Genomic DNA, 128976 nt, shown 5'->3' on the forward strand with positions numbered 1-128976 from the left:
GTCTGTGAGGGTGTTTCCAGAAGAAATTAGCAATAGGATCAGTAGACTGAGTCAAAATTACCCTCACCAGTGTGTGCAGGCAAAACCCAGTCCCTTGAGGACTGAAGAGCAGAAAAAGGCAGGAAAGGTGAATATGCTCTCTGTTGAGCTTGGAGATCCATCTTCCCTGACCTCAGATGTAGGGATAGGCTTTCAGATTGAGATGGTCCCCAATTCTCAGGCTTTCAGACTAAGATGGTCCCCAGTTCTCAGGCTTTCTGATGCACTGAATTACATCACCGGTTTTTCAGGATCTCCAGCTTGTAGACAGCAGATCAGATCGTGGGGCTTCTCAGTCTCCACAACAGTGTGATCCATTTCCTGCACTAAATCTGCTCTTCCACAGGTATGTATCTCTGTATACCCTATTGGTTCTGTTTCTCCAGAGAATCCTGATGAATACACCTCTCTATAACTTTGAGTTATTTTTCTACTGGCTTTTAATGTTGAGAAGGCAGAGAATTAGGCAGACAATTTCTGCCTAATTGTCACTCGTTCATAGATGACATTTCTTTTATCTCTTGTGGCTATTATAATGAATGCTTGCATTCACTGTTGTTGGTTTCACTATGTTATCACTAACTATGGATTTCTGGATTTTTGTACAGTTTAGCTTATGTGACAGTTTTTGAATCTGGATTTGTACTTTTCATGAATTCTCAACAATTCTTATCATTGTTTCTCCTCCATTTTTTTTAATCTTTCAGAACTCCAGTGAGACACATGTTAGATCTTCTTGTTCTCTTTTTCTATGTCACTTAAGCTGTATTTCAAATTCCTATATACTAGCACCTCTGTGCTGCATTTATTATCTTATTATTAATTTATACATAGTAACTTATGATCATTCATTTATAATCTATTTTTTAACTTACGATTTATCTTTTCTGTTATATCTTATATTTAACTCATCAAAGGAGGTTTTGATTTAAATTGTGGTTTTCTGTTCTAGGAGTGTATAGAAGAAAACTATTCTCTGTGTTCTCATATATTTCTCAGTAACATGATGTGAGTCACTTCCAAAAAGAATATCAGAGGCACCTGTTTGCTACACTTCAGCTGTCCCTTAGCTTTAGCCAAAAAGAGGACCTTATGTTGAGATGGCCGAGCCATCATATTCAATCAGCCTGGATGTGGAAGTTGCTGCATAGATGACAGTTTCCATAGGGAATCACCTGATTCTTAGCTGACTTTTAGGTAGTAAAAGACACGTCTGTTGTCAGGACTGCATTTGGTTGTGGCACAGCTAAGTCTAATACAAACTTTCAATTCCATCTCTTTCAACTCTATTTGATTACTTTTTATATCCCCTTATTCTTTGGTCACTTTTTGGAATATGTATTTTATACTGTCTTATTTTTATATTCCATAAGCAGTGATTTCAATTCCTGATGTCCTTGGGGTTTGAATTTGTTGGTTGCTGTTTTCTCCTGAATATGCTTGATTTTTTTTTAGTTGTAATATTCATATTTGATTGAATTCAGTCTGAAGAATACGAGGGACCTGGGTTAAAGATAGTTCCCTCCAGATAGGATTTTTATCGGTGACTGCTACAGATAAAACATCTCAACACACTGAGACTCCTCTGATTGAATCTCTCAGCTTCCAGTTTCCCTGACACTGGGTAGTATAAGTAGAACAACAGATGGGTCAGGCAAGCCTAGGGCACACATTCCTAAGGTCTCCTTTATCCTCCCCCCCCCACATCCCTCATCTGTCACTGAGGCCAAAACAGACAGATTTTCATGTCTGTTTCCATATTTGGCCAGCAGATTTTTCTAGCTAGGGAAGCACGATTTTATGAAAATTCTGCTTACTTCCTCCACTTCCATAGGCCCAAGACCTAACATCCTGATCCCCAGTTAGTTAATATTCCCTAAAATCTCAGGTTGGTGTATCATCATGTTTTCCCTCCCCATGCTCCAAAAAATGCTCCAGATTTCATATTGGCTTCTATTTTGATTTCATTTTTAAACCCTTCTGTGTTGTTAGGGAGAGAAGAAGAACCTGAAGATTTCCTTTACTTTGTTGAGAACTCAGCTGTGAATTTAAAAATCTATCTATTTTAGTTTGGTCCAAGCTGGTGTATTTTTCAGAGGAAAAGTTGAAAAAAACAAAACTACGTATGTTTTTACACACAGCTATATACCCATCACTTAGTACTATGTGAACACAAAAATATTTAATAAAAGTTCCAGAACTCTTCATATTAAAAATATATATACAAAAGTAAGACATAATAAATAATTTTTAAATTTCTAAGTACTTAAAACATACAGAAAAATGAGGAGGATAATATGAAACCAGTAGCCAAGTTCTGATCGCCCAAGATATTACAAATGTTGACATTCTACTAAATGTGCTTCAATCTTCTTTTAGACTTTTACAATGTTACAAAAACAAATAACTTCCAATTAGAGCTAACTGAAAAGTAGAGGATTTATTTGTGCATTCTTTCAATTATCATACACAGCAGAATTAAATATTATATACAATGCTTAGCACTAGAGATTTAAATCACTTATGTTTTAGGTCAATACTGAAACTATGCCTTTCAAAATAAAATTTTACTATGACTGGGTTATTGATGATTCAATCTTGTTCCATAAACATCTATAGAGCACCTAGGGAAAATCTAGCAGTGGAAATTGAAAAAGGGAGAAGAAATGCTCTAATTATGAGGAAACTTCTTTATTATTATACTTACTGAAACAGTATATCCAAAAAAACTGAATATATATACATATATATACATATATATGTTCTCCCCTGCCTTTCACCTCTGTTATATTATTAATCCTTGACAAAAAGATCAATATATTGTGAATTCATTTCTATACACTCGATATCAGTGAGATAAAATATAATTATGAAAGTACTATTACATTAAAAAGTACCAGATAGAACTATTATAGATACTTAGAGATGAGCTATGCCTCTCTCATTTCCTATGCTTTACTTTACAAGTAGATACAATACTATTTCTTCCATTATGAATTGAAATATTCTTAAATTTGTCAAAGAATTTCAATAAAGCCAATGAAAAGAACCTTGAATCCCTCTGGATAGTAGTGGGAAATGCACTGTAATTGGTAGGCTTCATATCAGAGTTCTTGGACTTTCTCCAACTGCATTAGCAATTGGTCATCTTAATTACATGGTCCATTAGCTGAAATCTGCATCACAAAACTACCATGCACAATTCTTGCCAACTCTGATCCATTCATTGTAAGGTCAAAGTTTCCTTGCTCGTTGCAAAATGAAACTAGATATATTAAGTGAAAGCATTTCAAGCTCATTAAACAGGCATCCTCAAATTAGTCACCATATCACATACAGAAAATAAGTGCAATTCTAAGGACAAAGCCTCTAATACTTTCAGCGTTTTGTGCTGTCAGGTAGTTCTGCAAAAGATCTAAGCACATTCAAAAAATTTTAAAAGAGCGAAACAATCATTGAGCTTCTACTTTCTGCACCTTATAGATATAATTACCTACAGTGTTGACACAAATTTCTCAGTCTAACTGATAATAATCATTAGTGTATTTCTAAATAAAAAGTAGGTTCAGAGCCAACCTTATCACTGCCAACAAGTATTAAATCCAGAAGTATCCATGGACCTTTAACCGAAACCACCTTGCAATGTTTCTTTCAGCACAATCCCTACTCAGAAGTGCTCAGATAACCAACCAACTGATGTTGAATGGACCTATTCAATATTTATCCCCTCATTCTGTCAGATATTAGCATCTTTGGAGCATATACTGTGTACTTCAGGCTGATGTATCAAGGTAAATAAAAGATATTTCCTGTCCTTAAGACATTTGTGAGCCAGCTCTTCTATGTAAATATTGCAAAAGAGTACAAATTTATCATACTGAGTATGTTGTTTTCTACTACAGAGCCCTCATTTCTCCATTTTCTTCCAAAGGATATAATGGAAAATTTATTCAGATTCCTTGCTAATATCCAAAGACTACCTGTCTTTGGATATTATTAAATTATTAAAGGTAGATTAAATGTCTACCTGTTTCTTGAATCTCATCTGTCTAATTTACCAAAATATTGAAGCTAACCGAGAATATAGCATATGATGAATTCAGGCTAGCACTATCCTAAATCTTAAATATTCTTACAAATTACCTATATGATGAGCCATTCTAGGATTCTGCTTAGTAATGAAGCCATGCTTACTGATTTTTTTTTATTAGTTTCAGGTGTACAAACCTATGTACTAGTTAGACATACACACCCCTCGCAAAGTGATTTCCCCCCTCCCCCAATCTATTACACCTCTGACATCATATGTAGCTGTTACAATACGATGGACTATCTTCCATGCTATACTCCACCTCCCGTGACTATATACATATAAAATTATAGTTGACGTTCATTATTATTCAGCTTCAGCCTCAGGTGTGCAGCACAGCGATCAGGCATCTACAAAGGCCATGAAGCAGTCTCCCTAATAAGACAAGTGCCCATCTGATACCCTATAAAATCTTTACAACATTATTGATTATGTTCCCCAAACTGTCTTGCATGTCCCCATGGAAATATTGTGGCTACTAATTTGTACTTTCTAATCCCTTCTTCTCCCCTCCTCATTGCCATCCCACCCCCACCCCCCCATCTAACATCAGTCTTTCCTCTACATCTCTGAGGCTATTTCTGTTTAGTTTGTGCATTTATTCTGTTCTTTAGATTCTACATATAAGTGAGATCGTATGGTATTTGTCTTTCTCACTGCAGCCTCAGGCTTTCCCTCGATGAAAGTGGGGACAGTAGGTACCTGTTTCCTCTCTGAATGTTCTTCTTTTTAGTCCCACTGAATCCTTAAGAGATCACTGAGAAAATCTCAAGTGCATATGCAAGTTCTGTATAGCTGAGCTTGAATTAGTCTCGTAGGAAAAGATGCTAAGTCGCCTCTTAAGGTCTTTTCACTCAACCATGATTTCATGTCAATGCTTATTCTAAACTTCCTCATCTCAAACCCATCCCCTTCGGCATGAAAAAGAAATGGAAACGGTTGAGCATATCTACTTTACTAAGCTCTATGTCACACCTTTGGCTTCACTGTGTAGTCATGCCTTATATCTATCATGCCTTGAACAAAAGAAAACACAAAAACAAAAAAGGCTTTTTGTTGCCTATACATTTTCTCATGGCAGTTCTCGTGGTACAGCTTATATTGTTCTGTGTTACGCTAACACACTCGTACATCTTCCTGTTACTGTAATGTACATCCTTAGCTAAATACCATCTAGTCTTTCTATCAATTCTTTTAAAATTATCCCTTACTAAAAGCTACATCTATTTCTATATATTATCCTCCACATTTTCTTTTTCATTTGGATCAACTACGTAGAGTCTGAAATTCTTTGGGGGATGCTCCCAGCCTTCTTACCTCATCCTCCCTTTTAGTGGGTCAAGCAGTGGGATCAAATCTTTTATGTGCAAACTTAAAGATGATATGACTTAAGTCATATCATCACAACTCTGGCTGTCTGGAAACAGGAATAAAGCGGTTTCCTGGAAGGAACTGTGCAGATAGGATGAGCTTTGTGGCGGTCAATCTAGTTTCTAATCCTATCAGTCCCAGCAGAGGTAGATAAAAGGACCATTATAGTGAGACAGACGTACCCTGGCCTTGTGATTGCACGCCAATCTCTGACCATGGCTACCTCCTTGTGGTCAGCAAGAGATGGCTAGTTCCAGAGAATTTCAGCCACGGTGATTATTGGGAGTGACAAAGATAAAGGGAACAAAACTGTACTTTGTGCATTCATTAAACTATAGCCACTGTGTCACACAGTGTTATTGAAATAGACCAGACAGAACTGGAACAACCTTCTACCACATGGATGCCAAGAGACAAGTCAGAGTGGGGAGAGGTGGTCATTTTAAAGACATCGATGAAAAGCAAAGGAATGATAGTGATGATGGTGATGGTGATGGTGATAGTGATAGTGATGGTGATGATGATGATGATGATGATGGTGATGGTGATGATAGTGATGATGGTGATGGTGATAATGGTGATGATGTTGATGATGGTGATGGTGATGGTGATGGTGATGATGGTGATGGTGATGGTGATGATGGTGATGATGATGGTGATGATGACAACAGTAATAATGATGACTGATGTGCCATGACCACATCCCCAGGCTTGTGTTGTCTGGGAACCACTTCCCTTTGAAGAATCTGAACCTTCCTTTCACAATACTTCAGGAACACGTCTAATTATCATCAGTATTTCCATTCACTAACAATTGGGAACTTTAAGGTGATACAACCCTTCATACAAGGTCTCCCTTAGACTCATATTAAAAAGTCATTTTCCCTGTTTGTAAAACTTAGGTTGACAGTAGGTCCCATCACTCTCTTTACCTTCTCACTGGTTAGATACATACAGAAATTTCAGCAGCTGTCTGAAGAGTTGAAGTTTCAGGAAAAGAAATATACATTATTTGAGCACCTGCTATGTGCCAAGCACCTACAGTTTGCATTTTCACCTTATAACATATTTAATTTTTCAGTATATCAGATTTTACAATATGGGGACACTGATTCCCACAGAGTTTAAGTGGTGAACCAGGATGACTGGCTTTCTCCACTGCACTCCTGAGCCTCACTCCTACTCTGGCCTGCCTGGGTGATGATTTGAGATTGCCATTTCCCCTTACTTACTCCTACTTCTTATCTAGCTACACTGGTGCCCTGCCATAGTGCCCAGACCCCTACTTTCTTCCCTTCATTTTCCTCCATGGTGGACTCTTTGTTTAAAAGCAGAAGGTGGCTCTACAGGGTTACTTGACTTTCCTCTTCGCAGACCTGGCTCTATCTCTACATCACCTCCCTACATTCCTTTCCAACACTGATACACTTGTACCCCATAGGAAGTTTCTATTCTTGCCTCCATGAGCAGGACTCAGCCCTTTCCCTACTGCCCCACCATTCCAACAAACCTCTACTAGATTCTTCGGAGGAATGAATATTTTATTAAAGATTAATAAGGGAATTAGTAAAAGGGCTTATCATAACTCAGGGCATAAAAACTGACTTCAAATTTCCTGTTTTCCTTCCACGTTAGGTTTGCAGCATCCAGCTCCTCTCTTTTAAAGTCTCCCGTTTCAGTATCCCACCCCTCATCCCCCAACATGTTACACTTCCACCTTGGCCCATTTCTGTCTTTCTTTTTTCCAAAAAGTAGATTAGTTTATCTTCTCTAATATATCATATCCCACATCATCATTTATACTGTCTTCAAGTTAACAAAAAGGCAGCAAATAAAAGATCCTCCCATTTTTTATCTGGATCCATCCTCCTTACAAAGTGACTATAAAATTATTATGTCACATTTTTTTCTATTACACATTTAACACTTTTCAAATGCCTTTTATGTGCAAGACTCCGTGTGAAGGGTTAGGAAGATAAAAGAAGGGATATACAATCACTAAGAAATGGCTCTCTACCCGTAGAGGTTCTAACAGAAAAATATATAATCAGGTGAACGGGATGTAGGAGGATGTATCAGGTTGGTGCAAAAGTAACTGCAGTTCTTACAATTACGTTTAACCTTTTAAACTGCAATTACTTTTGCACCCACCTAATAATGTATTCAGGTGATACAAATAGGTAATTAGGAGCAAAAAATGGGAGATAAGAGAAGTGAAGTAAGATGCCAACCAACTATAGAGCTCCAAATGGAAAGTTGGTCAGTGATGGTGCTCCAGTTCTAGGTAGGACTACTTCCGGAAATTTTAATTTCAGAAAGCACACCTAATGAAAGGAGACAATGCTGTCTTCCATCAGCAAACTAAAGATTCCTAGAAGGGGTTCCCTGGATTCTGCCATAGTGCCATCTTTCTTGGTTTCTTATCGGTGCTTTGCATTCCCATACTGGCTCTAGTCCCACTCCTGCAGGCCCCATTTGCACTTACCTCGTCCTTGCTACTTCTTCTATTTTTATCTTGTGACCATGCCATTCCCAATATTTTTCATAAAAATATTTTAAAAATATTTCCCCCCTTTTGACCATTGAATTTTTATGTTGAAAAGGTCTTGATAAAATGAATAATCTGTTGATAAATAGATAAAACACAGTTAATCCTCAGGAAAAGATCCTATCTTGCACGATAGTAAGCCATGGTCCAAAGAGGCAAATTCTATTCATCAACACAATATTTGGAGCCAGTCATCTTTCCCCCGTATTCTCCCTTCTCTCCCTAACTCCATGCTTTATGTTTTGTCTATATGAATGCCTCTTGTATTTCCAATCCTTTCCTTTTTGGTCTAAGGTAGCAGATAAGACATAGATGTTACTCTCTAGGATTTCCTGATCCCTTACTCTTCCCTACTACGTATATGTGTCATTGTACTCTTTCAACAAATATTTAAATCTGTCAGCTTCTGGAGATGCTGACTGTGAAAGAGAACCTCAATGAGCCTCAGTCACATGAGAAACACCATGCAGTATGATGACAAGCATGGAATATGGTGTTCCCAGGGTGCTGTAAAAACTCAGAGAACAGGCAGCTACTTCTCAGCTCTATGGTGAAAGATGTGTGCAGGGAGCAGGCCCTGCAAAGGTCTTTGAGAGCTGTTGATATAGGTCAGTATCCAAGGACTCAGTCACTCTAAATGATTCCCCCGAATATTGCCTTCAGCCGATCCTGTTGATGCTACCTCTTGCCTTTTTAATATCACTTAAAATTTCTAATTTTCTCCATCCCTCTGGCACTATGTTAGTTCCACTCCTGTCTTTCTCTAGAATAACCTCCTAGATGTTCTCCATGATTGCAGAATCATTCCCCTGAAAACTTTTACTTCCCTTTTTTTCTTCCTTTGTTAAAATTCAGGACCTACCTAAAACTCCTCAATGGCTGCCAAATGTTCTGTAGAGAAAGTACAAACTCTTCAACATGTCTCGACTTGTTCCTTTGAAGCCACCCAGTACAGTGGTTAAGAAAATATGTCCTGGAGTCCGGGTTTGAATTCTGTCATCTAATAGCTAGGGCTTGGAGGCAAGTTCGTAATTTCTCAGAGTTCTCTTCATATAATAATGGGGGAGACTAACTGAGATAAATTCCCCCATGTTCTTAGAATACTACCTGGCACATAGTAACAGATAAATGTTAGCTATAATTATTCTCTCTCCCACTTCAGCTTTCCTACTAGTTCCCTCTCTATGCTCGTGGATGAAAATCTCACCTGTAACTCTAAGTCACTATATTTTCTCATCTTTTTGTCTTTCATATGCCTTTTCCTCTACCTAGAGCTCATTTGCATGCTTTCTCCAAACTTCCAAACACCAGCTTATCTCTCAGGTCTCATTGCATCTGTCATTTTCCCCTTTAGCTTCCCCAGTGCTGATGTGGGTCCTTTTCTTACTGGTTTCCAGCAGTCTCTTGCATAATTTATCCTCACACTAATCACTGCATTCTCCTTTATTGGATTATAAATTCGATAAGGGCTTATTCCTGATTGTCTCCCCAATACCCACCAGTGCCACTGGCTTCCAGAAGCACAGCATTAGCTTTGGGGAACAAATAATCCAATTTTCAATTGCATTCATGATTTGATCTGTTCTGACCAGGAGCCACGCCATTATTATAAGCTCTAAAATAGCCAAGCTTTATGAACTGTCCTTTTTGAAATATGCATTTCTTTATGTTAAGGTCTGTCTCATTCACTTTTACGTCCACTCCACATAACAGGCAACTAAAGGAGTGTCTTCTATAGAAGAAATATGCAAATGTATGCTAATTAGGATAAGTGAAACAAAATATCTTTCAATTACACAATTCCAAGGTTCTGTTTGTGTGAAGGAAGCCTGGAAAAGGAAGTTTGGGACCACATTCATTTTTCTATAAATAAATGCCACTGGGTTTTATGTCTTTAATCCTGATGGTTTATATTATGTTTAGAGGGAACATTTAAAAAATAAATAAATAAAACTAATGGACACAGCATTATTCAAAGAGAAATTTTGAAAGGAAGAAAATCTTGAGGATTAATGTCTTTAATATTCATTTCTGACAGCCTATGTTCAAGTTTAGGTTGTCTGGTCAACATTTGGGTCTGACTCGTAGTTTCCAAATCATGGTGTGGTGTTCTAAATCCGTTCCCCAGGAGAGATTCAGGGATAGCTTTTCCACAGGTTTTCTCAATTAAAGATGCATCTATTTTTTTTTTTTTTTGCACACATCACCCACATCTGCTCATAAAAAATGAATAATGGAACACACATGTGCTGACTTGCGATTCATTTCAGCCTTTTGCAGGTGCAAATGCAAGTTTTAAGGTGCGGAGTGGAGCCGCAAACATTGTGGGCTTGTTCCGCTGAAATTCTAACCTTTAATCACATCTAAATGACTCCTCAGGTGATGCAATCACAGGATTTTGCTCACAGAAAGAGTGTAATAAATATGGTAGATTGAACTGGTAAATATTAACGCATGAGGCTACGTTATTTAGCGAAAATGAAATCCAGCTAATTTTCACCAATCTGGTATTTGCTAAAGCATTCTTATTCTATCGTAACCCAAAATTCACCTTGAGTGTGTTTCAAAGCAACTTTGACCAAATGAAACAGAAAATGCGTTCATTTGTATATAGAACTGATTGAGGGATTTACATTGACAGATAACCCAGATCTACTGTAATTACTACATATCCTTGCAGCTGGGATAGACTTCTAGCCCACAAACTAAGTCTACACTCAGTTACAAAAAGTAATAGAGGGGCTCACTGGTGCAGGTAATCCTAAATAGCAGGAAATCCTCAAATCGTTTCTTTTCGGCTTGGATAGGCATTTAGGAGAATTTTTTTTTTTTTCCAAGCAGGTATCCATTCCTAATTTCACTTTCCTTAGGTTAAGATTCTGTGAATTATACACCTTACGAATGATAAACTGTCACATCCTTTTCCTTCGACAATGTATTCAAGAGTATGTCTCATGCCAGTTAAGGCCATACAGATGAGAGAGCTGTGTGAAAATGCAGAGTAGAGCTTTGTTTTCGGAGGGCACAAGTATCTCCATAGCCACCCCTGGTGGCCAGACTTCTGTGAAGTTTATTAAACATGGTATGCTCTGTGTCTTCTGATACCCAGCTGTGTTTCAACTGCTATTTCGCTTGAGTAGGGACAATACCTTTCTCCGTACTCTGCCAGAAAAAAGGACCGCAGTTTCCTTATTTCTTTATAAAGTAGAGAAACCCAGGTTAAAAAGAACAGCACCCATGTGCGGGCGTGTGCGCACGCGCACACACGCACACACACACACACACACACACACACACACACTTTCATTTGGACATTGTAAATATAAAAGAATATCATAATTATGGAAATCTATTATTTTCTAAGCAACAGATATGAATATATCATGATCCAAGAGAACATAATAGAAAGGGGAACTTTCCAGAGAGCTTTGTTTTGACAAATATACTGATAGTGAAAGATAGTTCAAAAATCAGTGAAAGAGAGAAAGGAGATTTCCCTTTTGGCTTCACGCTTAAATATATTTATCTCCTCTTATCAACCCCAAGGCAGAGATAAATGAAAACTAAGTTCTGCCTTTACACTTTACTCCTGTTATAACACCTCTCAACCCAGCCCTCCTTGCTCTGTTTTTATCCAAATCCTGCCCATTTTTCAAAGTGCAGCTCGAATCCTGCCTCTCATGTAAAGTGTTCCCTGACCGTTTCATCTGGAAGCAATCTTTCCTTCTCCTAAACTTCCACAAGACTTATTTTCCATACCACTCATTTAGCACTTATTATTTACTGACTGGTAGACATGTAATGTTTTCAGAAATGTTACAGCCATGGTGGAGACTTTTTTTATCCTTTTGAATAGAAAACAAATTTATATTTTTAAAAGCAAAATAGGCCTGGGGCGGCCGGATAGCTCAGTTGGTTAGAGCGCAGCTTCTCAACAACAAGGTTGCCGGTTCAATTCCCACATGGGATGGTGGGTTGTGCCCCCTGCAACTAAAAATTGAAAACGGTGACTGGACTTGGAGCTGAGCTGTGCCTTCCACCACTAGATTGAAGGACAATGACTTGGAGCTGATGGGCCCTTGAGAAACACACTGTCCCCCAATGTTCCCCAATAAAAAACAAAAAAAAAAAAAACAAAAAAAAAAAGAGAATAATAAAAAAAAAAAAAAAAAAAAAAAAAAAAAGCAAAATAGGCCTATGTGTGTTTATTTCTCTTCATGGATCTGAAACCCTCGTTTGTTAGGTTACAGACTATAGCATCATAGCAAAAGACAACATGTATGTAATGCTTACAACATGCCAGATATTGTTTTGAGAGCCTTAGAAATATTAAAAGTTCTAAATACACATATTAAGTTGCTAATAATACAGGTTTCGTGTGCATGTATTTGTTATATGCACCTTATATATGCATGTATATGTATATGTGTAACTATGTATATGTGTAACTATGTATATGTGCATATATGTGTGTATGTGTATATATATGTGTGTGTGTATATGTTTATATATATATGTGTATATATATATACATATATATATATATATATATATACACACTTGTTTTGTTCCTATAAATATGTTGAAGAACTGAAGTAAAGCAATATTTATTCAGGCATTTATTATAAATACATCAATAAATTGTTAGTAAGTATACATTTATTATCAAATTCGTGCTATTTTCTTCACTTCTATAATAGACAAAGGTGCAGGCTGCTAAACAATAAGCAACATAGTATATCTTCATATTTTCCATCTTTGAGGAAAAGATGGAAATTTTAGAAGGCAAGAAATCCATATATTTGAAGGAATACAAAAATTAGATTTTATGTTTCTAAATTTAGGCTCTCTTCTTTTCATCCCGCAGATAAGACATGATAATTTTATTTTTTCTGGGGAAAATCAATGTGGATAAAAACAAAAAGGACTCAACAATTCCCTAAGAGTCCGAGATTCTAGTTTATCATCGCTATCAACTTGTTGCAAGTAATTAACTGTCGTGTTCCTTGGTTCCTTCATCTGTAGAAGAGGAACACCAACTTAATTAATAGGATTATTTAAGTTTCAAATTTCAAAATCCATGTTTGATTTTTGTCCATAAAGAAGACAGTCTTTTCAAATGAATTTTTTTTAAAACAAAAACAACATATCTATCATCAGTGTCTACAATTATGTAACTTAATTTTAGTGTAATGTAGGCAAAACTTTCCATTTTCAGAAGCTGATAAAGATGTAAGTGATTAAGATAAAATTATAAGGATCTTATATTTATACCTACATTATGTTTTCATAGGTTTAAATATTTCTTGAATTGGCTTGATTATAAACATGCTGAAGATGATGGAAGTCATTTACATCAGACAAGGAGAACAAGGTCATTCAAGGTCTTTGCCTCTGTGCTGGCTGTATCCTTGAAAAATTCCATGATCATCTGCACTCATGGATATGCTGCCTTTTTTTAGGTGCCTTTTCAACATCTAACACTAAGTGGATTGCTTGCTATGTAATTCAGTCAAACACAATCACATGTGTATCACTGTTATTCCACGCTTCTGGATTGCGTCTCTAACATGGCTTAGGTGAGGGCTTTGAATTTGAAAGATATTTGTTAAAAAACATGTTATGAAAAAGAAAATAGATGGCACGAACATATCTCCATGCCTATATCAAACGTCAGCCCACTACAAAGAAGTCTTTAAACTCTTTTTACATTTCTTGTTAAAATAACAATTACCTATGAAAAAGAAACTTTTTTTTAATGTGGAAAGTTGTTTGCTATTATGTTACTTTACTAATAATTTGAAAAGATTATTTGCAATGAAACCAAAAACTCACAGTGAGGGTCTAAGTTAAATGAACACTCTAAGAATATATACATATATACATATATTCTTAGAGTGTTCATGTATCTAGCTGTCTGGCAAGCTGATTTCACCAAGGATTTATTTTAAAGAAAAGGCTAATAGCCACCTCATAAATATGGTGATTTAGTTGCTAAGAGCTAACCCACACAAACCTCAAAAAAAAAAAAAAAACGAAGACACCCAGGCCACTGAGCAACAATGTCCATCCCTTAACTACCCAAACACTGCACCAAATAGAGAAGGAACTGTCCTTAAAAGGAAAAGTTGATCCAAACAGTGGATCAAAAAAGTTGATCCAAAACAGTGACCCCCAAGGTATGCTTCTCAGATTCCCCACCTCAAGAATCTCAGGGATCTCAGGAGGAGAGAAAACAGGCAAATTTTCAAATGCACGATTTGATAAGAAAGCAGAACAAAGAACTATTTTGTTTTTCACAAATGCCAGTGTGGACGTTTTGTTTACTGCTGTGACTGTAGGAGTACAGCAGCAATGCTCTTGACTCAAAAGCAGAGAATACTACCCGAGCAAGGTGGCCCAGGAGTCTTCGCAAAAGCAGGAAAGTACTTCTCTCCAAAGCTGGTTGTTGGGAGAAGAGAAACAACGTGGACAGGAGGTAGAAAAAGATAACAGGAGAAGGGGTCCAAAACCCCAAAGAAACTAGGAAGAAAAGATTAGGTGCGGTACTACAAGGATAACCTATGTTTGTGATGCTTTGTACCCACCCAAAAGATTACAACAACTGAGGAGACACAGAAAACATGTAAAAATCATTCTATTCCATAGATTGAGGAAGTCAGCTACAGCTTATAAAAGGCTATGTAACCAAACATAATTTACTCATCTTAGAAATGTGGTTCTTTTACTTTTTTTTTGGGGGGGGGGAGAATCTATTATATAGCACTTTAAGTTTCTCCCTTACCAAAGGCCATTTTGTACTAATTTTATTTCCTAATATTCAAGCCCTTCCAATTGTTATCGACTGTTCTTTTCAGTTATTTTTAGATATACTCATATTTTCCTACTCGAGCTGGGTTACGAGTAGCTTTGAAGGGAAAAAGAATGCATCTTACATTTATTTCATTCCCTCTCAATGTGTAACAGAAACCTAGTGCACAGGTTTGATATATGGAGGAGCACACAAAGCAGGCATTCATTTGAATGCACATATTAACTACGTCTCGTCTACAAATGAGAGATACAAGACAACAGCTGAGATGGCCACCATTAATCTTAAGCAAGATTTATTACAGTGTCAAATTAGATTCTAAATTTCGATTCTCTAAAAATTTAGAAAATGTGTGAGATACCACCTCAAGGGCATTTTTTTTATATTTTATGATGTGTATTTCCTTTTATATTAGTCTCCTTGCTGGCTGTCTGCTAATCGTGTATTTTTCAAAGTTATTCAGACACAAGTTTATTGTTATGATTAGATCAAGCAAATCTATTTTTTTTTCATCAGCACGTTTTCTTGGCTGCAACAGAGGAGATGAACTGTGAGAAGGGATAAGGGGAAGGGAACAAAATAACTTGAGAAAAATGAAAAAGTCTTACATAGAGAAAAGTAGGAGGGAATTGTAACCATTGGTACCAAAGGGGGCATACCCAACCCCTCCAACCTTCTTTGTAGGAAAGGTTGAGCAAACTTGGCTGCCCTTTGCTCATTTTATTTATTTTTTATTGCAATTCAGTGAGTAAATGGGAATTCAAAAAAAATAATTCCCTACCCTTTGGTGCCATCATGAGGCCAGAATAACAAAGTACTGAGAAAACTAGATCTCCAGGGTAACCTAAGGTTTTGATATTTTCTTTTCATTCAAAATGTAATTATCCACAGAATGAAAGTTTGTATCAGAAGGAAATACAATTACATTTACTATAATTGAAACCCTCCAACCAACAAATCATAGCTCAAAAATCTACATAGGTAGTTTATTGAGTAGCATAACGTGCCTTAAATTTTTAAGCAAATGTGGGATTACTGTTTGGTGAATTTGGAGGCAGTAAAATATGCATGTTTTGAAGTTAGATAGCCATGACCTAAAGCTTTCAGAGTATTTTAAACCAATCATACCAATAGCTTTTTTTTAATTAATTAATTAATTTATTTATTTATTTACATATTTATTTATTTATTCTCTCACTATGTGATGTCATCGGGGAGGGAGCATGTAAGGTGGAATGACAGGACCACACAGGTCTCAACACACGATGTTAGGATATATTAAGAAGAAAATATGCTATTTTAGGAATGAGAGACATAGCAATAGAAAGAATATGACAAAGCAATGTACTAGAAAGAATCGCTCATGACTAGATAAGGACATCACACCCAGATGAAATCAAAGTACAAATCACTACCAGGTGATTCAGTATTTGAACTCATCACAAAAGACACGAAATTACAAAAATATGTTTTATTAAAAGTCTCAACCAAATATACCTTGTTCTGCTATTTGTTATATTTGTATTATTATCCCAAGTCCCTATTATGCCCATTCTTAGCTTTATTTTATAAGTATATTGCTACAGGTACAAAATGTTCATTATTCATCTACTTTCTCAGTCCATTTTTTTTTTGTTTTTGTCTGAATTGTTCACGTTTTCTCATCTGGTGAAAACATGGTCCCTAAATGATGCCTGATGCTGCCTAAATCTGATTTCTTCCCACGGGTCCTCAAAATTCTTCCCACTTCCCTCTCATGCCTTCATGACATTTATAAACTGAAGAGTGCCACAAGTTTCACCTGTAATATATGGGATGGAAAGTTGTACTATGCATAGGTCGTGCTTAGTTCAGCTTTTCTTATTTATTGGAAAAGCCACAGATGGGAAAAAATAATACTGCTGAACTGGTTCTTACTGCCTTTGTTCTTATGGTGCTCTCTTCACACCTGATCACACCCACACTCTATACAGTATTTCCATAGTTTCAGAATTATCAAAACCATAAACACCACCATCAACTTCAGTTATAATAAAGCAGTCTGAATTCTTTTCTTTTCTTGTCTTAGAGATAGATTTTTTTAAATGTTGAATTCACATTACCAAAGGAATTCTATTCCATTTTATAATGTATTATTTTGTTATAGTTTGAGATCAAGAAGAAAATTGTGAATGAGTTTTGTTTTTAATTGAGGTATAATTAAAACACATTATTTTAGTTTCAGGTGTACAACCTGATGATTCAACATTTGTACATATTGCAAAAATAATCACCACCACAAGTGTAGTTAACATCGGTCCCCAAACACAGTTACTGAGTTTTTTTTTCTTGTGATGAGACCTTACAAGATTTACTCTCTTAGCAACTTTCAAATATGCAATATAGTATCATTCCAGACAGTTACCATGCTGTACCTTACAGCCCATGACTGACTTTGTAACTGGATGTTTGCCCCTTTTGATTCCCTTCATCCATTTCACACACACCCCACCTCTGGCCACCAACCTGGTCTCTGTATCTGTGAAACCAAACCCATCGACGCAGAGACAGAGTTGCTGTGTGGAAATAGTAATAATTTGTCTTTGTTTGGAGTCCGTGGTGAACTCCTTCTGTGATCTGGCCTCCAGCATTCTTTCAGGAGAACCACAGTGCAGATTCCAACTTTCTTGGAGTCTGTGTTGCCCTCATTTGGCCCCTGTGACAATCTCAAGATAGATCCTTATCCTTTTTTTAAAAAAAATTTTCATTAAATTTATTGGGGTGACATTTGTTAGTAAAACTATAAAGGTTTCAAGTGAAGAGTTTTAGGCTTGAGGTAACAGGGGAGGTAGGTTGTAGATGAGGGTAAACGAGATCAAATATATGGTGATGGAAGGAGAACTGACTCTGGGTGGTGAACACACAACGTGATATATAGATGATGTAATACAGAATTGTACACCTGAAACCTATGTAACTTTACTAACAATTGTCATCCCAATAAACTTTATTTAGAAAAATAAATCATTATCTTTAACAATCTCCCAGGGATAAGGAAAAGGTAAGTTTCCCCCCGTTGTAATAGCACCAAAGGCCCCTTTCACTGGCAGAGTTGCTGTAAAAAGACATGGTTTCTGTCCTGATAAAATTCTCAAAAACCCCCACACTGAGGGTGGAAGCTTGAGAGTCATTGTCATCCGAGATGAAATGGAGACCACTGATCTCCTATAAATTCCTTCAGGCAGGACAAGACTATTTCTATGTCCAATGGTACACAATGTTCAAATATTGAAATACCATCTCACCATAATTAATCTTTCATGTTGAGATGGTTTCTTTCTATTCCAACATCGTCATCTCTTGCTTTTATTTCCTTATGTAGTTTTGGGGAAGAGAAAGAAATTTAAGAGTGAACTGAGGATGCAGGTGATTCAGTTGGGATCTAAGTAGAGTCCAATTATTTAAACAGAAAGTATTGAATGCATAACATTCGTTACACAGGTTATGGAAGGAAACACTGAAGAAACTCAGAACACATCAACAGCAGGGGACCAGTACGAATCCCCAGATGGAGACACAAATGTGAGACATGGTGGGAGAAGCCCAGGGGTGGTGTCACCTGGTGGGAGGTGGAACCATGTGACTTCTGTCCAGAAAGAGCTGGAGCCACGTAGGCCCGAGACAAAAGAGCTGGAGCCACGTAGGCTCCAGACAGAAACGGTACACTTGAGGCTTTTCCTCCCAATTTGTGGCCAATGACTCTCCCTGTGCAAACCTACCGGAACTCCCCAATACAGGAGCTTGAGTTACGTAGTGGGTAGGAATCGGCCTCCCTGACACCTGGGGCAGAGCAGTGGGGCTGGGAGGGAGGCATCTGGGTCAAGTGACCCAGGGCTGGTACAGAACCCTAGGTAAGGGGGAAAGTGTTGTTGGGTATTTGTTGGAAGGAAAAGAGCAAAATCTAAAAGGCTATATACATGCCTACTATACATCTCCTTTAGTGCACATATTTCCCTTTTGTGCTTGGCATAATTATTCTAAAACAAGCCATGGTTGATTTTACCAAGTCAAAAGACCTTCTTTTGTCATCAGAAATGGCACATAAATATTTTTATTTCTTTGACATGTTGCAATTAAGAATCGTGTATAATATTAATTTCTCTTTTTAAAAGATAAATGATTCTTTCTCTCTGCTTAAAATGGAGTTACTGTAAAAATAATTTTCAACTAAATTAGTTTTCCATTTTATTTCCTGCTGCTAGTAATGAAAACACATCTCCCAGCTGCGATGAAAGCACAATTTCTAATGGTTCACAGCAAAGAGAGTTCATTTTTTGATGAAGTAGGGACAGTCAAAAGCAAAATCACAATTCTGAGGCTATTTTATTTCATTCAAATGCCTCTTTAAATGAAATTACTGAAGGACTAGTTGTTCCACTAAGAATCACACTATAACTTTAAAGATTTTTTAATTACCAAATTCAGCACATTTTTCGCCTAAGAAAACAGAATCATATTTCTAGTGTCATTTCTATCATCTATTAACTAATTTTATAAAATATTCTGTTTTATTTGTATTGTCAAAATAATCACTGATTTGGACTATTCTCTTTTGATTAACATTTCACATAACACTTCACATAAAACATATATAAAGACGTACAAACATATAACCTAAATGTAGCCCATCCAATTTTCTATTCCACTATTTTTCAGGACTTTTTACACAATAAATCTATAAAGTTTTAAACCTATAAAGTTTAAACTTAATCTAAAGATTCTACGATTTTGGTAGTAATCTGTCACAAAACGTAGATTGAAAAAATAGCAAGCTGACCTACTCTACTATAAATTCATTAAATAGAAAATATAACCAAAGTGTTTGCTGCCATTTTCACAGTAATGAAAGGAGTGTTTGTTTCCTTTACACACAAAAACTTTATAATATGGGCGTTCTATAATATTCATTCTCCAGTATATTGCTCATATGTCACACGTCCCCTTTCTATCCCTAAATGGTCTCCAACCCAACCTGAGGATAATTAAGGAAGTATGCAATGTCCTGTTCTACCACTAGCCATGGAAGTTAACATTTTACATTATAATAGGTAAATTTTATGACCTCAGTATACAGCAGTAGGGATCTGCCTTCCTCCCTTCTCTAAGTCACTGTCCTTTCCTTGTTCTAAACAGTATCCATGCTTTTTCACCAAGCTCCTTCTTTGTTACCTAACTTCCCAACTTCCTTGCTCTGAAGTGTTACAACCTTGGTAGTCCTGTAATCTTGAATAATCCATTGACTCCCCAATGCCTGAGCAAACAAAGTTTCAGGTTACCAATATGGCATAAAAAGCTCTTCAGGACACTTCCCCATCAGCCTCATCTCCCATTGTTCTCCTTTCACACTTTTACTGCAACATTAGTATATTGCATACAACCCTCAAAGCAGGCCATGTTAATATTTTGAATGTGTTTTTTCTACCTGGAATGGCCTTCTCTGCACTAATTCTTCCGGCTGACTTCTCATTCTTCGGCACACATGTAAATGACCATTTCCCTTGGGAATCTTCCCTGCAGGGTCTTCACAGCCCTCCTTAGACTACCAGACAGTATGATGATTACTTGTTTCCACAGAACAGTTTCCAGTGAGCAGTGTAAATGCATAGCCGAGAGCTTATCATTGTTCCTGCACGTGATAGGTTCAACATTCTGACGCGTTAACTGTATTTTATTGCAAGCTCCTAAAACACAGTGTCTTTTCATCACAACAGATTTAACACCTATTAAGTGTACTTAAAATGGTTTTGGATAAGTCTGATGTTGAAAAATGTATAAAACTAACCAAATTATTGCATCAGTAGTTTAGAAAGGAAATGGAACTACAGATTTTCAGCAGTAAGTACCTAAGCGAAACATAAACAGACACCTCTGATCCTATGGATTTTTATGCTATTTTGTGAGATAAAGTCGGAAGCATGTGCTATTTAAAAAACAAAAAAAAAACACACACACACCAAAAAAAGAGTAAATAGTCAAGGGGACCCTAGCCAACCTTCATTTGAAACCCCGGAATTACTGAGCTGGCAAGAATCTGAGAGACACACTCTCCCCTCCAAATGAAGGAACGTTCACTTGTGTGATAGGCGTTCACTGAGCATTTCCTGTAACAGTCAGCTCATTCCTTTGCTGGCCAGTTCTAACTGTTAAAGACGTTTCTCCCTTATACATAACCAAATTCTTCCCGTAAAGTCTCCCAGAAGTTTTGCCCCACCATCGCGACACAGAGGTCAATAATCTTCATCTGATTCTTCATATCTTTGAAGTTAGCTGCAAGTAATTTGTTTTTCCAGAAGAAAATCCTTATCTCCCTAATTTCTAGGCTCATTCCGGGGCTAATCCTTCTGTAGGCAAAGACACTGTACACATCATCACTGTGATTTGTAAATAATTTGATCATAACCTGGGAACACTTCATCATCTGAGCTCTGGCCGCACTCTCTCCCACACCCAAAATCCCACTGAAATAATCCACAGAGTATATAGTGAGCAAATGCTCATCCTCAAAAAACATACGATGCTAGCGTACCATCAACATGATAGAAAATGGGAGGGCATTCTGCTAAACAAACTGTCCATAGGACACAACATGAACATTGGTTTTCATTCATTTTTCTTTGTACTCTTTTGAGGGATTTCATCTCAGCCACCATCTTGACTTTATGTAAATCTCAAAGTTGTCACCCATAGGACTCATTCTCCAACGACAGAGCCCTATACACAGGACCACATTTAGACCAGTGAGATGGACTCTGCCAAGAATCTGAACTCTAAGTGAATATATACTTTTAGGTGGAGGTGACTAACGGCAAGACTTGAAAAAGAAAACCATGGTAACAATCGAAATGTCCCTCAACTGATAAATGAATAAACAAAACATGGTGTATCCATAACGTGGAATATTATTCAGCCACAAAAAGGTAAGAAACATAGTGATGCATGCTAAAACATGGATGAGTCTTGAAAACATTATCCTAAATGAAAGAAGCCAGGCACAAAAGGCCACACATTGTATGACTCCACTTATATTAACTACACAGAATAGGACAATCCATAAAGAGAGAAAGCAGGTTAGGGGTTGGCAGAAGCTGATGGGGAGAGGATATGGGTGCGTGTTGCTTGATGGGTAGGGGTGTCCTTTTGGGATGAGGTTCTGGAACTCAGTAGGGATGATGGTGGCAAAACACGTTGAATGATGCTGAGTGCACACTCTAAAATGGTTACAGTGACACATTACGTTACATATATTTTACCATAATAAAAGAATTATCAAGAAAAAAGATAACTATTAATTCCTGGTTCTGACATCCAAAACCCTGGCTTCTGTCCTTCCTAAGACTTGGTTATTTGGTTTTTCCTTCGATTTTATGAGTTACTTGGTCATTTTATAATACCTTTCTGCCTGTGTTTTCTATAATCATTTTTTACTTTAAAATTACCAAAAAAAAAAAAACACCTAATTTTCACATCTGTCATCAAAAGGGTAAGGTTGCACAACTTAGGGAGAGAAATTTGGGAGATATACACTAGAACATATGATATCTAGTATTGCTATAGCTAAATGTCTATTAGCAAAAGTAGGAACCAATAGAGGTATAGTTATACAAACATATCACACTAAAGTTAAAATGAAAGGACTAGAGCTATATGTATTTATCTGGATCAATCTTAAAAACAGCATTGGGAAATATATAAAGATATCATTTGCATAATGTTCTTCATGGATATACAGTAAAAAATTTGAAAACATATGGAAATCTTAAATATCAAAGTAGTGATACTGTGGCATATTGTATATTTCAATAATGAACAGGATAATATGTTTTATCCCTCGTGTTCTTACAATGGGACTTCGTCATTTCTCTCATTGAGTGTTGGCTCCACGTTCACCATGCACCTGGGTGGACCTTTGTGACTCTCTCAACCAACAGAGTACAGTAGACGTGACTAGCGGACTTCTGACGTTAGACCATAAGAGCGTCACGCGTTTGTGTCTGCACTTGGAGGATACTTGCCCTTGCAACCCAGTCACCAGCCTATGAAGGAGCCGACCAGTTACTGGGAGCGACTTCACAGAGCCCCACCTGAGGTCTCAGCTGACAGCCAGCATCAACCACCAGACATATGCGTGAACACACTGTCACACAATTCTAGCTCTTAGCCATCGAGCAACCCCCATGCTGCGAATCCTCCCAGCTGAGGCCCAGATGCCACGCGTCCCCACTGAGCCCCTTCCCAACTTCTGATACACGGAACCCATAAACAACATAAATGGTTGTTGTTCATACCACTAAGTTTAGGCTGGTTTGTTACTCAACAATAGTAGCTGCAATCGGAGAAGAAATTGGAAAAAAACCATGAGGAATGAGACCTGGAGGAGTCCTGGTAGGTTAAGGTTTAACAAAGGTAGGTAACAGACACTCAAATATTCTCTGAACTATTCTTTACAGCTTACTCTCTAGTGTTTAAATATTTTATAGCAAATATAGAAAAAGTATGCATATCCTAGAAGCTGTCGTCAATATATACAGATATTTAAATTATGACAAAGTAGGCATCATGAATTAATGAGTAATAACATAATTATTAACAAAATGATTGGGGAAAGGGGCAGGGCTAGTTACATGAGGGGAGGAATCAACGTAATCCTCTCTTAATTCCATGTGTTAAAATAAATTAGAAATGAAACTGTACAGTCAAATGTAAAATCCTAATGAGCGTAGGATTTTTAAAGGAATAGGAACGTAGGTAATGATAATTACTCTCAGGATAGAAAGTTTTCTAATATTAAAATCAATAAAAATCACATAGGAGTGTGCAATTATTATTTTTATTCAAAGTCAAAAATGTCAAAAAATTAAGGAATAAACAATTATATTTTTGCTTCAGACTTTACTGAGAAAACTAAAACTACCAAGTGATCAGCCTTAAACATCCCAATCCACCTTCTAGATATCCACATGGCTATATCATCTCACCTTTTCCTTATTGTTTATTATCCACTTTAAAAATCGACCTTTGCCTTTAAATCTGTATTCTTTCATCCAGATTTTGCTCCATCAATAATTCTCCAATTATTTATATCACACTCCTTGTCTAATAATTTTACTACTGCTGTTCTCTCATGTTCACTAACATGCATATTAAACTCTCTATTTTCCTTTAAAATAATTATCTTTGTGTCTATATGTACCTGTCATCCCATCACTCCTTTTTTCTTTTCATTGACATATTTTGATAATACTCCACAAATCCTATATTCACTTCACCTCCCCTTCAACATTTATGTGTCTCGGAAAATTTTGTTTAGAAGAAATACAAGGTAGGTTAGAGGAAAGTCTCCTACGGCCAAATCCTGAGTTAGCCACTTAGTTGCTATATGACCTTAAACAAATTATTTTAGCTTTCTATGCATCAGAATATTTACTTGTCAAATTGGGTGACAATAATATTTCTATTTCCATACTGCTACTATCACAATTGCCAAATGTCAATTCCATTTCTTAATGACATTCATAACTGAGTTTGACCTGTTGTTGTTTTTAAAAATCTATTCCTACATATTTAGCTAACTCAAATTTATTCATTCACTTATTCACCTCTTTAATTTTACCCATACTTTATGACAAGTACTTGCTAAATGTCGATAGAACAGCAGTGAACAAAGTAGCATTGTCCCTGCCTCATGAGGATTTCAAGATGGTTGGGGAGACACTCATTAACTCATTAATCACACAAAAAATTATAAACATAAAACTGTCTTCCCTAAGTTGAGATACTCAATCCAGACTTCCCTTTGGAGTAACTGACTATTGAAGCTCTCATTGTCTAATGATGGAATATGTCCAAAGCTAAATTCCTGACTTTGATCCTCCCAGCCTGCTCTTCCTGTAGATTTCCCCATCTCACAGGATGGTAATTCCATCTTTCACGGCTTTAAGTCCCCACACTTTGTAGCCACCTTGTCCCTACACTTTATTTTACTACCCACACCCAATCCTTCAGGAAATCCTAAATCTAATCACTTCTCGCCACTTCCAAGATCCTTCTTTAAGTCACCATTATGTTTCATTTGTGTTCCTGGAACAAGCTATTAATTAGTCTCCCTGAGAGTTTGTGCTCTTCCCCCACTGCTACCCTCCTGTTGTCTTTTTTCAACCCGGGAGTCAGAGAGATTGTCTTCAAAAATCAATCAAACACTGTGATTTTATTGTTCCAAGAAGTCCAACAGCTCCCATCTTATTTACAATAAAAAGAACCGTCTTTATGATGTCCCTGGAAATCCTATATGACCTATTTCCTGATTAATGCTAAGATTCTTTTCTCCTCGAACATACTAAGCCTTCTCTTCTCTGTGGACACACGTAACATACATAAACACTAGAGGGCAGTAAGATACTTGGACTCAATGTGATTTTTCTTATCTTTCTGTTCTCCATGAGAATTTAGGATTAAAAGAAGACTGCTATACTTCAGCTATATATTGAAACTACCAGCCTTTTATTTAAATATTCTATGAAGAAGAAATTCTCCACAAGTTTCCTCAATCTTGGCTTCATCTAACCTTTTCCTGCTACAATGTGATCCTATTTTTTCTCGGGCTATCTTCATGAAGCAGGAAGTTACGACAACACACAACCACACACCATTACCTATTTTCAATATTTTTGAGACACATATTTAGTAGATAACATGGAGGTGATTATATAAAGCAAAAATGCTTTATATTGAAGAGGAGATTAATACTGATCTACCGATTTTAGGAAAGTAAATCTAGCAAAAGTGGAAAGATGAATCAGCAAAAGGAGAGACTGACTAATAACAATATTTAATATTTACTGAGGATTTACTACATCCTGAAAACTTTTCTAATCACTTTCAGAAATTGTATCATTTAATGCTCATAGGATTCTAAGGGGAAGGAGATTTATTGGCTACTCCATTTTACAGAGAGAAAACTTAGAGACTCAGTCATACAGCTAAATAAAAAGGAAACATAGCATTCAGAGCCAGTGTCTGATCGCAACCTTGTTTGTACCCATCATGTCATGCTGAAAGCAGGAAGAAAACCCTAAAGGCTTCTGACATAGTATAAAGTGAGAAGAAATCCCTACACAAAGACAGTGGCAGTGGGATATAGAAAAGCATTAATATGAATTAGAAAGATACTTAAGAAAGCAAATGGAGAGGACATTGTCACTGATCAGAATAGGGACCTGAAATTCAACCTGTATTAACTCTGCAAATTTCAGCTTCAACTGTTGGATGGGTATGTTTGTCATTAATAAACATAATGAATTCAGTAAGAGTATATTTGGAAAGGTGGAGGCTAATGAGTTCTGCTTTGGATCTGTAACATATAAGTTTCTACTAAAGCATATGGTTTAGCAATTATTTTATGAGTGTCTGCTATACATTAGACACAAATCTAGGCTCCTGAGGTATATTGACTAACACAAACAAACTTTTCTGCTCTCCTATTGCTTACATTTTCATGGAGAGAGACTGGCAATAAAAAGTATTCACAGTAAATATTTCAGTTACAAGGTGACAAAGTTCTCTGAAAGTAAGAAAAAGTAAAGCAGGACAAAGAATGAGTTGAAAATTATGGAGGTGGGCCGTTATTAAACGGCATCATCAATGTAAAAAAATTAGGTGGCACATATCCAGATAATGGTCTCTGCCAATGCCATCTATAAAAATATAATGCTACCTATGTGATTTTAAATTTTCTAGGAGCCGCACGAAAAGCATAAAATTACACAAGTGAAACTGATTTTAATAATTTTTATTTAACTCTATATATTTAAAATTTCATTTTAACATGGACTCGATATTTTAAAAGATTATTTATGACATCTTTTTTGCTTATTAAGTCTTCAAAGTCCACTGTGTATCTTATACTTACTTTCCAAAGGTTTCTCAACTCTTACATAACAAAGGCATTCCAATATTCCCAACTTCCCTGTACCTTCTGTCCACTTCTATAATAATTTTCCAAGAAATTTCTAACATCTATATTTTATTAATATTGGCCATTAATCCCAACATTCAAGGAGCCATCTCAGTAAACAATTAAAACCATCTCTCAACGTTCTTCCCAAATTATCAAATCCTGAGTTAATGATGAGTAGCTCCATGAGGTGGAGGGCCAAGAGTTTGCAATGATCGCCACCATTTTATACAGAGGACTTGAGCATCCATGGAGGTTGGTATCTGTGGGGGTCCTGGAACGAATCCCCCACAGATACTGAGGGACAACTTTAGTTCTGGGGAAATCAAAAGTTATAAGCAGATTTTCAACTGTGCGTGGGTCAGTGCCCTAATTCCTGTGTTACTTACAGGTCAACCGTACCACATGATCCAGCAGATCTCTGAAATCGATCAGTATCTCAAAGAGATACCTGTACCCCTATGTTTATTACAGTCTTATTCACAAGAGCCAAGATATGGAAACAATCTAAGTGTCTGTCAACAGATAAATGGATAAAGACTCTGTGGTGTATATACTGGGGTGCCAAAAAATGTATACAAGTGGACACTTTGCTCAACATTGTTCAAGCAGTAGTTTGTCATGATCAGAAGTGTCTGGACGCTGATGGTAACCACTTTGAGCACCTCTTGTCATTGCAGAAGTCAAAAGTGACTTGTATTCATCTTTTGCTATCAGTACATATTGAGTATGACAATTTTAATAGTGTTCCTTTCTTAGAATGTGTATACGTTTTTTTGGCACCCTCTGTATACAATGGAATGAAATTCAGTCTTAAGAAGGGGGATCCTGCCCATTACAACCACATGGGTAGACCTGAAGAACCTTCTGCGAGGAGAAATAAGCCTGACACTGAAAGAAACAAAGCTGTATGACTCACTTACATGTGTAATCTGAAAACATCAAATACATGCAAGAAGAGACTTGAACAGCAGGTATAAGGGGCAGGGAACTGAGAGAAACAGGGAGATGTTGGTCATTGGGTACGAAGTTGCAGTTCTGCAGGATGAATAATACACAGGTCTAAGATCCAGCATAATGACAATAGTTAATAATACTAGTTTGAATACTGGAGATTTGCTAAGAGTAAACTTCACATGCTTTCACCACACAAAAGAAAAAGAAAAGGTAACTATTTGAGGAGATGGACATATTAATTTGTTTGTAGTAATCATTTAACTATGTATATGTATATCAAATCATTATGTTGTACAACTTAAATACATAATTTCTATTATAAATAAACAGCCAAAGCCTGAGGAGAAGCTTCAGTGCTAACGCTCTGATGTAGAAGAATCCAAGAATGGTGTGTTCATCAGCGGCATTGCCTTAGAACTTGGTAAGTTCTAATACTTGACACAGCGAATCAGGCTATCTGGGGGGTGGGGGCAGGTACGGTTGCTTCATAAAGCTCTCCTGGTGATTTATCACTAACGTTTGACGGACACTGCTATTTTGGGAGATACAGTCTTAGGACAGTGAGAGTGAGTGAAAAGGGAGCCATGGAAGGAGGGGAGGTAATATGAATAGAAGGTTTCACAAAAAGATCAGCCAGTTGCTAAGTCTGTGAGATACACCTGCAGGCAAGCTTTACAGAAAGCCAGTCCCCTGAAAGGAGGAAAACCTCTGCCCTATCTCCTTTTTCTCATTGGTCAGTGGGGGCCCTGTGGTTCATTACCTCACCTGCACATCAGGCAGGCCTCTTCCTGTGACCACTTGGAAAAAGCAGATCCCCATGCCCTGTGCTACAGTATTTCCTCAGAGGGAGGAAGTGGTAGGAAGAGCAAAATGTATTTCCTGCCATTTTTCAGAATATATCCAAACATATTTCCTCATTTGTGTATTTATTTTGCTTTACTATTTTATTTTTCGAAGGTTTTAAGAATTGCATAAAAGGAAATAAAAAGGAATTATTTGGTAAATCCTGAAGCTGAATCTCTCCTTGCCTGAGAGTGTAATTGGTTCATGTTACTTCCCCTTGCGCATGCACATACCCTAGTGACTCCAGAAAAGGAGAATTCCAGTTGTCTGCTCCTACTTGCACATTTTTATCTGGTAGGGGAAGAAAAATGACCACCTCTTCAGTTTCAACTTTCTTGTTAAGAGTTTTCTGCACTGCTTTCAAAATGTCTGCCGGAGTTCAAGGAGAAGGGGTCAGGAAATCTATTGCAATTTGTCCGTATTTTTGTAGGGGGCGTGAAAAGCTGAGGAGCCAAGATGGCAGCGCAGCCCCTCATGGTCGCTATCATTTCTGTCACGAATTCTTATTTCAAAGGAGCTTGTACTGGCCCCTTCCCCACCAAGGCTACCTGCCAAACAGAAATCCTGCTCAGATACCACCTGGGTCGATGCAAATAGCTCTCCACCCCTTCTTTCAGCTCTTCTCTCCCACTTTCCTGCTGACAATTGTGGAATTGTTACTCCCCACATTAAAAAAAAAATCCAGATTCCTTACCTTAGTTTTAAAACTTGCCATTAGTTATCCCCACCTTACCTCTTGCTCTCTATTTTAGAAATCCTCCACTCTAGTAAATAAGCAGGCCAATAGTAAATAAGCAGGCCAACTCTTCACTGTTTTCTCTAAAACACAGGTTATTAATATATTCACAGTGTGATTCCAGAGGTCAAAGTATGCTATCTGGACTTGCTGCAGTGTCGTAGTGAAGAAATCAGAATTTTAAAGGAGTTAGAAACAAAAGGGGAAATCTAAAGAGAGAGAGAGAGAACTAAGAGAAACACTCTGCCCATAAATTGCTAGAGCAAGGTCATTAGTTAACAGTGAGTCGTGCTGGGACCATGCAGGCAGATATTAGTATTCAACGGTGGTTTGTAAACCTAGGGGGGGAGAACAGTCACCATCTTGAATCTGCTCATTCCCACTGGAAAATATATATATATATATATATATATTTTTTTTTTTTCCTTTGAAAGTGACAAATCAAATACTAACTTGGGCCATTTAGTATCTGGACAGAATCAGTTTCAAATACTAATCAAGCTCATTTCAGCCTGGGTCATTAATACAGACGGGCTTACTGCCCAAAAGTTCTAGTTTCAGGAATCAAATGAAAATGGGACTCTTCCAGTATTACGAGTGGACCAAGTTTTGAAAATATGCTACTAAGAGTTATTCAAATAAAATGCTTTAATAGTAAGCATATGGTTTTATTTACTATTGCTCTTTCATCCCTAAATAATTATATTCAATATTCATTTTGAAATTGGTATGAAGCCATGACAAAGAGGCCTAAGTATTTGGCAGCACAAAGCTGCACAATTTATCAATATTTGGTAAAGCAGAAACAGCGTTTATAAAGACCAGATGGTCTGTGCATATGAAATTTTAAGTAATGGATATCATTTACACATGAAGTATAAAGTGAAAATAGAGGTATAAAGGTTTTCTTTAGGAATACAGCAGGCGAGTTATTTCCTATTCAATTCTCTATTCCTACTTCCAAGGTCATAAATAATCTTCAATTGCTTTCATGTAAGAATCCAACAAGAATAGATCATAAAAATTACTGCAAAAGTATAGATGATAGAGCTACAATGGGTATTAGAGATTATCTGGTCTCCTTGTTTTATAGATTATGAAACTGAGGTTCAGAAGATTGAAACGACTGAATTGCCCAACTGTGGGTATGTGGACCCCGAGTGGATGGCTGAGCCCTTTCACCAGCCATGCTACATCATGCTTCCTCTCCAGATCGGATGTTACTGGTTAATGTATTGTTAATATGCACTAAATACTGATAATTGCTTAGGTATGAGGCCAAACACATACACAACCAGCTTGCTACACAGGGTAAATAGGAAAGGAAAAAAGGGAGATAAAAGAGAGACTACCGTTTTAGCATTTAGAGAGCGGCTTGAGCAGTAGCAATGAGATAATGTGGGTCCTTATTGCATAAGTCAGCTAAACTTCTGGCAAAATACTCTGAAAGTCAAACAAAGCTTTTAGAAACAAATATAATAATCTGCTTACAATTGCCAGGACTGAGTTTAACATTAGCAATGATGTAAAATTTCCACACACAAACATGAATAAATTACATGTGTTACTTGTTAGAATACCCATAATTACATAAATCTTTATCTGAAATTGCAATATAATTCTGTTTAGGATTGGAAACATCACAGCCAACTTGCACAACTCTCTGAAGAATAAATTTGAGCATCATTCATCCAAAGTTATCCACAATCTGATTCCTGATGTAACTGAAAAAAATGCAAGCTACAACAAATAAAATGACTGTGTTTTGAATTGCTAGAGAAGGAATTTAAACCTGACTATGTTTAAAACCATGTTTCAATAAAAGAAAAAAACCTCTCATTTAAGTCGTTGATATCAACATGTTATACAGATGTCTATTCACTTCCAAATCCAAAATCTAATAAAAGTAAAGCAAATTTGGTTCTGAAGCTACAGCATTCCATTTATTAAAAGGAATGGAAATTACAGGTTAGTAATGTAAAACAAAAAGTAAACCTAAATACAAGGACAATACATTCACCCCTATTTCAAATAAATACATAAAATATATACCATATGCCTGTTTTCATTATAAAATGATTATTGAAACCCTGGTAATTTCCACATAAAGTTGTCTAAAGAAAGATGTCTTTAGTTTCTTAATTTGTGCCAATTGAAAATGCTAAAAGTGATGGAGCGGCCAGATGGCTCAGTTGGTTAGAGCACGAGCTCTCAACAACAAGGTTGCCAGTTCAATTCCCGCATGGGATGGTGCCCCCTGCAACTAAAGATTGAAAACAGCAACTAGACTTGGAGCTGAGCTGTGCCCTCCACAACTAGATTGAAGAACAACAACTCGGAGCTGATGGGCGCTAGAGAAACACACACACTGTGTGTTCCCCAATACTCCCCAATCAAATTTTTTTTTAAAAAAATGGCAAGGCCTTTGTTATTATCGAAAGCAATGCAAGCTCACTGAACTTTAAAAGAAAAAATGCTAAAAGTAAAAAATAGATAAGATACTTCATTTTTTTAAATAAAAAAAGACAGTGTTAATCTATAGTATAATCTACGAATAACTGCTGCCAAATACAGGACAACTAATTCCAAATTGGGAGGGGCCACCAAGAGAACATATGCAGATCTCTGCAGAAAACACTCAAAGGGCACACTTGTCTGAGTGGCAAGCACAGACCTTGACAGCCTACCTTTGATGAGCTCCGCCACCATTCGAACAGAGGAGCACATACAAGAGATGAAAACATAGGTGCCTTGGCTCACTCGCTGTTTAAGCCTGCTGTAACTAGTTGAAAACCTCTGGATATTACTGTAAACTTGGTTAGACTTGAAAGAGTGAGCTCCAGTAATGGGGACAGGCCATGAGAGAATTTGTCAAACACATTTCCCATGACAGCTGGCGATGGAAGGGATGTTGAAGGTCTGAAAAAGGAAGAAGAGGAGACTTCAAGACATGCCAGCGTTGCAAGAAAAATGAAGGGTAGAAACCTAGAAGAAAGATTTTTCAGGCAGTAGTTTTCTTGTTTTGTTTTGTTTTAGCTTGGCGTTAGTTTATTAATGTCTACTGAATAAAAATAAATTCTAAATCATCCCATGATGAAATTACAAAGGAGACCTCCTGCTCATCTCAACTCAAAAGTAAATGTGAAACAAAAAGCAAGATGTACCACCTCAGGCAAAAGATACAAACAATGTTTCTTAATTACCCCTGCCATAGCCAAAGTATTACTTCTCCTCAGTGTTCTTTTCTCCCAACACTAACTTCTCTCCCCACAAAAAAAAAATGATAGGATGATTGTAGTTTTTAAAAGCAAAGTAAAAAGACTCTTATAAATTTGGTTTCTTAGAACTCTAATATTTACATGGAGTAGATTATTGGGGAGTACTCTCTAAATCACTAAAAATGGGACAAAATGGTATGTGTCTTACAATATCTTTTTTGTTGCTTTATTTTTAATTGTCAATGGCTGCACTGAAAAAAGACATAAGATCACCTATGTAGAATTATCAAACATGTGTAACCGGAACCCAGGAATGAGAGAAATATTAGACAAATAGATATTGAGGGGTATTTTGTAAAACAACTGAACTGTATTCTATAAAAATGTAAGTGTCTTAAAAATTAACTATGATAAAAATAAAAATGTTGGAAGACTCTTCTAGAGTATAGGAGATTAAATTGATATAACATCTAAATGCAAAACTTCATGATCAGATTTTTGGTAAAAGAAATTATATAAGGATATTAATTGAAAAAAATGGGCAAATATTGGAGGATTGCACCAACTTTCAGCTGCCAGATGTGATGTAGAATATTCTTACTCTTAGAATACAGGTGTTGAAGTATTTAACGATAACGTTACACAAATAAAGATGAATGAATATCCAATTACATTTCCATGGACCTATACTTTCTTATCTCTTGGGTAAATACCTTTGTGTGGAAGAGATGCATCATGTGATCTATATATAATTAACTTTTTAAGAAACTGACAAACTATTTCCAAGGGGGGGTATGCCATTTCACATTTCCACTCCAGTATTTGAGAGTTTCAGGTGCTCCACATTTTTGCCAACACACATTTTTATTTTAGATGTTCCAAAAGTGTATAGTGGTATTTCCTTGTAGTTTTAATTTGTATTCTCTGATGAATAATGATATTGAGCATATTTCAAAAGCATTTTGTCATCCATATACTTTCTTGGGTGAAGTGTCTCCTTCAATCTTTGACCATTTTTTAAATCAGGTTATTTCTCTTACTATTGAGTTTTGAGAATAGACAGATAGGTAGGTAGGTAGGTAGGTAGGTAGGTAGGTAGGTAGGTAGGTGATAGGTAGATGATAGACAGACAGACAGACAGACAGACAGATGATGGATAGATAGAATCGATCCTCCTTATTTGCAGATTCCATATTTGTGAATTTACCTACTCACTTAGATTGGTAACCCCCAAATCCATACTCTGCACTTTCACAGTCAGGTATGGACATGTGCACAGGGGTGAAAAAAAAATTGAGTTTCCTAATATACACTTTCCCAGCTGACACCAAACAAGGAGACACTCCACCTTCTTGCCACAGCTTTCATACTGTAAACAAGGGTCATTTTCACAGTCTCCTTAGGGAAAATTTCGGGGCTTTTCTCTGGTAATTTTGCTATTTAAATGGCCCCTAAACATAGTGTTCAAGTGCCGTCGAGTGTTCTTATGTGCAGAAAGGCTGTGATGTGCCTCACGGTGTGTTAGATAAGCTGCCAGCAGCTACCAGTTACCGTGCTGTTGGCCATGAGTTCGATGCTAATAAACAAACGATATATGCTAAATAAGGTGTCTTGAACAGAAACACACTAAAAACAAGGTTCGTATTTATCAGTTGATGCATATATTGTGACCAGAGGCTTACAGGAACTTAACCGGTTTTTTAAATCTCCCAAGGACAATGGTTCAGAATTCACTAATTCAGTGTTTATGACAATATAATATTATAAACTTTAACTACCATAATTGGAATATCATAAAGTGTACCATAAGTAACGAGGCCATATACATGATAAAGTATATATATATATATATATATATGTATATATATATAAAGTATATATATATATGTATACATATATGTATATATATGTGTGTGTGTGTGTATATATACACACACACACACACACATTTCCTTCCAGGCTATTATTATGACTTTATGTTTTAAACAATGCAAAGAACAAAATGTCTTAATTTTGATGAAGTCTAATTTACATATTTTTTTTATGGATTATGCTTTTGGTATCTTATCTAAGAAATCTTTGCCGAACCTAAGGTCTCTTTCTCCTCTCTGTAGTTCTAGAAGTTTTACAACTTCTAGTTTCTAGTTTCTGGAAGTTTTAGTTTTACACTGAGGTCTATGACCCATTTGGAGCTACTTTTTACATACAGTTTAAGGTATTAAGCAAAGTTCACCGCATATGGATATACATTTGCTGAAGCATTGTTTTGGAAAAGACTGTATTTTTTTCCTAGACTTGCCTTGGCAGCTTTGTCACAAATCACTTGGCCATATGTGGTCAGGTCTCTTTCTGGACCCTCCATTCTGTTTCAATAGTCTACTTGTCTAACTTGATGTTAATACCATCCTGTCTTGTTTGTTGTAACTTAGTAAGTCTTAACATCGGTGATATAAGCACTCCAACTTTGTTCTTTTACAAAGTTCCTCTTGCTATTCTAGATTCTCTGTATTTCTTTCTATATTCATTTTAGGATCTGCTTGTCAATTTCTTGGGGGAAAAATGCCTGTTGGGATTTTGATTGGGATGGATTTGAATCTATAGATCAATTTGGGTAGAATTAACATACTAACTATATTGTGTCACTCTACCATTAACATGATACATCTCTTCATTTATTTGCGTCATCTTTCATTTTTATAGTTTTCAGCATAATAATTTTTGCATATCTTTTGTTACATGTAGCCTTAAGAATTTCCTATTTATTATGCTATTTTAAATGATGCTGCATTTTTTAATATCCAAGGACACACTGCTTATATATTGATTTTATATCCTGGAATTATGTCAAAATCGATTCTCAATTTTCAATATAAGTTAGTGTCAAAGGGGGAACGCTACACACGATAATAAAATGCAGAAATGTTGAGTGATTACAATGTGTGCATTGTAGCAGTATGAATGCAGTGTTTTGACAATATAGACATTGTCAGAGAATGAGAAAAAACAGTAAGTTTCCAAAACCATTTGTTAACAAAATATAAACAGAACGTACTTTCATATGGTTGCTGAATAAATGATGGATTGAATCATTTAATGACTGAGTGCAACAGCTTTGTTTCCAACTTGTGATAGTTCATTAATAGTTAAGAAACTTAACCCAGTCAATTTGCATACGAATTAGGTTTATTAAAACCTCATATCAAAATCAATAAGAGGAGACCATCTAAATAATATCCACCTTCAAAAACTGATTTATTTATGTGAGAAACTGCTTTTGTCAATCCAAGTCCAACTCTTGAAAACTTAGAAAGAGAGGAAGCTCAGACAAGAGATAAAATTTCAGAAGGTTTTAAGTAGTGCTACCCAGAAATGCAAAATCAGGCAGAAAGGAGGGATTGGAGGGGGACAGAAAGACAGAGAGACCACAAGAAACAGATTCTATACTGACTAATTGATTTGCGGAGTCTGGGGGAGGAAGGTAGGCTCCAATATCCCAATATACTTAGCTGGAAGTAATAATGATCCCTGAGTAATATACAAAATATTTCCCCCGATCATCTCTTACAACATTGTTTCACAAAGATCATCTGTGGGAAGGTAGGAATCTACTGTCCAATCCTGTCTACGAAAAACACATAATGCCCCCTCATACATAATGCCCCCTCACATTTCATCTGGCTTTACCAGATGAAATAGCATTTGGCCTGGTTTTAGCTTTAAAAAAAAAGTTTTGTTTTCTGTGTGAATTTTTAAATGGTTTCATGCTTATATATATTTTTGGAATAGAACTCCAATCAATTCTATTCAAAATCTGAAAATTGAGGAAACAAAAAATGAAACAACAAAATACTCAATATGGTTTCCTAGACCAAAATTCACATACTTTTTTTTTAAATTATAAATAGCATCTACGATACCTGAGACAAATGTCTGTTTAGCACGGCAAAACCATCCTTACTATGTATTAGGAAAATAAATGATTATAAATATAATGATGATCAATTTTAAACTAAGTGATTTTCATCAGACATCTTAACACCAAGAAGACATATTTCGTTAAAAATATATGTAAGTGTTTAAAAAGCAATGCATATCATTACCTTTGAAATTAATGAAAAAAGAACACAAATGCTCATTAAGCTTAGCGTTTGCATATACTCCTAAGAGTAAAGTGGACCTCAATCAGTAATTTCTTCAAACCCCTCCTTTAAGTCTCCTCAAACATCCTGCAACAAGACCCTTGTGCCGCTAGACAGAATGGCTCTCACTGCTACCTCCACTTTAAGGAAGGGTATCTAAATCTGAAATATTTTAGAATCTAAAGGTATTACCAAGTATAGGTCCCCTCTGGATATCCTCTTCAAAATAAAAAGAAACCATTTCTTCTAATTCCACTCTTTTGGGGGGACAGATTAAAAGGAATCTATTTTATCCAATGTAACTTCTCAAAGGCAGCTTCAAAGGAACAGTTAATCCTTTCTTTTCTGAGTAAAATGCCATTGTCTCCATTTCCTTTTAATCCAAGACGCCATTTCTATTTAATTATGAAGTCACATTTTCTTCCTTCGGGACTCTTATTGCTATATAATCACATAAAATTTCTTTAGAGAAAAGGAAAATACTCAACTTTTCTATTTAAATAGAGGTATAGCAAACATATAGCAGGCATTAAGTATTTAATAAATTAAGAGAAACTGTTGATTTTTTTTAAACAACCCAAGTTACCAGAAGTTCTTCCTTCTCCAGGAAATGCAAATGGTCCACAAAGATCTGCTAAATTTCTTTCTGTGTGTTTGCATTTTCTAATCAGACAGCATTCACCAGTCAGCTTTCCCTGCGTACTTTCTTGTTTTCCTACTGATCTACCATTACAACCCCCCAATCTCATTTCTTCCACTTTCTGCTTGTTCCTCATTGTTTCTCCTATTCCTTTACTACATTCCAGACACGCGTTTTCTGTGGTCTCAGAATAGTCAGTAACAACTCCAGTTCCAGCCACCAACACAACAGCAAACCTTAGATGGACAAAGAGAAAGTCCCCATGGTTGTGTCTTGTTTCCTGAGGCGGTGCTTTGAATGAACTCTGCCAGGGATTATCTCTACGAATCTACAGCGTATAATATTAAATTGTAAGGTCACTAAACACTATGATTCATCATAGATAATCTGGGCCAGACGTGAATTTTGTTTTTCTTGCCTTTTCAACTTATTTTCTTTATCTACATTACATTTTTAAGCACCACTGCCAACCAACCATTGCCCTCCCTTTTGAATCTTACTGTAGCACACCACTGAGACTTTACCTATGAATTTTGTGTAACTATCTATGACCAGTGGCAGGGCTGGGGTGTATCATGTGGCAAAATGTGTATAACTTATCACAAATTACTATCTGAATAGAATAAGTCCAATAAATTAGACCAATTAAACCAAGCTTATCTACAAGTTATTGCGGTATCTTCCCAGATTATGTATTAGTTTTAAGTGTAGGTCCTTAGAAAATAATCCAGTCACCTATCTAGAAATGTAAAGTGTCCTATTGTGGTCACTACAGATTATATCTGCTAGAAAAGACAGGATAGTCGTTGGGACTGGGATCTGAAAGCAGAGGCTAGGAATTTGTCTTATTCTTATCGATTCTAAAATTATATAACCACCACAATGCTGTAGATGTGAGTGGGGAACCTGATGGTGAAATATGTAGAAATCACATTGTATGATTTTGTGGATGAGAAACAAACATGTGGGGTGTGTTTACACGTATACACAAACATTTATTCAATTTCAAAAGCTTTCTTTGTAATGTGGCAAGAATTTTGAAGTAAGACCTTGCTTTTGTTTTTGTTTTGTTTTGTGTTATTGTTTTTTGTTTTGTTTTTAATCGAGCTTGTCTCTTTTCCATTAAGTTTTGGCTTATTTACTTTAACTGTGTATTACTTTTAAGTCTCTTTCAAATTTGTGACTTATGATTTTTTTTATTTTTTTAACTTTAGTTTACCCGATTCTGAGTGGGCAATAACTTGGTTTAGCAGGTTTACTGAATTGAAAATCAATAAAGGGCACAGTAGAAACCTACCCAGACAGGATACGTTCATAAATCCTCACAGCCTTTCTGGCCCATGGAGCAGCCTCAACATGGAGGAGTGGTAAGAACCACTTATGCCTGAAAGCAGTAAAAAAACATTTTTATTGGCTCTAAACAGCTCAAGATCCTTCTACTTCTTCCAATATAAGCAAGGGTAAAAACCCAAGAGTCAGACAAACTCATAGGAATTGAGAATTTCCATACATTTTAGAAATCACTAATTCCAGCCCTTTTATTTCATAAATAAACAGTAACCAAGAAATTAAGTGACTTATTTAGTTCTGCCAAATAATTAGTGAAAGAAATGCATCAGACCTCAAGTTTCTCAATTTCCAAGCCAGCACATTTTACTTCTCTGGGCTTTCTCTCCACAAAAACCTCTTTTACAATCAATCAATCAATGTGTGTGTGTGTATTTCTTAACCTGCAGTCATATTTTTTCATACATTCACAACAGATTCCTCTTCAATAATAAAAAACTTCGCTTGCCATGGAATTATATTATTTATTACCCTTCAAATAACTCCTCTAAAATTGCTTTAGAGCCATTTCTGCTATTAGAATGTATATTCCCTGACTATTAAATAGCTGTTTTATTCATTTACTTGACATCATTGAGACCCTACTCATGCAACATACTATATAGTTGGTGCTTGGTATTTAGGCATAAGCATTTGCCCTTGTAATACTGATTGTAGCTCAAGGGAGGAAACAGATGGATACTGCAATAATTACCATAAAAATAAATACACGTAATAAAGAGTCTGACTCCATTTTTGATGTTTGATTGCTAACAGCTTTCAAGACTTACCACTTCCTCTTTTCTTTACGCCCACATCTGGACAAACAGATAAGGAACCCCAGTGTTTCCTCCTTTCCTTGGTGCCAGTGGGAAGTGTGTGTGTGTGTGTGTGTGTGTGTGTGTCTACAGAGTCTTCTATATTACACATATAAAAAATATCAACAAGAAAAATGGATTTTATTTTTAACAACCACTGAATTATTCCAGAATATTTATCAGGTATCTTCTATGTGCTGGAGAGAGTACTAGGTACTGGCGATTAAACAGTAAACAAGACAGACATGGCCCCTACCCTTACATCCATTCCCACACACAAGCCACAGATTCTGTCTCTATAAATTAGAAAATCCGGGTAGTTCTTTTGGAGTGCAGCTCACTTCCTCATGGGACACACTTTGTATCTCACCTTTAAGGGCCTGTTGAGACAAGTCTAGTTATTGGTGTAGAAGCAAAGAGGGCTGGGCGCTGGGTTCTGAGGAAAATTATTGTTGTCTTGACAGCAACTGCCTCAGGGGCGGCCATTCCTGTTTCCCCAGGCAGTGCAGAATTAATTCCCTCACATAGAGATGAAAAACCCATACCACTGGGGATGGGGAGACCTTCCATTGGCAAAGAAGACTCATCATTTAGGACTCAGTGTTACCAACTTCAACAGGGTCTCCCACACATCCCCAATCCAAAGTAAAGAATCCCATTTTTTCCCCAATCAATGTCCTCATTGTAACATAGGTAGATGATCTAAGAGGCTGGGAGCTCAACTCACAAGGTAATTCAGCCAATCACAGGATGAAGGCCTGTAATTGATTTTCAGCAATGTCAGCCCTGTGGTTACAGGAGATAAGGATCTCCTTCAGGGCACACAGGGAAGCTCTTTGGTCATTTCTGTGGCTTGACCTGGGAATGAAATACCTGAGTTCATTCTTTTATTTCCCCATTTTTTCCAGAGGTAATAGGAACAACCAACCATTATCATCATATTTCTTAGTTTTTCAAAATGTTCAAAAGTGTCATATCCAGAGTTACTTGGCTCCTCAGTAAGTGTTGACTGGGAGTAACCAATGCAGATATCTTGATAGCTCTAAACAGTTCATGCCATAGACTCAGTGTTCTCTTTACTACTGGAGATACTATCATTACCACCTTTAAATCTAATCAGATAAGAAAAGCAATTCCAGAAACTCCAGAACCAATTCAGAAAATTCATTCTTAAAATTTTGTTCCTGTAGAACGACTCTTGGTACCAAATCTGTATTAGTCAGGGTTCTCTGGGGAATAGAACCAATAAAATATCGGTTGATATAAATATAAACAGCTTTAATATAAGGGATTGACTCAAATGATTATGGAGGCTGAGAGGTTCCAGGGTCTGCAGCCTGCAATTGGAAGCCCAGGAAAACTGGTGTTGCTGGAAGGGTCGCTCCAGTCCTAACCTAAAGGCCCGAGAACCAGGGGACCAATGGTGTGAGTCCTGGTCGCAGCCCGGAGGCCTGAGAACGAAGAACACAGATGTCTGAGGGCAGAAGATGAAGGTCGCAGCTCAAGCAGGGAACAAATTTGTGCTTTCCCTCCCTTTGGTTCTCTTCAGGCACTGAGTGGAAGGGATGAGGCCCACCTGTATTGGTGAAGGCAATCTTCTCTACTCAGTCAACCAATTTAAACAGTGGTCTCTTTTGGAAACACCCCTCACAATCATACCCAGAAATAACGTTTTACCAGCTACTTCGCCATCCCTTAGACCAGTCAAGTTAACCTTCACATATAATTATTCAAAAAATTATAAAAGCATAACAAACAGAACTGTCTATCCAATGGAAGTTGACAGAGAAATAAAATATGTTGGAAAGTACCTAGATTTCTGAGAACCTTAACAATAATAAAGTCTTAAAGTGGTCAAGAAACTGAAAGCAATTATTCCAAGGTTTAATATTGCTCTTCCTCTTTAAAAAATGTGTTAATATCTGTCATGCAGGAACACTGGTCCCACTCCCCACATGAGAACGCAGGACATGGTGAGGCCAAAAAGGAGCACCCACGGAGCCATAGATAGGGGAGTCATACCACTATATTCTCGCTGGCGGCTGGGTTGGAGACATAGGAAGCAGGCGCCACACGATCCACAGCCTGCCGTCCGCTTCTCTGACAACCAACTAACCCACCAACGTAACCGTGGCAATTATATCAGTGGCTAATGGCTAACCAGTAACAGCTGATGGCCAACTACTCACAGCTGATGGCCATCTACGACCAGAGCCAGCACCTTTCCACGTGAGGCTGAGAGCCTGGAAACTGCTCTCTGGGACTCTATCACCATGATATCCAAATTCATTTTGAAATAATATTGTCAAAAACTGTAATCAAATTAATCCCCCACCTAATTCCAAAATTAGGCTTGGCCAAACGTTCCTCATAAAATAGAACTTATAAGAAATTCACAAATATAGTTATCGTTTATTCTCATTATAAATTACAATAAGTTATCTACATACTAAAATTTGAAATGTAATTTTTTTAAAATTCTGGCATCTCTGTCTCCTTACTTTTTCCCAAAGTTCCCCTGTTTTTAATCCTAGAAATATATTTAATGTATTTATGAAATATATACATTTCAAATATTAGTCTTGAAAAAATCCTTGTAGCTAAACATTAAATACATGTATGTATAAACTACAACATATCTGAGGCTAATCTATATGAGCAAAATCATACTATTACTGAATATCTTAATCTTTATGGGTATATTAATTTCCTCTATTTGTCTTTAAAAGACCCTTATTTATAACAGAGGCAATAAAATTTTGCAAATCTATTTCACAAGGTCATCAAGAAGTATTTAAATTATGATAAAATTATTGACAATCAAAGAGCATAACAAGAAGTTTAATAAAAATTTTAAACTCTATTTTCTTTTGAATCAACCAAGATTTGTACAATTGTTTGTTATAGTTATTATTATTATTATTATTATTACTTTTACTTTGGTAGGCCAGTGAATTTCACAGAGAAACAATAAATAAGAGATTTTATTCATTTATTTTTCAAGACAGTGATGCATTCCCTTATTGCTTCAGGATATAAAGCATGTGTCCTGTGAAGAAGTCATTGACAAATGCATTTATGCGTTTCTACTCTATTGACAAGCTTTTACACATAAATTAAGGATTGGTCTCTAAAACTCATATTTTGATTTGACAAAGAAAAATAAACTACATTAGGTTGAATTTAAATTTATTTTCAACGCTTTTAAGGTAAATGCCCATATTCATCTAAACAATAGTGTGGCTGCCCATTAGAATAACTGAGAATAAATAGATTTAGATATTCACAATTAAATCAAACATATATTTATATTGAAACTGCATAATAAAGCATAGTCAGATGAAAGATGGTAAAGATTCTTTGTCTATGATAATATGAGATAAATTTTATTTTGACAGTTTCATATTTCATAGGAAAATGTTTTAGTGCTTGTTAAAAAGAAAGTCAATACAAGAAAACAATCCTAATATAACACCCGAATATGACAATATAAATAACAAAAATATAAATTATAATATAAACCTCATATAAATTTAACACTGTACAAATATAATCATGTAGAGTCTTGTTGATACACAAAAAAATGAAAATTATTGGAAATTGAATAAACATTCATTTGAATCCATCAGGGCATGTCGTTAAACATTTTTTGGTCAGGATGATAAACTTGTCTTAACTTCATCTTCGTCATCCATATAATGGTTATAATCATTCCAACCTTAAAAGATTGGTGATTAAAGTCTATAACGAATATCAAACACCTGACTGATAATAGTCAACTAATGGGAGTTTGTTTTCATTCCATTAATAAGGACACAGCATGACTCAAATATTTTAAAATAGAGACCCCTTCTCTCATGTATTCACAGTCATTCATTCTCTTTATCATCCAGTCACATGTTTTATTCATTAATTTATAGGTGTTTGTAGAGTGCCTGATATGTGTCAAGTCCTATTAAAGATGATGAGGCAGAAAAGTGAGCCTGAAGGGGGACTGCCCAGGCCCGCATCCCCTCCCCAAGAACCACCCAGGCTCATCCCCTAGAAATAAATCTAAGATGTCTAAACCCTCATAAAAAAAAGGAGATAAGACCCAACTGGTTTTAACTGGTTCTTCACACATGAGCAAACTGCCAAAACTTGCCCCTTAGTTGAATTCTAGCCTCATTATAATGCAATTAGAATGGAATGAACATTAAGGCTTAACCCCCTTCCCCCGTGGGTTTTTTCTGTACGCATTCTGGGTAAGAGCATGCACAGAAAGAAACTAGTTATATAACCAACATATGTCAATTGAATGACCTCAGTCTATGCATCACATCTCCTGCCATAAGGAAATTAGCCTACACTTTCTTATAGCTAACCTAAAGTTAGGTGCAGTCCTCTGCCCCAGCAATGTCTAGGCCGGCTTCTTTCTTCTTGAATAAACTTACTTCCTTGCTCTCCTCATTTCAGGCTGAGTCTGTGAATTCTTTTGCGAATGACCAGGGATTAATTCCAATAACACAACAAAAGATACTCTGGAACACTGCAGTATAGAAATGCATTCAATATAAAATTTGTTGACACTTCCTAAACATGTCCAAAAATCACATTGTAATACCTCTTAGAACTAGAAAAAAAGGAGGGGTAAGATAATAAAATTGTTCAAACGAATACAAGATTTTGATAAATAAAATTTATATAATGTGTTTTTACAAAATACTTGCCTCCAGAAGATATCAAAACTCTTTATAATAGTACAAGAAAACACTGCAAACAATCTTCATGGTATGGAAAACACACTATAGCAGATGAAAATATTATGGAAACTATGTAGGCATCATAACTTCATATGTTTTAATATATTTCTATGTGAAGTTTAATATAGTTTTCGCCACAAATTACAGAAACCTCAACTCAAGTTGTCTTAAATAATAAGGATATTAATTATTTCACCTAAGAGGAAATCCAGAAAACATGGCAGGCTTCTGATTTAGTTGACATATTGGATTAACAATGTGATCCAAGAATGTAGCTCCTTCCATTTTTTGACTCTGACTTCCAGACATTTGTCTGTCCACTCTCAGCTCCATTTTCCCCTCGGTTTTCTCTTCTGTGTCACAGGGGGCTCAAAGTCTCCCACTATGTCTCCTGGGTACTCCATCCATGGAGATCCTGGTGAGAGACTGGAAGGTGGACACAGAAAGTACTTTGTTTCTTCTGGTGATGCCTTGAGCCGCAGCAATATCAGCAGATAGTACTGGAAGTCGACTGGCCCACGCAGACATTTCCAGGCTTTAGTGGCCTTTGTATGGCTTTCAGCAGCAAGGTCAGCAATGCAAGCTCTGGAATGATTGCTGTGGCACCAGCACTGCCTTCAGCAAATGGCTGGCAAGTGCAGGGTCAAAGTCTTCAGCCCGAGGGCGGGAGCAGCAGTCTAACATGGGCTCACATTCTCTGCTTCCCTGTGTGCCCCGCAGCCTTGCTCTTTCTTTCTGTGCTATTCCAAGCCCTTCCAATGACTTTGCAATTAACTTCCTGCATTAAATCCTCTTCTGTTGGAACATTTTGGCGTGCCTCCATTTTCCTGACGGAAACCCTGACCCATAGAATCAACATCAGTGATGATTTTGGTCTAGGCTGGAGCAAGATGACAACAGCAGTTCCAGCATCAGTCCAGATATGCCAATGTTCACAAGAAAAAAGTGGCTCTTCCTGCAGCTGTTTTAGCTGTGATGATCTTTGCCCAGAAAACTGATAGCAGATAGCCCTTTTTGTCCCAGTGGACAGTTCTGAGTCTTAAGTTGTATTAGTAAATTAGGCTGCACATAACAGACCCCAAATAATATTGTCTCTAAAGACAGACTTTTGTATCTCTAACTGAAGCATTTAGATGCAGACATTTCGAGACGAGTACAGTGGTCCCAGAATTGTACAAGACACAGTCTAGTTCAGCTTTTCTCTCCACTATGCCTACGAGACTGCATGGGTTCCAGAGCAGGGCCTCTGAAAGAAGGGAAGAGGTTTGTATCCAGGAGAGGAGGAATGTCCAACACAGGAGACCCAGATGAAATGATTAGTAGTTTGGAGAAAACCTAGGAGAGGGGGAGGGCATTGAAGCCACAGGTAGTAAGTGCTTCAAGGAAGGAGAGATTGAGGGTGTCAGATGGTTCTAATGGATTTTAAAAGGAGCTCTGAGAACTGACGGCTGGGTTTAGCAAGGAGATGACCGTGAGTGACAGTGAAGGGAAATGCTTCTCACAAAAGTAGGTCCCTAGGCTCTTTGTTTTTCAAAGAATGTCAATCAATCCCCCCGGAAACTTTCTACCCTCCTTAAAAATAGAAAAGAGAGGCCATGCTTTTTAGCATAATGGGAATGATTTGGAACAAAGAGCATTGATTAAGAAGATTAGTGAAAAAGAGGTCAATTCTCAAACCTAATGGCATTTACTCAGAACACAATTTTAAAAGTTCCATATATTTAAAATAAAAACATTGTTTCCTAGAACATTTTGTAAAATAAATATTTGCCAATAATCAACTTCTCGTTCTTAAAATTATAAAATTATTAATGTAACCTAGTTAAATGTCCAGGGCCCAGTAAATACTTACAAAAAAAAAAAAGGAGTTTAAGTACTAAGTAATGTGAACGACCTTTTGAAGAAAGTCTGAGCAATCATAAATCTAAATCTGATTTTCTAACATTCTTCTAAGTATCTTAAGAGTATTGTGATCTTCACAATTTTTTTCACTTCAGTTAAAAATAACTATCACCACTCAGTATTTGGCAAAGAAGGGGAAATGCATCACTACAGTGAGCTTAATCAAAGAACTGTAGATAGGATTTCTTGTTGACATTATATACTTATATAACTATATATTACATTTATATAATTACATGTATTATAAAATTTAGTACAGACTTTGATCAGGACATTTAAATGAGTATAATTTGGGCGGCTGCCTACTCTATGGGAATAACTCACTTGGACTCTCTCCTCTTTTTTTCTTTTTTTCTTTTTTAAAGGACAAACCAGTTTTTCCAAGTGGAAGTCTTAAAGTCATTAGATACGTTAGATAATTAGTTTTATTTAGGACCACAAAAAAGGACTTGTTCACAGGCTATTTTACTCTCTTCTTCCTTACTAGATTATTAGCTAGGTTCATTTTTAAATGGAAGATATACTCTAGATATTTAAATGTAGGGCATCCCGCTCTTTCAAATCTCAGAAAGGAAGGTGTGTTTCAGTTTCCCGATGGAAAGCTCTAATATCTTGCCCCTCTTTGGAAAGAGCACCTAATCCAGCATTCCCTATTCTTCTTTGTTTTCCTCCTTTCATCAGCACTGGGCCTCTTTACACCTTTTCAGCCCAAAGGATAGATTGTCTCATTTCAGACCTTTAAAAATTATACATTACGAAGTAAATAGGACCAGTTAGTCTTGAATTAGAAAAACGGAACAGCTATGGAATTAGCTCCCAAATAGTATAAGAGTTTGATCCTTCACAGTATCAGAAAGGCTTCTTAGGACTTAGGGTTCAATAAAATGTAATAAATAGGTTTTGGTGACGTCTTCACTAATAGGTTTATATTCACGGTCATAAATATAAGGTATGTATTTGTGCTGGACAATCAAAATTAAATAATATTCAGACATATTTCAAATAGCCTTATTAATATTAGACAATTAATCTTAAAACTCAGCTTTAAGGTAAAATGTAGTTTTACACTTTATAATGAGAAAATCAACAAAATGTGCCTATATGCAGAGACAATGTACTTACAATACAAATTAATGTTAACTGGTCATATTCTTAAGTGCCCAACGAAGAACTTACATGTATCCTTTTTCATTGACCCTGAATATCAATACTTTTCACATCACTTATAAATAAAGATTTGGAGGCATAGAGTGATAAAATGACTTGCCTAAGGCACAAAGCTTGTAAGGAACAAATTAGACTCAACCCAGACCTCTGATTCTGATCCCCAGGCTTCAGTCACAGCATATTGCAGAAGATTAGAGATAGAATTTGACTTTGAAAGCTTAGATTCCTGCTTCTAGTGAGACTTCTTTACCACGCCTTCAGGTCCAAGGAGAAAACTCTGGTCTATAGTTCCATTAATAATGCTATTACTTTAGAGGAATGTTCTGGAGGGGGGAAGATTCTATTCAAATTTACTTTTAAAGCTTAATATTTTTGGTTTGACTTTGTTTCCTACTTTTCTCATGTTTGGATGGAAGGGAAAACAAAGACTAACCTTCTAACAATACCAACTATATGTGTGCATGAGTGTGTGAGTGTGTGTGTGTGTGTGTGTGTGTGTGCGTATAAAAAATATAATGTACGAGAAAAGCAAGATCTAAGGGTGTATTTGTGCAAATAGTAAATACATGGGAAGACAATAGTCTCCACTAAAATTCACTACCACTTTCCTTTTGTTATGACTCAAGCTGAGTATATTTAAAATTTACTACAGTTTTTTAATAGAACCACCAAGTTCCTTCCTAGACTTGTCTTGTCTCATCACATCTATTCCCAGTTCCTTCAGTTACTTATTTTTATTTTATTTATATTTTAGATTCCAGATGCTTTATTTACTACATTGATCATTTTCTTCAGCAGAATAACTCATTCGTTGAATATGGTGCTTTAAATCTGAAAGGAATTGTTGAGTGTTGAGTGTAAAAACTTCAAACATAAAATTTCCAATCAATCAATAATTTTCACTTGACTTAATCTGACTCACAGACACTATTTGATAAGTAAAATGAAAAATCCCCACTTATTTCATTCTTAAAGAGTGATCACAGTGTGTACTTCTTTAAAATGTGCAGGCCAAGTGAATTTCTTTCCATTTATCAATAACACTGCCTCATTACATGATACAGGGGGTGTTCCATTGATGCTGTCCAACATCCTGCTGTGTACTAAGAAGTTAAATATTTGAAAGGATTGTTTGTTCCCAATACACACATATAATCTTAAACTAATTTAGGAAAAGTTTCATTCTTGCTGAAGTTATAAACATTAAGGGTTTTAGTAGTTAAAGGTCAGACGAGCTTTCTTTCCTAATTCTGTATTCTCATATTTAAAAAGAATGTCAAATTTTTAATTTCTCTATCATCTTCTTCCAGATTTAAAGGGTGATCCTTACCCTAACCCCAAGTTTTGAAACTAACAGAACAGTTATACATCTAGTGCTTTCTACCTCTATTGGTCAGTCTGAGCATTTCTTTAAAAACAATTCCCGTGGACCACAATACCTGCACTTTCAGTCTTTTTATTTTTTTTTTCCCCTACTAAAAAACAAAAAAAAATTCATGACAACAGTTCCAGAATCCTCCACGAGGGGGCAACCATGCTTAATATACATAGTGAAGGGAAAATTAGCAATAATAAACTACATTGGAGGGAAAAAAAAATTGGAAATGGAGTCAATAACAAGATTTGGACCATATGAGTAAGAAAACAGTGCTACATATCCCTTTGAAGATAAGATGTTTGTTTAATTTTGCTTTTTATTCCTACTTTCAATGCCAAGGAAGTATGTCTGAAAGATGAAGACAAGCAGTCGAGCAGATGTCTCTAGAGATAAGCAAAGCCCTTGAAAACACACTGTAAGCTCTGTTATACTTATTATTATTCTAAAAGCTTTAAAATTGGAAACATAGTTTTGTAAAAATGCATTTCTGAAAGACTTAATCAACATTATCTATCTCACCCAGATGACGTCATCGACTTAAGAGTCCAGAAATTGCAGATAGGAATTCAACTAAAAGAAATATGGAGAATTCCTACGTAATAGAGTGAACGACGGGTTTCCTAGAGTGTTTGCTCTTAACATACTATTATGAGTCAGGATTTTCAGCTCTTAAGACCCAACATATAACTAAAACCTAGTGCTCAAGGTTTAATTTCTCAGGTCACTGCTCACCCTGGTGGAATCCGTGGTCCATCATCAGAATTGCTCCTTTGTGGAGACTCTGGGAAGTCCACTGGCCCCACCCTCAGTTGCCTTGGCCATGCAAAATGCCAACCTTAGTGCAATGGAAACCATGTGCCAATGCAGCTACACATAGCTAGAGAAAAGTGAGCCACCTAGCTACCAGGTCTCATTTAAACTCATAATCATTAACCCTGCGAGAACTGTTAGTACTTACTAGAAAATGAACTACTGAATGCTCTTTCCCTCTGCGAGGCTGCAATTTCCCAACTTCTCTTTCTTACAGCTCCAACACCTCTTCTCCCTAAATTCTCAGCTGCTTCTTATCTCACTGAGAATGCAGGTGGGGTCAGGATAGAATCTCCACAAGCTCCAACCACCGAGTCTAAGACCTATCTGGGTGTATCTGAAACCATACGCTCTGCCTTCCTCCCTCCTTTGGTGGGACAAATGTGTGTCCTCTGACAAGGGCAAACCCTCTACTAGACACTGGATCTCTCCCCTCTCCCTGACCAAGGATTTCTCTTTTACTGTGTCTCCTCTTTCCTGAATCATCAACTACTTGCTCACTACTAGATATGCCCATAAACATGCAAAGATGTAACACCTCTCATCTTAAAAGGAAAAAAAGAAATCCTTTCTTTGTTCCCATAGTCCATTCCAATTTCTGTCTATTGCTCTGCTCCTCTCTATTGGAGCAGAACTACTCAAGAAAGACAGCTTTACTCAATGTCTTCTCTCTTTCCTCCTATTTACCTATTTTTGTCCTCTCCCTACACAGAAACTATTCTTTTCAAGGTTATCAGTAAGCTCTATGTTGCCAAATCCTATACTAAATTATCATTCTTGTCTTAATCTACCAGTAGCACAGGACTAATGATCACTTCTTCTTCCTTTTAACACTTCTCCACTTGGCTTCTAGGATACTTCTTCTTATCTCTCTCCTAATTTCTTCATATACCTTCTGTCAGGATCTCTAGATACTGGAGTGTCCCAGGGTTCTGCCTTCCCCAGCATCTACTCTCTGCCAATACTTACTTTCAAAGTGATTTCATCTCATCTAAAGACTATAAATACCATGGTGATTCACAAATTTTATTCTACAGCCATGACATCTCCCTCTCCTAAATTTCAGACTAGTATATACAGTTCTCTACTTCACATTTCCCCAAAGATCTGACAAACATCACAAATTTAGCATATCCAGAAACAAACTCTTAAATCACCTAAAGCTTGCTGTTGACCACTAAAAGGCCCTAAATAATGTTTCACTCATCTACCTTTTTAAATTCATCTTCTAACAATTTCTACCTTTGATCATTTCAGTACATACAAACCTTCCAGTCTGTGGAACACATAAAGCCCACCTACCTGAATATGTGAAACCTCTTTCTCAATGTGCCAGTGTATTTATATGGTTTGCCCCCACACTTCTTTCAGATTTCTACTCAAAAGTCTCCTGACCACCCTATATAATTGCCTCCACTGTACATTGTTACTCTGCTCCTTCATGGCCCTCTCCACCAACTACTAGGCTATATTTATGCATTTACAGTCATCTCCTTCTACTGGAATCTAAGAGCCATGAAAATGATTTACTTATTCACTCCTATATCTCCAATGCCTGCAACACTCCATCACAATCTGCTGAATGAATGAATATCAACAAAACACAGTTCATTGAAACTTACTTTTTAATCAAATTTGAATGTCCTTTTCTTATTAGCTTAAATTAGATTTGAGAAATAAAATATTCCTTTTAATTAAAAAAATGAATAATTATAAAGACATAATTCTTTATAAATACTATCTATTAACCTATTACAATAGAAATGTTTTCATTAACCTGTACTTTTCTGCAGAAAGGATTTATTGGTTCCATCAGATTCTGTAAAAGACTTGAGGTTTGAAAAATATAAAGAGCATTGCCTAAATAGATGTGTAATTTCATGACTTCATAATGATTTGAAACAAAAAAGGTTTCTCTAAGAATTATTTACACCACACTATTAAATGAACCACGTGCCATTTCTGAAGCATTTCACTTAAGCAAATATACATTTCACCATTAAATATGGAGTTCCAATTACAGCATAGTTCATGTATTATATGTTAACTCCTCACACCAGTAAAAACAAGGTGAATTTTTAGCAATATATAAACAGTTTCTATTCTGTTTATAGTCACTTCCTCTTCATTCATTGTCCTATATCTATTACATCTGCTGATACTATTCAATACCTAATGCCAATCTGTATATGAGTGAGTGTTTTCTTGTACTGCTGTATGAGTGTTTTCATATTAATGCAAAAAACTCTTAGTCTATCTATAATTACTGGACTGCCACTCTATATTACTATAGCTTTGCTATCCCTGAGTTACATCTGTACATTATTTTTGTACATTTGTATATTTGTAAATACATTTTATGTGGTATACTTTCTGACCTCATTGAACGGATAGATGTCTATCCTAAAATCGTAAGATTTCGCTAGAGCATAATTAATCAACCCAGGCCGACCCCTCTCCCCATCCCACACACACAGGTCCTATTATTATAGAAAGTCTCTTCGTATCCTTCCTCATAAGTCAAAATTATATAAAACAGTATTGATCGTTGTACACTAACTGCCCCATTCTTTCCTAATAAAACAGTTACCAGCTTTAGGCAGACCCCATTGGAGGCATGAGAGCAGAAGACCTAGCAGTCAGTGGGTGACAGATGCTGGGGGCAAATCACCCTGACAACTCCTCTCCATGATAAATCTGAGAAGCTAATCTCTGCTAAATCGTTAATGGCTGCTAATGAGATACTTGATACTCGGTTACTGCTCCTGATAGTGTATTTGCATTTAAAGGAGCTCCTTCTGGAATGGCTCCCTCACCCAAAGAAAGATTCTAATGCTGACAGCTTCAAGCACAGAGAGCCTTTAGCTCTGGTTTCACATTAGGCCATTTGATCTCTAATTCCAGAATATCAGAAAGGAAGCAGTGCAGAGCTCAATGTCATGATGAAAAGATTAGTGTTAAAAAAGGGATTGTGCAATGAAAAGTCAGAAAGTAAAACAAAATGATTACTTTCATCTCACTCGGGCCTCTAATCATTAAATTCAATTATCTGGCATACTGGTGTGTGTCAAGTTCCAAGAAGACAGATTCAAACCGTATCTGCTGATGCATGCCATTTCTCATTTCTTTACCCTTTTCTTTCTAGTTCCCCCAGGCCTCTTGCCATGATAGAGTATCTGCTTCAAATAGTATATCTGCTTAGAGAAGCTAAGATGTTAATTCCTGCCGTTTAACATCTTTAATTTTTATCTTCTTCCTAACACCATCAACTCTGGTTCTCTTCCATGAATAAAAGGCACCTGGCAAGAGTAGTTTTAATGGATGGAGGAGTCTAAATTATCCTGAGAAACTGTCTATACCTCCAGTGAATCTGGCTTCACAGAATGCAATCTACACTGGGAAGGACACTAAGATATGTTCTGGGATGGTCCCACGTCACCAACTCAATCCCCACTGCCTCAGACAGATGGAAGGAAAGCTACTTTCACTTGTATGGACAAACCTATGCAATAGTCATTGTTCTTCTTATTTCAAAAATGAGACCAAACCAGGCTGGGAATGGAAGGATCCAAGCCCAGGTCTGTTCAACTATAAAAGCCCCGACCTTCTTAGTCATCTCCCTCTTCTGATTCCCTTCACCTTCTCATCCTCTCCCTGCTTAAGTTTATATGAACCTTTACCCCCAACAACAGGTACGTAGATACCTAGCAACTCCTTCCACTAAATTACACATAATGAATTATTAACCGTAAGTTTTAGCATGTCCTCTCTTTCAAGGAATTTAGAACTTGAAAAGGAGATGGAAGCCTGCTCAAGGGGCAAGGATAACCCTTATCAAGCATGAGCGCCCCCTAACGTCTGCACTAGGCAATTTCACATCATCTCACTATAACCTCACTGGAGGGGATCCTAACCTTTTAACCGTGGATCCCGATCTTGGACAATCTGCAGCAGCCTACGTAACTCTTCTTAAAATAACACCTTTAAATTCATCAAATCTATAAAATTTCAAAGGAAACTCATTTCCAATTTAAAAACGAAGATTTTAAAATATTTCAAAAACCAAATTTGTAATAAAGAAATACATGGAATAAAATGAATGAATGAAATGAAATTTTAAATTCATTAAAGATGTTATGGTGGTTCCATTAACTACTACAATTTAAAATACCGATGTTGGTGGAACGGGTTAACAATCCTGATACAGTTATACACGTGCAATGGAACTAAACGATTAAGGAAACGGGGGGAGGATGGTAGGAGCCACATTTCTCACTGTGGGAGTAGGAATTTACAGATAAGCAAGGGGAGGACACTAAAATGATCCACTTGTTAACAGATTAGAGTTGGAGATATCAGTATGTACTCATTTAGCTCGATAGAGGTACAGATAGTTACATATAGAAATATGTATAGATATGTGTACAAACATGGGCTGGTATGCATATATATTTCTTTGCTCTATCAGTTAAGAGAGCCTAAATAAAGGATACACCGCTAGAAATAGCACACCTGGAGCCCAGATCTTGGTTGCTGTTAACATTTTCCAATAAAAGGAAGCAGGGCCTGCCTTGGAGAAATGGCTGATTCTAGGACTGGAGCACGAAATGTACAAGATAAGCCTGGAGCATCTTGTAGTGCCAAAAATTAAGGAAGTACACACACACACACACACACACACACACACACACTAAAGGGAGAATGGAAAAGGAGCATAGGAGACAACAGGAGGAGCTCCCAATGGCCAAAGCTGGAATAATTGGAGCAACAAAACAAAGCATTGGATTAAAACCCAAAGTATAAAATAAATATCCATGAGTCTATACTGACACAAATAAATAATTAGATCAATTAATATTTAGGGGAGAATAGACAAATCTGTGCAGAAGAATTCCACATATTTTATGTACACACTCTACCCTCAAGGAGATGGAGCATGACTCTGCACTCCTCAGGTGCAGGCTTCACAGAGTGACTTCCTTCCAACAGGTACATATTGAAGGGGTAGAGGAACAACTTTCTGGAGGAGAAATCTGAGATACTACCCTAGCCAGATGGTCAAGGTCAACAGCATCCATAAATCCCATTGACGGTATATACCTTTGATAGGATGCTATGAAAATGGAACTTGATCTATGTGGTTGGTCTCCCAATGAACCATAACCCCAATCTTATCATGAGGAAAGTATCAGATACATTACAAGGGTGAGATGTGCTACAAAATACTTGACCAGTACACCTCAAAAGTGTCAAGGTCATCAAAAAAATGTCTGAGAAACTATCACAACCCAGAAAAGCCAAAGAGGATGTGACAATAAAATGCAATGGGGTGTTCTGGATGGGAGTCCTGAACACAATTAAGGACATTAAATAAAACCCAAGAAAATCTGAATAAAGTACAGACTTTGGTTAATATTCAAGTATCAATGCTTGTTCATTAATTGCAACAAAGTTACCATATTAATGTAAGGTGTTAGTAATAGAGGAAAGTGGGGATGGGATATATGGGAATTCTGTAACAGTGCCTTAATTTTTCTGTACAAATTGTAAAACCATTCTAAAAATACATAGTTTGTTAAATATAACAAAAAAGGGAGTGATAATTTGATTGTAACATCAGAGTCATGATATTTTGAGATATCTATAAAAACTGCAATAGAATATCATCTGCGCCTTCTGTTGGTGACAGTCACAAGTACTCCCAATATTACTGTAGTTTGTTGTCTGCAAGTATATTTACAGGAAATGCTAACTGTTCAATTTCAGTTAGAGATTAGTGAAACTAAAGATGTAATATTGTCACCCAGATCCTACATATACCCCTTACATACAAATTAAGAATCACTGCGCTATGGGATATAGTGGCCTAATTTTATGAAAGTGAGGCTCAGAGAGATGAATTAGCTTGTTCTAGCTTTCAAAAATGATACATTCTGGGGCCAAAAATTCTTACTGAGTTTTGGAACTCTGCTTCACTATGTCCCAATTTTGGGACTGGTGACAGAGGGATGGGAACAAGTCTTTGAGCAAAGGTGCTTCCTGGGCAGAGTGCAATGCCCTTCAGGTTGCTGGACAAATCCACCTTGCAAAGTTGGCCTGGACCTGGCAATGGGCAACTCCAAAAGCACCACAAGTTGAGTGAGGGATCTACACTCACACAGAACCCTAGTGTGCAGGTAACTCTCTGCCTGGGCATGGCTCAGCAACAGGAAAGCTGCCTGCAAAGAGAGCAAATCCCTGGCCTTTTCCCCCTTAAAGCTTCAAACTGCTGATCTGGTCAACAGAGGAGAGAAAGGGAGCGGGGGAGGCAAGAGGCAGAGAGGGGGTGGGGAACACAGGTCTGTTAATAGCTGGTGCCAATTTAAAGAGGGAAGGAAGGGGCTTACATGCGTATATGCTCATGCTATTGTTCCCAAGGCCAATTCTGATAAATCCGTTGGGAAAGAAAGAGGTCAAGCCATCTGTTAATGTGCATTCTGCTTCTTGGTTTCCAAATATTATAGCTGTCACCGGAGCAGCCAGCCCAAGGGGTGTGTGTGTGTGTGTGTGTCTGTGTGCTTCTGTGTGTGTGTGTGTGTGTGTGTGTGTGTGTGTGTGTGTTGGGGGGGGATATGTTAGAGGAAACATCTGTCCCCTAAGTGCCCCACTAAACAGCAACAAATCCTGTTTCCTTGAGCGCTTTCTCTGGTCGATCCTGCTTCTCCACTCCTTTGGGAGTTTCCCGATGCATGACGTAAGCAAGAGGGTGAGAGGTCCCAGCTTTCATAACTGTGAGCGGTGTGGCTGTGTGTGTACGTGTCCGTCCTTGTGTGTGTGTTGGGGGAAAGTGGAGTGTGCTACAAGAGGCTGAGAAACAAACCAAAAAAAAAAAAAAAAAAAAAAGATCGCCAAATTAAAACATTCCGCCTCCTTTGAATGTTTATCTCAAAAGACAATCCCAGTCTCCAAATCAGGGAACTGAACAATACTGATAAGGAAGATGAAGAGGGTGGGAAATCCACACAGTGGAATGGAGCTGTCCATGAGGCGGCAGTGACAGGGGAGCACTTGGAGGACAGGCGCTCTGCAGAGCAAGTCACTCAGGCTCTCCTCTCTCGGTCCGCCACCCAGTGACGCTTCCTCTGTTCCAGCATCCATAGAAAATAAACCTGAAACCCGCAGCGGGAAGGTGGCCGTCCGCCGCAGTTTGCAGGCGCCCTCCCCTGCGGCCGGGAGAGGACCCTCTCCCCCCGCGCTGGCGCGGAATGCGGCGATCCGGCCCGGGGCGGGGATGACTTCATGCGGTCTGTGGGAGCCGCCGAGCGGCAAGCGAGAGAGCGAGCAGCTGCTGCAGCCGGCAGGTGGGGTGCAGGACGGCGGGGCTGACCACGCACACGGCCCGGCGCCGAGGCACTGCGGTCCGGGCAGCGGGCGGGACGTGCGCTGATTCCGTCCGGACAAGGTAAGCGGCCCGGCCACGCAGCGCGGTGCTTTCCGCTCGGTGGATAATGGGGGTTGCCAGCAGAGAAGGGGACACCTCTGCTGCATTCTGCGATGGGAAAAGGAGCGACAACTGGGATGGAAATGTTAACCAGCAAGTGCCTGAGGTCGGAGGAGCGCTATTCCTGGGCAAACAAAGAGGGCGGTGAGCCCTATGCTCTTCAAGATAAGAGACCATTTCAATCCCAGACTCGCTTAGACGTTGAAGGTATTCCCGATGTAAAATAATTTGAGCTGCACTTTACATGTCCACCTTCAGCCTCCCCTGGGTTAGTTCCTGGTTGGGGAGCAGCAGTCCTTGGAGGCAAGCTGGGGAAGAAAGCAGAAATCCCCCCTCTCCTCCTCCTCCCTTTCGCCAGCCTCTCCTTCCCCCGGCCTCTCCTTCCCCGTTGTCAGAATGGGTCGGTGCACACACATTACATTCAGGGTCAAACACCTCCTTCAGTAGCCAGCCTCTGCAATGCCTCACATCAGGGAGCAACTTCTCTTAGCTCCTGGAGTTCAGCTTGGGTTGAGCAGGACTTCGCTCCACTGTCAGTCACTTCATTGATTTCTTTTGTGGGGGGTGGGAGGCCTGGTGGGGGTGGTGAGCCCATTCACAGGCCAGCTCCTGTCAGCTCCTCTCCACCACCTGTTTCCATGATGGATTTTGTCAAGGACCCAGAAGGGCACTGCCAGACACCAGGGTGGGTATTCTCTCTATAGACTCCTACCGGCGCCCCTCCCCTAAATACATGTCATGAGAAACCACTACCAACCTGGTTTCTGGTAACTCCCTTCATTGCAGACACTGTGCTACCAGAAAGCTGTGGGGGACAGCAGACTGTGCGGGGGTGTGAGAGGAGGCCATGCCTATAGATTCTGCCCCCTGTGCCCAGGCATAGAAACGTGAATGCCCGTCTATCCAGTTTTTCTTGAAGCCTTTGCAGTCCAGCTGGGTTGTTAGATACCTTGCTGGGTAGGGTTGGAGGAAAGTCCTCCCCAAAGCGCCAGCAGTGCATTTGTCCCAGGATTCCCCGGTAACCTCAAAAGAGTTTCCAGAGAGGCTTTCCCCACAGGCACTCGGAAAGCCAACAGAGTTGGCAGATCTAAGCCTCTGGCTGTCTGGGTATCCTCACGTGGGGCTCCCCGTTTAAACAGGGTGCTGACCGCTTGTCCTTGGGTTTCCCCACAAACCTCTGCCTGTTCCTGTTGCCACCTAGGGATGCACGTTTGAACGGTGCCCTGTGAAGTGGGTAAGATGGCTGTGATGGGGATTGCAAACGTGCCACTTCACCAGCGGAGAACAGTTGCAATAAGCCAGACTGTGGAGTGTCTGTGTGCCAATCTTCTGTTTCAGAAGAGACCTGTTATCTTTACACTTGAAATTAGAGAGACAGTCTGACTTAACAGCCACATAATTTTATTTTAGCGAATTAAAAGAGAAGATCAATGAAAAAGAGGGGCAGGGTTTATGGCTAAAACAGTTACCTCTGCTTATCTTGCTTTTTAAATATCGCTTTTAGACAAAGATACTGGTTCTGAAAAATGATGTGGATTCTGTTATATATTATTATTGATTTCCTGATTACAAAGTCTCTTTTTAAGATACACTATAGAAAGATTTGAGCTGATTTCTTTGTCTCCACCTTCAGTATACGAGGCGGGGGAGGGCGCAGAGGGCTGACAAATCCCACAGCAAGTGTTCCCTGGGATCATAAACACTTCAGGGCTGATTTCATTTCTGGCTTGTTGTTGTTTTTATTAGGTGTTGAGTGTGCCTTGGGTTTGAAATATAAAATTCTCAAAATTCTAGAATTTTGACTCACGCTCACCACCTAGGAAAGGGAACAAAGAACAAAACCCTTGACTCCATCACCTTTCTTTCCTAATCTTAAAATATTTAACTGTATAAATAATTATTCTGAATAGTAAATGATAACAAATACTAATAATTCATTTTTAAGAAATTAGGCTTGGTATATGAAATATAGATTAGTGCCATGGATCTTAATAGCAACACAAATTTCTGTAAATTTCAGAGACGTCTTTATGGTGAAGAGTAGTGCATGAGAATATCCTCATGATGGTTATAAACTGAAAGTATCTGTGACTTGGCTTCTGAAGAAACTGAAATATTTGGCAAGAAATTAGGGGATTGGTTCTGCTGCAGCTGGCATCAGACCTGCCATTAATTTTACAGGTGAGCTGACTCTACTAAGTTATGGACGAGAGACGTTATGGATTGGAGAAGCCTTTGCAGGAAGATAGAAAACAAATTGGAAAATTTAATTTTTCATTTCAGAGCACCTGAGCAAAATAATTAAATTTAAGGGATTTCTGAATTTGGACTTTAGGTTTAAACTATTTCTGAGGAAGTTTCTAAATTTGGAGTCTTAAAAGGTAACCTATGTATGATTTTGTGACTGAAACTGATTCATGACTTTATTTCCTTTTCTTGAACTGTCTCCCAGAGAAAGGAAAAATTAATTGCCCGGTGTTTAGCAATGGAGGAGGAATGAAAACCAGGAATGAAGTGCATTGTTAGATGCTAAATGAACTGCAGGCACCTTCGCAGGTTTGACATGAGAGGACTGATGTCAATCTACTACTTCCCAATCATGGGGAAAAAAATTTAGTCTGGCGTGGCTCAGTGTTATCAGTAACTTAGTACAAATTTAGGAGCCAGTGTTCCCTCTGATGACAAAAGGCGTTTTCTGGTGCTGCGTTCTCCCCATTAGCTACAATGAAAACAGTCTTATCTTGAGATTTTGAAAAATGGGAAAGAAACAAAGAAGTAGGAATAATAAGGCTGAAGAAGAAATGTCATTTCTATTCAACCAGTGCCTCCACTGAGAATGGGTAGAAAAGTGCTGTTCTGAAAGCCTCTTCATTGCCAAATTTCTGCAACATCTCATCCTGTTCATTATAGCTATAGTTTTAAGTTCTCTTTTATGCTATTGTTTTTTAAATACCTGCATTTAAAAGTTGTTAATAAGTTGTTAATAAGTAATACGTAACAAGAATATCTCTTTATGTGATTTCCGTTTATCTAGTTTATTACTAACCCAATTAAAATCCCTAGGACAAGACTACACCAACTGGTCTTATTTCTAATTTGTACCCCATGATGTCACACCTGTCTGTCTTCATCTGTTTCTTTCACTCACCCTGCTGCATACTGAAACCTTGCTCACATCAGACACTATCTCTTCCGTGAAGCCTTCCCATACCCATCTTCCTTCCCATGTCAGCTATGTTTTCTCCCTTGTTTAAATTCCTATGGCACTTTCTATCTCCATCTGTCCTTTTGTGTTTACATGCTTTGCTCTTCTAAAATCGCCTTGGAGAGCAGGATGTGTGAGTGACAACATTTTATTGCCTGTAACTCAGTACCTAGCTATGCATATGCATAGCACATATTCAGCAATTTGATTTTGGTGAAGAAATTGGTTATTATTTCCCAGGGTACGTATCTACATACTTTCTCCACTAGCCAAGTCAGGCTCTGAATATGTGTGCGAGTCCCAATGTAGTTGTTTAAGTTCCTTATGTAACAATAAATATAGTGAAAGTGCATTCAAATAGTTATAGTCAACAAAAGTTCATTGTAAGCTTGCATGCCATTAAATGATAATTAGCTCTTCCATTAGAAGAAGCATGGTAAGCACAACCAAGAAACTTTATAGAAGACATGGTACCTGCGTTCAACATGCTTGCATTCTGTCCAGAAAAAGTAAGCAGGGGAAGGATATATATATATATATATATATATGCACTTATCTAGTTTTAAGGTACTGGCTATGGTATCTAATTCCATCCTAGTACTATGTGGTAACTTTGTATCAAGGAAACAGGCCCAGAGTTGTCACCTGAATAGCCAATCAATATTCTTTCCCACGTTACCATGCTGCTCTTCGAAGTGAAACCGAATGAAGGAAAGGGATACGAAAACATAAGGTCGGAGCCATCAGAGTAGTTTAAATTTCTGTGTGACTGATCTTTCCAGTGCTTCTTAACCATTTGGGTCTTAAGATCCCCTTTGATGATTCTGTAAAGGTTATGCACCCACTCCGCAAGTGCAAGTGCAAGTACACACACACACAGAATTGTGCATACAATTGCAGGTGTGTAAGGACCCCGTAAAGCCTCCTTAGCAGATGGTTTGAGGACACCCACTCTGGGCTCTCTCTGACAATGCTTTACTAGCACAGGTGTGTGCTTTACTAGCCCAGACATTCCTGGTACTTGTCATGAGTCTGTCCTATTGTCCTGAGGACCCAAAAGGAGAGCTTTTCACTAGCACTGGCACCAAGGCAGCTGAGATAACTAGGAAGCAAGTGCCAGGGAGAGCAGTGAGTCAAAGCACCTTGATTCATGGAAAAGGAATTCCAGAAGGAGCTCCGTTACACATTCCAAATGGCTTATTTAGGGTTTTCCCATCAAAGCCATTTTTACAAGAAAGAAAAGGTTCTCAGACTTGAGTACTATGCTGCCAAATATGTAGGAGAGCACTGCCAGCAGCTGAGTGGTTTATTCTACTTTGAAATCTATTTGGTTTTCTGAGGATGGACAAATGCCTGCCTCATTGTTTCTATTTCTTTCTGGTACTATTATCTACAGTAATATATTGGCTTTTCCCAAGTTAAGGAAAGAATGACTAGTGTTGTCCATCCCTCTTAGGTTCTACAACAATTACCAGCATAATAACGCAGGAACATTCTGAGCTTATACATGAGGAGACGCATACTTGCTAGCATGGTTCCTGAGGTAGTGTTCAGAGAGCTGTGATAAGAACAGCATCAATCTAGAAAAAATGGACCTGGACAGACGGAGAGATAGAACACTCAGGAGGACAACTACAAGCTGTTGCATCCTTTCCATTTCCCAAAATATGATAATAACTGTACATATAAGCTCCTAAAATGAGTGCAGTTTTATGGAAGCTTCATGATCTGCCTCCTTTCTATGAGGCAAATTTGTACTTTATATTACAGTAGATTTATTTTTAGCATGGTAAATTGTACACAACATAAAGTTTTACCATTTTTAAGTGTACTATTCACTAGTACATTTATAAAGTTGAACAACCAGACTACTATCCATTTCCAGAACTTTCTCATCATCCCAAATAGAAACTCTGCATCCATTAAACAATAACCCTTCATTCCCCCCAACCTCCAGCCTCTGGTAAACTCTATTTTCTGTGGCTATAAATTTGCCTATTCTATGTACGTACCTCATATAAGTGGAATAATACAATATCTGTCCTTTTGTGTCTGGCTTCTTTCACTTCATACGAGGTGTGCCAAAAAAAGTAAACAAGTGGACACTTTGGTCAACGTTGCTCAAGCAGTAGTTCGCTGTAATCAAAAGTGTCTGGGTGCTGATGGGAACCACTCTGAGCACCTCTTGTCATTGCAGAAGTCAAACATAATTTGTATTCATCTTTTGTTATCAGTATATATTGAGTATTACAATTTTAATACAGGTTTCCTTTCTTAAAATATGTATACATTTTTTTGGCACCCTCTATATAATGACCTTAGGGTTGATCCATGCTGTAGCATGTGTCAGAATTTCATTCCTTTTTAAGGCTGAATGATATTTCATTATGCACCGAGGTCAGACAATTAAGTTTGCGAACTTTCCACTGTGTAAGTGCATGGTGGAAAGTTCGCGAATTTAATTGTCCAACCTGTGTAGTAATTTTTCGTTGCGAAACACTTTTGGTACATTGCCTTTCTATATTAATGATATCTAACATATAACACTACAATATTACCTTTAGTAGATGTCTAATAATGTGTACTGTGCATGTGCCATGGTTTTATTCAACCAAAACCCAGTAATAAGCATTTATTATGTTCTAAATTGTTTTATGATTTCAAGCTGTGTGGTAATGGACATAGAGGCACATGTCTTTATATACTGGTGCTTTAACTTTTGATGGAAAAATACTTGGAGTGGTATATGGAATGGTATTGTTGGGTCAGAGATTATGCACAAACATTTGTAATTTGAATACATACATTGACTACAATATCATACATTTCTTCAACAGATAGTATTTCTGTACTTTCTGTAACCATTTCTAACAATCTTAAAGATGAATGCGTGTAATATAAGGGAATCCATTAAATATAATTTGAGCAAGGAAATATGCTCACTTTTTTCATGTTTAGTTCATGGAAGAAAAGTATTATACACAACTATTGAAAGATTTCAATTCTCTCAGTCACCTCTCGTGCCATTTCAAAAATATTTCACAGTGAATGCATCATGTCGGTAAAGACTTCTAACAACAGAAAACTAGAAACATCTATAGCTAGTTTAGCTTTTTTTTTTTTTTTTAAGCTCTAGCAACGGGTCATTTGTATCCAGCCTAATATGATATTTGGTCTCTTCTTTTTCTCAAATTTATATACCTGCATTATGATAAATCTTTTATTTTGCTGTGTTTCTTTTTCATTAGTTTCTTTTCAGTGTATCCTTGTTCATTTCTCCTGAAACCAAATAATTAAAGCCCAGTGTTGGAAGGGTCTCATTCAAGCTACACTACAGAATATTGGACTATCTGAAGTGTAAACAGAACTGGCAAGAATTCGAATTACCCTACTCAGACTGAAACTGCCTTGATTTGCATTGTCCAACAAAAGAGAACCAGAGAGCTTGCTGCGTATTGCATCACATTTTACAGGAAGTAGACATTAACATGCTGAAAGGGCAAGCTACTTAAAACTGAAGAGGTTCAAGGACATAAACACTCCCCAGACATTCACACAGTATTTTAAGGCAGGCCTTTTCTTGGGTTCATTCTGATGGAGGGATCTATTAATAAACATTTCTCGTACTATTTACTTTTGTCTTTACTGCTGTCTGATCAAACCCTCATTAAAAGGCAGACATGGAACAAATAAGCATTACGATTTTTGCCTGAATAGGCAACAAGAAGCCCACATTTTACACAGTGTACCAGAGTGGCTATGAGACTGAGGGGAGAAGCTTCGCTGTTTTGGTCTTGGCAATAGGAGCAGAAACACACACTGCTTGGTTCCTTTTGTTGTATACTGCAGAGTCGGACTGACTAAACAGAGAAGTCAGTAATATCTCGAATGCCATTTCTTACAATCCTCTCCGTGGTCGTTCACACCCAGGTTGTCGGATAATTGAAATGTAATGAAAAAAAACCAGAATGTTAATACCTTCTGTCCATTCACAAATATCCTGCCAGAACTTGCACAATGTTGAAACTGAATTGGTGGTTACCCAAGGGGATCACTGAGAATAATAATCAGACTCATTGAATCCAAACTCAGATTTAAAGACAATCAAATGTTAAAGATTGTAATGATCTAAGGATTTCAATATTTGTTATATATGATAATATACAAAAATTTTACAGAAGTAAAATTATATGTATGGGTTTTTAATTATAAGGTATGCTCACTGGAGAATAATGCATTTTAGAAGGATTCATTCTGAGAAGGCTGCATGAGCACTTTTTCGTAACGACTACCCTCAAAAATAAATTGTGATAAGTCATTGTTCATCCAAGTTCATCTCTCATCTCAAGGAAGGGAGTTGTTCTTGGGGAAATTGCCTTCATTTAATGCGTACTTTATTACAGTGGATAGAGCTAAAATGAAATGGGGCTGACTTTCTTAACTATTGTGGCACACCCACATTTACCTAATAATTAGTACAGAGTGGTTTTATAATTTTAAAAAGAAATGTACCTACTAAGAATCCCCATTGATAAAAGCAAGTTGAGACATGGGGTGATCTTGAGGAAGAAAATTCTAAATTACATTCCCTACAATCCAGGATTGCAAAGAAAGATGTTTTATGAACGTTTAGATTTCAATAACTACACACTGTTACTTTAAGAGAGTAAAATACCAAGAACATAAAAATGTCTGCAACTCAAATGGTCAGTTTGGTACTTGCCTTTCTCATAGGTATTTACAAAATATTTGGTGGACAACAAAAGGGAATGATTTCCACTTAGTTTTGAAAGCTGCCCTCCAGTACAAAATAATTGCTATTCTACACAGGTTAATATTTTTGTAGGTTTTGTGAATATTTTTGTAGGTTTCTTGCCAAACCATACTCTCTTCCCGCTGAGGTTTTGGCAAAGTGGCAGTTAGAGGAGATGCACATTAAAGTTTCAGATAATAGATAGTAAGTTCAAGCTACTCAGCCACGCACACACAGTCCATTTATGCTGGACTGGAAAGCATACGACAGTACTACCCCCTTTCTTCAACTACACCAGATTTGGGCTTTTAGAAAATTCAATATGCAAGACACAGATTGTAATAATAAAAGATTAGTCAGTGGGTATCTTATCTCCATGCCTTTTTCAATCTCATTGACTGTAAAGAACACAATCATAGATTGAAAACTTTTTCTACCTGCATGTTAGGTGTGAGACAGTGGACCTGTCACATTTTCATAAGGCTTTGTGACATCACTATTTCACCACAAAAATTAAATCTGACACCAGAATGATGTGCCACTAAAGAGTGCGTTCAGTAAGCAAAGGAAGGTGGACCTCTTAGCCATAGTTTAGAGGGGAAAAAAATCACTATCCTGTTCAGGCAAAATACTTAAATATTTAAATTTCCCCTTAATAAATAAAATGGAAATGAAATCAAATGGGAGTAAAATGTTATGAAAGCAAAGTAGTTAGGTTGATCTCCAAATATCTGACTATAAAAATCAATGGGGTTTTTTTGGTTCAATTTAAGAATTTTATTCTTGGAGCTGTCAGGCAGCTTATGCTAATTTTCAAGATCAATCAAAAAGCTCTAAACATAATCTTCAGACTATGCTGATCACTAGACCTCCCTCTTCCCTCTCTCTCTTTAATTGTTATTTATTTTTGGAAGTTCGGGCTACCACTTAAGTCCAAGTCAAGTCTTTCAGGAAGTGAGTTTGAGCTCCCATTTTCTAGCTCTGTGACTTAGGGAAAGTTATACAGCCTCTGTGAATTGTTTCTGGACATTTAAAAGAGAAAAATCACCGGGTTGTTGTGAAGATTAATAGAAGAGAACATAACAGAGAACTTAGTGTAACGTCTGAAACACTGTAAGGGTTAATAAATGTTTCCAATTATTATTGTTTTGATTCTCACAGGCAATTTACAACCAGATCCCATTACCAAAAGGTTTATGTACGTGTTTTCCTACCACTCTCCATGTTAGTTAAACTAAGACTTGAAATGACTGTGAACCTCATGGGAAGAGACCATGCACATAATGGCAGTGAGGGGAGAGGTGGAACCCAACACAGAGAGTCGTCAGGCTCCCATCTGGCAGTAGCTGTGGGAATTAGACTTGGCCTCTATTTTTAACTCTGCAAGTAGTTGATGGGATGACCTGGGAAAAGTCAATTGGCTATTAATTCTGCATCTTATTTTCTTTCTGAATTGTTCCATATGTCTAATCACTCTTTTCACTGACTCATTATCAGAAATGATATTAATATTGAATAAAGGTGGTGATTTCAGAAGCAAATATCATATAAAATGGGAATGCTCTCTTTAGAAACAATGGTTGACATTTACTACCCCCCCCCCCGCCCCCACAATGCAGTGTTGAAGTTCCTGGAGCGTGAAGCTCCAATTAATAAAGAGTTGCTAACATACACTGCCTCTAACAAAAGAGTTTGAAAATCCTGCTACTTATCTGCCTTATATGCAAATACATATTTTCATGTGTAACTATATCATAAAGTTGTCCAAAAGGAAAATTAACCTGTAACTCACTGTACATCATATGCAAAGGACTCTTTGATATATGATACCTCTCTATTTACTGAAGCTCAAAGAATTTAGAGAGAATATGTAAGCATTTTAGTATTTAGGGTCTTGTTCGTTAGTAGGTGCTACTGAATAGATGTGATCAGTAGCAACACCTTTAAACTGAAATTAAAAAATAGAGCCTAAATTAATGTAAACATTTCAGTACCCGTAATGCCTGCCTATGAAAACTGCATTTTTAGATTTCACACATGCTTTAAACACGATGACAATTTTTGTTGGTCTTGAAAAGCACATAATTTTACATTTTTTTCTTATTGGATTTTTATTACTGACGCGGGCCATTTTGGCTTCAGGACAAAAGCTGCCTAGAACCTTCTGTTTAATATGTAAACCACCATTGTTCACAACTCAGAATTTTGTGGTCAGCAACAGCCAAATCGGCTATGATTGATTTTGATTGGTACAATCTATTCCTTTGCACCTAACTTTATTCTTTCATGTAAAAAGTGCAAATCATTAGTAGGAGTTTGTCCTAAATTTCCAAGTCAATATTGTTAATCCCTATTTCAATGCTGCATTTATTAGCTATTTACTAAAGGTTTGAGGCATAGATTTTGGGCATAGTCTGATTCTAAGATGAGATGTTGCAAACAATGAAAATACCTGTTTTAAATATACAAGTACGTACATGCATACACGTATGTTATTAATACATTTTTATATATTTGTGTGTATTATATATTAATTATATTTAACCAATCATCTGTGTGAATATATATACATGTATGCATATATATGTGGATTATCGTGAACATTTTCCTTCTAGTTCAAATATTTGATTATATTATAGTTGGATTTCACTTAAACAGACAAGTTTTTAGAGAAGCATTTGAAGAATCTTTGTTTCCAGAGTCACATTTTGTAAAGGAAACTTATTTTTTCACTGCTTATTTATTTTTCAAAAGTTAAAGGAATGTATTTAAAATTTCAAAGTGATATGAGCATAAACATTTATTTACCTACTTCAGATTACTACATGTTATGTGTTTTATATATATATACATGTTTTATATATATATGTATATATATACATATATATATATTAAACTTGCGATTACTGGGTTATATCTACTCTCCAATTACGTGAGAATTGTGGTATAGTTGCCTTTCAGCTTGGAACATGCTCTGGTTTCATGTGATGATATTTTATCCATTAAGTTCTCTGGCCTTCCATCGGCTTTTCCACTTTGAGGAATACATTTTATGATGCATAAGAATATTCTTCTGTACCTGCATTTCATGCCATAATCTCCCGGTGTCTCACAAAATCTTAATTTAAAATGTTCTCATTTGAATAGTGTTTCAGAATAGAGAGTTGGCCATTTGTGAATCATCACATCTGTTAAGGTATTTCTCATTTTCTCTGCTGGAGAACGAGTAGGGAAAGGGGAAGGAAAACTGCACTGTAGAACATTCTAGTTCTCTTTCTACACTTATTCTCTAAAAATGCACTCTTTTGGAAAACTAGCAAGATGAGAGTGGCAGTTACATAGCCCCAGATTAGGGCATAGACCTAATATAGTGTCATTTTTTTCAAGTAAGAGAACCAAACTTGGTCTGGCCTTTCATTCAATCTTCCTCACCACACTAACCCTGGTAGTATACTTGTAACTAGGTTTTTCAAAAACAGTCATTTGTTTATTGTGATGTCTATTTTTGGTTCTGCTTCATTTTAACTTAGTTTCATAACACTTTTACACAGAGCCTGGTATTAACAAATGCCATGAGTTGGATTGTTGGGTTTCCTCCTACTTTATATCTCATTAGCTCTAAGTTATAAATGCTTAAAGGCCAGACCCCTCAATTAGAAAATAGAAGCACCATAAAAACCGTGTTTTTAAAATTAATTCTAGACTACATTTCTTTTAATGTTAAAGACATATAGTCTTATAGAGGTGTGTATGTTTGGATGCTTTATAAATAAAAGTAATATGATTAAGCGTGCATTGACTTATACTACTAGGATTTCCCTGTAAATTCTTTCTAGGGCACAAATATTTATGGCATTTCTTTACTGTTTTCACTTTATTAATTTCCTGAAGCACAATGTATGTAATATTTCATATAAATACTGCATCAACTGTAATACTAGCTTAGGAATTTTAATTTGGTATGTAAATATACTATCTTCTTGATTTTGAATCTTCACAATTTGGTTTTGAATATTACATACAAAGAGTAAAAAGATCCAAAGCAAATTTAAAGATCAATTATCAGTGCTCGCCTCGGCAGCACATATACTAAAAATCAATTATCAATGGCTAACTCAAGAGAGTCCAGTGGACTTTCACTTTCTCTTGATCTCATTCTATATTTCCAAGTCCATTGCTACGTGCATATATTACTTTTAGAACTGTTTAAGAAGATACGTGCCTGTGTGGATGTGTTTTTCCACATGTAAACAGTGTCAAGCACTGGTAAAATGTCAATATTTACGTAGATTTCTGGACGATCAGGGCTGGCCATAAATATAAATGAACATATTAGAAAGGGAGTTTTCCCTCATCCTGAAATAATAATGATAAATTATATATTTTTAAGCATTAGATCATTTTCAAAGCATTTTTATATCCATCTTCTCATTGAACCACCCTAACAAACTACCTCCTTTTGCAGAGGCGAGGGGGCAATTGAAATGCATGAAGTTTACCAATTTGCCTACTAAAGCAGTACACACAGTTATTAAGTGGCAGGGCCAGAAGGCAAACCTGTCTCATGCCATGGCCAATCTAATGCTTTGCTCTATGCTGTAGCAACTGGACAGGTCTAAAAGGTAAGCGCCAAAATGGAAAGAGTCCTGGATCTGCCACTAGTTACAAATTGCCCTGTAGACCTCCCTGGAGCCCGAAACAGGGAAATCTATATTAACTCCTTTCTTCAACCCAAAAGAGATGGACACGTTAAAGAAGTTCCCAGGTTAAAATTTAAAAAAAAATCCATATTCTCTGTTTTTTTGTCAAATTCCGGTTGGTGTGTCTCATGTCTATCACCTTCACATAACCACGCCTTTCGGTACAAAGGATTGCACAGCTTAATAAACACTGACCATGCCGATGGCTTACCTGAGTTAAATAATAACATACCAATCTAGTTTTATTGACAGCATGCTGACATTCATGGGATTATATCGTTTTATTTACACACACACACACACACACACACACAGAGTTATCAGGTCTAACTGAAGGAGTCATTTTGGCTCCAAACTAGAACATTCTTTATATAATTTGCAGCCTAATTGGAACAGCTGACCATATAATCTATCATTTACAAAAGTAATAACTAAAATTCACAGAAAATTCTCTCCTGTAACTACACTAGACCAGTTTAATGCAATTCTACGAAGTTTTTGTTAAGTATAAAATTATTTTAAACAGATCATTTGTGAGATTTGCCTCAGTGTTTATGCTTCTAAAATACCACCACTATAACGTGCATTTTATAGCCTGATACCTAAAGTACTGAAGTACTCTTTCGCCTCCTATACGAAAGCAAGGAAAAGAAAGCATTTATATTTTTACTTTTAGTGAAAGATTTTTGGTTTAAGAATTAGTTATTTGCTGTCATTTGAATTTCAAGTATGCCCTAAGTATTTGAGGTTCTTTCTGTATGACTTTTTTGCAGTTTTCACATCTATCTCCATTAATTTCATCTTCCAATTTAGGATTAGTAAAATCAAAAAGTTAACTTTCTACTGCTTCTTAGTTCCCTTCATTTCAAACATTCAGTGCCTTTTCAAAAAATAATATTATGCTTTTGGACTGTTTGATAACAGATAATGCCAGAAAAAGGTAATTCTAGTTTACAGTTAAAAAAAAGAGAGCGAGAAACTAAATAATTACGTTAGCAATTTTTTCACGAATCAGCTATTCACAGCCCAGATTGTTAGATTTTGAGACTATGGATCCAAATACTAAACATTGCACGTATTAAGAGAAGTGAAAAATAATACATGTTGTGCTTATTCTGTGCTAAAACAAATGGATTCCCCCCTCAGAACAATCCTAAGAGGTCGGCTCTGTTGTTACCCATTTTACAGGTGGGCAAACTGAGACACAGAATGATTGAGTAAATTAGTCATGGTCATACAGCTAGAAGAGCACAGACACAGTATTTAAAATCTGGTCGTCTGTCATTGTGAGAGCCCACGTTCCCAACTCCTACAATGGACATAAGGGTTTTGATCCCTACTGTTTGTTATATGTCCACCTGCTTTGTGGAAAGAAAAGATGGTAAGGAGAAAGAGAGGGAGGGAGGGAAAGAGAAAAAAGGAGCAAGAGAGGGAGAAAGGAGAGATGTCAAAATTCTGCCAGCTTGCTGAGCCTGTGCACTACAACTGGCAATGAAGTTCAATTTCTGGATTTCTAGAGATTTCAATAGAAGAAATAATTTTAAATTTCCCCAAGTGAATTCTCTGGAAATGTTATCAGAGACAGCAAGTGAATTTCTAGTGAATTGTACTCATAATTGAAATGCTATAGCAGTCTCATATTTGGAACAAAAATACTTCTGATAATTTTCACAACAATACTTCTACGTTTTCTTAAAATTATTATCAGCTATTTTTCACCCTCAACGCTCTCAGCTTATTTTAGTACCTACTCTTTTTTTTAAATCTGCACATTTTAGTAAGGTTTTAAGTTAGAGATAAACCACTGGAAAATTGAAGAAAGTTTCGAATCTTGTAGCTGAAGGAAAGAACCCCATCTCCCCCGACACCCACCTCAGGCCATTTACGTCAGAGCTCCTCCACCAAGGGAGGAGGAATTATTCTGATTGGTTAGAGTTAATCGAACATTCACTGAGCCTCATTTTACTGTTACCTAGGGTCACTGTATATTTAAAGGTACACAGCACTGGTCTCACGTTCTTTCTTGTCCTATGAAAGCACGTAAGTGGAGTGAGGACCCTGGAAACCTAAACCTCAGTCTTCTCTCTTCCATTCCATGCACCGGAGTGGGCTTCATCCATCAAAACCATGGACGCTTTACTCTTTCACTGGCTGTTTCCAGGCAGATGAGTCAAGCTCCATTTGGAGCCTGGAAAATCTTGCGTGCTCTCTCAGCAACGTTTTCCTTCAGTATAGTTTCAGAAAATGGTAACATGCCCTAAATTAAGCCTTTATTCCAGCTCCAACTCAGGGTTATCAGGAAGTAATTCCAAATCTCAGACGTGTTCTGTGTCTTTACAGGTGATTTACACTTATTGTTAACATTTACTCTGGATTACTCACACATTCTTATGCAAGTAGAATCTGTTTCTGTCTTTAAGTGTTTAAAGCCAGGATAAGTATGGATTTTAATCAAGGTAATTTAGGAATTCTATTATGTGTTTATCATGTACCAGGCACGTCCTGGGTATTCGCAACAGAGTGTTAAACAGAGTGGTTACAAACTACACTCTAATTTTTCGCAAGATTGTTAAGAAAGGATACTTGACATTCAGATTCAAACAGGAAAGGGGTACAGAAATCATGCACAAAAAACAAATCTCAATTCAATATACCCTGTTGGCATTTAGGCGATAGAAAAAAATCTAACAAAAAAATCTACAAAACTGATGTGTAGTCTCTTCAGTTGAACTCGTTTATTAAAAAGAAGCAACTTTTTTTCCAAAGTCAAAACATCATTGACAGTAATTATGCAACTTTATAGTCTTTTATTTATTTTTTTGTCCATTATTTTAAAAAGATGAGGTGCTTTGACTTGTGGCATGTGGTAATTTTAATATTTTCAGAAACTAACCTTAAGCATTTTGAAAATTAGGTTTTTTTCATTGATGAAAATTCTAATATTTATCCATCATCAGTACAGGACTCCAATTTTAAAGGACAAACTAGAACATTGTCTGTTGATTCTAGGGTTCCAAGTTTTATCATAAGAAGCAATAGGTGAGAGGGAGCCTCACGTTGAAAACATATCCACATTTGAATTCTGAACCTGTTTTTGATTGGTTTGTAGATGTTATTAGGTTGCTGCAAAAGTAATGGTGGTGTTTACAATTATTTTTAACCTTTTAAACTGCAATTACTTTTGCACCAAGCTAATAGTGTCACAATATCACATGCAATGACAGAGGACACAGTCAAGTTATTGCCTGCATTCAGTCCACCACTAGCGCTGAGAATTTTGTAGTTTCCCAACTTTCCACCTCCTGCTCTATGACAGGTTGCCTCCAACTCTAAAAGTTACCTTTACTTATTTATACACCATACATTCAAAAAATAGTGACTGATCCCATACTATTCCAGATACCACGTTGGTCACCAGGGTGTCAAAAATGACCAAGGCACAGTATGGGCTCTCAAGGATTCATTCCCTCATGCAGGAAACCTTTCTTCTTACTCTTCACGTGGTACCCATCCTATGCCACCAAAAGTAACAGGGAGTTAAGTGGCATTCATACCATAGTTAAATGTAGATAGGGCCTTGATTTTTTTCAAAAATCAAGTTTAATCATAGAACGTGCAAGAAGGCTCTTTGGCATTTTCCTTGATAAGCATCATCATCTATCCTTGAGATGTAATAATAGAAGTCAGTGAGTAATTCATCACCGACAGTCCTATGGGAATCAAAATGGCAAACAGAACCAAGGCTCTTCAACTTACCCTGCCAAGAAATCGCCAGTAAAGAGTAGCGATGGTAGATGGGGACTGTTTACTGCCATGGGGTTGAGAAAATTAGTGAGCTGCATTTTGACTGCCTGTCAAGCATTTTGACAACTTGGAACAGGAAGTGTTGCTTAAATATAAAGAGCATTTTCTGTTGAATTGCTGTTAGTCATCCTACGAGGAAATGACCTATCAAATAATAGAACAGAGTATAGAAGAACTGCCATGACGTAAGATTGATTTCTGCTAAAGATACCATAAAATAACTACATGTTTCGATTTGTGGTTGTTTCCAAACACTTATAAAATACCATAGTAAATGCCCCTTATAAAAAAGCTATTTGAATTTACTTTCCTGGATAATTTTCTGGTCTCTCTCTCTCTCTCTCCCTCCCTCTCTCTCCAGAAAGAGCAATGAGTCTCAAGCTTTAATGTGAATCAGAAGGCTTGTCAAAACTGGGAGCCCTACCTGGGAATTTATATTTCTAATAAGTTCCTAGGAAACGTTTTTGCTGCTGGGACACATTTGGAGATTTGGGAGATGGAAGGAGAGAGGTATAGAAAGCTGAAGCCAGCCTCTGATCATGCTCCCTGAGCTGCCCAAGCCACTGGGACAATAACTACCACTGCCCCAGGAGCCTAGTGACAATTACAGTCTTTCTCTGCGTGAATCAGGGGCCTAGGGCAGCAGAACAGGTAAAACACTCGGACCTTTCCCACTCCGAAGGCCAAGTTTACAGTTAATGAACCATTTAATCTCTCTACTTCAGCCTTTCTCATATTCAAAATAGTAATGGTAATTTCTCTTCTGTGTTATTAAACACACGCACACATACCCTGATGGTGCTTGCCCTACATGAAAAGTCTTTGGATTTACCCATTACTCTGATGTAGTAAAGAAGAGCTATAAAACTCAGCAAAATCTCTCTCTCTATGAACATTTTAGGCTTTTAAGCTTAACTAGTTAGCTAAAAATACCAAGTAATGGTACTCTACTGCCTGGGGCCAGACACTGCTTTGGTTCTGAGATGTGGGGAGCCACATGGGAACAAGTACTAAAAAGCAGTATCTAATCTGCATGCCCCCCCCACCAACTCCCCACTGTATCCACTATTCTCACTCCTACAACCGGGGCTACCCGTCTCCTCACTGTGTTTTCAGCACACAGCACTGGCCCATCCTGATACCCTTGCACTTACAATTTCATGTGCTGGAAATGTTCTAGAAAAGTAATCCATATGCATACAAATACGGGGTGGTGACAGAGGGCATGATAAGATAGAGGAGAAGACGACCTTCAAGTCTGGTCAGGTGTCACCTCCTCAGTGAGGCTTCATCATCCTATACGAAACGGCTCTTGCACACGCAGGTGTACACATGTAGCCTTGCACACACAATGCGCACATGCCCTATCCCAGCCCTGACATAGTTTGCTCCCTCTGTTTCCATCTGACCAACATATTTTTGTATTGGTTTATTTTCTGTCTCTCCCACAGCTAGAATGCAAATGCCATGAGGGTAGGGTCTTGTGTTTTCACTGAAGAACTTACAATAATCATTGTCACATGAGTGACACTCAGGAACTATTTCTAGAATGACAGAAAGGTGACACATCCTTACAGCTGATTATCCACAGAAAATTTTGGCGTCCTTTGTGCCACTTGCTCAAATGGATCTTATACTCAAGTTGGTCTTAACTCTGGGTAGTTCTTTGGAACCGCCATTGCTTGTTATGTCTCCTCCTTTGAATCCTGCAATTGCCTCTGCCTACAATGTTCATTTCTGAAATTTTTTTTTCGTCTTTTACACTCCTGTGTTTTCTTCAAAACACGCTTCGAGTGTCCTGTTCTCCAAACTTGTTCTTCCCACCCTAGCATTCTGTCCTGGACCTTAACCCACTCCTGACACCATTCTTTCTAGTTGGAAGTCATCCCAGCTTTATTGTGGAGCATGGACGTCAGTGTCCACTGTCTCTGGCATAAAAGCATACAGCCTCTGTGCCTGGGGCATGACAGCTACTCATAAATGGGGAATGAATGAACACCCATCCACTTTATTTTTTCTCGTCTTGATAAGCTACTCTTCATTGCTCTACACTTCTAAAACTGCCCTGGAGGATGTAAGAGTAATAAAGGATGGCCCTGAAAGTCAAGAGAATAGGATGACAATAATCAGTTCAGAGATCAAGCAAGTCAAAACAGCTCGAATAATTCTCAAGGAACTGGAGAGAGTCAAGTCCATGTAGACATAGTAAGTAACAGAGCTGTCGGTGCCCCACCTGCTATGAGGAAAGTCATCGCATTATGCAGCTCTTCATACTAATGAAAGTGGAAATAATCTCGAGTATGTGTGTGGCAGCATATTAGGATACAATTCTCCAGAAACCCTGTTTTTGGACGTTCCCTCATCACTTTGTATGGGCTGAGGTCATGCATTAAGTTTACTGGGTAACTAGTCTGGAAACTATTCCCCTACGGGAGAAAGATGTTTAGTCTGATTTTGCTGCGACAACACAATACCACCAACTGGGTAGGTTATAAACAACAGAAGTTAATTGTTCACAGTCCTGGAGGCCGGGAAGTCCAAGATCAAGGTGCCAGCTGGGTTCAGAAGCTGGTGCCTTCTCCCTGTGTCCTCACATGGTTGAAGGGAGAGGGACCTCATGATTCAAGCACGTCCCAAAGGCCTCGCCCACTAACACCACCGTACTGGACATTAGGGTTTCAACATCTGAATTTCAGAGGGACACAAACATTCAGACCATAGCAGATCCTTAAGAGTCAAAGCTTGTTCTACAGTTTGTAGCCTGGGAGACAGGCAGAATTTGGAGATGTTATCGCAATATACGTGGCTTCGTCTAGCACTTTTTAAGATGGTAATTACCCATCCCAGCAGAGAAATCCTGCACACAACTAAGAAAAAAATGACTGGGCATTGTGAATGAGAATGTCTGTCTTGGCAGAAAGGTGTTAGTTCGGTTTCTTCTATATCTGTGAGTGAATTGTGCATGCTATTACATGAGGACTTTTAAATAGGAGAAATCTGATTTTTCAAGTTCAGCATCAAATAATGCTATTGTTTTTCCAGTCCCAGTCTCTGGAGAAAACTTTGGGCATATCTTTTAGAGTCTCATAAGACGACACCTAGCAAGCAGAACCAGGTTACTCTAGGTGAGAGTGAAGAAGACGACTTATGGGCTGAGCTAGAAATACCATTGTCATAGCAACCTCCCAAGATTTCATAGGAAAGGCATGGCTTGGATTTTTTTTTTTTTTAATGGAGATGACTAACAAGCTCCCTTTTGAAATAGTTCTGGTATCGTGAGGGATAAGACACAATAAGGGTGACTAAAAAAGTTCTGCTGAAAAATTGGGATAAACTGGCATAATCTTAAAATCCGAAGTGAGAATCCCTCGTGTAAGCTCAGCACATGGCACGTACTGTTCAGCTTTGAGTGACCCTGATGTGATGCCGATCTGTCTTTACTGTATATAATCATTATTCATTTAATAATAAATTAATCATAATAAATTTATTCATAAAATAATAATATAATTCTATAATGATAATGGTTATTTTCAATAAAATAAAATTGAAAAAATAAATAATTTTCAATAAAAGAAGTCAATTCTCCTTGTCAAGAGAGATTGAATGCATTTTTCTGATTCTTTATAAAGACTCACATGTGTTCAGTGTTCTTCTGTGATACTATACATAGCCTTCTGGAAACAGGCCTGTGGAAATACTGAGAGCATCAATGGAAATCAATGGAACTTCTCTGTTGGACAGGGTATATTCCATCAGTCTCATTGCCTCATTTGTTAAGCTGAATTTCCAGCCTAAGTGACAAATATTTTCAGTGTACATACTTCCTGTAGCTAACCCCATTCTGTTTGAGTTTCGATCAAAAATGTCTCTAGGATTAGTTTATGAACCCCAGCTTGCTATAATTTGCAAAAGCTGGCCCAGCTCACCGGCCATGCTGTGGTTCTCTTTATACAGCGAATTTTCCTAGATAGCGAATGAAATCCACGGCGCTGTACAATGAGCAACTAATGCACTAAAACTGCTAATTATAAGATCATGCTAAAGAGATGAGTGATTTCTGGACTTCACTGGGAAAAATCTACCTCTTGGGTGGTGTACTCTGGGGGTCACAACTTTGGTACCTTGCACAAATAAATAGTTTAAATAGAGGGCCATAGGGTTAAGGAGGAAGAGATTGTCAGTAATTCCATTTAAGCAGAAAACCCCAATTAGCATTTTTTTTCAGTTGGAAATTAATTTATGTATAGCTGAGCTTATCATAAATAGCAATCTACCCAAAGTGTCATATTTCTCTACCACATACAAACTTATGACTATAGTTTCCTATGTAACATTAACAGAGAGAGAGAGAGAGAGAGAGAGAGAGAGAGAGAGAGAGAGAGAGAGTCAAATCCTGTATTACCTCAAAATAAGGGGCTGTGGCAGCATTCAGAAGCATTATGAAATAAGCCAAAATTAACAAAGTGTAGGCCAACTTTGAAACCCATGCAGTTCAGGCCTTATCGTTGAAACTGGTACCTGATTGTCCTTACAAACAATACCTGTTTGCTCAGTTCTCAAACCAATTAAATATATACCATAAACATCTTGGTTCTTCTAACCTGTTAATTATTAATATATGTTTTCTGAAGCCACAGTTGAAACTAACCTTTTTAATTATCTACTGAGGACAGTTGTCATGTTATAAGTCAAATGGAAGTATTGAATTCTATTCCCAGTTTTAAGCGTTTGACCACAAAATTCATCATTCAGTCATTATGATAATGTATGAATGGAATCTGTCCACTTATTTATTCAACACTTGCTGAGCTGGTGCTTCATATAAAAGACTGTACTAGTGGGTTAAAAAAATGTTTGAGGGGCTTTTAACTTTAGTTTCTGTAACTTACTAAACAGCAACATATTTTGTTCAATTTACTTAACTCAGAATATTCATCTGTATAATTTGAACCAGGAGAAGTACTTTTCTAATCTATTTCTCTTCTAAAGTTGTAAGACTAAGTTGTTATTAAAGTGTCTTCATAAAATTATTAATAAATGCATTCATAGTTATCTCACATGAATATTGTGAAAAAGTTGACATTTCTCAAACTACTATAGTAACAAAGTGTTATTAGTAACAAAGTATTATTTCTAAAGGTATAGCTCAAGTTAGGAAAAATTAAACTGGACAGATACAATGTTATGTACTCTTTCTCAAAAGACAACAACTTACTATCAGAAACATGTAATGTGTTAATAATCCTATTATGGAGTTGAGATGTCATCTTCAGCAGACAACAACCAGGAAATATGTAACTTTTTTTTTTTTTTTGCCAATATTCCTCTTCCATCTCCTATCATGGTTTCATAGTGTAACTGCATTCCAAGTATGCTCTTAGGCATTTGTCAATTAAAAGAAACTCAACATAAAGACCAGTCTGACCTTCCTAAAGTGATACACAGTTAATAAAAACTGCAGCTCACTGGACTCTAGTGTGTTACACGATTTGTTGCATACTTATCTCTTCAACTGATTTGGATTCTGGGCAAATCACTTGGTACCTTGGTTAAGCGGGCTTGTGAAGCAATTTTGAAATATATAGCCACTTCATATCGAACTAGTATAACTACATGTTTGCCAAGAATTTTGTGGGAAGAAAGATTCAAGAGCAAAGAAGGCTGGATTTCCCTATGAGCACTGAACTATACAGTACTTATGTAAAGATGGGATAATTACCAGGAAGAAACAGGCCTGACAACAAAGCCAAATATATGCAACTCCTTTATTTTGCTGAAAATCTGTTCTAGTTTCATGTTAAATTATATATTCAAAGAATATTGCATTTTTCAATAATGATATGATAATGCAGGGGATATATTTCTGATCAAAGAATCTGCCTCTATCATACATGATAAAAGCGAAGGTATACATTACAAAATATCATACCCAACTCATTGAAGTAGTAAAGTGTATTCTAAATCACATGTAATGGACAAATACATGTCCTGTGAGATGGCTGTGTGAGTCTCCAGTATATTTGAAAAGGCACACATTTTTATGTTAAAACTACATTTCTACTCTATCTTAAATAATAACTATATAAAATTAACACATTTTAATTACCACTTAGTTATACTAATATAAGTCTGTTCCCCAACAAGATGTACGTATATGGGTGCCTGTGTGAGTTAGATGACTGGTAAAGTTTTAAAAAGTGTCCAAAAAAAAATGGAGTAATGAATTTCCATGTTGCATGAGGAGGTAAGCAAAATCATTCTCCCATATTTCTTTAACTCTAAGGTGCCATATGTTGTTGTATGATATTCCTTATCTTTGTAAGACTTTTTTTTGTTGTTGTTTTTGTTTTTTGGAAAGACAAAAAGCTGGTACAGCAAATTTGCACATTAGAAGAAAAATTTTTCTTTTATAAATTTTGTAATAAAAAAGGTATCAAAATGGAGTATTTTCATTTACCTTAGAATTAAATTTGAATGTAAGCTTAATTTCTACAGTAATCTTTAGAAAATTTTATTTTGCAGTCTTTCTTAAAGATAATTTAGAACATGTGATGATTTAGAAATTTCCATCCATTTTTAGAATTCCAGATTTTGGCTAAAACATCAATGATCTGAAGTTTTCTTTCAATCTAGACCACTCTTGAGATTGATGCCTAAGTTCATTCTATTGTAAGCTTTATGGAGATTACAGCAGAGAGAGTTCTGATTGAATAATTTATAGATGATGAACATAATGAACCGCTCCCAAGTTCGCCCATGATTATGAAACCTTGAAATATTTTAGTACCAAAAGAATGAGTCTAAAGCTACCAAGAAGAGTGAATACTTTAGCCTATTCACAATTTCGTTGAAACAAAGGCACACTGTGTAGATAAGTTTAAATATATTTTTGGAAAAACAAGTCTAGTTGTAATTACAAGATGGTGAATGAACTCTGGGGTTTCCTTTATTGCTGGTGAAAGAGATTAGGGTCATTGAAAACATTTCCCTCCAGACACTGGCATGATGGGTCTATTTTAACCAACACTCACAGAGGTTGACCAAATGCTAGGCATCAGTGAGTAGAATTATTGGGCAAAAATCAATTTCCCCCCTCCCTTGTCCAAAACCGGGACACATCCTGTCAAAGGACAGATGAAACAGGCAAGGGACATTTTATTCAAGATTATTGCAATAGGGGAGAGAGAGACTAGACTCAATTCTGCTGAAATGAAAGGCAGAGATGGGTTTCAGCACTGGCTAAGCTAGTGGAATGCTACTGCAGGACACTGGGGGAGGACTGGTCCCTGTGACGGGGCCAGCTGTATGTGCTCGGTGGCACTTACTGAAGTTAGGCTCTCACCCTCCCACAGAGAACGGGGTGCTGTCTCTCCTGATGACTGCATTTCAAAAAAATGGCTCCCCGGTCCTTAAGAAAGACATTCTTTGGTTTTAAAACTGACAAGAAGCTGGAAGAAGATCTACATGTCAGAGGGGCAGAAAAAGAATTTACAATTTTCTAAAGAAAGTGCTCTAAGGAACGGGAGGTCAGGGGCCTATACCTGTCTAAAGTATAGCCAAGCTGAGGGGAATGTTGAGGCTGCCTTGGTCCATCCAACCTGGAACACAGATACAGATCTGTTTGCCAACTCTAGAGAAAAGCCTAGAAGATCAGGAATCCCCTGTTGTCTCCTATCCTTCTTAATCCAATTGAAATATTTCCCACAGGTCTTTTCATCGCGGCATAAGCTTGCCAACGGCACAGAACTTACCATGTCCAATTGCAATGTTCTGTCTGCTCTTGACACGAGACTGTGAGCTTCATGAGCACAGGGATCTTGTTTGCATTTATAACCTCAGGACCTACCGTAATGCCACTGACCTCATAGCACTTCGGTTAATGCCGGCTACGACAAACTGAATTCTAAAAAACCCAGAGAAACGTGGCTTACGTGGGAAATAATGTGGGAATTACAAAAGCATTCAGAGCCCTTAGTTTGGTAAAATGAACGTTGTAAGGAAATAGGACCTGAGGCCGTGTATTCCCAAAAGGTAAGACCTTTTCTAGTAAATCCAAGAAAACTAGAAATGGGCCACTTTCAGTGAAGATAGGGAAGGGGCCTCACATTTCATGGATGCTATATGGTAGACAGCACGCTAGCATATCAGATTGAATTCTTTATCTGTGAGGAAGGCATTGCAAACACACTGATACCGAGAGTGGCCATATAGCTGTCAAACAGTGAACTAAGATTTAACCCCTCACCTTTATGGCCTTAAGCCATACAGCCAATAAACATGGCTGCCTTAAACTTCAATTGTAATAGTTACAGTTTTAGAGGAAGGGGAAATGAACAAAACTTTTAACTTTGCTATTAGATGATACCCCTGAGAAAGGATCACCCTCAAAATTTAAATAGAATCAATACAACGTGAGATGTATCTTTAAATGCTAGAAACGAGAAGGGTCAGAAAGAAAACAGGTAATGTTTTGGAGTACCTTCCAGGCCGGTTGAAGGTGGCACCACCACAAAGGGACTCTATCTCTTGACAGCTCCGTCAGCTACGCATTGCTGGGATGGAAGGACATTGAGATGAAATTTATGGGGCTCTTCCCTTGAACTTAGAACATTCTCTGTGATTCTTTAGTAATGAAATACCTTCGTTTCTTTGTTTGTGATACCATTATCACGGGGGGAAAAACTGCATAAAGGAACAACCTTTTGGTTTTGTCAGATGCAGGTTGGGAATGTTGTTTATTAACCCTCACGTTGCTAGATACGTGCTGGTAGCCCCTTTATATCCCTATATATCAAGACAAAAAGTAGTAAGGCGACTGGAGCCAGTCCCTTCTGGTTAAAGAAACTGTTTCTGAACTGGGGAGGAATGTCTGGAACAAGAGCAAGCAGGGTAGAGAGAATCAAATTAACAATTTAGTTTGATCTGAAAGCCTGTTAAAATTCAAATATCCATGTCAGGCTTACTTGAAATTTATTTTTTCAAAATAATATGGCTTGACCATTTTTCTTAAGAATTTGGGGTGAGAAAAAAAAAATCAATCTCGTCAACAAAAGGAATATCTATGTCCCTCACATTTCTAAGAAATTCTTTGGTGAATTCCTTGACTTGTCATATGACTGATTTTCCAGTGCACTGTTGGCTTTCTTCCAACTCTACTGGAAAACACCACTCTATCACTTCTGCTCCTGTAGAACTGAGTTAAAATAAAGAACCCTCTTACAGAGCCTCTTAGACAAAGGCCGATTAGACGAATGCATCAGGATATTCTTAAAGGAACCATATCAAACAGTCATGTTTAAAATAATGATTAGTTCATCATCATGCCCCAAGAAGACTGCAGGGTTGCTTAGCAACAGAATCAGACATCTTAAACAGGAACATGCATGGGAACAATGGTGAAAAGTGATTGAAACCTTAAAAGGGCAACATCTTTGAATTAAATCTTTGTGAAAAGACAGGATGTCATGGGAGAATGTGTTTTTGATCTAAGAATTGTGTCTGAGAGTGGTGCACCATTATTTCATAGCTAAACATGAACCCCTTTCCACAGAATTGATAGAACAAGGGTACTTCTAGTCTTTACATCATTTAGGCCACTTCAAAAGGATGATTTATCAGGGTTGGCTTGAGAATGAATAGTATTTCTATGCCCACTGATTATCTTTAAAACTCTAGAGCAATATAAAGGAAGGTACTTACAAAAATAAATAAATACCACAAATATATTTGATTACCTATAAGTGTTCTACTTTTAGTAGTCACATATATTAGACAATAAAAAACCCAACAATTATATTCTTATCTTTTGAATTTGAAATATATAGCTATGCATTATCTATCTGATTCCCATGTTCATCGGCAGGGGGAGCCTCCAAAGATTTTTCTCTTTGGGAATAGTAGATTGACTAACATTTGACTAGTTTGACGGACTGGACAGATTTTCTACCACACGACCTGAAAAAGCACTGACGCGCTTCCACAAGGAATAATGGAAACAAGTCGGTACATGTGAGCTTTCTCGGTGTAACACGTAAACACTCAACAAATTCAGTCAAAGAATAACTTCAGGTCCTGGTTGGGAGGCAGAAAACCCCTGCTCTGTCCCCAGTCCTGTTTCTGGCTTTAACCAGTCACATAACCATTCTGGACCATATCCTGCCGCTGTTAACGGAGACTTCCAAGCGTCTTCCAGGTCTCCTACTCCACCTCCTTGTCCATCAAGTGTCAGTAGCATCATTCTATTTTTCTCATGGAAGAATTGGTTGTTTTATTGAATTGGTTATTTGGCTCCTATGTTTATATGAATATTAGAAGCAGCAGGTTCGTATACTGATACTATTCAAGTATCCAGCCGAAAAAATCCATTACTGGCTTCTTTTTGGTTTTCTTTGTGTCTGATTACATGTTGCAGAACTGATTTTTAGTTCTGGAAACTGAAAACATGCAGGTGCTGACGTAATATGCTGCAATGCGTTATACCATGCCATTGGTTTTAAAACAATTGGTTTTAAAACTGGTTTGCACAGTCTGTAGAAGAGGGTTAGATGAGCACATGTGTTTTCCTTATAACACCATCCAAAGGTCATCCTTAAACAGTCAGACAAGATCAACAACAAAATCTTGGAAAACAGCCAATCTACCAACAAAACAAACCCAGTGGACTATTTGCAGATGTTAAGTATAAACAGGCATCCGAATGTAAGACTGGGGTGAAGGAAGGGGAGAGAAATACTTCATAGACCTAGCAAAGAAATAGTTTCAAGAAATACCTCATAGTATCGAACCAACATCAACAAACAAACACGGCCCCAGTAATCAGTAAAGGGTTCATTTATAAAGAAGTGGGAAGCAACACATCTAAGATCGTAAGTCAGAGAAGCAGAATCATGACCACACCCACACCGGGTTCTATACACCATTTTTAAAAGAAAGAGAAATTGATGTAAATATTTTAAAGGCAAGGAAGTGAAAAAGTGGTTTTCAATCCCACTAGTGGATATCAGGCCAGGTTTCTGATCATGCAACTGAGAATGTAGTCCTAAAGTACTGAGAGCTTAGTCGGAGGGAAATGCACTTTTCTTCCCAAAGAAATACCACTTCTCCTACTCCTACTAATAATTCTAAAGAAAAAGAGCACCCTTAACAAAGAACGCATTAGAGGAGAATCACAGATATTTAAATCCCAAAACTTAATATTGACATAGAAGTAAGTCGATTTAGGGAGAGAGCAAGCTACAGAAATCACCCATGAAGACTGTACTTTTAGTTGAAATATTTAAAATTGTGAACAGAAATGGAAAAATCTCTGGAATTTGTATGTTATCAATGATTCAAGGAAATGGCCTACTGGAAGTTTACCAGAATGAAAAGTAACCTCCTGGGGAATATGCAAACTATGGTATAAGGCAGAGGCATGCTTTTGTAGCAAAGAATTTCACCAAATTTGTAGGAGAGGATTTTATGGTTGACACCAAAATCATACTGTTAGTTATACTTACTATAAATTTTAGATTATGGAATACATAACTATTAGGAGAAACAGTCAATAAATTGCACATAATATATTCCAGCAGTAAATGTTAGGTTCCCTTCAATGAATAATTTTAAAGTCTACCGGTGATCTTTTCAAAGAACCTAGTCTGAAAAGATCACAGGTAGACTTTAAAATTATTTCAAATTAGGGAAATGAGAAGTTTAAAATAAGATGCACCCGAGAATGTAGTCCTAAAGTACTAAGTAAAAATTGTTTCAAATTTGGGAAAAGAGAAGTTTAAAATAAGATGAACCAGATTTCTACTAGCCACTTTCTGATGCTCAAAGTGGGCAGGCTTTAAAATGGTGCATGGCTGAGACCATGACATGTGGGAATCTGCGTGGTCCTTGCACTGTTTGAATCACGTGACACATTCTGTAACGTGCAGGAGGCACCAAGCATTCATATGTTACTTTTCAAGCAGACTTTGACACAAGGATAGTAGTCATCTTCAGAACTTTTCTTTTTTACGAATTAGAATAGACTTTAGGCACAACTGTGATACCTGCCATTTCACCAGGCTCTACTTCCTGAGTTTCTTTCCTCTGAGAGTCTAGTTGTTACCTAATGCCTTCTGCAAAAGCCTCATACCCTTAAGTTCTCTCCCCAACTCCACATCATCGAAACTTGCTTTTGGATCATTCGGGCGGAGGAAAAATGCCTAAGATCTTAAAGTAGGATGGGTATTTGGATTTCAGTGGGAAAGAAAGATTTAAGCTGAAGGGATGAGGTTCGGAGATAAGGAGGAAGAGCCGATGACAGCTAATCATCACTGAGTAGACGGGAAGTCAATTTGAGGCATCAATCAGTACGTTTCTGTATCTCCAATCGTAAGACTAGGCCTGCAAGCCATCTGGTTGGAGAGAAATAATAGTGTGAAAGGCTCAAGATACCAGAGAACAGAAACAAAAATCATTCCTTCTTAGTTTATAAATAGGACATAGGTTTACTAAAGAGAACATGAACCCAAACCAGCTAACAAAGAAAAGGAGTTGGATAAAGTGGCTTTGGTTTTGGTGAAGGGCAGGGAAAATTCAGTGTGGAACTACAGATGGAAAGTGGATATCAAGACGCTGTGTGTGTGTGTGTGTGTGTGTGTGTCTGTGTGTGTGTGTGTGTGTGTGTGTGTGTGTAGAAGCCACTTCTGCCATCTAGGAAAAGACATTTAAACCCCCAAAGCTATTGTTTCACTAAGGAGACTCCATAAACTTCAAAATCAGTTTATTGCTAAATTGGGACATATCTGAGGGACGAATCAATAGCAACCGCTTCCTAGAAAGGTCTCCTAAGGCTCTAGATTTCTTTTTATGGCACAGATAGGCAAGCGGCTTGTGTGCCGAAAAGACACAAACAGGAAATAATGATCTGTCACGAATTTTGGCTGTCGTCATTGAGCAAACACTAAAATATGATAGAAAGCACGGTTTTCTTTGTCTTATGTACAAAGTTAATTTGAAAGAGTGGAAAAACTCTATTTTATTATTTTATTTTTAGCAGTTATGAAAACAAACTGATCTAATTACTCTTGACGGTGATGCAGTTACCAAAAACGTTTTGCTTTGAAATGATTCCTGAATTTGAATGCATTTCATATTCCACATTAGGGAGCAAAAGAAGACTCTGTTTATTTTACAAGGGCCAGAAGTAGTAGGTATTGATCGTTATTCATGGTTAGTAAAAATTTCATTTTAATTTTCTAACGTTCCATAATTTCTTATTTTTTTAACAAGAGTGGGATTTCAGTGTTCTTATTAGATGTTCTATTCCTTGCTAAGAAGTGAAGAGAAAAGCACTTATTCATTCCAAGCAAGTCAGCTCCTCGATGTGCCTGATGATCATGAATGTGAATAGAAGCTATTTCTCTACAGCACAGTGGCTCTTAATCAAAAGAAGGCTGGCTCCAGAATCATCTACAAAGAAAAGGGTGCCAAGACTTCCTAAATCATTTTTACTGTGTTAGTTATGATGCAGTAATACTCAAGTTATGGAGGGAATAGGCTTCACATATCTTACAATGATGACATGTACATTTGACCACTAAATTGTTATTGTTTCATAAACTAGGAGACAATGGCTCTGATAAGTAGAAGAAGCTGGCAGGAACAACAGGTTTTTCCACTCTGCGTTTTGTTGTCTGTGAGCCTAATTATTCCAGTTGGCCAGTTAATGGCAACGCATGACAAAATTTTCCTGACTACTCATTAATTAACTCTAATGTCCTGGTTTTATTACTACTAAAGCTTCCACTATTTATGTCTTACCCTTCTCATTCTTATTTTCCTTCTCGGCCTTCCTCATACTCAGAAAACCCATTTCATTAACTTAAGAGTGAGGTGATACGTGTAATAATTAGAGGAATAGCAAAGAAGAATGAATGCAGTGCCAATTAGTATAACTATTAATGAGAAGCCATGTTTGGGGGGTAGTACAGCAGAAGAGGGATAGCAATCATAATGGTTTAGGTTGAGGAAAGCCATAGTATATGAATGGAACCCCAAATGGCACTAGAGATAAGTTTCCAGGGACTGAATATAGTTCACACACACCCATGGACATGAGCAACTAGTCGTAAAGGGGATCAAACAGTTCCATTTCTGGACCAGTCAGGTTATCAGAACGAAGGAACCACAGCATGTTTATCTCAGTAATTTCTTAGGCTTTCTTTGTTTATTTTGCTAGAATATGAGATTATTTCACTAAAAAGCGTTCCAACGACTGCAACATTATGGGACATGAAACGTAACAAGAACTCAGCGCAGGGAAGGAAATGAGTAAACAAATAAGGAAAAAAAAAAGAATGAAGGAGCTGAAGGTGTATTACTTGGCCATCAGATGCTACAAGGGTTTATCTGAGCTCTTACTGAGTCTTCAGAACGCTCTTGTCAGGGTGGCACTAATGTGCCCATTTGCGAGACAAGCAACTGAGGCTATTCAGCTCTAGGCTGCACTTCATTATCTGCCAGGTTTGCAGCCTGGGATGGGGATAGTCACGTCTGGCATTTCAACCCCAGTCCAATCCAGACCTGGTGGAGTCACTGTTATGGAAACAGAGTTTTGACCCAAATTTTGAGCACATTAAAATGGCGCTTGTCCTTCTCCAGGATGATAGTGTGTTTCCAGAAGAACTATAATTCTTTCCCCGTAACAATTTTTCTGAGTTGTTTGGGCCAACTAAAGGCTTTGATTGCTTTTTATATTAGCCAAGCCCTGGAATTACATGCAAAATGCCGTGCAAATTTCGTTTGTTTAATTTATTTATTTTTAGGGCAGGAATACAGAGCTGTCATCAGATCCTCAAAATTGAATCAAATTGTCTAATGGTTTACATTAAATGAGGTAATGAATGCCTCTTCTGGATCCAAACACTATTATAATTCTTTTTAATCCTTACAATGTCCCTGAAATATCTATTATGACCAATTAACAGTAAGGGAACTGAGGCTCCAGAAGTCCAAGAAAGTGACGGGAGGAATTCAAACAGGTCCGTGTCAGTCTTTACCACCACTAATTCCACACCCTGCACAGCCTTTCACTGAGAATAATCCCAATAAATCTTTATTTCCTTCACCTTGGGGACAAAGAACAGAGGTGTGTGAAAGACACGTACAATCGTCAAGCAGTATCTGCACTAGTACAGGTTAGTTTTACCACAAATGATACAGCCATGCTCTTCAGCAGCTACTGAATATTCATATCATTCTGGGAGCTGAACCTGGAGTACTCCCGGGCATTCTCTTCCTTACGTGGCACATATATGCTACCAAGCGTAGACAGTAGCTAGCATAGCTGTGCTAAGGCGATCAAAACAACAGATCACATTCCAGCAGTGACAGTGGGAAAGTTTCCCGGGCTGATGGTGAATTTTGGCCAAGACATTAAGGAGAAGGGCCGGGCATCGGGCATCGTGGGGAGACTGACACGCTATTGCTCGTGGGGAGAAGGCACCGATGAAGCACTGTGCTGCTGAAGAACTCTAGGACCTGATAACCCAAAAACTGAGGTTCTGATGAAAACGAAAGGGAGATTTCTTCTTGCAGTTTGAAAAAAGAAAAGAAACTGTTATCTCTGCATCTCTTCATGTTTGAGCATGACTGTTTTGCAGATGTGTGGAAATGACTGACGCAGATTCTCTTTCGGGCCTGGAATAAATATCCGTATCACAGAGGGAGAGACCGTGGAGCAGTTATCCCACATCCACAGATACATTTCCCAACTTTTTGTGTGTGTTTTGCACTCTGGAAAAACAAATAACAGTAACGCCAAAAACTCATTTCCTTTTTATCTATAGATATTATTAATAAAGTCAAGAAAACCCAACTTAATATATATATGCTAAAGTATAAATGAAATCTCAATTCTCTTAATTGTTCCTATGAAATTGTATTCATTCCTACCACATATATTATCAAGCAAAGATCTCTGGTAGTATTACAGTATAGTATCAATGGGATAACCTAGCTCACCTTTGTTCTCCATTTAAATAAGAATAAGTCACACAAATCTTTTTGCAGGAATATCCCAATTAACCCACAAAGATCACCTGTAATTCTGTCTGCTCTGCTTTCACACAGCTTTGGTATCATTTTCACTTTCACTACTCATGTCTTATACTTGTTAAAATAGCCAGTATACAAATCATTTCCTGATTACCATATGGGTAATGCTGATTCTATCTGCATTTTAGAGATATTAGCCTGTACAAGTAGGGCGGAGTCTGGGGACTTACAGGCAAAACAGCTTCCTTTTTGCACTTTCAGAAGAGTAAATTTGTAAATATGCGTTACTGATTAAAGAAAACTTATTTGTCTATCTAACGTTATGTGACACTGTCTTTTAAATTAATCATAGCATGTAAATTTTACTATAAGCTGTCTTTTTTCATCCACCAGAGGAAAGAAAAATAGCATTTTGTGCAAAAAGAAAAGGTTTTCCTATCTACATCTTAAATCATTGCTCTCCTCTGACTGGAAAGTTAATTCTGATTAAGCCGTATTTTATATGTCACTGAAATCTGTTGACAGCAGTCATCCCTTTGAGTAAAGATTTACCTCACATTGAAATATCTGAAACATATGAACAGTAATGGCTTAAGTGATAAATGTCACTAATATTGACACCGGATTCGTCAAGGAGAATCTGACAGCAATGCATATAGACAGTGGAAGAACAAGAATCATTTTTAACTAAAGATTGCCTTGATATGTAGACCATTGATTGGCTAAGAAATAGTGTGAGTGACATGAGAACAGGTTTCATCCACGTCAAAGAAGCAGAGAATGTGCAGATTACTAACATTTATGAGGCGTGTCCTCACAGTCTTGAAGGATATAGAGCACTTGTATGCATTCCTGAATTTAACCCCATCCTTCAGGAACAGTGGTACCCTGTTTGCAGATGGGAAACGGGCTCAGAAACAATGGTAGGTCACACTGAGGAGCAAAACGTAAACTGATCTAATTCCAGAGCACAACTCTTCCCTCCACATCAGCGTGGGTCTTTTTCTCTTTGAGAACTGATGAACTCTATGAGCCTTCTTCTAGCAAAATGCATAAAAACACAACACAAGGGATATAGCAGTACAAATCTCCCTGTGTAACTGGTGTCCTTGGACTTGTTTCTGCTGGTAGATCTGGGAAATTGCTTTCCTCTGACGTAGTGTGTTTTCCATGTTTTCTCAGCAGACTTTCCTAAATTATCCAGATCATAAAACTGGTTTTGCTTTAAGTCTAAAGAAAAAAAAAGTAAGCTTACTTAACTACATGTAGGTGCCAGATGTTGAGTATAGACTCAACATCTGCCAGGGTTCAAGCTAAGCTGTGTCCACAAACTGTCCATTATACAATGACTTCTTCCTGATATGGAGAACTAGACATAACTTCATAATTATAAGGAAAAAAGAGAGAACTTGACCCCACTGCCCCGGGCTACTTCTTTCTCCCTTCTGCTGCCTCTAGGACAGAGAGCAGGTTTTTGTGACCCACTCTCACAATCCTCTCTACTCCACATGCGTCTTACACACACCTAGGCCTTCTCAAGCAGTTACTCTGTGCCAGGCAGCCTTAAGATCAGTTGTACCCATAGGTACATACGTTTGAATTCCACAGGTAGGGTCCTTGCAGACAGTGGAGCATAATGATTAAAAGAGTTGGTGCTGATAGCAGCTCTCCCGAATCCAAACCCTGCCTACACCCCTAACTAGCTGTGTAACCTTGAAGAAGTAAGTCACCGAAGCCCCTTAAAAGCATCAGGTTTCTCATCTGGAAAAAGGGATAATAAATGGACTCCATATGGATAACGCGTAAATTCACGAAACATGAGATGGTGCATGTGAAGTATTAGCACAGTGCCTGACTCTTATTAGTAATAGTTGATTATTATTTACTTTGTATTCCCACCTCAGTTCAGTTCCTAACATATCATAGTTTTTCAGCCAATATTTACTGGCTGAAATTTCAGCAATGCGTCGAACAGCAGAGTAGTCACCAGCTATCATTTCTCCCACAGAAAGGGAGAACAGGCAGAAAAAGCCAACTACCATATCCCCTTTTCTTACGCTAACCCTTTCATCCAGCACCCAGTAATAAAATAATATTTCTGAACCCCAGCAAGTTGGAGAATTTGTCAAATCAACAATTTGAAAGGAATTGGGCTTCCCTAATCTAGTGCGTCCCAAGACTTCAGGGTCACCAAGCAGTCTAATTGAGACTAATAATGATAATTAATTAACCAACTATTTATGAGCTCATGGGGCTTTTGAAAATGTATTACCCACCCTTCATAGCAGCAAAGCTGTTGTGTTTTTGTAAGAAACTCAACAGTCAAGGTAAACTTTTAAAAAGCCCAAATCAGATCATATCCTTGACTTCCTTCTAAGCTTTAAAGGCAATCTATTGTGAAGAGACTAACATATAAATCACCAAGGAAGGCTTTCAGGCACCAAGTGCTCAGGCCACATCCTACGTCTGCCACAACCTTCATCCGGTTCTGGGGACAGGTGCCTTTTTCAAGCCCTCAGATGCCATGGGCTTGGACCGTTGCTGCCTCATAGCCCTGCATTTGCTGATTCTTCGACCTCGTCCAATTTCCCTCTGGTCATGAAGGTCTCAGTTAAAACGCCATCGCTACTGTATTAACTCTAGTCCGTTATCCAGTTGTGTTTCTGTCAATGCATGAAATCTGTTTACATGTTTACTCTGCCCCCTCCCTACTTCTGGAGGATTTGCTTAAGTGTAAGAATGTTGTACTTTCTTGTTCACCAACGGGTCTGCCAAGGCTTTCAACAGAGACCAATTCATGGAAGGTGGTCGGGAAATGTGTGCTGAATAAGCAAGTAAACACATGAATGAAGAAAAAATATATAAAACACTCAAGCAAGACTACTGCTCTTTCAAAACAACAGAGTAATGTAATAAGAAATCATTTCATTCAAGAAGAATCAATTCTATTTAGTGACTGATACACAACTTAGTAGTGCCCATTCAATACAAAATGTTCCATTGCTTTCTGGTACTTTCTAAGGCATTAAATTTTTCTCACTTTAAGGCCCATCCGTAAGACATTCTTTAACTTGCCTATTCCAAGGTTCCAGTATTAACTCAACCAGGGACATCAGCAATTAATGATTGTGTGACCTTGGGCAAATTATACTTAAACTCTCAGTGCCTCACTTTTCTCATTTCTACTATGGGAATAATAAGGCATATCTCAAAGGTTTATGAGGAGGATGAGCTCCATATACTCGTATAAAAGTGTCCTAGAATAGTGCCTGGCACATGCTAAGCATTCCAGAAGTACTGACTACTACTGCTACTAGTATTACTATTGTGAAACTGAAATGTTGAGAAGAATCCTTCATACAGGTGTATGCTTCACTGAAGAGAAATGAAAGGGAGCCAGTAAAGAGATACTGAGGTAGAAGATTAGGAAGGTGTAAAAGCACAGAAGCATAAAGTCAAAGTGTGTTTGGTTTGTTTTCTGTTTTGTTTTTTTTTTTCAAAGAAGGAAAGAGCCCAGAAATGGGAGGACAAAAACTATACACTGACGGTGCTGACAGGGAGATGGCTGGTGACCTTCAGAAGTAAAATTTCAGGGCAGTGGGCAAGGATGGTGGGGTAAGAGAAGCCAGATGGAAGTAAATCACAGAGTAAGTGGCACGTGAGGAAGTGGAAACAATATGTGAAGGAAGTTTTGAAAAGCTCAGCCATGAAGTGGGTAGAGAATGTATGTGGCAATCAGGGGAGGGTTTCATGTGGCATGTACACTTTTAAGTAGGAGCTACTATTCTAGAAAAAGTTTGCATTTTGATGGGAATAATTCATACGGAGGAGATGGACTGTGGAAAATGCATTGCTGTGAAGTTACTTGAGAAGATGAGAGAAAACGGAATACCCACTCTATGTAGTACAAATGGCCTTTTAACTTTAACTCACATAACAAAAAGGAATACAAAAATCGGTGCAAATGCTAATGAAGTAATGGACTTCACAGTGGCTACTTACTAACCTCTGTTTTCTTAATGACATACGAGGCAATGCCTCAGCTGAGAGCAAGGAAACTAGACAGGATAGAGGGAAATCTGAGGTGAGTGGGAAAGGCTTATTATTATTCCGATCTTGGTGTTCCCTGAATCTGAGTGTCCATAATGAAATACAGTTTCCAATACTTTGGGTATTACTTGTTATCAGGAAAGATTGGAACTGAGTTCATTGCTTTCCCATGCAACCCAGATTCGTCTTCTGTCTTTTTTGTTTGTCTTATGTACTTGTTCCATAACATGTTATTTAATAAGTGAATTGATAAATAAATGCATGGATGAATGATTAAATGCTACTTTTTTTTAAAAAAGATAGTATTGGGGAAGGGGAACAGGACTCTATTAGGGAACAGAGCGTAGCTCCAGGATCCCTTTTCCAAGTCAAGTTGTTGTCCTTCCAATCCTAGCCGTGGAGGGTGCCACTCAGCCTCAAGCTGCTGTCCCTCCAGTCTCAGCTGTGGAGGGTGCAGCTCAGCTCCAGGTCCAGTTGCCATTACTAGTTGCAGGGGGCACAGCCCACCATCCCTTCTGGGAGTCGAACCAGCAACCTTGTGGTTGAGAGGATGTGCTCCAACCAACTGAGCCATCTGGGAGCTCAGCGGCAGCTCAGCTCAAGATGCCGTGTTCAATCCTAGTTGCAGGGGGCACAGCCCACCATCCCTTGTGGGACTCAAGGAGTTGAACCGGCAACCTTGTGGTTGAGAGCTCACTGGCGCATGTGGGAATCGAACCGGCAGCCTTCGGAGTTAGGAGCATGGAGCTCCAACTGCCTGAGCCACCAGCCTGGCCCTAAATGCTACTTTTTAGAAGGTAGAACTAATATGACACAGTGAAGCAGATGAGAAGAGTCAGTGGGGGAAAAAAATGGCCACCTGACATGTGTGTCCAGGGTCAGCCCAGAAAGAATTGCTCTGTTTAGAAAAACACAAAGGAAAATGTGTTGAACAACTTATTTTCATTATTTTTAAAGTTAAGGAGAAAATTCCCTGATGACTTCCATATTTGGCACCAATAAAAAATAATGTGGGATTAACCATATTAAAGATAGAATGTTGAACTACAGTGACATTAAATAACATCCTATAGTCTAAATTTATGGAACATTTCTGAGTGGGCTGATAAAATGTCAGATGGTGAGTGACCTTTGAATAACAAAGACAGAGAAATGGACTTTTCTACATTCTATTGTGCCTCCTAGTAAAATGCTTGGTAATCTACATATAGCTACAAAGCTATACATCATATGGTTGTTAGGACCCTATTGTGTCAAATTTCCCATGATAATCAAATTTTGTCACGGAAGGGATTTTTAAAAGTAACACACATGCCAGTATCACTGGCAACCGCAAGTGCGAACGAATTCTAATTGAAATTGATGAACATAATGAAATGACAGTATTATTTCCATGTGAGGTTTAGGGAAGTGGGTAGGAAATATATAAAAACGAGGGTTGAAAGAACATCATTTTGATAACATAAAAGGCATTCACTCAAGTTGTTATAGCATTCTGCATTAAAATTTCACTGTGCTTTAGACATTGCCTACAATCAATGTTTCTGAAAATCTCTGCCCTCTGAGGTAGAATCACACCCAGGTACATAGTAGTCACATAAATGATTAAGCACTGAAAAGAAATTCAGCATTTAAAGACAACTTGCTTTGATGTATTCAGTGGGTCCTTGCAAAAAGGTGATAACCAAGAATTATTGCTCATTGAATTGGAGTTACAAATCCTTTCAGAGTTACTTAGTTTTTTCATCAACATCAATTTCAATAAAGGTAAAGAAAAGTTACAAATTCATTAACAAATACTGGTACATGATCCCAAACAATTTATAACCATCTAGCAATCCAGTGCTCCTTACAGAGCCGTCACTGGGACAAGCAGAAAGATATAGCACATTATGTATCACTCCCAGATACTAATGTTTTTAAACATATAGAGAAGAGCATAACCTTGAAGAGAGAATAATGGCCAATGGATAAAAGAAAGGAGAGACAGTGCCATTTGTTTCCCATGAATGATGGTGTGCAATTGATGGGCCAATGGTCTGGAACAGGTGTGACTATAATTTCAGGAGACCTAATTACTCAGAAAGCTGCTACCATTGTTTTGGAAACACAACCACAGGACTTTATTGCTTCACTTGCTAGACTTTCCATTTACCCCGAATATCTAAGTTTCATCACTCATTGGCAGTCGACAGATTTACTCCCTCTCCGCCACTCCATCACAAAAGGAAATGTACACGCGCGCACGTGTGAGAGCAGGGGCACACTCACACACACACACACACACACACACACTTTTGCATATGACAGTGCTTGAGAAGACAAGCTCATAGGGCACGTATCAATGGATATTGTGCATTAAAGCTCTCTGGGCAATATCCTTCTGCAAGTTCCTATGTTTATGAATAAGTTTAGTCAAATTAATAATTTCCTGAAAAGCTAAATGAAGACTAACCAAAGGAAGTAAATATTAAAGAAAAAGACTTAGAAAACTTGCCTTTTTTGCTATCACTTTGTGTCTTAATGAACAAAGAATAACTGGGCTCTTTTCTGAAGCCTCTGCTTGGCTGGAAGGCCCAAAATGCAACCTGTACTTTTGTCATAATGTGTTCACTTCGTGAACTTATAAACCATGGATTTCCCTTAAGTTATTATACTGTTTAGAAAAATGTTTGCTTGAACATTTACTTCAGACTTTAAAAAACTGAGATCTATATGTTTAGATAATGTCCCTTTGTCTTACTGTCTCCATTTCAGTTTCCTGAGTTTCTGGGACTGGTTATCCCCAAAGGAGTGATTTCTAGTAGAAGTCTGAAGGCCTGATCAAAGAAAAAAAAATCCAGTATAGCCAATGAATTAAGGACAAGAAGGTTTCCACTCAGGTACGAACACTTGATCTCATACATTCAACCACCTTAAATAAAGTGTGCTGCTAGCTGGATATGGTATGTCTGCTTAAAAAAAGATGGACCTATCACCTACCCTACAACGAAGTTGTTTGCAATTCCCTTGGAGGCTGTGGTGTTTATCAGAGAGGGCCTTGGAGGAAAAAGAATACAATAATAGTATGATGCTTTTTTCCATTTTTAGCTCATCGCCAAGGACACACAGTGATCTTGGAGCCTGTGGTTTAATCCCAGGAGGTTAGGCATGTGGACCAGAAGATTAACCCTTCTGGCGTTTTCCCCTAAGACAAATCATTTTCATAGATTGTCACTACGATCTTCTCATTGGTTACCGAAATTAAGGGCCATGATGGCATCTTCCAAGTGAGAAATAGCAGGCAATGGTGTGAGGAATTGGTTCTGGTGGCGCACTCCGAGTCTCAGTCTTGGCACAAAGTTAGTGCCCATAGGAAGTTAGAAGGGAGGAGAAGGGGACTTGGGAAACAGGAGATCTGTTTTTATTTACCTATAAGCTCGTATGTCAAACTAACCGTATCATTTTCATTAGCAATTAGAGATAAAAATTGAGGGTCAAGGGAATAATTAAAATGTCCCGTTACATGGCAAGACAAAAAACACTAGTGCATTCAAAATCAGGGCCTGTCCATTTCATTCGCAGTTATATCCTCCATGGTTAGCACAGCACTTTACCCCCTAGTTGGAAGTCAATATGAAGACACACATGTTGGATGACTGATAGGTAAACGAATGAAAAAAACTTAGTATGGTAGAAAAGGTATTTATCCTTGCATGTCCTTGTTTGTTTGCTTCTGTATTCTGAGGACCCAGCACTGTGACACATGCAATGTACGCAATCAAATTTGTGGAAAGAACAAATGAGTCCCCATGATTCTAAGGATAATTATAAAACCAACAGAGACCCCATATTTGCCAAGGTCTATAGAGAGTAATCATGAGATGAAAGCCTGGGTCTCAGACTATTGGTATATCTGACAGAATTTATCTAGTTGTCACCAGGTACATACATATTATCCCATTACATGTAGGCATAGGACCTACATCAGACATACTATTAAATGACTTAAATATGGATAGCAAATCTCCCGATAAGCTTCTGTGACATGGTATTTGCAAAACACAACTTTTAGACCATTTTTGTAATGACAAAGTTAAGGGCAACTTCAGAATCACTACTCTGTTTCCCTGAAAATAAGACCTAGCCGGACCATCAGCTATAATCCATCTTTTGGAGCGAAAACTGATATAAGACCCGGTATTACATTATATTATATTATATTATATTATATTATATTATATTATATTATACCCAGTATGATATGATATGATATGATATGATATGATATGATATGATATGATATGATACCCAGTCTTACATTATATTAAAATAAGACCGGGTCTTATATTAATTTTTGCTCCAAAGGACACATTAGAGCTGATGGTCCAGCTAGGTCTTATTTTGGGGAAACACAGTAGCTGCTAAACTTGCTATTTATACTTTTCCATAGGTAAGTAGTACAACCATAGCATGGCAGAAGCTATTTCTCTGTAATCTGCTGTTGCTGTCTTCTGCATTCCCAAGGGGGACAAAATTCATTTTATTAAAGAGAGAAATGCAAAATTCAACATAAGCAGTTCCCAGAAAACCATCACACATACACACACACACAAACACACACACACACACACACACACACACACACACACTAGCTCTCTCTCTTTTCTATTTTAAAAATAGAAAATATATAAAAAATATATATCAAAAATCATAGGAATGAACATAAGTTCTTAGAGAAATTTGAATTGGAATTGGAGTACATTGGCATGAAATTAGTAAGACAAAAAAAGTGTAAGGAATACTCAGAGTAGGAACTCAAAATAGTGGCACATGTTTATCCGTAAGGTCTATGACCAACTATACATATTTCCAAACCAAAATGTAACGTTATAAAGTCACATTCCATGTCAGGCCATATAACAACTGGGCAATTCAATAAGTAAATTAAAATAATTCCCGTTTTCAACAATATCTTTAATCAACACTTAGAAACATGAAAACCGTATCTTTAACCCCAAGAAAGCTGATCAGTTATTAGCTAAAGCAAAGGGCTGTCCTACTGGCCTATACCTGGTTATAAATAGCAGCGAGACTTGAAAACACCCCTGGACGCTGAATTGACTTGCTATATATAGCTTTTCCTTTCTCTAAAGGCTTTCAGGAGAATGCCCTCCTTTGTGAAAACGTGCTCTTTGTAAAGTCACATGGACAGAAAGTCAGTGACTGTTAGACCTTGAAAAGATTTAAAATATTTCCCTTACTCTGGGAAAACACATCTGGGAGGCATGCAAACTGAAGCCCAGTGAAATTAAATATTTTGCCCAACCTCCAATGGCAAACAAGTAGTAATGATGACACTCAAACCTCTGTCTTCTAAATCCCCTAACCTTGGCCTGTAACAGATTGCAGTAATGACTTAGTTTCATTTTCCCCAACACCACAATGTTCCCTCTATGCCTCCGCCCTCTTGCTTCTTTCAGAAGGATGATAACATTATCTGTAAACTTTAGCGATCACTAAATTTTAAAAATTTGGCTTTTTGCAACAGATTTTGAAATGCTATTTCTATATTAACAACATGCAAGAGCATTTTCCTTCCCTCCTGGAACACCTTTCCCTGCATGTATGATCTTTCTCTATTGAACTATTGTATTACAATAAGCATAGAAACATATTCTAGTAGAGGAGATAGTTTTGGGGGCCAGAAGGTGGGGGCTCCAGTGGACATGAAGGGAGATGGAGCAAGAGGGAAGCAAACAGAAATTTGATTTGTTTGAAAAAAATTAATGGCACGTTTGATAACGTTTCTTAATTGAAGTCCCAGGTTAACTTTTGTTGTTTACATGGCCACAGACTTGGGAGTAAACCAAGCAACAAGATTTTTGTGTTCCACCATTTCATATTAATCACCTAATTTTTTTTAATAAATAAGAAAAAGACTTGCCTTTATTTTCCCTGCTTGCTTGCACTTTAATAAGGATACATGGCATGTGAACTCAACAGTTCTGATTAAGCCTGCCCCATAATTGTTCAGAGCACAGGGGGATTGTGTGTGTGTGTGTGTGTGTGTGTGTGTACACGTGTGTGCACACATGCATACTTGCATTTGCTATCAACTAGAGTGCTGCCTTTGCAACCAATGAAATAAAATTCTCAATAAAAAATTAGTATTATCTAGACAAAAATCAGATATGACAGTGGGGCTAGCCATTTGAGAATTTAAAAGTCACCTTAGGTGATTTATGCATGCAGCAGGGTTGTGGTCTCTCTTCAGATGGAGCACTTAGATGGATGTATAACCAAGCATGGCTCTAATTTCATATCTGAAACCTGTTTTATTTAGAGCTCTTTGGCAAGTGCTTGTTCTATTTGTTTTTATAGTCTTTGCTTGTGTTACAAAAATGTCCAAAGTTGGTGTGAATGAATGAAGTGATATGTAAAAATAAAAGCCTGGAAGATAGGATAAGCATGAGGTCTCTTAATCATCACTCAAATAAGTATGGTTGACACAAACGTTCTGGAAATTAGATAAAAACATTAATCCTTCGTAGTGCTGAAATTAAAATCTTCTAATTAAGTCAGTACAAAAGAAATCCTGGTTGGGACAAGGTAATGAATTCAAGAATTTTTATTTGTTAAATATTTACTTAGTACCCTGCAATGTGCATATAACCCTTTTCTGAAACTTGGAGTACAAACTGGAAAACAGAAACTCTTCACTCAAGTAGTTCATACTGCAGTCAATGAAAAGGGTCTATTTTGAGATCTTTCAATTTCTCAGCTCATTGTGATTTCATTGTCAGATAGGTTGTTTTTTATTTGTTAAAACTATTGTTTAGCACTTTAAGTAATTTCTTAAATGTTTCTGATAATGATAATTTCCAATACTGATAATAGAGTTGGTAGTAAAGATACTGGACATTAATAGTAAAGTGATTTTGATAATCTACAAAATGTCATATTTTCCAGATAACTTGTCTCCTAGACAAAAATACATTTATTTATCTTTTCATTTTATAAAAAATTGTTTTATTTTATTAACATAGTGATTTTACATCTTTTAATCATATTTTAAGATATTTCGTTCAGTGCATTATCTCATTTTGAAACTGTCTATTAATATATACATTATATACTATGTAAATTATTATTTATATATATTTATATTTCTTAATGGCTAGATTAATACTCTCTTATTTACTTAAATTTGTATAATTTCTATTGTTTTTCAGCATTCCCTTTTCTCTCTATAGCCTATCCTACTGACTTCAAAAAGTCTGAAAATCCCATTGAAAATGAATGTATGGAAAATCCTTTAACACATAGTGATGGCAGAGAAAAACGATATTAAACTTTGTGCTGAAAATCATTTCATTAATAAAGAGCTTAATTAATAATTCTAACATTTAGACATATAATAAAAATGAAAAACATTAATTATAATACTGAGCAATGACATGTTCAATAAAGGGAGATATTAAATACTATATGGGAAACTACTATCTGCAAAGCAGATAAATTGGCAAAGATTATGCATATATTTAAAATATGTTCAAACATAGTCATAGCAACTGTTTTTTCTTTTTGCCTGAAAAGAGGCATATTGGAGTGTGTAGGCACTATTTCAACTGGAATAGATAGTTAGACACTATGCAGGAAACACTTGATTGCAGAAGAGCAGATGTTTGCATGTATGTCAATGTGTGTGTGTGTTTAATTAATGCATTTTCATTCCTTTGGGAAGGAAAAGAAGGCCAAATTTACTTTAAACATGGCATTGGGATATGCTAAACTATGTTCTTAGACTTTGTTGCTGTTACTGTTCCTTTAGCTAATTCACCAAACAGTGTCATGCTATGTCATTCATCCAAGTTAGAAATCAAGAAGAACGCCAGATTCCCATTGTAGGGTCCGCTACCTTCCTGCTCCCCAGTCAATAAGTCAGAAACCCCTGGCTCTCCTATACCACACAGCTCCCTCCGATGCACACCTATTCTCTCACTCTGTGGACCTTAGGCTCCTAGGGAAGTCACGTCTAGTTCACTGAGAGCAGGGCCATTTTTAAACCTTCCTCAGTCCTAAGTAATTGCACTTTTGGAAGCCTTACACTATGTCTTATCAAACGTATTAAAAGGCACCCAAATCACATATTCAATGTAATTTAAAGACAACTACTATATGAGAGCTGAGTAACATGGCAGTTGAGGAGATGCACTAATACAGTGTTCAAAATATTAAGCAAGTTTTTAATCTCAGTTTTGCAGATTTTTTTTCATATTGTAGAATTATTTTTTTCAGACAATGTTGTGAGTCCTTCTCAAACTCATAGCCCCTCGTGAGGGTGTTTTTACTGTCACAAAGCTGAACAGCTAAGACAGCGAGACCTCTGAAAATGAGAAGCCTCACTTGGATGCGTAGACCACATAGGTGGGAGGTGGAATGCAAAGTGTTTATAGAACAAATATAGGAATCAAGGAAGAGATGGTGTCAAGTAATATTATGTGTATCAGACGGTAATATTAAAAAGCCAGGTTGTGTACGGATGGCAATAAAATATCACCCTACGGAGTAATGTCTCAAAACAGCATGGGAACTACTGCATATTTATTTAAAAAGAAATATTGAGGGCAAACCATTCACAGAAAACAAAATTTAGTATGTTCCAAGACAAATATGGAAAATGGCAACTGATTTTGTAAGCAGTTAAAATAAGCTCCCAGTTTCATAACTTAATGTTTCTAAACCTTTGTTATTTCATCTTTAAAACTGAGATGAGAATACTTATTTGATACAGTTGTTGAGGAATTTAAATTATAAATTCACATAAATGTCTTAGCGTACCTGGCAAATATGTGCTATTTTTATTATTGATAATGTACTGGTAAACAAAAGCTGTTTCACTATTCTTACAGGCATTGTTAGACCTTGGAACAGACCAAAAAGTAAAAATACTAATGTGCTTGATTTGACCTTTCATTGTAATTGTAAAGGTGGAAAAGTTAATAATGAGTTTTTTTCCAGAAGAAATATGTCAGTGTCCTAACATCCTTTCAAAAGCTAAATATTTGTTTGATGTAGGGAAAAAAATAGTCTTAGTTTGGAGATGGTATAGATTTTTAAAAGTGTCTTTCCTCCTTGGACTCTATCTACCGTGTTTCCCAAAAAATATGACCTAGACAGACCATCAGCTCTAATGCGTCTTTTGGAGCAAAAATTAATATAAGACCCAGCATTATATAATGTTACATTACATTATATTTATTGTATTGTATTATATTATATTATATTATATTATATTATATTATATTATATTATATTATATTATATTATATTATTTTATACCGGGTCTTATAGTAAGACCAGGTCTTATATTAATTTTTGCTCCAAAAGACGCATTAGAGCTGATGGTCCGGCTGGCTATATCTTATTTTCGGGGAAACACAATAACTGAGCTAGAAGGGGAGGCTGTAAGACAAAGGATTTAGAAAGCACTGTATTACATAACAGAGAACAGCACTAGCCCCAGGCTCTAAATAGAGGCTTTTGTGATGTGGATGCGAATAACCCCAGGTCCCCATTCTGACATCAGTACCACCACAGACTGTGTAAGACATGGTCAAGTCCATTAACCTCCCTCTGCTTTAGTTTCTCCATCTGTAATGTGCAAGTGGTATTACTTGTCACTTGCCAACCAGCGGTACTTCTTCAGCTAATTGACTGTCTCAGCAGGGATCTTGCAAAGATTAGCTGATAAATGATTTATAAACCCTTTGAAATATTAAATAAATGATGTAAAAAGCCCTAACAAGAGAAGGACAGAACAAATCAGTCCATGCATGAATTTGCTACTTCAGTCACATATTTTTTTTATAAAAACTTAAAAAGAGGTAGCCCTCAATCAAGTGATAATAGGATGGATTACTAGGAATTCTAGAGTGCTTTCTGTCACTGTTATTTTTTTCTTTCAAATCCTCTGTTATAATTAAAAATATACAAAAGAAAACATGTATTAGAGGAAATGATTACAGTTCCCCTACTTCAGCTGATTAAAAGTCTTGCAAGACAGGAAAATGAACTGAATAGAAATAAGGAAACGTGCTTTCTCAGCCAACTTTTACTATTAATAGTGGTATAACCTTGAAAAATTTTCTTAACCAATAAGGGTATTGAGTAAGATCATTAAAAACAGATCTACCAAATACTTTTTGTAGATGGAAGAACGACATACAAAATCCTTTGCGAAGCACTTGTGAGGGACTCAAAAACCAAAGACCCAGATCTCAAGGAAAATATAGAGAGAAAGCAACATGAAAATAATTCTTGCCTAGTGTCAAAATGAAACACTATAATATAGTTATTCATTATTCCTGGACAGGGGGATGGGGCATGGCTCATAAATGGGGCTTGAAAAACGAGGAGGATTTCAGCACTGAGAGAGAAGGGCATTCCAGGCAGAGAAAGCAGCATGAGGAAACTAAAAGGAGAACACCAGAGATAGTCCCAACTGTTGGCTATGATGGAACCTGAGTGCACACAGGAGAGAGTAGGGAAGGAGGCTAGTAAAGTTGGGAGGCTTCAAATTCTAGTGGGACATGCCAAAAATTGAACTACGTTTTGTGGGTTCCCAGGAGCCACTGAGAATTGTTGAGTACTTTATGTTTTATCAAGTCAACTCCGGTGATAGTGCAAAGAGTAAGTTGGAGAAGAATAGATTTAAATAAGTGAGTGGTTAGCCCAAAGCTGCAATAGTCAAGAAAGAGATGATGAAGGTGATGACCAGAAAAAAAAAAAGGAAATGAAAATTAAAGTGACATTGAATGAACCGAATTCCAACAATGAAGTTTAAAAAATGACCGGATATGAAGAATGAGTGAGACAGTGCAACTGAAGACAATTCTAAGACTTCCATCCTAGGTGCCCGAGAAGATAGTGGTGATATACACTAAAATCATGAAGAGAATGACTGGTTTTGAGGGGGAAGGTGGCGATGCAGCAAGAGATTCTATTTTAAACTTACTGAACTTGAGTTTTCGTAGGGAATCAATGGTGGAATACCAGCAGGCAGTAAAAATTCTCAAGCTACAATTCAGAAAAGTATCAGCCCCCAAATGTATAGATTTGATAGTCACATATATGCAGGTGGCAGTTAAGGCTATTGGGGTCAATGTGATTACCACATTGAACATAAAGAACAAAAAAGACAACAAAGAGTCTTTAAGTGGGGAAAAGAACAAGAAGAAATGTAAGAAGAAGATTATGGAGGAACCAAGAGTACAGTATCCGTGGCAGCCAAGGAACAAAAATATTTCAAGAAGAGAGGAATGATATTGTAAAATGCTGTACACAATTTGATACAGATGATTGTTGTGAAAAGGCTATTGAATTTTGTGATTATAACAGTTTTTCTTCAAGCAAACAATTTTAGGAAATTGATAGATATGGGAGTCAAATTTCAAAGGAATTAAAAATAAAGCAATGTAGAGGAAGCAGGAACAATTAGTATCCACCTCTATTCCTGTAAGTTTGGGAGTAAGTAAAAACTAAAACAGGTGAGAATATTAAAGAACATACAGGGTTAAAAGATGTAATATATTTTATAAGGGGGAAAATGTAAGCCATTTTATAGGCATTGGAGAAGTAGAGAAAACAAACTCTGGAAGCACAAGGCAGAATTGAGGAACAATGATGAGAGAGAAGATATAATCAAGCGCACCGGCCAGGAATTAACGGTGGGCACATGGACTCCTGAATCAAGAGTGGGATGACTTTTGTGTGATGATACAGGAGAATTAATTTATGTAGGATGACCCTGATCTTCATAAATTCCATAGGCAAGATTCTCTCTGAAGAGTGAGAAAGTGAAATATAGAAGACTGAAGAAGCACAGAAAAATAAAGCAATTGCTGTTGTTAGCTGTGGTAAAGAGGTCTGCTAGAAAGAAGCAAAGGGATTTATGAGTCACTTGTCTAACTAGACAGCAAAAACATATCCAAAAGGAAGATAGCCTGTGTGCTTCTGGCTTCTTAACATTTATAGGCTGAGTTCTCATTATAAAGTTTTGATTTGTTAAGTACTGTGGAAAGAAAGAACAGGATTTGAATCTTGGCTAAAGAAAGTTTCAGAGAAGACATTAAGTAATGATACAATTGACTAGGTTATTAATTTACAAAACAATATGAAAATATGCCCATGTCAAAAAAGGGGGATTATATATACACAGATCACACACACACACACACACACACACACACACACACACACACACTGAACGAAGGCATAAGGGTCGCAATGATCACATCATTGAGGATCAAAAATTAATTGATCAGAAGGAATAGATTGAAAGGAATAATCATGAGTATCAAATATTGGAACTTTCTTGAATGAGAATTTTTATCACCCAGTTCAAATCAGGGAGGTCGTGAAAAACTTCCCCCAACTAAGGTAGATTGGCTATTTATGCTCTCTAATAGTATGAGTCAAAAATTGATAGTGCAAACATTAAAAAATAGCCTATTTCTTTCTCAATATTGGGCAAAATTTATTCTGGCAATGTTTTGTGATAAAAAGATCAATGCCTTGGGTTTAGAATAAAAAAGGTTTGGCTTGACCTAGTTAATACCTGCTGGCGTATTTCTGTGATACTACTCAGTATGTGAGGCCACTTTTTTAAGTGTGCCTTTGATAGGACACTGTCCACACTCCTCTGAAGTGTCACACAGGTCCCTGTTACACCAGATGGCACTCCAGAGCACGCCATGCCCTGACCTGGTGTAGGAACCGTAACTGCCTGAACAGAGGTGACTTGTGGACATTTTCAAAGTATCTTGTTGCTATTAAGAGTTATGGTTCTTGATTTCCTCTTTGCTGTTATTCACTCCGAAGTGTGACTAGAAAATAGACCAATTCAAGCGGAAAGGGAGCTGAAGCAGCGTCCATTTCTGGAACCTTGTCCTGAGCTCATGAGACTTAGTTCGAAGCCCTCTGGTTTGTGAGATTAAGGAAATTTTTTTGGAAATAAGGTACCAGGTTGTTTTTAAGATTGTCATATCCTTATACGGGAAAAGAAAAGGGAAAAAAAGGATAATATTTAGCATGGGAATAGATCAGCTGATACTTCCATAGTATTTTAGGCATTAAATATTTGCTTAGTTAAACTCTTTACACAAGGATTTCCTCCTGTAATCTATTGTGTTCCTTGGATAGATTTCTTTTCACTACGTCATTCTCAAAATTTGGTCCCCAGATTCCTGCATGTTCCCCCAGAGCATTTCAGTCAGTCCGTGAGACACTTTCGATAGGTTCACAAGTTTAAAATAATTTTCACAGTGACACTCAAGCTATCTGCCCTTTTTACTTGTCTGACAATTGCACTACAGTGCAAAAGCATGGTGGGTGGGGGCGGGGGGGCGGGAAATGCTGACACCTCAGCGCTAATCAAGTCAGTGACACCAAACCCTACTAGTAACCCTGACATTTTTCACCAGCACACACTCACAGAATTTCTTAAATGCAAGATTTAACTAAGAATGACTTGATGAAGGAGAAAAAAAATAAGAGCTTTGTCAAATCTCGACCTTAAGTACAGGTCTTTTTAAAATTCTGTGTGATAAGATGGGAAGTCGCATAAGGCACTTCTGTCACATACCAAAGTGCACAGTTGTCTCAAGGAAAGCACTTGTGTGACTGCTATGGATTGAGAACAGAACTAGCCACTTTTTTCATGAATCACCATTTTGACTTGAAAGAACAACTGACAGGCAAACTGGATTTTCAAACTTGGATATTTGGCAGAGATTTTCTTGAAAAGGAACAAAGTGAGCTTGTCACTTCAAGGGAAGCAAATCCAACCGTATCTGGTGCCAACATCTGAGCTTTCAAACAAAAATCACAATTTTGGAAAACTTTTATCCGCCCCTGTGAACTTGTCAATTTCCCAATTCATAAAGGCTTTTCTGGTGAAATAGGTGGTTTTACTAACAAATGTAATATTGTTTAATGAAATATGATAGAATTTGGAAATTTTGTATAATCCAATAAACGAATATTTACCAAATGACCAAAGCTTGATGTTAATAAATATACATGTATCGGTTAAGAGATCCATTTAAAGTGCAAGGTATACAATAGATATTAATAAAATAAAAGTATGGAAAGCATATTAATATGGTTTAGATTCCACACCGCAAAATTTTTAAAAATCCACAATGATCCCAAAAGGCTATTAAAATCCTCCTCACTTTTCCAAATTAAAAAAAAAAAAAATCTGTGTGAGGCCAGATTTTCTTCATATACCTCAGCTAAAACAACATATTGAGACAGATTGATTGTAGAAGCAGATATGAGAAACCAGATGTCTTTTATTAAGCCAGCCATTTGCAAAATTAAGCCAGAGAATTGCAAAATGTAAAACAGCACTATTCTTGTCATTTTTTTCTTTGCTTTGGAAAATACATTTCATTTCATTAAAAATATTTATGGAAACATATAATGCTTAATTATTTACGTTTTTAAGTAATTAATAAACATTTAATTGTTTTCAGTTTTAATTTCTCATATGGTAAATGTTGGCAAATATAACCATCGAAACAAAAGCTGCCTGGAGTTCTCAGTAATTTTTGAGAATGTAATGAAAATCTGAGATCAAAACACTTCAGAAACACTAATGGAGACCAACCACTAAGCACACACAGTCATTTACTCAAGGGCTTTTAACACTTCACATGATTTAATAAAGTAACAGTTGAGAAGTTACATAATTGCGCTTATAGTAATGGGACAGGAAGAATTTTCCTTCTCTTTTAAACTTAAAATAAATCCTATCGTTCATATTAAAGAGAAAGAAGTCTTCAGTGCCTGCTGGTGGCATTCTCTCCATTCTTTCTTCCAAGTCTGTGAGTCTCATTTCATGTGTCCCCATTTACAGGAGTAAAATTAGCATGTTATCCAGTCACCATTTGGCTCATGACTCAATGTCACTATAAAAATCGTTTTAGCAGCTTCATAGGCCCTATTTCTAGGATACATCTATGTGGAACACTTCAATTTGTTTCATGTAGGAGACGTAAGTACACACTTTTCCTAGCCTTGGGCAATCTACCTAAACCTAAATTCTACTAGAGGAAAATCTTCGGGTTTATTTTCTCAAATAATTTCTGTATATGATATTTAAAAAGATAGAGGGCAAAAAGAAAGAAAAGACCAACACAGATCATGAATCTCAGTTTAGAAAGCCATTATACAAATGAAGAATTTTTAGAATACCAGTACATCACTTCTTTCGTTCAAGAATGAGAAAGTGAGGCTTTTTTTAAGAAGGAGGAAGACAAAAAACAAGCTTATTTCTTAGTCATGAATTTTGATTGGATTTTTAGATATCAATATTTAGAGATTCATGCTTTAATCTGCCTTGAAATAATACAGTATTTAAATGACAAAGTGTCATTTTTGCTCCCTAGTTGGACTGAATAATAGCATAACTGGTTCTTTTGTATGACTGGGTACAAAAAAATATAACACCATATTATCTTGTTTATATTCAATAATACCATTTGTCACGTCTAGAAAATTCTAATTATATAGCAACATAAACAGGGAAAACTCGAGTGAAGAATCAAAGCCCACTTTTGGTAAATATTTCAGGTTTTATTCTGTTTATTTTTATATGGCCAGAATCTATGTTAATCGCTGCTTTATTAACCCTCAACCAGCTGCTGACATTTATTAGAATTTTTTTTTTTACTTTTGTCATTTTGAGGTGAATATCTGTCAGAAATAATCACTTGACAACAGTTTCCCTAGAATTTCTAAGCAAAACTTCAAGTCGTTTTATAGTGGCATTTTTGGTGTGAAAGATATTTCCAGTCTCTGGTCGTCATAGCATTAAATTGAAGAGCTGTGTCTGCATGTTTAACGGAAAGAAAAAATAACATAGCTGCCATGTGTGTAAAATAACTATTTTTGAGCACCTAATGGGAATTCAGTAAAAGAACTATAATCATGGAGAGAGAGAAAAAAATATAATAGAGTTCACAGCAACTATATATTCTGTTTAAAAATATAATTGGATTCTTCCTTCATTCACCTATTGGTATATGTACTATTTGTCAGTTATTGTTCTTTTTACTGAAAAATAAGTCTATTGCCTGGAGAAAGAAAATGTAATAAAAACGAAATAGTATTTCTATAATAGTAACTATTATAATAATTATTATAATGGCTACTCCCATGTTTCCCCGAAAATAAGACCTAGCCAGATAATCAGCTCTAATGCCTCTTTTGGAGCAAAAATTAATATAAGACCTGGTATTATATTATATTATTTATATTATATTATATTATACCCAGTCTTATATTAAAATAAGACCAGGTCTTACATTAATTTTTGCTCCAAAAGACGCATTAGAGCTGATGGTCCGGCTCGGTCTTATCTTCCGGTAAACACGGTATAATTGAATGCCCAATATTTAGTTTCTAACTTACCTTTAAGGTTTAAAATTGGATGCACATCAATGTAGCAAATATATTTCATAAACATTAAGGGGAAACATTTACAGGAATTAGCTCTTCTCACAATCATCATTATCTTTCACTCAATTCAATTAAAGCTATATGCACACATTTTAAAGGTGGACACAATACACATTTCCACCTTTCATAACCCTGTTTCTTCTTTCCTGTACTCATTACTTAGGAATACACTAAGTGAAAATTCAAATTAAGTCGTTGGCTCCCATCTTATAAGTGGAATTAACCACCAGGATTTTTTTTAACATTCTCAGACATGCATATCATAACAGAGTATACCTTCTTTAAATTCACATATTCTCGTGGAAAACATCACCACTTTTTTCTGTATTATTCTTGATATTTCAAATCTCCTTAAAACTGTTATCAGAAAAGTGAATTAGATGTAAATCCCCATTGCATATGCAATATAATAGTCTACGTTAAAAAAATGATAACGGCATGAAACAAGGACTTTTATTGCAAAATATCATGTTTTTATGTAAAACTCGCAGACTTGGGTGTAAGTCATAGTTATGTGTATTATTTAGCAGTCACTGAACGTCTCAGAGACTTACTGTCTTTATCTGAAAATGAGGACATTTTCACCTGCTTTGTAGCATTGCTATCAGATGAGACATATCAGTTGTGCTTTTTTTAAACCCTATGTTTTGAAAAGCCATAAAGAGACTTAGTGAAAGACAATCAGTGATTATGAGAAGAGCTCATTCCTGTTAACACCACCTCCCCTAAACTTTTATGAGATATATACCAGGGGTGCCAAAAAAATGTATACAAGCAGACACTTTGGTCAATGTTGCTCAAGCAGTAATTCTCTGTAATCAGAAGTGTCTGGACTCTGACGGTAACCACTTTGAGCACCTCTTGTAATTGCAGAAGTCAAACATGACTTGTATTCATCTTTTGTTATCGGTATATATTGAGTATTACAACTTTTAATACAGTTTTCCTTTTTTAAAATGTGTATACATTTTTTGGCACCCTCTGTATTTGCTAGGTTGGTGTGCATGTCCAATGCTAAATCTTTATAGTAGGTGAGAAACTAAATACTCTGTTGGTTAATGGTGGTGAAGTAGATAATGAAAATATCTTTATAACTAACACACTGAATCACCCCAAGGTCAAAAACTTTATTCAAAATCCTAACTTATTCAAAGACAGGCAACTTGGTAAAGCAGAAAGAGTGGGCTGGGATTTTGCAGACCTTCATTCTAGACATTTACTTAATTTTGTGAAGATGGGCAGATCACTTGAACTACCAAGTGCTCAGATTCTTCACCTATAAAAACTAATGGATTTTTAGGATTTGGTAATTTTGTATCATTAGGGAATAGAGAAGTTCTCAGAGGCTACCAATGAAAAGTGATTAACATATTTCTTCCACGTTGTTCAGTTCTATTCAACATACTTTTTCTTAGCACTGACTATGTTCAAAGGACTCTGCTAGGAATTGTATGTAATTAAAACATTAACAAAATGCAGGTCCTGTCTTGTAAGAGCCTGTGATCTGTCTAGAAGGAGAAGTCACCATGATGTTATTTAGAACGTAAGAGTCCTATACAGGCACAAACCAAGGCCCGTGGGAGAGCCAGCTGAAGAGATAGGGTAAAGAATACAAAGAGGAGATGATATTTGGCTGAATTTTGAAGGCTGAATCCACTTCAACTAGCAAGTTCATTAGGAGAAGGCATTCCTAGTGGAATAATAGACTTGAACAAATGCAACAGCAGCTCTGGGAAATATTGTGCATTGTTTTGCAACATACTTAAGTATGAGAGTGGGTGGTTGAAATTAAAGCAGCAAAAGTGGGTTCTTTCCAGATTGAGGAATAACTCGGCAATAATCCTGGTGAGAGTTGTTCCTATGTTTTACAAGAAATAAATATGAGTGACATCAAATAAAAACCAACATGACCTGGGCAAGTGATTAGACATGGATATCGAGTGAGAGAAAGGAGTAAAAATATGCTCCAATACAGTGTATTAATGAGACCATTTTCTCTATTTGTGTGTTTTGTTGTTGTTTTGTTTGATTTTATTGAATTTGAAATTCTTGTGCAAAACCAAGTGGGAATACTTATTCAGCAGTAGTTGCGCTTGTGCGGGAGGAGCTTGGAGAACAGTCTGAAGAGGGGACGCACACTTTTGCGCTCTCCATATAAGGTATTATGTGCCACGGGATTAGATGAGTTATTCAAGTCAGAAAGTAAAGAAAGTCAATAATTGGTCCTAAGTCCCTATAAAATGTGACCTGACTTCAACAGATGACCCTAGGAATAGAAATCTGTGAAGAATGCAAAGGTCAAGTAGGATGGAACCAGGATGGTAAGGTATCATGGAGACTAAGAAAGCGACAGCTGTTTGTTTTTTTGTTTTTATCAGCACCAACCTACCGTGTGCCAAACATTGTGTTAGGGTCTTTAAATATATAATGCAAAGAAATTCTCATAGTTGCCTTGAGAACTAAGAATACTTATCACAATTGATAGATGAAGACCTGAGTACAAAGCAATTAGACATAGCATAACAAGGAAATGAAAAGTCTAGATTTGAATACAGATAGGTCTGATTCCTATAATAATAAACTCTCCTCTACAACTTGCTATATGTGTGGGGAGAGTTTCAAGGAGCCTGTAACTGGCAGTGCCATGCACTGTACAGAACTCAAATAGGATGGGCACTCACGTAAAAACTTTAACATTAAGCTGTTACTTAATATTAACACCGGTCATTGTGAAGATCTATACGAAAGAAGTCTCCATGAAATATGCTATTTAAAAGCCAATGAAATAAAAATTCTGAAGATTTGTTCAAAGAAAGTGAAAATAAAAACAGCTGAACCTTCTGAGAAGTTTAGTGAAGAAAAGAGATTAGTCGGAGCAAAGATGAATGAAAGTTGAGGAAAGGGTATTTGTTTGAATGGTTAGTGGTTAGTTCCTTTTTTTTCTGTTTTTTTGTTTGTTTGTTTGTTTTTTTAGTAAAAGAAGACTTGAACATGCTGAGAAACCTGAGGGAGAAATCCAGAGGAGAAAGAAAACTCAAATTTATGAGGAACAAAAAAAAAAAAATGGATGGAGCAAGGTCCTGTAGGAGATGATAGGAAACAAATTAAGAGCATGCCTAAAAAAGAAAGAATAGTGATTTACAGAGAATTGTGTTGGAGAGAGAAAGAGATTTAAGAGAACTTGCAGCAGATGTCCTATATCTTCTCAGAAAAAGAAGATGCAGTTATCTCTTAGGGCAGGTAGTGTCTGGTTGTGTGGACTGGAAAGGGTTTGGAATCCTTCCCACAGAGAAAAGCTTAAGGAAGAGTCAACTAGAGGTGAACAAAAGAATTTCCCAACAACTCACAGTGTATGCTAATAATAGTGTCAAAAGTTTCTAGTGGAGCCAGTTGGCACAATTTTGTGACTTTTTCTGGTAACACTTGGCCTCCTAGTAATGAGATCAGAGAAAGTGTGTGGTGCTGTTTTCCCAGGTGAGGCTTAGGAAGGTCAAGGGGACAGCAGATCAAAGGGACTTCTTGATTCTAATTAGAAGCTACACGAAGTGGTGGGCAATTGAGCCAGACAGGATCTACAGAAAGTAAAATAAAAAGGGTTAAAAGAATTAAAGATATAACCAATGTGAAGAACAGAGTCATTAAGAGTAAGAGGAAAAGAAAAAGAATAGGTGATTATGGCCACAGAAAGGAATTTCCAAGTTCAAGATTTTAGAAATGCGATCGTTTTAAACGATCATTGTCTTTACCTCTTCTTGTGAAATACCATTAATGATCATGTCATCCAGCTGTCCCACTTATTAGAACATGGAAGACCAGGAAGTCAAGTGCTTTTCCTAAGTCACTCCGTGACCCAGTGGCAGAGACAGCACTAAACCTGGAATCTTCTTAGGAGTCCTTTGAAATTTTAAATGAAATGATAGCAACCATTAAGTCATAGTCTCATAAAAAAAAAAGAATCGTAGGTATAGCTGAGTAAATGGAAACCAATGTTATCTATGATACAGCCACAGTAAAGCATGCAGTATACATATATTCCCTATTTCAAAACTTTGTATTGTGCTATTCCTCCCTCTTTCCTGTTTCAGCTTCCTCTTAAAGAAGAGAGAATATAAAAAGTTTCTCCAGATTGAATTAACAGTTCCCTGGCCAGTTGGCAGGGAAACTAAGCCTAGAGGAATGTGCTATGGGACGCCATTCTAAAGTACACTGTACATGACATCAATTATCTCAGAGTGCCAGTGTGCATTTCCATAATGATGTACGGGTTCCGCCATTTTAGCTTCCTCCACATTTCTTATATTTTAAAGAGTCCTTTCTCTTGATTATTCACATGAGTTGTTAATCTTAAACTACATGTACAATGTAATTGGAATGTTTAGGAATGGGGGGGAAATTGGGTCCTTTAAAAGTTCTGTTTAAACAAATTAACGCAACAATCATTCATTATTTCTATCTTAGTGTGTATTCCTCTTTTGACCTTCAGGGAAGGATATAAATTTAAACAGAGAAAAAGAAATTAAAGGTTTTCATGTGGTGTTCTTTGGTTGATCCTCACATCTCATATTTTACCTCAAAAATATTTTTCTTCATTATGTCTTTCATGAAGTATGTGTATCACCAAGTCAGCTTGGAAAAACTCACTTTCAGTGACTCCTTGGTAAATCTGAAATCTTATTTCAAAGAGTCAGTCAAGAAAGACTGTTATTCTTCTCAAGCTATGGCTTATGAAGGAGGCCACAAAGGGAGCTGTCCTCCCGAACTGGGAGCAGCATTTGATGCTGGCATCCTTTAGAGTTGTGGGTGAATGGTGATAATAAAAAGCAAACTGCATTTTGGTCAATTTTATTATTGTTCTTAGACTCTCGGCAGACGGTACATTTGCTTACTCCTTATCTGTGGGATGGACCACATCCACTACACACACACACACACACACACACACACACACACGCACGCACACACACGCACACACACACACACCTTGATATGCTACTGATCTCAAGGTCTCCCCTCTGGAGTTGAAGAATGGCTAAAATGGTAGTAGAGAAGGAGAATTGTATGACCCAAACCAGGTGTCCACAGACTATGGCATGCAGGCCAAATCGGGCCCTATGCCTATTTTTGTAAATACAGTTTGTTTAATGTGTTTGTTTATTATATTGACTGCTTTTGCACTATAAGCACGGAGCTGAGTAGTTGGGATAGAGACCATGTGTCCCTCAAAGCCTACAATATTTACCATCAGGCCCTTTATAGGAAAAGTTCCCTGACCCTTGATCAAGAATCAAAGTATTGCTTGCTTTGTAGACATATGAGCAAGATAGTTACTTCACATTCATATTGTTTGGCCAGTAATTTAACAAGCATCTTTGTTAAAAGTTTACCATTGATCAACATTACATTAACCTATTAATTTTTCTCTGTTTTTTAGTCCCTGCTATGTGGATATTTGTTAGCAATGACTGATGTGGAAACTACATATGCAGATTTTATTGCTTCAGGAAGAACAGGTAGACGAAATGCAATACATGACATCCTGGTTTCCTCTGCAAGTGGCAACAGCAATGAATTAGCCTTGAAATTGGCAGGTCTTGATATCAACAAGACAGGTGAGTTGACACCCATCTCTCTATGAACATGGAATGATTTGCAGCATCAGCCAAAGTAGGACCACGGCGTGAAAAACCACCTTCGAAAGCAACTGAATAGAGTTGCAAACATTGTCGAAGGCAAGAGAAAAGCCAGGGATTAATCTCTGAATTAATCACCCCCACTCCGTGTGCGATGACTTCATTTTACAGGGTTTCCCACTCAAATGCTGTACAATACTGACAAACGTACAATGACAAACAAAACATCGGTTGCTGAGATGGTGAGGGGCTTCCTTTATAATCCCTGAGTGTTTCAGCTTCTATTTAGCTTATACTCAACAATTTTCCTGTCCCCTGTTTATCCTGACCTGTTAACAACCATCTATTTAGCCACGGCTCCATGTTTGTAGCATTAGGCTAAGCCCTGAGAAATGTCCCCACAAAGTCTCTAGAAGTGTCACCTAAAAAATCCCAAGTCCCATGGGAGTGAAATCCCTCATCTTGTATTTATGTGGTCACTTTCATCCTTAAATATTCGACGCTCTTGAATCTTCCCTCAACTGACTCCAGGCCTTTGGTGACCGAGAGCTTCTCCTGTTTATCACGTTCTTGTTGCATGTACACATCTCACATTCAGTCCACCTGCACTACTTGGGAGCCTATTCAGTGCTATAATAATGAAAGTAGTGTGTGAAAATGCTATATAATGCCTGGTCATAGCCTTGGAACCCTGTTAGAACAGTGTTGTTGTTTTTTAATGTAGAAGAGCTACTTTAATTTCCCTAAGGCATGGTGTGTATGGTGATATGTTTTGTGTGTACTTGTTAAGAGTACAGCAGAAATTGTTTTCCAACATTCCCATTTAACAAATGGACCAGCCCACTTACTTCTAGCCATTTGAATTATGGCAACAAACTGTTAGCAAACGTTGTTATAATTTACATTATTGAAACACCCCCTAATATTTTGTCCACTCAGCCATATTGGTTGCTGAATAATGAACTAATATATGCAAATATATGTATCTTTGAATTGAGGATTGCCTAAGCTTACATTCAGCTAAAAGAACAGAATATTGAGAGAAAGTATTGTGAAATTTCAGTGTGTGCTGTGTCACTAGCTGAGATCACTGCAGAGAGTATAGTTATGAGGGCAGTTTTATTGGATTCCTGCATTTCTTCTCTAAAGGCAGACCAGAGGCCATCATTACTGTATAATAAGGGGCTAGCCAGCTGGCATAATGCCCTTTCATCTTCAACTGTTGCTTTTAATTTAAACTAATTAAACCTCTGAGAAATCATCGAGGTTATCATCAAGTGCTATAATGTAAAATGCAATTTTAAAAAAGTTATTAAAGTAAGACAGAAGTAAAAAGGTAAACTTGCTCCCCACTTCTGATTTCAGCCTAAAGACACTTGTGATTTCTGCTACCCGTGAAACTATATAATATCACCTGGCCATGCGATATCCTAGTTATTTATCAAAAGCATAGATGATAACTAACCTCTGTAAAAATTCTGTTATTATTTTGTTGTTAAGCCACGCTGTCCACATTCGCAGAACCAAAATGAGGCAGCCCTCGAAACAATTGAGCTGTTTTCTCCATGGGTAATTCATTACCAAGAAAATACACTTGTCTCTATGAGGATTTTTACACTGTGGGAATAGTTCTTAAATTTCCAATGTGATCTATGGATAGTGGGTAAATATAAATAATCGTTTTTACCATTTTTTCATTGTTTCTTACAGAGGGTGAACAAGATGCACAGCGAAATAAGACGGAACAAAGTGGGGAAGCTCAGGGGGAAGCAGCGAAACCTGAAAGCTAACAACCCCCTTTGATCTTCACCCACACCTGACCATGCCTCCAGTCTCCAGGCCTAGCTGGGATGCATTTGTGCCCAAGAGGGAAAAGGGGAAACAGAAAATGGCTGTGCTGCATTGCAGGATCCTGCTCACCGTCCTGTTGAAAATGGGGGCAGAGGCTGTGGCTGCAGACAGACTTTTCTCTACCTCTGTCATTAGCAATGGCTGAAATCATGTGGCTTGTGTTTGGGTGTCATTTTTGTACGGATCCTTTCACTTGACCACGTGATGAAATGCTTGTAGAGAGTAGCACCGACCTGGATGATGATTCTTCCTGTAGCATCTGGCCCCTCACAATGTCAGAGGATTTCATTGTGTCTAATTGCAAAGGGTTGGTGGAACCCCAGAGGTTCAGGAGCTCTGGCCCAGGTATTCACCCAGTAAGAGAACCATCCAGAAAGCACTGTTTTCAGCGTTACGTACCCATGTGTTCCTGCTGTGTTATTCACACTGTTTCGTATCGTACAATATAGATGCTCGGCACTGCCCCCCTTCTTCGATTGCTCATGAAAAAAAAAAATAATGTACGTTACTGTGAATTTTTATACCACTCATTTTTAAAAGGGCTGCCTTCTTTTCTTCTCCATTGTGTGGTGGTGTACGCAGGATAGATCACAGTGTTTTTGTGTTTTTTTTTTTTAAGCTTAATCTTTCCGCTTGACTCACTGCTGATGAATTGACTAAAATCTAACAGATTCATCAAGTCCCCTTTGCTTTTATGATACAGGTATTTGAAAAATATCCATTAATGTGACTATTACCTGAATTCAGTTTGGTGTCTGCACAGACCCCAATTCGATCCGCAAATTTTATTTTATTCCCCAGTGGAGAACTTTGAGGATTTTGGAGAATTTAAGAAGGTGGGAAAGAGAAGCCAAGACGATAATACTAACAACCGGAAATGTTTTCTTGTTATGGAATCAAATTTCCCACACTGCTGTATGCTACTGTTTAAATCTTGAGCACAGCTTCTCTCCAGAGAGCTGAAAAAGGTGGAGAAAGGGATCTCCTTGCAATCATGTGGACACCAATCATAAAAATAAAGCCCTCGTGTTGTGTTTTTCATGTCTTTTTTCAGCCCTATCAGATCCAAATGTTATTATGCACTTTTTAATGTTTGTAAACTTTTACTAATAATCAGTGTGAATTGCATTCTGATATAAGCATCACCATTAGAAGCTAACAGAATCCTCATTAATACTCATTAACACTGTTGATGGCCTCAGCTGTTTTGACATTCTGGTTCTTACATGGAAAGTTTCGGTGAGCTGTGTAATCCCTCTGGACAGTATTATGAACTCATGTATCAGTGGTAATAAACAAGGAACCAGTAATATGCCAGTGGTTCATGAATTACTGGACAAATATCGGACAACAGGAAGACCTTTTACAATAAAGAGCCCACTTAACTGTCCTCCAGATCTCAGATACAGTCCCAGGTGAAGTAGCATAAGCAGATTTCTCCAGGTAACCTATCTGCACATAAACACCTCAGCCCTCCTTCGTATGTGTATCACGATGAAGGTATGTCTGCCCTCATCTGCCTTTAGGGTACTTTTCAAAAGAGAGGGATGAGGGCATGTGTATCATTTGGTCCTCAATCCTACATTACTAGAAAACGTGTTAATAGGATGACGCGTTTCTCTCAGAAAACAGAAAGAGGAAAAATTAAGTTTTAGAGTACTTCCTTCTATCGAACCCATTAGGACCCAAAATGTCCAGTTAAAATTCAAACGACTACCGATTAATAGACTTACAAGTGGGAAAAAAAAAGGTTCCTGAGGCTATTTTAGACAATCTCTGCTAGTCCATTTCAAACATTCAACCCCAAAAATCATTTTTTCAATATCCTCATTTACTACCCTCATAGCTTCCGTATGAATCTAGGTTAAGTTCTCCTCATCCTAAAAGTTGTGGAATTCCAAACTGATTTTATGTGGTTTTGTAAAGTTTAGGACTAGTGCTGAGTATATGTGGCGGGTTTATATTCCTATGTGCTGTAATATGATTAATGCATGTGCTGTCTGTGAATATATAATACCGCTAAATTGTGAAGTCATATGGAGCTTTTGAATTATTTTGACCTCTTACTGCTACTTTGTTTGCTATGTTCTAACCCAGAGGCATTCCCAAGTTGAAAGATAAAAATCTTCTTTTCAGAACATCTACTTTACAAATGTTGCTCAGCAGAAGTTCACAGTATCTTCCAAATTTTATTGTAATGTCTTTTACTTGCAAGTCAATAATATACATGGAGCTGAATTTTTAAGGAGAGAAGGAAAGGGTTGTAAACTAAGGCATTGGTTTTATGATACACATTGAATGCCTATTAAATAAGCGGCCTTATGCTCATCACTTCCCAGCACATACAGAGGGTGCCCAAAAGAAAAAAATGTATACACATTTTAAAAAAGGAAAAAAGCTGTTAAAATTGTAATACTCAATATATACCGATAACAAAAGATGAACACAAGTCGCGTTTGACTTCTGCAATGACAAGAGCTACTCAAAGTAGTTCCCATCTGCGTCCAGATACTTCTGATGACCACGAACTACTGCTTGAGCAACGTTTACCACAGTGTCCACGTGTATACATTTTTTGGCACCCCTGGTTGGCTCCCATTTAATCCTTAATTCAATTAAAGAGGTAATGTTATCCTATTTCACAGATTAGGACATTAAGGCTCAATGAGGTATAATGTTTCTGAGCTTAAAAAGCTATTAAAGGATGAAATTAAGATTGGAACCTATCTTTGTCTCCAAGGAGCTTTCTACTGCACATGCCATAAAACTAAAGCCAATTACAGAGCATGGGTATCTGAAGAGAATATTTAGAAATGGGCTAGTTCAGCCTCCATATTTCAAAGAAGAAAACTGACTCCCTGAAAGGGGAATTGTTTTTCTCAAGGTTACCTGTATGAGTAATGACACAGATGTGTCTAGATCATAGAAATTGCTCTAAAAGAATGAAAGAAAGAAAGAAAGAAAGAAAGAAAGAAAGAAAGAAAGAAAGAAAGAAAGAAAGAAAGAAAGAAAGAAAGAAAGAAAGAAAGAAAGAAAGAAAGAAAGAGAAAGAAAGAAAGAAAGAAAGAAAGAAAGAAAGAAAGAAAGAAAGAAAGAAAGAAAGAAAGAAAGAAAGAAAGAAAGAAAGAAAGAGAGAAAGAAAGAGAGAAAGAAATTAGAATGTATTTTCTGAGTTATACTTCCCAGAATATACTTTTCTGGCATGTAGTCTAACTTTAGCATGGTTCAAATGTTTATGTCCCATGCTACCCATTTTATTTAACTAGAGATAGGACAATTTCAGTTTTTTGACTCATTTGCAACAAGTGTGAACTTATCAAATTTACCTTTATTCAATTGTAAGCTTCCTATGCTAACATATTATCATAAATTCATAGAAATGTTTTTTTTCCAATCGATAACAGGCAGCCTTCAATTTTTTTAGGCAACACACCCAGAGCTGCGCACTGTAAATACTGCACAATTGAGTCTTACCCAGACCTAGTGGAAACGCACCATTTCAGAAGATGAATGGCATTGCTATTTCTCTTCAGAGAAGCAATGATGGGTAAAGAAATGTAACTGCCTGTAGGCAGCAAAGCTTCTGAGTGAAGCCTACAGTAATGGGGAGAAAATATATAGTCATCAAGAGAAAACAGGAAGGATCTATGATTTATGATGTCTTCATAGGCCCTAAATTGTTCCCTAATTAAGAGTGGCAGTCTCTGAAGTCATTTGTGAGCTTGTATGACTTTTGTATTTAGCAATCTTGCATGCTCACATAATTGATATTAAAAGTAATACATTTTTCTGAAATGTACACAGTCTATTAAGAGTATTTATTGAATGCACATTATGTACTTGGTGCTCGAGAAAGTGCTGTGGGTGATAAAGGAGAAATCCGAAGCCTCAGCCATCCTATCGTGGTCACACCCAGCATGCCAGCCTCACCTCTTCCCGGCTTTCACTGCAATTGTTTTCACCGCCCTGCCACTCTGGGAGCCTGCTTCCTGGACTTTATCATCCACCAGAACCTACGCCAAAATTGTAAGCCCAAGTATCACTCCTGCGGCTCTTACTTGCTCTCCCGCAAGACAATGCTTTAATAATATTGGAGGAAAGACAGGTGTTTATCAGAAACTCCGAAAGTCTTTCCAACACTCCCTCTTTACCCTCGCACAGCTACATTTACACACAAACGTTCTTCTCCTTGAAAGTACTCCTACGCAACTTCGATTTCTCATTTTCCTCCCATGCTCACCCCCAACAACTTGAGAACCAGGGATCTAGAAGGGCAAGATTCCCAGATGAATCTGTCCCCTTCACTCCACCAACAAGCTTTACAATGAGTCGAAACAAAATGGAGAGCTCACCAACACACAGGGTTTTACTATAGTAAAGAGAACGTGTTGGGGTGAAGGAGCAAAGAAAGTGTAGCTTCTTTCATCTTGGTGTTGCTTTCTTTCCGTCATGTTATTTTCATCCCATACAGGCAGTAAGGACCAAGCAGAAAACAAGATGGAAGTAAGCATCACACAGCACTCAGCCTGAGTCCAGGGAAGGTCTTAAGCCAGAGGGGCAAAAGAGGATTGTAGATCGTACTGGAGTAACAGGGTAAGACATGACACAGGCATGCAGGAGAAAATGCTAACCAGTGTAACCCGTTAGCACTATCTCAAGTGTTCTCCTCCGTGGAGGAGTCCAGGATGAGGGGATTTGGGATACTGGCCATGTCTCCTTAAGTCAAAATTAACAAAACTATCTGACTATAACCCAGTAACTTTCTAATCTGTACCACATCTGCTTTTTGATCCTACCAAGATGGAAATTTCCTCAGCAAGCCTCCTTCCCATCCGGAATCCATTGTTAATCTGTCTCCTCGTCGCTCGCAATTCCGTACTTTCTTCTCTTTCTGCCATCTCCGCCCAATGAAAATCAATCAAACTCTCTTCCTTCTGGCTGCCTATTGGGTGGCTGTTTACAACAATGCTCATTCATTGTTTGAAACCTCCGTTTAGATGTAAGTGCTACACGGTTCTCTTTTTTCACCCCCCGGGGGACATTTCCTGTCTTGGATATATTCCTTCATGGGGGGCTTCCAAACCATTTTCTTCCTGACCTTAGCAGGAGGTCTGTTAATTATCCTTTTCTCTTCACTGACTTTATCCTTTTCCACAAAGGTTCTCCAGTTCTCAGGTCCTCCTCTTGCCTTCCCTACTTCTGCTTCTCAAAATAGGAATCTACACTCCCTGTTTCCAAGCTTCTCCTCTTTATTTCTTACCCTTTTGCATGTTGACTTCCAATTAAATTTTTCTCATTACAAACGACATCTTTGGTAGCTCCCAGACTTTCAGCAATTGTTACTGAAGCCCAGCCAATGTGGAAATTAAAATGTGATGATACTACAATGGACTCACGCTTCATCTAAAATCCAATTGAATGGTTTTATCATTCTAATTGATAATAGCATGACAGGATATAGCTGAATAATAAAGCCTGCTTAAGGAAGGAATCTACCTATGCCAAGAAAGCCAACTTTCTCCTCCAATTTCACGTCTTCCATCCTTTATGGATGTGGCCTTTCTCTTTGACCGGTATCCTCATGTTTCTTAGCTACATCCTCGGATCCTACCAAACTCATTTCTTCATGGGGGCGGTTGCCACATATATAGGTTCTAACCTGGAGCCTGGACATCTAGAGATAGGCAAGGTTATCTTGCACTTTAGAATTAATTCTGTGTCCCATTATCCTCTGGGAAGACTGCCAGTGACATCACTAGTTCCTTTCAACAGCAGCCACGTACAAGCAAAGACACTCAATTCCTTTGTACCCAGTGCCACTCCAGTTCTCTGAATTAGACCTCATATCAGTCCCAATGTGCCAAATATAATGGATAATTTATATATGTTTATTAGCCTACTTGATGGCATTTAATCCTGTTCACCATGGAATCTTTCTTTGAGATGCCTCATTTGCATTTCCCCCCCAGATTTTTTATTTATTTATTTATTTTTACTTAGTTATCTTTCATTCCTTTCTCTCTAGCAATTTCTCGCTTTCCTTGACTTGTTCCTCCCTTTCTACACCTCTCCCCACCACCAAATGCTGTGGTGCCCTGGGACTCCACCCTTATTACTCTTCTCCAATCCCATGTTCAGATGACCTCTCCTACTCCATCATCTATCACCACACTTACTTGGTGAATCTTGTATCTTCAGCTCTAGCCCAGAGATCACTCCTGATCACCTGACCTGTTGGGTAATCAAAATGGTTTTCCCAAAAGCATCTTAAATGCTCCAAGGCAAAATCCAGTATATGACGCCATTCCCAAACCTGCTTTTCTTCATATGCTACAGAACTCAGGCAATGGTAGCACTGGTTTCCCAGCAACCTTACGTCTAAATTCTTAGAGTTTTCTGAAGTCTTCTAATTTGTTTTTTTTCAGTCCGTCAATTCTAATTCTTAATGACTTCTTGAAGCGGCCCACTTCTTTTCTGTCTGCACGTCAACCCTTTAAATCATCACTTCTTTCATACAATGCATGGCCTGCTCACCAGGATCCGCCTCACCTGGCGTTCTTTCTATCCATCCTGCAACCTGGGGTATCCTTCTAATGCATAAGCCTGATGATTTCACTGCTCTAACTTTAAAAAGTTTTCAGTTTAGCCAGATAAAACGTTGTGATATAAGTGCCACATTTTATTTTTATACAACTTCTTACTCTGGGCTGTTTTCCTGCTCCTCAGATGTTCTTCTTCATGCCTGATGGCAAATGCTTATTGATTCTTCAGACAATGCCCCATTTTACCTTTTTTCCTTTACAGCTCTTTGACCTGCATCCCTGTTCCCAAACCCCAGCCTAGTAAATTAGCCGTTCTATATATATTCCCTGTTCCCCGAACACTTGGTTTGTAAATTTGTCTCACCAGATCACAGCTATTTGTTTACATGTGTGTCTCTCCAACTAGAATCTGACCTCTCTGAGGGAAGCAGCCCTCCTGTATTCATCTTTGTATCCTCATTGTCTATTAATACTCAACAAATATTGTAAATGAATGTCTGCCCTCCTGAAGCTCACACTATGGGCAAAAAAAAATGGATTTAGACACATATTCATTAAGGAAAACCGCAATTCAGAGATAAAGTTGTTGGTTGAAAATAGTGAAGGCTGCATAATATTACCTTACAGAAGATAACTTGATTTCTGTCACTTTTTTCTAGTTTGTGCAATAGGGTCACTATTTTTAAATTTGATTCTCAAACTGTACGCTGCACATTTACACATGCAAAGATTTGATGGGACCTACAGAGAGAAGATATCCAACAGGATAATGTATAAATAAATAAGCAAATCAAGGTAAGCCATCCAGGTAACCAGTGACCCTGGTAAAGGTATTTCTCAGCGTTCTGTAGCATGAGTTCCCCTCAGTTTGCTGGAATTGAGAATAGGCAAAAGAAGGAGGTTACATCTTAGTCTCCTGGTCTAAACAAGTCAGAGAGGAAGATCTCTGGGGAGAGTGTTTGGTCCTTGAACGAGGGGATACTGGAGTTATTAAGAATATGCTTTACAGAAATATACTCCAATGTACTTTAATAGCCTAAAGAAATAGCCTAAAGAAATAGCCTGATAGAATGTGATGAACTTCAAATGGCAGGAAAGCATAGAAAAAGATGGGAAAATAATACGAAGGGACTAAGAAACACACTTTTATATTCTCAAGAAAGGACACTAATCCATATGTATGGAAGCTTAAATTATTTCTCCTGAATATTGTATCCTTAAGAAAACACAGAAAAAAAAAGAGTAGAAATCAAAATAACACTGGAAATCTAACTGGACTAAGGAAGCATTATGCACACGTTGACTCTAAAACTGAGAAAGAAGAATGGCCAAGCTGATGATATAGGTTACCGCTAATAGGACACACGTGCGCAAATGGCGGCCAGGATGCATTTACACATTTCACCTGAGTAGGATGCTGTGACTATTATGACAATCCTGTTGAGCTTTTAAGTTTTCTTTCATCCCACGTGTTCTTTGGAATCTATACAACAATACATAACCCTGAATTTTAAGGGTAAAACATTATGTAAAAATAGCTAGAAATGTGGAGTGACAACTTAAACAGAACCTGCTTCCCCAGAGGATTTTCCTAAATAAAATCCAGTAAATTTTCCTAAATAAAATCCAGTAAATCACAAAATTTATTTAGGAAATATTTATTGAGCATTTAGTAAGTTTAAGTCTCAGTATTAGGTGTAGTCAAGAGTGAAATTATAGAAAGAACTGAAAGGAACCACATATCTTTAACCAAGAGAAACTGATATATGTGACATGACCATATTTTTTTTTCTATCAGTATTCCCAGACTTTCCCCATCACCATTCCATCCCTCATTGTAAGGAATCTTTCTCAATTCCAGAGTTTATGCAGAATTTACTTGTTATGCAGCTGACTCCTAGGCCTTTGTAACACAAAATTGGGAGAGGGATAAGAGGAAAACCATTTTTTTCATGAAGAATCAGTCCCAGAGTTGTTTTTCTGTTAGGAATAAACCAGGTAATGGTTCAAGCAGACCAAAAAAAAAAAAAAAAAAAGTTTTAATAGCTAACATATTTAAGAAAATTCGCATAATAAAGGGCTAAAATTAGAGGGAGGATTAGAAAAGCAAAGAAACTGAGATTTCTAAAAGAAAGACTGGGAGGGTTGACAACTGAGAGGTTTCAATGAAAAAATAGTCAAAGAAAATTGGGAAGGGGAGAAAACAAGTATTTTTATAGGTTGTGAAGTAGACTTTGCTAAAGAGATATCTGTAAATATTGGGGATATTTTAAAGTTATTTCTGTTTTTATAGATGAGACTTTCTTGAATGCGGTTCCATGAAAAGACAGGGCCACATAAGACCCAAAGGTTTATTAAAGTATACTCGTATTAATTTAATAGTGATGGCAAGACAAGTACATAGTACATATATAATAATGTTTGAATATGAGGAGCAATGATTGATGGACATGGAACATACAGTGCAGATCCTGGGGGAGAAATGTCACTCAACAAGAAAGACCATAGAGAAGGATACACTGGAATGATTTCTTGAAGTACTTATTTCATTGAAAAAAAGATAAGCCATTCTGCACAGAAAACAAAGCCATAAACTGAGGTACACAGCTAGAAAAACATGGGGGTCATCTATTTTTACAAGCATCCAAGTTGGCTAGAGCACGGTATATAAATGTGAAGTCTCAGAAGATATACTGGACCAGGTGGAGGACTAGAAACCTGAGATGCTAAGGGGGACCGAGAAGCCCCAGAAGCTGATGAAAGTCACTGAAGACTGGAGGGCTGTGCCTGAAGCCGAGCAGCAGCTGGCAGGCCAGCTCCAGCGGGTCACTCATAGGGCAGAGTGTGGGCATCGGGACAGTCCCAGGCACAAAGGCCCTGAGACACACAGGGGGGCCCTGCCAAAGGGCCTCACACAGACATGGGAGAATGCTGAGTGGGACAGTTACGTTTTTGAAGGTAGGCTAAGGGCTTGGAGGTGAAAGGAGGGAGACACAAGGACATATTTCAAGGTTAAGAACACTGGCAGCTGAAAAAGCCAAACGTCAGAGGGAAAGTGAGAAGCAGCGGAGCTGCACACGACTAAGCAGAGGCCGGACCCTGTGGGCGAAGCAGCTGCTGCTGTCCTTTATCCAAGCTTCCTACCCAAGCCCTGCTGCACTGCGCAGGTTGTAAGGGCACCACACAGCTCTGTTGACAACACAGGATGCGAGGGTTTAAAACAAGATCGTTCTCGATAGCACCACAGAAAGGGGCAGAAGACTCCTCAATCTCTCCTCGGGGTGAGGTAACTATCAAGTTTTGAATATGTCGTGGGGGCTTGATCACATCGCCGCCATCTCTCACAATCACTCTAAGACACAAGGAAACTCGTCTGCTTATAAATGACCCGCCCAAGGCTCAGAGGGCCCAAGTGCCTCGTCCACGACCATGTGGTTTTAGGTTGCAAAGCCAGAACCAAAACCGATGTCCATCTTCTCTGATGACCACCCTGTGCTTTTTCAACAACACCAGACCTGTCCAACAGAACAAGGACGCAAGCCTCACACGTCATGTGACGTTTTCTGGTAGCCATATTGAAATAAAGCAGTAAAATAACTATACACACATACACATATACTCTCGTATATAATACATATAATATTACCATTTAATATGTAATCAATATAAAAAGTAATTAAACATTTTGGGGGTATCAATTCTTCCAAATCCATTGTTTAGTTTATACATTCTTCTCAGTTCAGACTAGCTACATTTCAAGTGCTCTGGTTACCATACTGCACATCTCAGAACCATGTACCCTGTTCTGCTTTCCAAGGATTACGCAGAGAAATGATTCACTTTTGGGGGTGGGGTACAGAGTGGGCATGTGGGTGTATAGTTTTTTCTCAGTGATTCTCAACTCTGGCTGCCTGTCGGAATCACCTGGAAAACTTTTTAAACATGCTATTAAGACCTGGGCCCCATGTCTACAGATTTTTATTTTATTTAATGAAGTCTAGCCATCAGCATTTTTTAACTTTGTTAAAGTATAAAAATATTAAAAAGTGCACATAAGTGTGAAGTTTTATAGATTTTCATAAAATAAATAGACTCAGGTAACCAGCATCCAGATCGAGGATCAAAATATTCCAACACCCTAGAAGCCCCTATCAAGTTCTCTTCTAACCATCATGCCCTGCAAAGGACTGACTGGTAAAATGGTAAATTCCCACCTGCTCTTATTCAGCACACCCTGGAATTCAGCCCAGAAATGACACCTAATACATTATGCTCACTGCAGGGTACTGTTGTACAGAATTCTATTCTTGAGTTTCTTAGGTCAACCTATAGCCCTAGAAATAACAAACCACATACCAATCCATCTGCATTCTAGCGGAACACTACCCAAGAAAACATAGGTCCCTCAAACCACTATATTTCCTGGTCCATGCAGGTCTAATCTCCATTCAACCCTGACCTGCCAAGCTGGCTCCCTCTCGGTTCAACCCTTATTAGCTGCACAATCCTAAGAATTGGGTCTTCTCCCCACTTTTCCTCAACTATCTACCTATTTTCTCACCCCAGTTTTACCTCCCTCAGTAGCAACAGATCAAATGAATAACAAACTTGCAAAGCCAGTGATACACATTTCAATTTCCTGCTGAACAGGCTTTAATATAAGGCCCAAGCTTACATCTTTTTCCTTGGTACTTAATTTCCCAACCTTTTGCTTCAGCCCTTCTCGTTACCACACAGATCCCCTGATGCTATAAATTCAATTCTTTGGAAACAGCATTTGTTCTTCCCATTGGTCATTTACCTTCCTCAGATTCAAGTGATTTAAAATTCAAAATGAAAATTCTTAAGTGATATCTTCAACAGGTACTCCTTCATGGATTTACAGGAAAATAAAAA

At 37.5% G+C, this 128976-nt stretch overlaps 1 protein-coding gene across 5 annotated transcripts; it reads left to right on the forward strand.

Moving 5' to 3' along the window:
- Nucleotides 1-56607: 56607 nt before the first annotated feature.
- PKIA (cAMP-dependent protein kinase inhibitor alpha) lies at nucleotides 56608-121337 on the forward strand. 5 transcript variants are annotated; one of them, XM_081070251.1, is made up of 5 exons: nucleotides 56614-57689; nucleotides 59025-59185; nucleotides 96306-96430; nucleotides 115489-115666; nucleotides 117398-121337. In XM_081070251.1, the coding sequence occupies exons 4-5, from the start codon at nucleotides 115516-115518 to the stop codon at nucleotides 117475-117477; spliced, it is 231 nt and encodes a 76-aa protein (XP_080926377.1). In that variant the 5' UTR covers nucleotides 56614-57689; nucleotides 59025-59185; nucleotides 96306-96430; nucleotides 115489-115515; the 3' UTR covers nucleotides 117478-121337. The 5 variants fall into 5 exon arrangements, with proteins under 5 accessions (XP_080926379.1, XP_080926377.1, XP_080926376.1 ...); XM_081070250.1 differs by having other exon boundaries at nucleotides 56614-56965; XM_081070253.1 differs by lacking the exon at nucleotides 96306-96430 and having other exon boundaries at nucleotides 56608-56965.
- Nucleotides 121338-128976: the final 7639 nt, after the last annotated feature.

The sequence above is a fragment of the Rhinolophus hipposideros genome (genome assembly GCF_964194185.1).
Source record: "Rhinolophus hipposideros genome assembly, chromosome: 13".
Classification (NCBI taxonomy): domain Eukaryota; kingdom Metazoa; phylum Chordata; class Mammalia; order Chiroptera; family Rhinolophidae; genus Rhinolophus; species Rhinolophus hipposideros.

Excerpts from the sequence above, each read along its gene's own strand:
- PKIA (XM_081070253.1), top strand. The coding sequence starts at position 115,516 with ATGACTGATGTGGAAACTACATATGCAGATTTTATTGCTTCAGGAAGA. Across the intron at positions 115,667-117,397 it reads TCTTGATATCAACAAGACAG|AGGGTGAACAAGATGCACAG; the intron begins GTGAGTTGACAC and ends TGTTTCTTACAG.